This window comes from Dendrobates tinctorius, unplaced genomic scaffold (genome assembly GCF_039654945.1).
Source record: "Dendrobates tinctorius isolate UK_male_01 unplaced genomic scaffold, ASM3965494v1 ptg000249l, whole genome shotgun sequence".
Lineage (NCBI taxonomy): Eukaryota > Metazoa > Chordata > Amphibia > Anura > Dendrobatidae > Dendrobates > Dendrobates tinctorius.
Genome location: NW_027361916.1, coordinates 4,225,510 through 4,342,363, shown reverse-complemented (window position 1 = coordinate 4,342,363; position 116,854 = coordinate 4,225,510). Strand labels below are relative to the sequence as shown.

At 45.7% G+C, this 116,854-nt stretch overlaps 2 protein-coding genes across 2 annotated transcripts; one reads left to right on the top strand and one right to left on the bottom strand.

Moving 5' to 3' along the window:
- Nucleotides 1-31,199: 31,199 nt before the first annotated feature.
- Nucleotides 31,200-40,175, bottom strand: LOC141063294 (uncharacterized). The gene is given in 6 exon segments (XM_073557351.1): nt 31,200-33,821; nt 39,232-39,322; nt 39,521-39,618; nt 39,702-39,825; nt 39,908-40,138; nt 40,140-40,175. Coding segments are annotated over 6 exon segments (2,169 nt in total). The 3' UTR covers nt 31,200-32,232.
- A 7,698-nt stretch (nt 40,176-47,873) lies between these two features.
- Nucleotides 47,874-100,223, top strand: LOC141063291 (uncharacterized). The gene is made up of 7 exons (XM_073557348.1): nt 47,874-48,007; nt 58,007-58,156; nt 58,286-58,465; nt 58,540-58,663; nt 58,747-58,844; nt 59,043-59,133; nt 98,317-100,223. Exons 1-7 carry the CDS (start codon nt 47,987-47,989, stop codon nt 99,750-99,752), a joined length of 2,100 nt encoding a protein of 699 aa, XP_073413449.1. The 5' UTR covers nt 47,874-47,986; the 3' UTR covers nt 99,753-100,223.
- The last annotated feature ends 16,631 nt before the right edge of the window (nt 100,224-116,854 follow it).

Genomic DNA, 116,854 nt, shown 5'->3' with positions numbered 1-116,854 from the left:
TCAGTTGGTTTCCTGTCCTCGACGGGGAACCCTCAAGATGAAAGCCTCTTGAAGATTCCAAAGAAGAGGATGCCTGGACCTGGGTCGGGTGATTAATGGCAGGCATGGGTTTGCTACACCCGACGCCGGGTACCGGTAGTCGCCTCGGGGGCCATATATGCCTATGTCCCCCCTGAGCGAAGGCATGGCCACAGCCGGTAGGGCAGATGCCCAGGCGAAGTGGGGTACCTTGGCGGTGGACCCTCCAAGATGACAGCACACAAAGAAGGTCCAGGGAGGCCACTTGCAGTGTTCCCTCCCTGTCGACATACAGTGGCCATGCAGCCCAGGAGACACATCGGTGCCCGGGCAGAGAAAAAAAAAAAAGGCTCCTCGGAGGCCACATACAGTGTACCCTCCCTGTTGAAGACCAGACACCGGACCCCGCAGCGGAAAGGGTTTACCTGCAGTCAGGCCAGAAAGGGGTCCATCGCGCAGGTAAGGGGTGTCTGGGGGCCCCGAAGCAAGTAGGGCCCAGGCGCTCACCCGGCCCGGGTTCGTATGGCCGCACCGGGAGGGGCGCGCGTTGGGAGCGCGCATGACGGCCGATGAACCGGAAGTGGTTGCGTGCGACCCGGAAGTAGAGCGGCGCGCACAGCACCGCAGGGCCTGGGAGAGGCAGAAGGTGTGCACGGTCCCGGGGGGGGCACGCAGAGGCATGAGGCACGCACGCGCGCGCGCGCGTCCACACAGCAAGCGGGGCAGGTGCGGGACCAGGTGGTCTAAAAAAAAAAAAAAAGAAAAAAGGTCCTATTTAAGATCGCCAAAAAAGGCGAGCAGGCGTCACAGCACCAATTTTGAGTTGGAGGTGACTGCTTACAGCCATAAGCAGCATAATGGAGAGCCCTTCGCCAGAGCATGTGCAACCACGCCAGGAAGCAAAGGAGAGGCGATCGTGCTCAGAGGAGAAAGCAAAGACACGCCGCAGCAGTAGTGTGAGCCACTCGGGCAGCGCACGGGCGGATCGTCACCGCAGGAAAGAGGGGTCCATAGTCTCGTTGGGAGACAGTGACAGGACCAGTGAACCTCCAGATCCGGTACCCGTTCTGTGAAGCGTCCGAGTGGTGAGTGAACTTCGAGAAAGTCCAGTAATCTAATGTCTGTTCTCTTTTCTCTTTTCTCCTCTCTTCCCTCTCCTCCTCTTACATACATTGGCGGGGTGGAGTATAGGAGGTCCCTAAGAAATGTAGAGGAAAGTCTAAAAATAAAGAATGTGCTTTATGTAAAAGTCACGTAGAAGCAGCCTGGAACAAAAAGTTATGCCAGGAGTGCATTAACAAGACCATAGCGGAGGAGACACCCTCATTTTCGGATAGTCTGAGGTCCATAATTCAGACAGAAGTTTCCAAGTCAGTAAGAGCATTACAATCTGTAGATACAGAGAGGAAAACTAGGAGATCAAGCCCCTCAGGGGTCTCTCAACAAGACTCTACAGGGTCAGAGGACGACTCAAATAAGTCGCAGTATTCAGGAAGTAGCTCGGACGGGGAAGATACGTTTCCAGTAGAAACTACGGATGAACTCATTAAAGCAGTTAGATCTACCATGGGGCTAGTAGAAGAGCGGACAAAAAAGACAGCCCAAGATCTCATGTTCAGTGGACTGCAAAAGAAAAAACGTAAGACCTTCCCTGTTAATGAGCAACTGAAAGCACTCATAAAACGCGAATGGGAAAAACCAGAAAGGAAGTCCCAGATAACGAATTCCCTGAAGAGGAGATACCCCTTTGAGGAAGAGGCATCCTCATCCTGGGATAGGGCCCCCAAAATTGATGTAGCGATATCAAAGGTCGCCAGAAAATCTTCCCTACCCTTTGAGGACCTGGGGTTTCTAAAAGAACCGCTGGACCGGAAGGCGGACAATTGCCTTAAGGCAGCCTGGGAAACCTCGGCTGGGGCACTAAGACCCGCCATCGCAGCCACTTGTGTGGCTAGGTCCCTAAAGATATGGACAGACAACTTGGAGTATCAATTAGAACAAGGAGTTCCCAGAGAGACGATTCTGGAATCATTGCCGGCTATTAGAGCGGCGGCGGACTTTCTCACAGAGGCGTCAGCAGATTCGGCCAGGCTAGCGTCAAAGTCAGCAGCCTTAACCAATGTAGGACGGCGTGCGGTATGGCTCAAATGCTGGCCGGGGGACACTCAAGCAAAAATGAAACTTTGCTCTCTACCATGTGAAGGAAATTTCTTATTCGGTCCGGCATTGGATGAAGTGTTGGAAAAAGCGAGTGATACAAAAAAGAATTTTCCGAAACAACCATTTCAAGCCTTTCGGCGCTCCTTTCAGAGGGGCCGAAAATTCAGAAGGCAACAATTTAAAGATCGTGACAGAAACAATTCTGACAGACGATACAGAGGAGGGAGAGGCTTCTATTTCAGTAAGCCCCCAAGAGAAGCCAAAAAACCCGCCCAGTGACGGTCCTTCTCAGGTGGGGGGAAGGCTCTCTCACTTCCTCCCAGCCTGGGAAAGGATCTCATCCAGCACCTGGATCCGACAGATAGTAGGGTCAGGTCTGGAGTTAAAATTCCACCACTGGCCACCACAAAAATTCATTCAAACTCTGGTACAATCATCTCAAGAAAGACAAAAGAGTTTGGAAGAGGAGGTATTATCGCTTGTACAAAAACTCGTACTGGAAGAAGTTCCAGAAAAAGAAAAGAAGGAAGGCTTTTACTCCCCCCTATTTCTGATAAAGAAACCAGACGATTCCTGGAGGACGATTGTAAATCTGAAAGGCCTCAACAAGTATCTAGTAGTCCCATCATTCAAGATGGAGACGATAAGATCTACAGTGAAACTCCTCTTCCCTCGGTGTTACATGTCGGTCCTGGATCTCAAGGATGCTTACTATCATGTCCTGATCCGGCAGCAAGACCGCAAATATCTCAGGGTGGCAGTCCAGATAAAATCTCAGTGGCATCACTTTCAGTACAAGGCTCTGCCCTTTGGGGTAGCAACAGCCCCCCGGGTCTTCACGAAATTAATTGCGGAGGTCACGGCACATCTCAGAGAAAAAGATACTCTAGTAATACCATATCTGGACGACTTCTTGATAGTGGGGAAAGATTTCTCCCAATGTCAGGAACGAGTCAAGATAGTGATAGAGACTCTTCAGACTCTGGGTTGGCAACTGAACTTCAAAAAATCCAGGTTGGAGCCAACAATGGTCCAGAATTTTTTGGGCCTAACAATAGACTCGGTAATACAGGAATGTCGCCTCCCAGAGGAGAAAGAAGAGAAAATCAAAACTCTAATCAGAACAACATTAGGAAAGCCAACAATGACTCTGAGGAAAGCCATGTCAGTGTTGGGGTCCCTAACCTCCTTCATACCAGCGGTAAAATGGGCTCAATTTCACACAAGGGAACTTCAGTGGTGTGTGTTACAAAGCGATCTGACGCTTCATGGGCAGTTACAACAGAAGCTCACCATCCCGGATCCTGTACTCCAGTCACTAAAATGGTGGTTACAGATAGAGTCCTCTCCGAGGGGAGTACCCTGGACATATGCAGCCTCCAGAGTAGTCACGACAGATGCCAGTCCCTGGGGCTGGGGAGCCCATCTAGACACCCTATGGCTCCAAGATCCTTGGGCTCAGGAGGAAAAAGATCTATCCTCAAACGAGTGGGAGCTACTAGCCATCGAAAGAGCGCTGGAAGGATTACTGACACACCTGAGAGGACATCATGTAAAAGTCCTATCGGACAATCGTACAGCAGTTGCATACGTGAACCATCAGGGGGGCACCCGTTCTCGGTCGTTAATGGAAATAGCAAGAAGAATCCTGACTCTGGCGGAACATCAGTTTCTCTCATTATCGGCCCTGCATATCCGAAGCGCGGACAACCTGAAGGCGGACTTTCTGAGCAGAAACCACTTAAACAAGGCGAATGGTGCCTAAAAGGGTCCATTTTTCAACAAATTGTGCAGAGGTGGGGAAAACCCATAATAGATCTCTTCACCTCAAAAACCAACAGAAAAGTTCAAAAATTCTGCTCCCTAAGGCCAGCAGACATGCCACTGGCGGTAGACGCCTTCAGGATAAAATGGACATCAGGTCTCCTGTACGCCTTCCCTCCGATATGCCTCATTCCATTAGTCCTGAAGAAGATCAGGGAGGACCAAGCCAGAGTAATTATGATAGCTCCCTTTTGGCCAAAAAGGACGTGGTTCTATTGGCTAAGAGTGATGTCAGTGACAGACCCATGGGTGCTCCCAGAGGAACACGACCTCCTAACACAGGGTCCCTTCAATCACCCTCCGAATTCCAGGCTGCATTTGACAGCCTGGAATTTGAAAGGTCACTGTTAGAGAAGAAAGGTTTTTCAACAAGGTTGATTGCCACCCTAATCAGTAGCAGAAAGCCAGTGACTACAAAAATATATGGGAGAATATGGAGAAAATTTTTGTCCACCTCAGGCCCAATACGGGAGGGGGAAGTACCTGTGAGGGCAGTGCTAGAGTTTCTACAAAGGGGTTTAGACTTGGGCTTAGCGGTCAGCACCCTGAAAGTACACGTTTCAGCCCTGGCAGCATTATTCAACTATGACCTGGCAAGCGATAGATGGGTCACCAGATTTATCCGGGCCTGTACTAGAGCTGACTCTGTCCCATCTCCTAAACCTCCTCCCTGGGATCTAAATTTAGTCCTATCATCCCTAACGGAAAGTCCATTTGAACCAATAAACGCAACATCAGATAAAGTGTTAACTTTAAAAACAGCCTTGTTAGTGGCACTCACATCGGCACGTAGGGTTGGGGACTTACACGCACTATCAGCAGACCCACCATACACTCAGGTTATGGACGATAGAGTCGTGTTAAGATTAGATCCAGCATACCTCCCTAAGGTAGTGTCGAAATTCCACAGAGCTCAGGAAATAATCTTGCCATCCTTTTGTCCTAACCCTGGTAACAAAAAGGAAGAGAGATTACATTGCTTAGACGTTAGGAGATGTATCCTACAGTATTTAGAGGTGACAAAACCATGGAGGAAACAGAGGGCCTTATTTGTCTCATATCAGGGGGCAAGGAAAGGCCTTAAAGCCTCTAAGCAAACTATAGCTAGATGGGTGAGAGAGGCCATCATACTAGCATATAGTAGTGCAGGCAGGGATGTTCCAGAGGGCCTAAAAGCCCACTCCACGAGGGCCATGGCAACGTCCTGGGCGGAGAGAGCGGACGCCTCCATCGACCAAATCTGTAAGGCGGCCACTTGGTCCTCTCCATCTACCTTTTTCAAACATTACAGATTAGACCTATCTGCTGCCTCTGATCTCACATTTGGGAGAAGGGTGTTACAGGCAGTGATCCCCCCCTAAAGAGAATACAAATCTCTGTAACTCTCTCGTGGTGCCGTCATGTACCATGGAAAAACACGGGTATTACATACCTGGTAATGTGTTTTTTCATGAGACATGACGGCACCCTTATATTCCCGCCCTATTTGATCACGTCATTAGTTGGGTGTTTTTTTTAGTATTATACACTCCCTTGGTGTTGGAAATTTAGGCTGGTTTCACATTTGCGTTTTTTAGCGCTGGAAAAAAACGCATATGTGCGCATGCGTTTTTTCCCCTATATTTAACATGGGTGCGCATACCTGCGCGCTTGTAAGCGCATGTATGCGATTTTCATGCGCTGCGTTTTTTTGGGGTGTGCGTTTGTATTTTCCAGACGCAGCATGTTGCATTTTTTGGCCCTGCAAAAAAGCGCATGCGCACATATGCGCACGTTTTGCGCTAAAAATGGCCATTATAGCCTATGGATGCGCATATGTGCGCACTGGCATGCTCATGTATGCGTTTTTTTGCATATGCGTTTTTTTTTTAACCATGGAATTTAGGGGTTTGGGTTAGAGTTAGGGTTAGTTAAGGGGGTTTAGGGTTAGGGTCAGGGTCAGGGTTAGGGTTGGGGTTTGGGTCAGGGTTAGGGTTAAGTATGGTTTGGTTAAGGGTTAGGGTCAGGGTTAGGGTCAGGATTAGGGTTAAGTATGGTTTGGTTAAGGGTTAGGGTCAGGGTTAGGGTTAGGGTTAGGGTCAGGGTTAGGGTTAGGGTTAGGGTCAGGGTTAGGGTTAAGTATGGTTTTGTTAAGGGTTAGGGTCAGGGTTAGGGTCAGGATTAGGGTTAAGTATGGTTTGGTTAAGGGTTAGGGTCAGGGTTAGGGTTAGGGTTAGGGTTAGGGTCAGGGTTAGGGTTAGGGTTAGGGTTAGGGTCAGGGTTAGGGTTAAGTATGGTTTTGTTAAGGGTTAGGGTCAGGGTTAGGGTCAGGATTAGGGTTAAGTATGGTTTGGTTAAGGGTTAGGGTCAGGGTTAGGGTTAGGGTTAGGGTCAGGGTTAGGGTTAGGGTTATGGTCAGGGTTAGGGTTAGGGTCAGGGTTAGGGTTAAGTATGGTTTGGTTAAGGGTTATGGTCAGGGTTAGGGTCAGGATTAGGGTTAAGTATGGTTTGGTTAAGGGTTAGGGTCAGGGTTAGGGTTAGGGTTATGGTCAGGGTTAGGGTCAGGGTTAGGGTTAAGTATGGTTTGGTTAAGGGTTAGGGTCAGGGTTAGGGTTAGGGTCAGTGTTAGGGTTAGGGTTAGGGTCAGGGTTAGGGTTAAGTATGGTTTTGTTAAGGGTTAGGGTCAGGGTTAGGGTCAGGATTAGGGTTAAGTATGGTTTGGTTAAGGGTTAGGGTCAGGGTTAGGGTTAGGGTTAGGGTCAGGGTTAGGGTTAGGGTTAGGGTTAGGGTCAGGGTTAGGGTTAGGGTCAGGGTTAGGGTTAGGGTTAGGGTTAGTTAGGGTTTAGGGTTTGGGTTAGGGTTAAGTATGATTTGGTTAAGGGTTAGGGTCAGGGTTAGGGTTAGGGTCAGGGTTAGGGTTAGTAAAGTCATGGTTTGGGTTAGTGTGAGGGGCCACCTAATGTTGGAAAAAAACGCAAACGCGGTAAAAACGCACTAAAAACGCATACAAACGCATAAAAACGCTGCGTTTTTTTCATGCATGCTCATAAAAATGCTTGAAAAAAACGCAGCAGTTGTATGCTTTTGTATGCGTTTTTTCAATGCGTTTTTTTGCGGGAAAAACGCGCTGCAAAAAAAAGCAAGTGTGAAACTAGCCTTAGCAGTGTAAAATAGGTATTATTTATGTGTGCACTAACCTGCGGAGTTCCTCTCGTGCTCTATAAAACAACTGATGCGGAGAGAGGAGCCGCCCCTTTTATCTTGAAGGTTTCCTGTCCTCGTAGGGCGGATCCCCTCTCTCGTGGTGCCGTCATGTCTCATGAAAAAACACATTACCAGGTATGTAATACCCGTGTTTCTCTCCCATAAGAAGATTCTTGCCGGTAGAATCGGCGCGGATGAGCACCTACTGTGCTCTCTCCCTGGCCACAATTCCCCATCTTACTTCCATCCTCACCCTTTCCCCCTAGTCATCTTTTCACATCTAGATATATATCTACCATCCGACTATAGTGATAAACTATCTGCCCCATGGAATATAATAAATATAATACAGCCCCCCTATAGAATATAATGTAGCCCCATATAGAATATAATACAGCCCACCTCCCCATAGAACATAATGTAGCCCCCCATATTATATAACACAGCCTCCCCTTATAGAATATAATGTAAAATGTACCCCCCATGGTATATAACAGCCGCATAGTATATAGCCCAGCACCACATGGTATATAGCCCAGCCCACCATGATATATAGCCCACCATGGTATAATACAGCCCAGCATGGTATATAGCACCCCAGAATGATATAATACAGCCTAGCATGGTATAATACAGCCCAGCATGGTATATAGCCCCCCAGCGTGGTATAATACAGCCCAGCATGGTATATAGCCCCCCCCAGCATGGTATAATACAGCCCAGCATGGTATATAGCCCCCCAGCATGAAATAATACAGCCCAGCATGGTATATAGCCCCCCCAGCATGAGATAATACAGCCCAGCATGGTATATAGCCCCCCCAGCATGGGATAATACAGCCCAGCATGGTATATAGCCCCCCCAGCATGGTATATAGCCCCCTACAGCATGGTATGATACAGCCCAGCATGGTATATAGCCCCCCCAGCATGGTATAATACAGCCCTGCATGGTATATAGCCCCCAGCATGGTATGTAGCCCCCCAGCATGGTATGATACAGCCCAGCATGGTATATAGCCCCCCAGCATGGTATAATACAGCCCAGCATGGTATATAGCCCTCCCAGCATGGTATAATACAGCCCAGCATGGTATATAGGCCCCCCAGCATGGTATGATACAGCCCAGCATGGTATATAGCCCCCCCCAGCATGATATGATACAGCCCAGCATGGTATATAGCCCCCCCAGCATGATATGATACAGCCCAGCATGGTATAATACAGCCCAGCATGGTATATAGCCCCCCAGCATGGTATAATACAGCCCAGCATGGTATATAGGCCCCCCAGCATGGTATGATACAGCCCCGCATGGTATATAGCCCCCCCCAGCATGGTATAATACAGCCCAGCATGGTATATAGCCCTCCCAGCATGGTATAATACAGCCCAGCATGGTATATAGGCCCCCCAGCATGGTATGATACAGCCCAGCATGGTATATAGCCCCCCCCAGCATGGTATGATACAGCCCAGCATGGTATATAGCCCCCCCAGCATGGTATAATACAGCCCAGCATGGTTTATAGCCCCCCCAGCATGGTATATAGCCCCACAGTCCAGTACTCACACTGATTTTAAAAAAAAGCAAAAAAACACCCGCCTCACCTTCTCCTCGTGCCCGCGTTGCTCCTGTCTCCTCTCCTGCTCTGCCTGGTACACAGTGAGAGCGCGATGACGTCATCGTGCACCCGCTGTGTCAAGAGGCAGAGCGGGGAATGATGGGAGAGGGAGCGTCAGCTGACGCTCTCTCCTCCAGGCTCCATCATTGCCTCCTTCAATTTGGCCGGGGGGGTGGAGTCGGTGCTGGGGGCTGGCGGGCCCCCCTGCCTCACAGGGGCCCCTTTGCCTCCTGCAGTGCTGCTCTCCTCATTGCACTACACATGGTTAATTTGAATTTTGACATAATTAGCCATGCGGTACTGGAGGCTGGAGGGGCCCCCTCTCCCCTGGGGTCCCCGTGCAATGCACGGTCTGCACAGGCGGTAGGTCCGCCCCTGTGCAGATTAATGATATCCTATATCGGTCTCTGTTCCTGGAGGATAGCTTCTGCTCCACTAGATACCATTGATACATGGTGCTTCACGTCCAGTGTTTATGGTGAATAGCATATATTATTATGGGCAGTTGTTCCTTGAGATCAGTAGATTTAACATGTGTCAAACTAAGAAGCGGGTCTGTAATATCCCGAAATTTCAAAGGTTCTGGTTACAATCGATAACTTCCTTGTCAATTCCTGAACCTGGTGAGAAAATTATATTTCCACCTTATTAAAACCAAGCCAGGTATATATTGAGCTCCTCACGCAGGGAAGTTTGAGCTTAGAATTATTTTCATTTAAACAATTAGAATAAAATCTACATAAAATTAACATGGATAAAGATATTTATACATTTAAATAGCTACAAAAATACTCATCAGTACATAAGAAATGATTCAAACATTTATTCTGGACCTCATAATTTTGAGCCTGGTATATTACCTCTCTGGTTTCCTGTCCATGACCCTGGTATATTACCTCTCTGGTTTCCTGTCCATGACCCTGGTATATTACCTCTCTGGTTTTCTGTCCATGACCCTGGTATCTTACCTCTCTGGTTTCCTGTCCATGACCCTGGTATCTTACCTCTCTGGTTTCCTGTCCATGATCCTGGTATCTTACCTCTCTGGTTTCCTGTCCATGACCCTGGTATCTTACCTCTCTGGTTTCCTGTCCATGACCCTGGTATATTACCTCTCTACTTTCCTGTTCATGACCCTGGTATATTACCTCTCTGGTTTCCTGTCCATAACCCTGGTATCTTACCTCTCTGGTTTCCTGTCCATGACCCTGGTATATTACCTCTCTGGTTTCCTGTCCATGACCCTGGTATATTACCTCTCTGGTTTCCTGTCCATGACCCTGGTATATTACCTCTCTGGTTTTCTGTCCATGACCCTGGTATATTACCTCTCTGGTTTCCTGTCCATGACCCTGGTATCTTACCTTTCTGGTTTTCTGTCCATGACCCTGGTATATTACCTCTCTGGTTTCCTGTCCATGACCCTGGTATATTACCTCTCTGGTTTCCTGTCCATGACCCTGTGATATTACCTCTGGTTTCCTGTCCATGACCCTGGTATCTTACCTCTCTGGTTTTCTGTCCATGACCCAGCATGGTATATAGCCCCCCCTGCAGCATGGTATAATACAGCCCAGCATGGTATATAGCCCCCCCAGCATGGTATAATACAGCCCAGCATGGTATATAGCCCCCCAGTATGGTATAATATAGTCCAGCATGGTATATAGCCCCCCCCAGCATGATATAATACAGCCCAGCATGGTATATAGCGCCCCCCAGCATGGTATACTACAGCCCAGCATGGTATTTAGCCCCCCTCCATCATGGTATGATACAGCCCAGCATGGTATATAGCCCCCAGCATGGTATATAGCCCCCAGCATGGTATATAGCCCCCCAGCATGGCATGATACAGCCCAGCATGTATATAGCCCCCCCAGCATAGTATAATACAGCCCAGCATGGTATATAGCCCCCCCCCAGCATGGTATAATACAGCCCAGCATGGTATATAGCCCCCTCCAGCATGGTATAATACAGCCCAGCATGGTATATAGCCCCCTCCAGCATGGTATGATACAGCCCAGCATGGTATATAGCCCCCCGCAGCATGGTATAATACAGCCCAGCATGGTATATAGCCCCCCAGCATGGTATAATACAGCCCAGCATGGTATATAGCCCCCCAACATGGTATAATATAGTCCAGCATGGTATATAGCCCCCCCCAGCATGATATAATACAGCCCAGCATGGTATATAGCGCCCCCCAGCATGGTATAATACAGCCCAGCATGGTATTTAGCCCCCCTCCATCATGGTATGATACAGCCCAGCATGGTATATAGCCCCCAGCATGGTATATAGCCCCCAGCATGGTATATAGCCCCCCAGCATGGCATGATACAGCCCAGCATGGTATATAGCCCCCCCAGCATAGTATAATACAGCCCAGCATGGTATATAGCCCCCCCCAGCATGGTATAATACAGCCCAGCATGGTATATAGCCCCCTCCAGCATGGTATAATACAGCCCAGCATGGTATATAGCCCCCTCCAGCATGGTATGATACAGCCCAGCATGGTATATAGCCCCCCGCAGCATGGTATAATACAGCCCAGCATGGTATATAGCCCCCCCAGCATGGTATAATACAGCCCAGCATGGTATTTAGCCCCCCTCCATCATGGTATGATACAGCCCAGCATGGTATATAGCCCCCAGCATGGTATATAGCCCCCAGCATGGTATATAGCCCCCCAGCATGGCATGATACAGCCCAGCATGGTATATAGCCCCCCCAGCATAGTATAATACAGCCCAGCATGGTATATAGCCCCCCCCAGCATGGTATAATACAGCCCAGCATGGTATATAGCCCCCTCCAGCATGGTATAATACAGCCCAGCATGGTATATAGCCCCCTCCAGCATGGTATGATACAGCCCAGCATGGTATATAGCCCCCCGCAGCATGGTATAATACAGCCCAGCATGGTATATAGCCCCCCCAGCATGGTATAATACAGCCCAGCATGGTATATAGCCCCCCAGCATGGTATAATATAGTCCAGCATGGTATATAGCCCCCCCAGCATGATATAATACAGCCCAGCATGGTATATAGCACCCCCCAGCATGGTATAATACAGCCCAGCATGGTATATAGCCCCCCTCCATCATGGTATGATACAGCCCAGCATGGTATATAGCCCCCCAGCATGGTATATAGCCCCCTCAGCATGGTATGATACAGCCCAGCATGGTATATAGCCCCCCCAGCATGGAATAATACAGCCCAGCATGGTATATAGCCCCCCAGCATGGTATAATACAGCCCAGCATGGTATATAGCCCCCTCCAGCATGGTATAATACAGCCCAGCATGGTATATAGCCCCCTCCAGCATGGTATGATACAGCCCAGCATGGTATATAGCCCCCCCAGCATGGTTTATAGCTCCCCCAGCATGGTATGATACAGCCCAGCATGGTATATAGCCCCCCCAGCATGGTATAATACAGCCCAGCATGGTATATAGCCCCCCCAGCATGGTATTTAGCCCCCCCAGCATGGTATAATACAGTCCAGCATGGTATATAGCCACGCCCCCCCAGCATGGTATATAGCCCCCCAGCATGGTATAATACAGCCCAGCATGGTATATAGCCCCTCAGCATGGTATAATACAGCCCAGCATGGTAAATAGCCCCCCCAGCATGGTATATAGCCCACCAGCATGGTATATAGCCCCCCGCAGCATGGTATAATACAGTCCAGCATGCTATATAGCCCCCCCAGCATGGTATAATACAGCCCAGCATGGTATATAGCCCCCCAGCATGGTATGATACAGCCCAGCATGGTATATAGCCCCCCAGCATGGTATATAGCCCTCCCAGCATGGTATAATACAGCCCAGCATGAAATATAGCCCCCCCAGCATGGTATATAGCATCTGTCCATGACCCTGGTATCTTACCTCTTTGGTTTCCTGTCCATGATCCTGGTATCTTACCTCTCTGGTTTTCTGTCCATGACCCTGGTATCTTACCTCTCTGGTTTTCTGTCCATGACCCTGGTATCTTACCTCTCTGGTTTCCTGTCCATGATCCTGGTATCTTACCTCTCTTGTTTTCTGTCCATGAGCCTGGTATCTTACCTCTCTGGTTTCCTGTCCATGACCCTGGTATCTTACCTCTCTGGTTTTCTGTCCATGACCCTGGTATATTACCTCTCTGGTTTTCTGTCCATGACCCTGGTATATTACCGCTCTGGTTTTCTGTACATGACCCTGGTATATTACCTCTCTGGTTTTCTGTCCATGACCCTGGTATATTACCGCTCTGGTTTTCTGTCCATGACCCTGGTATGTTACCGCTCTGGTTTTCTGTCCATGACCCTGGTCTATCCCAAGGAATCCATATGAAGAAATAAATGCATGTATGCGTCCCCATGAGCCAATGAGGACCCCTAAGCCCCATGAGCCAATCTACATCCCCTGTCCCGACATGGAATAAACCATACAAAAAACCAAGACCCCACGTGTATAATGTAAGCCAACGAGGGCCTGTGAACCATAGACAGGAACAATAGCTGATGACAATATAAAATAAAAAAGGCATCGCCAATGATATCCCATCATCAATACCAGAAAGGGCAGAAGCTGTCCCCATATGAGTTCCACCAGGGATTCTTTCACTAATCTGGTTGATGGTACTAGACACAAGCTTAAATCATACATTAACTGTTAAACTGCTTGTGTGCTATACGTTTTAATTTGCCCCTGTCAACATCTTTGTTGGCCAGACGTCTCAAGAGTTGCGATGTAGGGTGCAAAAACATTTTTCAACTATCAATCTGGCTTCTAAGAAAAATATTCAGAATTGAGAGTCCTCAGTAGTTGATACCTTTTAATGGCTAAGATATACATCTTTCCTGTATCAATCTGGCTTCTAGTGATTTGAGTAAAAGCCGCTTTTTGGCCCACCATTCTGGCCAAACTAATAACATACAAGTTATTGGACTGGACAGAGATTTCAGATCCAATAGAGGTGTGATATGATTGGGTCACCGAGGAGGAGAGCAGGCCCAAGCTAAGCTACAGAAAACCAGAGAGTTTGGTAACTAAGCGGATTGCAGACCCCTGATCCTATCCACACAACTAGCAGTAGCCGTGGAGCGTACCTACGATGATCCTAGATGCCTCGGCACAGCCGGAGAGCTAACTAAGCCTAAAGCAAGAAAGGGGAAATCTAAGCTGCCCCAGAGCAGACCCCAAAGAAATAGACAGCCCCCAAGCATATATTGTCAGTGAGACAAGATGAAAACACAAATGCAGGCAGGAAAATAGACTGAGCAAATGATGGGGCCCAAACTGACTAGACAGGCCAGGAAAGGAAAGACGCTGTCTGCAATCATGCAAAAAACCCTACAAAAAGTCCAACACGTCTGATGCAAAAAACACTGAAGTTGCACGACTTCGCCGACTATATCAGCACTCTGGTATATTCTGAAAGCAGAGCAAAAAGGCCAATCTAATAAGGGACAAAAACAAACTGGCACAAGCAGTAACATATGGACGGTGATTCAGCACAGCCCCAGCCAGAGCCGGCTGACCTGCACAAAACTGAGATAGACAAAACCAGATCAAATGCAAACAGAATAGCAAATGAACACTTAGCTGAACCATGCAGGGACTGAGCTGGAAACGAAGACCTCAGGAGGCAGGAAAAAATGACCAGCAGGGATAGAGGGAGTCGGCTGTCTTAAATCCCAATCTGAAACCCCAGATCTCCAATCGTCATCCTCATTATCAGGTGGCAAGCCTCTGTTAATCAGATCAGCTCCATTATCTCCAGTAACCACCAGAGGGAGCCCAGAAAGAGAACTCGCAACCCCTCTGTCAATCTGACCAGCTCCACTACCTTCAGTAATAACCAGAGGGAGGCCAGAAAGCAAATTCACAACAGAGGTGGCTGTCCTAGGAAGCTTTTGCTCCAAGTTGAATCGAGATGGATATTTAACCTTGGTTCTGTTTCTCCCACAGGTTTGAACGAGGAGTTACTCTTCACCAGATTCCTGGGTTAGGTTGGATCTGGTGCATTTGGGTCACCTCATCTGGGACTTGTTCTTTATTCCGTTTTTTGCCTGCTAATTAGTTTTGGACATTCTGATCAATATATTGGAGGAATCTCGCTTGGGAGCTTCTGCCCTTTCTGGTATTGATGATGGGATATCATTGGCGATGCCTTTTTTATTTTATAATGTCATCAGCTATTGTTCCTGTCTATGGTTCACAGGCCCTCGTTGGCTTACATTATACACGTGGGGTCTTGGTTTTTTGTATGGTTTATTTCATGGTGGGACAGGGGATGTAGATTGGCTCATGGGGCTTGGGGGTCCTCATTGTCTCATGGGGACGCATACATGCATTTATTTCTTTATGTGGATGCCTTGGGATATTTTGCACAGGGGTTGGTATTCCATTGTGGGTCAGTTTGAATGGCTTATTTAGGGCCATTTTCTGTTATTCATGGGCGGATTTTTAAACGTGCCTTTTAGGGCTTCCTATTCTACGCTCATTATTTATATTCCTAACTGAATATTTATATTTATACTAATATTTTGATGTTTATAGTAACGTGCTAATCATATGATAATAATAAATTTTACTTGAAGCATTTATAAATTCATATCTGCCTGTGATTCCACAATTTTGTGTCTTTCTTATTCCATGCCTGTTTCATTTGTGTATGTATGGTATGGTTGCCTTCCCTCCCCCGGGGGTTATATGTGCATGTATGCTTATGCATGGTGGATGGCTTTAAGCTTTTTGCGTCTTTCATATTATATAAGTTTGGTCACTGCGGTGGCCATCTGCTATCTAATGCGTTAAACGCCGGGTTATGCCCCTGTAATTTATGCCATGCCAGTTTTCTGTCCCACCCAGCTGCAGCTTTCTGCCCTTCTTCCCATTGGGGAGATCTGCCTACGTCCCACTTCACGCAGGCGTATTGAGGCCTGCGGTTCGTCACATGCAGGCGCTTTGACGTCCTGCATTTTTTTTTTTATTTTAATGCCGGCCTGATTCCCTCACCTCTTTGTTGTATCTTGGGTGGTCATGCGCTGTTTATTCTGGGTATAAGGGGGCCTCTTTTTCCTGTCATCTTATGCATGTGCTGTGACGCCTGGCGATCTACTCTGCGCAGGCGCACTGACTCCGTGCTTCCTGTGTTGATGCAGGAGCGTCCTACGCTTCATCGTCTCTGCTTTACAGAATGGTCATGCGCAGTTCATTCTAATTTTTTTATGCACAATGACGTCTTTACGCCCCACATGACATGGGTGTCCTGCTACCCCTACTGTGATTACAGCAGCCATGCGTGGTACATCTCGTGGTATCCTGGCCCTGGGCTGCTGGCGTGCCACACACCGGTGGGTTATTAAATCATTATTTTCATTGTATTTAAGGTCGATTGGCCATAATGTGTCTCACTTCCCCTGACGAAGCCTCACTTGATGGGGCGATACACGTAGGGTTACATCTGCGGTGCACTCAGATCTCTGACCCTTGGGAGCAATGGGTTCATGACTCTCCTGGTAATATGCTGACACTGGGGCTTTCTTTGGAAGGTGTCTTCATTGTTTGAGCTTTCCTTCTGGGTTCATATTGTCCACCGGTTATTAGACTGGTGAGACAGTTTATATTTTTCTTTGCTCTCCCCTTGGGATTATTCTCCCTTTGGGATTACTATTCTATCAAGCTTTCCAGGTCCTATTGGACAGGTTACATTTATATGTATTGCTTTAGCCTCATGAGCCACTAGGGGAGGGGTTATTTTGGGGTCATTTATTGCCTTCTCTCATGTATGGGAGTCATTATTGAATTAATTTGTCTCTGTGGACACAGCTCTATGGTTTTTAAGTGTGTTTTAATTGTAATTGTGTGCCAATAAAATTGTTGTGATTTATATTTTTCATATATAGTTGTTTGTGTTGTGCATTATTCCGGTAGTGCCTTTTTTTCTTCTTTAGTTACAGTCTTGGTTGACTACTTGGTTGCACCCCTATATCATACATATTTTTATTTATATAATGCGGTGCGCCAAAATACTTTTTCTCCTTGTATTTGCTTCAATGTGAAGTTCATCAATTTTTTTGAATGAGTCACCAGTCTCACGAATAAAAGATGGTAACATTCAAGTAGAGGCTGTAGTTTGTCATCAATGAATTTACTTGTGGTCTCCAAATAATGACCGCTGCCAGAAATGATTGGTCTTCCAAGTGGTGTTATCTCATTTTTATAGATTTTTGGTAAAAAGTAGAGACTGTATAAGTTGGCTTGTCATATTGCAGGGCCAATACCAATTCTTTTGTAATGATTCCATTATCTTTGGCTCCTTTTATCATATGACAAAATTGTGTTGAATATGATCGCAGGGGATTATATGTCGGCTTTCTATAACAATCCTTATTCCCGTCTTCTGGCGGCAGCGGTTGGTCTCTGGTACCTTCCGCTAAGCCACAAGTCCATGAACTTGTGCGGCCAAAGGTAACCAGGCCACTGCACTCTCAGAGTTAAACATGGGCTGATGTACAGTAAATGGCAGGGGAGGCAAACGACGAGTTTCCGGTACTCGGCCTTCTCTCCTCCACACGTGTGCAGTACTCAGTCTCTCGGTGCACGGCATCTCTCTCTGGTGTTGACGGGAGCCGACAACCAAAGCCTGTCACAGCACCAGTGCTCAAGAGACAGAGCACACTCCTTACCCTACTGCTCACCGTCTGTTCACGCCAAACTAATTGCCACTGCACACGCTTTTGCTTTTATCATGCCCTTCCTACTTTGGTCATGAGGTTGGTTCGGCCCCTCATTCCTTTCCCCAAGCAACATGGGAGGCAGCCTCAACAATTCCAGACCTGGCTCAGCACAGGTACCCACAGCCCGGTCTTCCTTCTTACACTCTCCCTCTCCTTTAGCTCGCCATTCCACGGGCGATAGTTCTTGCTGTAGACGTTGACACTTCTCCATCTTTAAAATGTTCCACTGCCAAATAAATTGGTCTTGTTCATAACAATTGGCAGGTATTCCTGCTGTCATTTGTTCTGTGCGCACAGGTCGGGTTGAGTGTTCGAGTCAGGTTGGGCAGTTGAGGATGGGGACGCATCCGAGTTCAATGGAGCAGCCATCTCGGGAGTTTCAAGTTCTCGCACTTCTCCTAGGCTGGTGGGTAGCAGACCGTCCAGGTCAGAGGATGAGGGAGATGGTTCTTCTTCATCGCAATTGAAGGCCGCAGGAGTGGGCATTTCGGGGACACTTGGCGTTCTCTCTTCTTTTTCGCTCTCGACAGGTAAGGGCATAGCATGTGTTGCTGGACTACTCGGGTAGGGGCCCCATCTTCCCCTTCAGACTGAACTTCAAAGACGGGGCCATTAGATCCAATTCGGCATTTCACCCGATACGCAGTTTTTTCCCATCGATGCTCTAACTTGCCTCGAGGTCGCTTGTCTCGAACCAATAGTTGGTCTCCAGCCCTGAGACCTGTCCCTCGTAGGGGTGTCGTCTCATGGTGCTCAAGTTCCCGAAACTGTACCAGTCGATGTAGAGTTTGCAAACAATGTCGATGTTCGCGGACCCAGGTGGACATCCCGGTCCGTGGATAGTCCTCTTCTGGGTCCAACTCCAGTTCAGTAATATCTTGTCCTTTTCGGCCTAACAGCAAGGTGTATGTCGTTTATCCAGTTGTGCTGTGCACTCAGTTGTTGTACACCCAGATCAACTCAGACTTTCTTGTCTTCTACCAACGTTCTCAACACCTGAATCAGTGTCCGGTTAAAACGCTCCCAGGCTCCATTCCCCTGTGGATGGTAGGGCGTCAACCTTGACTTTCAATCTGACACAGGCAATGGAGCTCCTCCATCACTTGACTTTGAAACCTTTGAACCTTGATCAGAATGAATCCTTTTCGGACAGATGGCCTGCGCAGCTGACTCAGCATTTGGTCTCTTGTCGGAGTCACCACAGCAAACTTGATGAAAGTTGGTCATTACAAAGCAATGTTCGTATCCGAGATGAGTGGGGTCCTCGGTCAAGTAGTTGATCATTAACAGTTCCAGAGGCACAGAGGTCACAATGGTCTGCATAGGGGCTCCCTGTTCTGGAGGTTAGCTAATTCACAACTTCTACATTGTCGACAGGCCTCTTCCACTGCAGTCTTCAAAAGGGGATAAAAAAACAGCTTCTGCAACCACTGAAACATCTTCTCAGGATCAAAGTGAGCTCCTCTTGCATAAGCTTCCGTGGCCACCTCACTGATTAACTTTTCTGGGAGTACCACTTGCCAGGTGACTCCCAACTCCCATACCAACTGTACTTTCTGATACAGCAAACCGTCTTCCACTTGGAGCCTGTCCCACAGCCGGAGAATCTGCAGCATTCCTGAGGACAAGGTGGCTCTCTCACTTCAGCTTGGGAGTTGTTTTAGGGCCACCCACTGTCTCAACTGAGCTAGTTCTCTATCTTCCTGTTGAAGCTGCACCCAGTCATCTCGAGGTCATCCCAACAGGTGTTTTCCCAACGCCTCTTTGACATGTCCCTGTGTCCCACCAACATCCTGGTGAGGTTCCTGAACCCTGAGATTTCTTTTTTTTAAAATTTAACAAGGAAAAGGGGTACAAACAATTACAGTATGTTCATGACATTAAGCCGTAATCCCACCTTTACCCACCCCCCCTTCCTGCAAATGTCATCATTTAAAAAGATTCCCTAAATTGGTGCATGCCCTCCAATGCTTTGTAGCAAGTACCATCTGGTGCTCTCGAATTGTTTCCTAAGTCTGTTCCTAGACTCTGGATCCAAGGAGGGAATAAGAAACGACCATCTGGTGAAAAACTTCTCTGTTAACTTTTCTTTGTTAGTCAAGGTTTCCAACCAGTCCATTTTAAACAGAAAATGAATTTTTCGACGGAACATTTGAGTTTAACCATTGATGTAATATACTTTTTCTTACTGCTGAGGCCCAAATCACTAACATGGCCTTGGTGTGCTTTGGTAATACTCTTGGGGTCTCCCCTAGAATATTAAAAATATCCCATTGCGGGGTAAGAGGGAACTCAAAACCACTCAATTGTTGTAAGTCAGAGTGAATATCACGCCATAACTTTTGAATTTTGGGGCAACCCCACATATGATGGTAGATATCAGTATTATGTAAACCACATTTAACACACTGATAAGAATTTGTTGGAGACATTCTGGATTGGACGTACAGGGTAATATAAGCTCTATGAAATATTAATATGGCCATATCGGTATAACTATTATATGGAATAACTTTCCTTTGTGTCTCAGTAGCTTCTAATATATCTCCAGCTTCCAACCCCTCCATATCCTTTATCCATCTCGCCGGACCCGAGGTTTTAGCATCCCAAGACCATTCCTTCCGCAGAGTGCCAATAATTTTGTTTCCTTGTTCCCTGTAGGAATCCCATGAAAATCTGGCATATTTTGAAGAGTTATCAACAAGGGATCTAATGCTAAATTAAACAATAATGGAGACAATGGGCATCCCTGTCAAAGACTGAACTCCTTGTGTTTCCTCCCGCTACTAATGTACCTATACCCGACATTGCCATTTCCGTGTGTGGTTCTACTATTACTCCCCAGCAACATGCCCGCTGTCTTGGGGTCATACTTGACTCCGAGCTTTCCTTTGTCCCCCACATCCGATCACTGGCTCGCTCTTGTTATCTGCACCTCAAAAACATTTCTAGAATTCGACCTTTTCTTACTTTTGACTCTGCAAAAACTCTTACTGTTTCTGTTATTCATTCTCGTCTCGACTATTGTAACTCCCTTCTAATCGGTCTCCCTCTTACCAAACTCTCCCCCCTCCAATCTGTGTTGAATGATCGTTACACCGATGCCTCTACCTTGTGCCAGTCATTACACTGGCTACCCATCCACTCCAGAATCCAGTACAAACTTATTACCCTCACCCACAAAGTTCTTCATTGCTCAGCACCACCCTACATCTCCTCCCTTGTTTCAATATACCATCCTACCCGCGCCCTCCGTTCTGCTGATGACCTGAGGTTAGCATCCTCAATAATCAGAACCTCCGACTCCCGTCTTCAGGACTATACACGTGCTGCGCCAATTCTTTGGAATGCACTTCCCAAGTCAATACGATTAGTCCCCAATCCCCACAATTTTAAGCGTGCCCTGAAAACTCATTTATTCAGACTGGCCTACCGCCTCAACACATTAACCTAATCTATCCCTATGTGGCACAGCCAAAAGTTTTTTACCATAACCAGGTTCCCCGCATCATGTGCCCACATGCTTTATGCATCCATTAGCCCTCTGCATCCGTACTGTTACACACTTAACATTATGGCTGGTCCATACAATCAGGGCAACTGTTACCACCCACCTTTCGTGTCTCCCCTTTTTTCCTCATAGATTGTAAGCTTGCGAGCAGGGCCCTCATTCCTCTTGGTATCTGTTATGATCTATGTGATTATTGTTATGCTGTAATGTATATTGTCTGTACAAATCCCCTCTGAAATGTAAAGTGCTGCGGAATATGTCGGCGCTATAGAAATAAAATGAATTATTAATATTATTATTATCCCTGCCTCGTGCCCCTCCGAATGGCAAAGGGCACCGACAGGGTGTTGTTTCTAAAAAGCCTAGATGTGGGGTCCCTATATAACAATTTAATAGCATTGCAGAGCCATGACCCAAACCCTCTGAGCTCCAACAACTTATGTAAATAATTCCAGGAGACCCTGTCAAAGGCCTTATCTGCATCAAGACCCACCACTGTTCCTTTTGCCCTTATTGACTCTACAACTAGATATAGTACTTATTGCTGTTCTTATATTATAGGTTATCGATTTCCCATGTACAAACCCCGTCTGATGTGGTGAAATTAACTTAGGAATAATCTGCTGAACCCTGGTTGCCAATATTTTTGTCAAGAGTTTAAAATCTGCATTGAGCAGTGAGATTGGGCGGTATCCCTCCACCTGCAATGGATCTTTCCCAGGCTTAGGAAGCATAATAATACAAGCCTCATTAAATCTATCTGGAATATAACCCTTTTCCATGATTCCATTAAATATCTCAACTAGGTGTGGACCTACCCATGGGCCTAAGATCTTATAATATTCTCTACTAAACCCATCTGGACCCGGTGCCTTAGAAATCTTAAGAGTAGAGGTGGCCGACAGAACTTCCGTAATGGTAATGGGTGAATTAAGGAGGTTTCTCTGATCCTCCGTAATACTAGGAGCCACCCCATCCCCAAAGAAACATGATGCCTCCATAATCTCCTCTCCCCTCCTACATACAAAGATCCAAAAAAAATCTAAATTCCTCTATTATTTGTTCATTGTCCGCTGTGACCGTGCCACTTTTATTACGAATTCTGGCAATCCTGGTTGCTTGTCTGAAAGGTTTAGTGAGAGAGGCCAGTAACCTTCCCGGCCTGTTCCCCCATTTAAAGTATTTGTGTTTTTGATAGTCTAGACTGTACAGCGCACTCTCGTGCTCAATATTTTCGGCAGTCTCTTTAGCCTCTATGAATTTTTGTTTATTTGTGGGGGTATTAGAACATTTTAAATTTTTATATGCCTGGGTCAATTCTTCCTGAGCTGCCAACGCGGCCTCTAATAATTTTTTCCATTTATTCCCGACATATGAGACGACTTGTCCCCTTAAAACTGCCTTAGAGGCGGCCCAAAATAAATGAGGATCAGCACAGTGCTCCCTAATTGTCTTCTTTGTATGTATTCCACGACATCTGCAGATAAGCCTTAAAATCATCAGACGAGTATAGTTAAGAGGGAAGCCTCCACCTCTTTTCCTTGCATGCCGGATTTACCAATCTAGATTTGAAAACCACCTGGGCGTGATCAGATATCTGAACATCCAAGATATCTGTTGATAGAACAAGGGACACCATCAATAATCCCAATAACCAATAGTCTAATCTTGCATGTGTATTATGAACATGAGTGTAGTGCGAGAAATCTTTATCAGTAGGATGCTGCCACCTCCAAATATACGTCAACCCCAAATGATCCATCAGCCTCTGGATGAGACCTTCATGTTTGGTAGCTCCATGGTTGTGTAATCCTGATCTATCCATAGACATATCATGTGCTTCATTAAAGTCCCCCCCAATTATCAAATTGGTTGTGTCCCAACCCGCCAACTTAGAGAGTAACTGAGTCTGAAACTGCGAGTCTGGGCCATTAGGTGCGTAAATATTTACCAAATTATAGCAAACTCCTATTTTTATTTTGACTATTAAAATTCTCCCCATTGGGTCCTCCCAGGTGTCCAAAATATCATAATTAAGACATTTATTGATAAGTATCGCCACCCCCTCTCTGTTTTTTGGAATATGATGCCTCAGCCCACAACGTGTATTTTTCACTGAATAAAGATGGATGCTTATCCCTCACCCAATGGGTTTCCTGTAAAAAGACTATATGAAAATTAAAGCGTTGTAAGTAATGCATAACCTTTTTCCTCTTGACTGGAGTGTTTAAGCCATTCACATTCCAAGAACACCAATATAATGAATGCATTGTGGACAAAGAAGTACTGCTATTATCTATCATTTAACCTATACCAGAACGTGGTGTAATCTTCCCAAATAATATCAGATGCGTATGAACCCCACACCCATCCCAGCGAGTGGGCGTAGAGGCCACATCAACAAAAAGGTGCGATGAACATATGTAGGAACTCACCCACCCCACCCTTAACAATCTAACCCCGCCAGGAAACATGCTCAAAGGAGATATGATGGCGAACTTGTTTGGAGAAAGGAGATTAATATCTCAACAAAATAAAACACAACACTAAGCATCAAAGACAACAAAAGCGAACAAAAGCGAAGCCACCCTGCTAGGTGACAAAGTGGTGAAAAACATCAATTGCATTCATCAGGTCTTGTCTGAGGTCTGCACTGCAGCTTGACTATCTGCTTGAAGATGCTGCAAAGCCTTTTCTGGCTCCGTAAAGATCCAGTTTTTCCCATTCAAAGAAAAGTGTAGAATTGCAGGGAATTGGAGCCCAAAACGGATACCTTTATCCACCAACATGGCACATCCGGGATGAAAAGCTTTACGTTTGGCTGCCACCGCAGCCGAGTAATCCTGGAAGAGAAAGTTTATGATGCTCATAGGATAATGGTTGCTTCTTCCTGTATGCCGATAGCAATCTGATTTTATCTTGGAAATCCAGGACCCTGAAGATTACCGGACGTGGTCTGGAATCCATATCATTCCTAGGAGGGCCCAGGTGATGAACTCTCTCGATCTTCAGGGCACCTGAGGGCAGTGGTAAATTTAGTGGCTTTGGGAGCCATTCTGACACTATCCCCATCAAATCAGGCATTTTGATCGATTCGGGGAGGCCAACAAGCTTCAGATTATTACGCTAAGATCTGTTCTCTAGATCCTCGACTTTATCCAGAAGAAATGTGACATCTTTATCCCTCCGTTCTAGCTTCCTGGAGAGCTCTGTAACTATGTCCTCCAGATCTGACATTCTTTGTTCTGCAGCTGTTATGCGTGCCCCTGTGGTTAACCTGAGCGGCGATAGCATCCAAAGTTGACTGAAATGCCACCAGTCGAGAGTCTATTTTCGGCATTAAAATATCCGTAATGGCCTGAGCAATAGATTGCGTATCCTCCCGTTCTGCATCAGCGGTCATCTTAGGTGGGGAGGTAGTATTCTGGTGCCTAGTCGAGGGTCTTTTGGATTTTCCAGATTTGGCTACGAATTTTTCCATAGTGAAAAAGAGACCTGATGAGCTTGTGTAGGTTTGGCAGTGGCGTCGCTATTGAATATCTGCCTCACATGTAACTGCCCCGGTTACCTTGCAATCCGGTGATGCAGCGGGGAGCACTCCAGCGTGTGCCCCATGTATTGGAATCCACGTTTCACGTGGATGTCAGCGCTGCCTGCGCCTAGGACCTCCGGGATTCCCGGAGAGCTGGTCCCGCTATCAGGGGAATCTTGCCCGGGCCTTATCCTTGCTGCCCGCTCAGTGCTGCGGTGTGATGGCAGCGGATTCAATCTGCCGTCACGGAGCTCAATTAAAATGCGGCCATCTTCAAGCTCCGCCCCCTGAAGGCCCCGAGAGTCAAGTTTTACTTAACAGACACCTGCCCTTTAAATGTCCGGGCGATCAGTAAGGGTTATATAAAGAATTATGTGACGAGATTTCAGCAAAATTATATATCGAGAGTTCAGTAAAAGTAACGAGAATTCCATGAAAGTTATACAACTAGAGATGGGTTTTGGTTAATATCTTGAGGGGATTATGTTTGATGCTGTATTTCTCTTAAGGCCAATGTGCGATTATTCAGATAGCACAGCGTTTGTTGTCTTACTGTCTCAGCGAGGACAGCTCGAGTACAGGACTGCCGTGCACTTCATTCCTTCTGTTATAGCTGCTGCAGCTCCGTGCCTTTAGACTAGTGTCTGGAGAGCGGGTGGCAATGTGTTCCTTTGTATCTCAGCCTTGCCTGCTGATCTGTTGTCAGTGTCTTCACCCTGTTGCCCCCCAGCTCCCTGAGCTCTTCCCCTGTGTTTCTCTGCATGCGGTGAGTCTTGTGATTTATAATTGTCCCTTTATGTTCTTTTTAATTTTAAAAGATAGCATTGGTAAATTTCTAAGCAACAAAAATCCGAAGGCAGAAATTATTGCCATATTATTAGAAAATCTAATAATAAATTTTTATGGAGCACCAAAAATCTTTATAGTTTTTTAAATAAAGATAATACCTTCCATAAAAACTCGTATATGGTAAAGTTGGAATCAGAACTAAATATTCTATTAACCACGAACAATGGGAAAACGCTATCAGAAACTCATATTCGTCCAATATTTCTATGATCCTTCACGAGGCTTCCTATAAAACCCTCGTTAGATGGCGTTACACCCCTTCTCACCTAGCTCATATTGACCAAAAGAACTCACCCTTATGTTGGAGAAATTGCGGACTACATGGTAATCTTCTAAAGTTAAAAGCCTGTGGAAACAGGTATCGATATATGGACTCCCTTCTCAAGAGGCATTACCCGTTAACTCCAAAAGCCGCTCTTCTCTCTATTGACCTTGAAGAGTTCGACCCTTCGATAAGGTTTGTTTTAATACATATTTTCCTGGTGGTTAGGAATTCCCGGGCATTGTACTGGAAAAGAGTGGATGTGCCAAAGTTTTCAGACATTTTGGAGAAAATCTCTTCGCACTACTCTTTGGAACTACGCTTCGCTATTATTAATGATAACTTAAAGAAACACGCAAAGAAATGGGACAAATGGAAATCAATTCCTGTTACGGCTTAAACCAAAGATATACTTTATTGTCCAAATAATAAACATCTGCGCTACGGTACGGCTGATGGAATACTCCAACAGATCTGGTCAACATATAACCTTTTTTTTTATTATACTGATCATTAAGTGCCAACAGTTTTTTTATGTTATAAACTTATGTTAGATAAAGCTTATACAGTTTACATCTGCATTAATTTCATATGCAAAGCTATGGAAATGTATATTTGGAGTTTTCTAGTTTTTATTGTCACCCCATTTCCCCTTCCCTTTCCTCCCCCTCTCCTTATTGTACCCCCTCCCCCTTTTCCTAAAACCTTACATTTCCCTCCTCACTCCTCCCTTTATTAAAACTTCCAAATCAATAAAAACAGTTAAATACATATAAAAAATAAAAGAAAAATTTCCCATATTCTGAACATGAAAAAGGCTTCTCCCCTGTGTGGGTTCTCTGGTGCATAACAAAATCTGGTTTTTGGCTAAAACACTTCCCGCATTCTAAGCAGGAGAAATGGCTTCTCCCCTGTGTGAGTTTTCTGGTGCTTAACAAAATTTGATTTCTGTGTAAAACATTTCCCACATTCTGTGGGTGCACACATCCCCTCAGCAAAGCATCCCAGCAGCTAAACATCTAGAAGAAGCAATTAATCCATGGCAGGGAATTAACATCCATCTTCTCTCTTCACACAGGTACAACCTCTGCTTGCTGTTCTCTGCTGTTTATCATCCTGCAACATTTCTTTTAATGGTATAGAACATAGAACTCTGCTGTCTATCAACTACTGCCAAGTTATCCTGTAACAACTTTAATGTCTTATAACATAGAACTCTGCTTGCTGAATTATTTCTATAATTCATCTGTTGCATTGTACTCAATACTCACTGCTGTACAACCATGGCTGGGGTCATTGTAGATATTATCTTGGGAAAGGTGTTATAGCATAGATATGGTACCAGGACAAGTGTTTTTGATCATCTATCCACCCCCTGGTGTTGGAACAGCTGCTAAATTATCCCAAATGAGCTCCCACAATCCCTCTCTCCTGACCCTGCAGTGTGGCCTATAAATTTAGAAGCATTCTAAGGTGTGCATGCCATGTGGGGTGCACGCATCTCCTCAGCCAAGCATCCCAGCAGCTAAGCATATAGATGAAGCAGTTAATCCATGGCAGTTTGTCAGGGCAGGAGCCAGGTAACTCACACTTTGCTTTCCCTTTTAGCCATGTGCTTTATTTCTATCCCCCTGTGTTCCGTTGCCATCCACATTCATTGCCCCATCCCCCCTCCATTAAGACTCATACACATCAGCCCCTCTATACTTCCCTCTCCCATGTACAGCTCCTATGCAATTCTCACCTTCCTGAAAAACCTCAGCCCATCTTGCCTAAACACATCGCACAAAAAACTTCTGACAATTCCAATAACTACTTGCTCTTTATCTTCCTACTCCTACTGATTTTAGGGGACATCTTCTCCAATCCTGGTCCACAAACCCTCAACCCCTACCCTACTTCACATCGAAACCTTACTAACCTTATCAATATTAGCTGCACTCCCTCATTTCCTTCTTTTAATTGTGCCCGCTGATATCCACGGTCTGTATGTAACAAACTTGATTTCCTGCACAATTACTTTCTGAATAGCTCTCTTAATCAGTTGGTCCTCACTGAAACCTGGATTCAGGATTCTGACCCTGTCTCCCCTGCTGCCATTTCCCATGTTGGCTTACAATTCTCCCATTCCCCAAGACCCACAAACAGACTTGGTGGTGAAGTCGGCATACTTCTGTCCCCACAATAAACTTTCCAGGTCATCCCCCCAGTTCCATCACTCTCATTCCCTTCTTTTGAGGACCACACCATCAGGCACTTCTGTCCCCTCTCCCCCAGAGTAGTGGTCATATTCCAGCCCCCAGGCTCATTCACCCACTTCCTGGACTGTTTCTCTGCCTGGCTGTCGCAATTCATGTCTTCAGAACTACCAACCATTATGCTGGGAGACTTCACCATCCCCATTAACAGCCCTACTTCCACATCTGTATCCCAGCTTCTGTTACTAACCACAGCTCTCAACCTTTCAAACACACAAAGATGGTAATACCCTTGACCTGATCTTTGTCTGGCTCTGTTCAATCTCCTACCTTGATAACTCACTGCTTCCTCTCTCTGACCACAACATTCTCTCCTTCACGCTCACAATTCCTTGCCCACCCCAGCACACTCCTACCTACTACACATTCAGAAATCTACAAGCCATTAACCTTCATACACTTTCAGACTCCCTACACTCATCACCGTCCCCAATCTCCTCTTTTTTCCATTCCTGATCTGGCTGTACACCACTACAATGACACTCTCAGAAGCACCCTTGACCAAGTCGCTCCCCTCAACCTCTGAACTTCCAAGCACAGAATAAAACAGCCCTGGCTCACATCACAAACTCAACTTCTTCAGCAATGCTCTGAGTATTGAACTCTTATGGAGGAAAACTCTCCCACCAGAAGACTTCATCCACTTCAAATTTATGTTAAGAACCTATAACTCTGCCCTTCACCTCGCCAAACAGACCTACTTCACCACCCTGATCTCCTCACTATCCGACAACCCCAATAAACTTTTTGACACCATTCACTCCCTCCTCAGGCCAAAAGCACAAGCCCTTATCACAGACATTTGTGCTGATGACCTGGCCTCCCACTTTACAGAGGAAATAGATAATATCTATCAGGAAATCCACTCCCAGACACCAGGTGCTGTGAGTCTCATCCCTCCCTGCATTTCCCCTGGCTCATGCTCCACATTTGATCCCATCACAGAAGAAGTCTCCAGGCTCCTCTCTTCTTGGCCAACTACGTGCTCTACTGACCCCATTCCCTCACATCTACTCCAGTCTCTCTTTCTAGTCGTCACAACCCACCTAACTAAAATCGTTAATCTCTCCCTCTCATCGGACATTTTCCCCTCCTCTTTCAAACGCACTATCATTACTCCATTATTAAAGAAACTTGCTCTCGACCCATCCTGCACAAACAACTACAGACCAGTCTCCAATCTCCCCTTCATCTCTAAACTCTTGAAGTGCATGGTCTACTCCCACCTTACCTGTTACCTCTCAATTCACTCCCTCCTAGACACTTCACAGTCCGGCTTCTGCCCCCCTACATTCGACTGAAACTGCACTCATTAAAGTGACCAATGACCTTCTGATGGCAAAATGTAACGGTGACCACTCTCTTCTCATTTTTCTTGACTTTTCTGCAACTTTTGACACTGCTGACCACCATCTCCTACTCTCTAGGCTCCAGTCACTAGGCATTAAGGACACTGCTCTCTCCTGGTTCTCTTCCCATCTCTCTGACTGCTCCATCAGTGTTTTGTTCACTGGCTCCACTTTATCTCCTCTTCCTCTCACTGTTGGGGTACCTCAGTGCCCAGTACTTGTCCCCCTTCTCTTCTCTCTCTACATGGCCCCAATTGGACAGACTATCAGCAGATTTGGGTTTCAGTACCATCTTTATGCTGGTGACACACAACTATACACGTCATCCCCCGACCTTACCCCCGCTGTACTACATAACGCCAGTGACTGTCTGACCGCAGTCTCCAACATCATGACCGCTCTCTATCTGAAACTCAACCTTTCCAAAACTGAACTTCTTCCGCTCCCACCGTCTACTAAACTCCCTAAATCTGACATTTCCCTCTCTGTGGGTGGCACCATAATTATACCCGGCAGCAGGCGTGCTGTCTGGGTGTTATGTTTGACACCAATCTCCTCTTCACTTCCCATATACAATGTCTTGCTCGCTCTTGCCACTTACACCTAAAGAACATCTCTAGAATCCGCCCTTTTCTCACCATGGAAACAACAAAAACCCTCACTGTCACCCTGATACACTCCCGCCTGGTCTACTGTAATGCTCTATTAATTGGCCTCCCCCTCACTTGACTTCCCCTCTCCAGTCCATCCTTAATGCAGCAGCCAGGGTCATCAATTTGGCTAATAGGTACTCGGATGCGTCCGCTCTATACCAGTCATTATACTGGCTGCCCATTCATTATAGGATCCAATTCAAAGTACTTGTTCTCACCCACAAAGTTCTCCACAGTGCGGCACCCCCTTTCATCTCCTGCTTCATTTCTGTCTATCGGCCTAGCCGATCGCTGTGCTCTTTAAACGACTTTTGACTAACCTCTGCACTAATCCGTACCTCCCACTCCCGACTCCAAGATTTCTCCCGTGTTGCACCAATCCTCTAGAATGCTCTACCACAAGAAATTTGGACCAGCCACAACTTGCCCAGTTTTAGGCATTCCCTCAAAACACATTTGTTCAGAGCGGCCTATCACATTCCCTAATCAAAAAACATTTTATTTGTAAGTGTGCGTATGTAGCCAATTCACTATCTCTATCTATCCGCCACTCCCTCAAGATGACTGGAATATCATTGTAAATACACACCTGTACTTTATCTCCCCCACCTCATTGTACAGGGTGGGCAATTTATATGGATACACCTTAATAAAATGGGAATGGTTTGTGATATCAGCTTCCTGTTTGTGGCATGGCACATTAGTATATGGGAGGTGGAAAACTTTTCAAGATGGGTGGTGACCATGGTGGCCATTTTGAAGTCGGCCATTTTGGATCCAACTTTATTTTTTTTCAATGGGAAGAGGGTCATGTGACACATCAAACTTATTGAGAATTTCACAAGAAAAACAAAAGTGTTCTTGGTTTTAACATAACTGTATTCTTTCATGAGTTATTTTCAAGTTTCTCTTTGTTTACAGCCATTGACATGTTGCACAGGTTAACACGTGAGGAATGGATAGAAATTATTTTGATGTCTGTTGAACGCAAGAAAACTGTCACAATTCCTGTTTTATTTAGGTGTATCCATATAAATGGCCCACCCAAAAAAGTTTGCCTCATCACTGAACATAATGTTCTGTGCAAACTGAGGGTCCTGTTCCAATTTTTGTTTTGCCCATTCTGCAAATTCAGCGCACCGATCTGGGTCACCAAGCATTCCCATTTTATTTAGGTGTAGCCATATAAATAGCCCAGCCTGTAGATTGTACGCTCTCATGAGCAGGGTCGTTTTATTTTGCTTTAATTATTGTATTATTGTTAACGTTGTATTACAAAATCACGGAGGGCACCATCAAGAAGTCAAACCAATAGAGAGGGACCCAACCACCGAATGTCTTAACTAAATAGTACACAAGCACAGGCAAAGAAGACATACACAAACGGCAGGGATCACCATGAAAACAATCACAATGTCACCCGATGAAGTCACGACGGTGACGATCCGCGTCGGGTTATGGGAGCGACACTATGCCCCTCCATACTCATCTATGCATAGTGGCTATCTATACTGAATGAGTATCTCCTATTTCAGCTTGCTGGGGTGGTAAAGTATTCTAGGAAGGGTTGCTAATTTTCTTGCTACTGGCGCTATTTTTTACCCTTTGGTATATTGATTTATTGGATATTGGTTGGTGTTCCAACCTCTATCCTAATGGACTGTTAACCCTATCCCTACTATCTATAGCTGTGATTCTTTGCTTCAGCAATTTTGTATAGTTTATCTGCACATTATCATTGGCTGCAGCTAGGAATTTAGGCTTACACTCTGGTGCAAAAATACTGTCTTATATTTGTATAGGTCATTTTTTTGTATTTCTTGTGTTTATAAATCGAATTTACAACTAGGAATTTTTCCTGTACTTTAACACAAGACCTCTTCTTATTATAATGGTATATATTGTGGACATGCTGCATGTGACATTCTGTGCATAATTAGCGGATTTTGTACAGGGCTTGTGTTTGCTCCCATGTATACAGCTTATGGTTATTAACCACTGTATATTTTAAATGTTTTTAGTATTTTTTTGTGCTTTGTGTGTTCTAAAAAAAAAAATTTGTGATTATTTTCATGGTGATCCCTGCTGTTTGTGTATGTCTTTTTTGCCTCTGGTTGTGTATTATTGTTGACCTTGTTACGACTGTTGTGTTTGAAACTGTTAAACTGTCAACGCTGCGTAATATGTTGGCGCTATATAAATAACGATTATTAGTATTATTATTATGAACAGGAAAAAGGCTACTCCCTTGTGTGAGTTCTCTGGTGCCTAACAACATTTAATTTATGTGTAAACCATTTCCCACATTCTGAACAGGAAAAAGGCTTCTCCCCTGTGTGAGTTCTATGGTGATTAACCAAACCTGAATTCTGGATAAAACACTTCCCACATTGTGAACAGGAAAAAGGCTTCTCCCCTGTGTGGGTTCGTTGGTGCTTAACCAAATCTGAATTCTTGTTAAAACACTTCCCACATTCTGAACAGGAAAAAGGCATCTCCCCTATGTGGGTTCGCTGGTGAATAACTAGCCTTGATTTCTGGCGAAAACACATCCCACATTCTGAACAGCAAAAAGGCTTCTCCCCTGTGTGAATTCTATGGTGATTAACCAAATCTGAATTCTGGATAAAACACTTCCCACATTCTAAACAGGAAAAAGGCTTATCCCCTGTGTGGGTTCGTTGGTGCTTAACCAAATCTGAATTCTTGTTAAAACACTTCCCACATTCTGAACAGGAAAAAGGCATCTCCCCTATGTGGGTTCGCTGGTGAATAACTAGCCTTGATTTCTGGCGAAAACACATCCCACATTCTGAACAGCAAAAAGGCTTCTCCCCTGTGTGAATTCTATGGTGATTAACCAAATCTGAATTCTGGATAAAACACTTCCCACATTCTAAACAGGAAAAAGGCTTATCCCCTGTGTGGGTTCGTTGGTGCTTAACCAAATCTGAATTCTTGTTAAAACACTTCCCACATTCTGAACAGGAAAAAGGCTTCTCCCCTATGTGGGTTCGCTGGTGAATAACTAGACTTGATTTCTGGTGAAAACACATCCCACATTCTGAACAGCAAAAAGGCTTCTCCCCTGTGTGAGTTCTCTGGTGATTAACAAAATCTGATTTCTGTATAAAACATTTCCCACATTCTGAACAGGAAAAAGGCTTCTCCACTATGTGAATTCTCTGGTGCTTAACCAAAGATGATCTCTGGTTAAAATACTTCCCACATTCTGAACAGCAAAAAGGCTTCTCCCCTGTGTGACTTCTCTGGTGATTAACAAAATCTGATTTCTGTATAAAACATTTCCCACATTCTGAACAGGAAAAAGGTTTCTCACCTGTGTGAATTTTCTGGTGTCTAACAAGATTAGTTTTATGTTTAAAATATTTCCCATATTCTGAACAGGAAAAATGTTTCTCCTCTGTGTGAGTTCTCTCATGCCTAACCAGTTCTGAATTCCAGTTAAAGCATTTCCCACACTTGGAGCAAGAAAATCTTTTCTCCGCTGTGTGATTTTTTTGATGTTTAAGAAACGACTTTTTGAGGGGAAAACTATTTCTATATTCTGAATGTGAAAATGGCTTATTTTCTTTAGGAACAGTTTGTTTTTTAATGCCTCTTTTGTGACTTTGATTTTCTTTAGTAGTCAGTAATGAATCAGAAGATGGGACCTGTTTCATAGGATCAGATGACAGATCATTGCTGTGAATGAATGATGATATATCTGGAGTAATAGCATTCACTTCTGTTGTATCTTGTAGGATTTCAAGATCATCAGATTGAAAAATTGAAGATATCAGCTGTCCTGATCTCCTGGTAGAGTCATCTGCTAAGAAAAAAAACAATTATTTTGAATATAATATCCTTGAATTTTATATTTTTGAAAATGGCTACTTAAACTGTCTGTAAAAATGGAAAATTATATAAAAATATTGAATGACTGACCAAGACAATGACCGTTCACAGTCTAATAGAAAACCTTGTTGGATGAACCAGTAGTGTGTGATGTTCAACTGTTTGTTCATTCTGCCTCCCAAAAATAATAAATAAAAAGCAACCCATCAATGATATGTAGGCAAAAATACCACCAATAACAACTCCTACTCATCTCACAAAATACAAGTTCCCACTCAGGTCCATCATCTGTCATAGAAAAAACAGATGTCCACATTATTAGCGGCTCAACGACTCTTGAAAAGCAACATGGCTTCCATAAACAAATCCAGCAAAATGCACTCTTTCCAAGTCAACTCTCCCCCTCGCTTCTGTGCTTTGCAGTGTACCTAAACCACATTTACCATCCATGTATTTGGCATCACTGCAATGAGAAGGACCCACTTAGTTTTCTATGTGCGTGTCTAGTGGAGCACAATCCGGACATTATGTGCTGGGCAATAATATGGCATATTTCTAATCTTCACTCTCCAACATCCCCTGTGTGCTAATTTCCGCAAAGTGCCTGTGGAGTCAAAATAGTCACTACTCCTATAGATTAATTGACCGAGGGTTATAATTTCCAAAATGTAGTCACTTTATGAGGATTTCTACTGCTCTGGATTTCTGACATTTTGTCATATTGAGACTTGCGCAAACGGTATGTCCCATTTTCTCTGGGATCTGCTCCTGTGATGGCTGCTTCTGTCACTAGGTGCCATCTTAGGCCACTTTCACACTTCAGGCTTTCGGTATCCGGCATGGTGCGGCGAAAAACCAGACTGCCGGATCCGGTGCCTGTTACGAACAGATCCGGCTTTTTCCCCGTGCTGTATCATTGCTGCCGCATTGCGCCAGATGGCAATGCGGCGCGTCCGTTTTTTCCGGATCCGGAGAAAATAGCCGGTCCGGCGTCTGGAAAAAACGTTGCATGCAACGTTTTTTTTGCAATGCCGGACCAGTTTTTCGCACTGCGCATGCCCGGAAACCTTCTCTGCCAGGAATATATCCGGCAGAAAGAAGGATCCGGTGTCTGCGTTTGCGGCCGGATCCGGTAGTCCGGTTTTTCACTGCACCATGCCGGATACCGAAAGCCTGAAGTGTGAAAGCGGCCTTATTCATTCTCCAGGCAGCACCGGTGATGGAGGCAACGTTAGAAACAGAAGCTGTAAGCGGCACAGGCACTGTTCAGCCACTAAGATTAGGGTGCCTGGGACCAGTAGTACCATCCAGTCTGGCAGTATATATGTGTGTGTGCTGTCCAGTTGAAGTTATCTGCTCCCTGCTTCAGCCAATTGGAAAGCACCGCACCGTACTAAAGATTGAAGCATATTACCGAAGGCTGTCAGATACAGCTTTGGCCTGCTCTGGTTCAGTCCTCGGTGCTCAGCTCCCGGCTTGTGTATTTGCTTCCTGTTATGAACCCGCTCTGTTTACGGACTACTCTTGCGTCTTATAACTTTTTATTTTCTCTCCTCTCCTGGTTCTGACTCGACATCTATTCTTCTTGCTATTTCACACCTCAAAATAGCAGGTAACACCATCACCCAAGCCTAGGAGTCTTTGTGTAAGTCCAGATCCATATAGAAGGGTTAAAGGGTGATGAGCAAGACAAACCCTTGGATCTGGAAAATGGAGTAGATAGCGCCAAGTCTCTTCATGGTGGACATCTTTTGAGCTGCCAATTGACCACGAACAATGCCCCCAATAAATTTTGTCGTCAAACTATTCCAGCAAAATTTGCCTTCATACAACTAAATGGCGCTCTTTCCCTTGTTAACCCTGCCATGTGCCCAGACAGTAGTGTACAACCGTATATAGGGTTTTGTCGCATTCAAGAGAAGTTGGAAAATAACTTGTAATGTCAATTTGTTTCCTATTATCCTTTGTGAAGAATTTCACAGTTATCACCACATAAATTGTCATACGTCAGATTTGAAAAATGGGGTCTGATTACGAAGGCAAAACTGGCTGCGAGAAGTGGTTAAATCAGCATTTTGGGCACTAACTACTGTAGTTGAAAACCGAAGATTGATCATTTCAGTAGATGTATTATTGTCTAACTCAACAATCTTCATCAGTAAAAATTGAGTAGTGGTGAAACCTCTCTGGGTAATTAGAGGATGGGGCTCGGTGACGTCACAATCTAAACTATTGTGAACACAAAAAGTCCCAATATAATTATATAGGAAAAAACTTGTATATGAAATCAAGCAAACAAGAACAATGGAGGAAACTGAACCACCACCATAGAGTATAATCCTAAAATGATTTTATTACGTATGTATTACAATCAAACAAAACTGCTGTATACCAGTAAAAAGGTCACCAACATAAGGTGCAAAATTAGCATGTAATACAGACATCACATTAAATATAAAAATATATATAAAACAGGCATAATAAAGTGCAATAGTGCATGAGCAAAATCCTGAAATTGTGCAATAAACTGCCTGTTAAACCATCCTCAATAAAATGTGCTAAGTGCCAAAAGCCAAGGAAAAAATAATAAGAGAATGGCCATACATAGACCTCAGCAGGCGCAAATCAGATTACGGTTTATTAGCTGGATTTAAACAAAGTAAGCCATACACTATGGAAGGTGTCTCCTCTCCCTTTTTTGCTCTGTTCATGGTTAGGTCGGTTTGTGACCATTCATTTCATTGTATTGAATTGGAGTTGTATTACAGCATTGGGTTACTTTGTTTAAATCCAGCTAATAAACCGTAATCTGATTTGCACCTGCTTAGGTCTATGTATGGCCATTCTCTTATTTTTTTTTCCTTGGCTTTTGGCACATTGCACATTTTATTGAGGATGGTTTAACAGGCAGTTTATTGCACAATTTCAGGATATTGTTCACGCACTATTGCACTTTATTATGCCTGTTTAATATATATTTTTACATTTAATGTGATGGCTGTATTACAAGCAAATTTTGCACCTTATGTTGGTGACCTGTCCCTTTTTACTGGTATACAGCTTTTTTGTTTGATTGTAATCTATATATATATGTATCACCAACCAATCACAAAGCATCTTTCATTTCACCAGAGCTGTTTAAAAGAAGCTGAACTGTGATTGGTTCCTATGAGCAACAGTTTTCCCACTCCACGACAACAACTCAGCAGACACTAACATGGTGGGAGAAATCTAGCATCCCCGGGAACATAAGCTCCAGCCATTGTCTGCCCCTCCAGAAAGGAGCAGAGAGCATATGACATAAATGAATCACCCCCTCCCTGCCCATATACCATCACATATCCTCCATCCCATAGGCACATCTTCCCTCTTAAAAGGATCTCCAGTATGGAATTAGGGCAAATCCATCCAGTGCTTTGGTTCTGACCCCAGGCCTCTCTTAAAGGGATCTCCGGTATGGAAGTCAGGGTAAATACCTCAGCGCTCTGATTCTAACCCCAGGCTGATGGGATAATGTGGGGTATTAGGGGTAGTAGTCCGGTGGATCTCGCTGATGGGATGATGTGGGATATTAGTGGTAGTAGTCCGGTGGCTCTGGTTGATGGGATGATGTGAGATATTAAGGGTAGTAGTCCGGTGGCTCTGGCTGATGGGATAATGTGGGGTATTAGGGGTAGTAGTCCAGTGGATCTCGCTGATAGGATGATGTGGGATATTAGTGGTAGTAGTCCGGTGGCTCTGGTTGATGGGATGATGTGAGATATTAAGGGTAGTAGTCAGGTGGCTCTGGCTGACGGGATGATGTGGGGTATTAGGGGTAGTACTCCGGTGGCTCTGACGGGATGATGTGAGATATTAAGGGTAGTAGTCAGGTGGCTCTGACGGGATAATGTGGGAAATTAGCGGTAGTAGTCCCCAACAACGTTAAACCGGAGATGCACTCATTTATGGTGGACCATTTGGGCTACTATGAGTCCTGACAAGAAGAGTAGAGAAAGTATTAGTTCTCCTCATTTTAGCAGAGATTGTGCAGTAATCTGAATTCCTTAGGATCAAAAGCATAATGTATTTTAAGACATGAATAGAAGAGAGCCCGCAGTGCAGTGACATCACGCAGACATAGGGCGGCAGCTCTTTCCTTTTCAAGCAGGTGGCAGGATCAGCGCAGCCGGCCTGAACGCTGCTAACTCGGCATCATCCTACACAGTATATATCCAAGACACAATGTGGCTTCATTATCGATTTGACCATCTCCTTAAGCGTATGGGGGCCCCTGACTACTCTGCCCAGCCATACACATAGACGTTTAGTAATGCATATATCAGTGTCATTTAGTGTATTTAGCGCATATCTATAGTATTTCTTAAAGAGATTGTCCAGCACTAGGACAAGCACTTCTTAAACTAAATCTTCGTCCCTGATAGAATAATAAAGCTTATACTCACCTGCCAATCTGGCTCCCTTCCAGCGGTGTTGGCACTCACTACATTGGGACTGCGATGTGGTGGAATGACAAGTGATGCCCAGCACCCAATCAGCGCTGGCGTCACTGTCTCCATCTTTGGACAAACTGAACATGAGAAGGAAGTCCGGGATGAGCTGCAGCTCTGTCTTCCTTTTCATGTTCAGTTTGTCCAAAGGTGGAGACAGTGACGCCAGCGCTGATTGGGTGCCGGGCACCACGTGTCACAACACCGCATCACAGTAGACTACCCCTATACATGTATATTACAGCCATAAACCACACAGAGCGTAGAGATATATCATGGCACAGGTGGAATGTGGTTTATGTAGTTTATGAAAATCCTGTTTCAATTTAGTTGGTTTTAAAAAGAAAAAAGAAATTGAAAACTCAGGCTAGGGGAAGCTCTGTCGTTATTGTACAGAAATTCACACTTGGCCTCACTGTACAATTAATGTTGTCGATTATAAAAACAAAGTTTGGGCAGAAAGACTGGACCTGGTCTTGTAGGGACCATGAGACATTCAGCAGCACAGAAGGGAGAGAAGATTCATCCAATAAGATCTCAGGGATCTAGGAAGCCAACAGCATCATTACCCTCCGCTTTCTCTTACAGGCCAAGCATAAGATTTTTCTTCAAGTGATTTTCTAACTTGTCAGCACATTCTACGTACGCTGTCATTTGACTTTATAGTTACAAATCTGGGCAGGTAACTGTCAGCATCTCCTAATCCCAGGGGGTAGGTGGATCCTCCAGGTTGTAAGTCATTAGAACAGTTTTGGGTGGAGGAGAATGTTGTGGTCCAGAGGCAAAATAGTGATCATGGTAATACGGCCGGACTACACCACCGATAAATCAGCCACAGCTGGTGACTGAGAGGAATCTGTGACTTCTCTGCATTCAGTGGTTACTACTCACCTGGGTAGTCATATGTGGGAATCTCCTCTTTACACCACTCATCACCTCTCACATAAGTCTCTGTAGTATTAATATGGGTCAGATCTTCACCCTGAAAGAAATATAGTAAAAGTCACAGACAGATGGAGAAGTCCCATCTATGATCAGCTCTAATCCTGCCATCTCCACCGCTCTCATTACACAAGTATAAAACATATAATACTGGTGGATAAAACAAGACTGAGCACAAGACCTTCACAGCCGTCTACACATCATAGGGGAGACCTCCTGACACCTTCTCTCCATCTACCTGATGATCCTGAGGAGCACTGGGATCTTTTTGGTTACAGTCCTGTGGAAGAAGAGGACGGGGACATCTCTCTGGTGTAGTCCTCTTACTGGATAGATCTGGAGGAAACACATACAGGGACTGAATTCATTCTCTACATACAGATAATTATAGGCCGTGTGTATTTAGTCCTGTCTATTACCTGGAGATGTGAGGGGCTGGGGAACCTCCATTATGACGTCCTTGTACAGATCTCTGTGTCCTTCTAAATACTCCCACTCCTCCATGGAGAAATAGACAGCGACATCCTGACACCTTATAGGAACCTGACACATACAATGATACTGTCATCCCCCGATCCCTTCATAGTGTTACTGTATAATGTCCCAGCATTCCCAGCAGTGTCACCTCTCCAGTCAGCAGCTCAATCATCTTGTAGAGGAGCTCTAAGATCTTCTGGTTGTTGATGTCCTCATGTAGCAGGGGGTGAGGTGCAGGCCCCGTGATTGGGCTCAGGGGTCTTCCACATCCCTCAGACACAGGGTCCTGACAGCGATCACTAGAGGTCTTCTTCACCACTGTGTAATCCTGGTAATGGAGAGACACATTAATAAATCTCACTCCAGACATTTCCAGAGTCCTCACCTCTCCAGTTCTGTCCATCTGTTATTCCCATAGATAAGAATGATGTAATGTGACGTCATCAGAATCTCTCACCTCTCCAGTGAGACGGAAGAGGATCTCTAGGGTGAGGTGTAACATCCTCTCCGCCATCTTGTCTCTGTCCATATCCATCCTTGATGGGTAAATCAGGAAAATTCTCTTATATAGAAGATCTTCACTGAGAGGATCTGATGTTGTAGAGACCTGAATGAGAAGAAGATGAGCCGATGTTCCAAGGATTCTTCTTGTGGGAATTGGCTGTGATATCCCCTGTGCAATATATTTCTAGTATTAATGTGCTCAGTAATGGGGGGGAATCTCCACAACCCTCCACCTGCAGAGCCGCACTCCACATATATGGCTGCTCTGTGCACAGGACCTGTGATGAGGTCACAGGAGGGGAGGAGTCAGGGGTCACATGATATCCGAAGTGAAGACGCTACATGGAGACTTCTCAGTCAGTGACATTCCCGCCATTATTTGCCCCACTGGATTCAATTTAGTCTGCAGTTGGACTTTAGCTATTAGATTTTCATCTATGGTGCACCAGATCATATATAAATTTTATTTTGATCAAGGTACCCTGGACCACTAGTATTCGAAATGAACAGCTCAATGTCCTGAATAATATTTGCCAAAAAAGTTATCAACTCTATGTGTAGTTATTATTATTATTAATTATAGTGCCATTTATTCCATGGCGCTTTACATGTGAGGAGGGGTATACATAATACATACAAGTACAGTAATGTTAAACAATACAAGTCACGACTGGTACAGGATGAGAGAGGACCCTGCCCGCGAGGGCTCACAATCTACAACGGGATGGGTGAGGATACAGTAGGCGAGGGTAGAGCTGGTCGTGCAGCGGTTTGGTCAATCGGTGGTTACTGCAGGTTATAGGCTTGTCGGAAGAGGTAGGTCTTCAGGCTCTTTTTGAAGGTTTCCATGGTAGGTGAGAGTCTGATATGTTGTGGTAGAGAGTTCCAGAGTAGAGGGGATGCGCGGGAGAAATCTTGTATGCGATTGTGGGAAGAGGAGATAAGAGGGGAGTATAGAAGGAGATCTTGTGAGGATCGGAGGTTTCGTGCAGGTAAGTACCGGGAGACGAGGTCACAGATGTACGGAGGACTCAGGTTGTGGATGGCTTCAGAAGTTATTCACGTAAATCGCTTATTTATGTATGTTAACAGAAACTTGGAAGAGTTTCACCAGTAACTTGCTCGGACTATCATCACAATGTACTTCATGGCCAGAATGTTGTGAACTACTTCCAGTAAGACATTAATTATTCACAGATTCAATGTACCTTGAACCACAAGTAGTCAAATGAAACATGTTCAAGTCCTGCACATAATCTGAAATAAAAAATTTGAACTCCGTATAGTTCAGATGCGAAAAGGAAAAATAATTTATTTCCATGTGTGAAAATAAGCATGGTAAAATGTCGCTAATAATGTATTAGGTGTGTTTTCAAGATGTTTTATACCTGGTCAGTAAACTACGCAATCAGTTTGGGAGTTAAAGTGACTAGTTTAGTAAAAAGCCGCTCACCACGTCAAGGTAATGGGATTAACACTTGAAAACCTCGAATGTTCTGTAGATTTTGCTAAGGGTGGCTGGCCAGTGTTAAATATTCTCTGTATAAGTTTGAATTGAATCATTAAAAAATGTATTCCAAAGTTTATTTCTGTGTTATTATTTTCATTCCTGTGAATTTGAGGTTTTCAAACTTATTCTAAATTTGCCTCCACACATATCCCACAAAAAAGATGGAGGACATAACATGAAAATAACTTATGCTGGTGTTAGTAAACAACCATTAACATATTTTTTTGTTTTTACATTTTTTAAAAATTTTTTCTACTTTAAAGTTACGCATTAGCATATGAAAGTGACAACTCATGACTTTTGTTACCTGAAAGAGAATGAAAGATATTCAAATCATAAGAATAAAACACACTTCACTGCACTTATGCTAAATAAGTAACAGTTGAATAAAGGCCAAAAAGCGCAACAACCAAGGTTATAATTGAAATATAGCCTTTAACTGATGTTGCACACAGTTACTGATAAACAGCGGTGATGCTAAAATTACACAAACATTGTGTGAGTTAAGCTCATTAGCCCCTAGAAACTCCAAATGAATAAAGGCCAAAAATCACACACAAGGCAGAGATTACAATGGCACACACTAGCTGACAGATGGTGGTGAGGAAGTAGTTACACCACGCTCATTGCACTTTAACCCACATCAATGGGGGACGGCAATTTTGGACACTTACTTGCAGTGATAAGGTGCCGGGTTGCCGAGTTCAGCTTTCAGGCAATGAAGCAGCGTGTGACATGTGGGAGTGCGCTGTCAGAGCTACGCTGGTTGATAAGATCCAGCTAACAGGCGAGGACAGAGAGCAGGGAGCTCTGTGAAGGCAGAGGCCGACGGCGGGCTCCGGCCGTAGCACCGCCACCGACACACTGCAGGGAACAGACAGCTGGGAGCGTGACGTCACGGGTCCACGCAGGTGCGAGAAGGAAGACATCATGTGATGTCAGTGGACGGGCAGCGCTAACTGCACATGCACAAGAAACAAGATTACAGCGCAGGCACCAGGTAAATAACTGAATACTGAGGAGGCGGCGCCCAGAAGAAAGGAGGAAATGACTGATGGCTGTGAGAGTTGATAATTTTTTTGCCAAATATTAGTCAGGACATTGAGCTGTTCATTTTGAGGACTAGTGGTCCAGGGTACCCTGATCCAAATAAAATTTATATACAGTTGGTGCACCATAAATTAAAATCTAATAGCTAAAGACGAACTGCAGACTAACTTGAAGCTGGTCTCCACTCCGTACACCTCGTACACATGTGGCTCCGCAACATACACCTCGTACACACACGTTTCCGCACAGTACACCTCGCATACACAAGGTTCCGCTCCATACACCTCATACACACACGGCTCTGCTCCATACACCTCGTACACACACGGCTCCGCTCCGTACACCTCATACACACACGGCTCTGCTCCGTACACCTCGTACACACACGACTCCCCTCCGTACACCTCGTACACACACGGCTCCGCTCCGCACACCTCGCACACACACGGCTCCGCTCTGTACACCTCGTACACACACGGCTCCGCTCCGTACACCTCGTACACACACGTTTCCGCTCCGTACACCTCGTGTACACACAGCTCCACTCCGTACACCTTGTACACACATGGCTCCACTCCGTACACCTCGTACACACACGGCTCCGCGCCGTACACCTCGTACACATACGGTTCCGCAACGTACACCTCGTACACACATGGCTCCACTCCGTACACCTCGTACACACAGGGCTCTGCTCGGTACACCTCCTATACCCGCGGCTACACTCTGTACACACACAGCTCCTCTCCGTACACCTCGTACACACATAGCTCCACTCCTTACACCTCGTACACACATGGCTCCGCTCCTTACACCTCGTACACACACGGCTCCACTCTGTACACACATGGCTCCGCTCCGTACACCTCGTACACACACGGCTCTGCTCCGTACACCTCGTACACACACGGCTCTGCTTCGTACACCTCGTACACACAGCTCCGCTCAGTACAACTTGTAGACACACGGCTCCACTCTGTACACACATGGCTCCGCTCCGTACACCTCGTACACACACGGCTCCGTACACCTCGTACACACACGGCTCTGCTCCGTACACCTCGTACACACACGGATCCTCTCCGTACACCTTGTCCACACACGGTTCCTCTCCGTACACCTCGTACACACAGGGCTCTGCTCCTTACAACTCGTACACACACGGCTATCCGCCGTACATCTCGTACACACACGACTCTGCTCCGTACACCTCGTACACACACGGCTCCGCTCCGTACACCTTGTAGACACACGGCTCCACTCTGTACACACATGGCTCCGCCCTTACACCTCATACACACATGGCTCCGTACTCCTCGTACACACAGGGCTCCGCTCCGTACACCTCGTACACACACGGCTCTTCTCCATACACCTCGTACACACACGACTCCTCCACGTACACCTCGTACACACAAGGCTCTGCTCCGTACACCTCGTACACACACGGCTCCACTCCGTACACCTTGTAGACACACGGCTCCACTCTGTACACACATGGCTCCGCTCCGTATACCTCGTACACACACGGCTCCGCTCTGTACACCTCGTACACACACGGCTCCTCTCCGTACATCTCGCACACACACGGCTCCGCTCGGTACACCTTGTACACATGTGGCTCTGCTCCGTACACCTCTTACACACACGGCTCCACTCCATACACCTCGTACACACACGGCTCTGCTCTGTACACCTCGTACACACACGGCTCCGCTCCGTGCACCTCGTACACACACGGCTCCGCTCCGTACACCTTGTAGACACACGGCTCTGCTCTGTACACATATGGCTCCGCTCCGTATACCTCGTACACACACGGCTCCGTACACCTCGTACACACAGGGCTCCGCTCCGTACACCTCGTACACACACGGCTCCTCTCCGTACACCTCGTACACACACGGCTCCTCTCAGTACACCTCATACACACACGGCTCCGCTCCGTACATCTCGTACACACACGGCTCCTCTCCGTACACCTCGTACACACGGCTCCACTCCGTACACCTCGTACACACGCGGCTCTGCTACATACACCTCGTACGTACACACACTGCTCCATACACCTCGTACACACAGGGCTCCGCTCCGTACACCTCGTACACACACGGCTCCTCTCCGTACACCTCGTACACACACGGCTCCTCTCAGTACACCTCATACACACACGGCTCCGCTCCGTACATCTCGTACACATGCGGCTCCGCTCCGTACACCTCGCATACACACAGCTCCACTCCGTACACCCCGTACACACGCGGCTCTGCTCCGTACACCTCGTACACACATGGCTCCGCTCCGTACACCTCGTACACACGCAGCTCCGCTCCGTACACCCCGTACACACGCGGCTCCGCTCCGTACACCTCGTTCATACTCGGCTCCACTCCGTACACCTCGTACACACACGACTCCGCTCCGTACATCTCGTACACACACGGCTCCGCTCCTTACACCTCGTACACACAAGACTCCGCTACATACACCTCGTACACACACGGCTCCGCTCCGTACATCTCGTACACACATGGCTCCGCTCCGTACACCTCGTACACACACGGCTCCCCTCCGTGCATCTCGTACACACACGGCTCCGCTCTGCACACCTCGTACACACACGGCTCCGCTCCTTACACCTCGTACAGACACGGATCCGCTCCGTACACCTTGTAGACACACGGCTCCACTCTTTACACACATGGCTCCGTACACCTCGTACACACATGGCTCCCTACACCTCGTACACACAGGGCTCCGCTCCGTACACCTCGTACACACACGGCTCCTCTCCGTACACCTCGTACACACACGGCTCCGCTCCGTACACCTCGTACACACACGGCTCCTCTCCGTACACCTCGTACACACGGCTCCACTCCGTACACCTCGTACACACGCGGCTCCGCTCCGTACACCTCGTACACACACGGCTCCGCTCCGTACACCTTGCACACACGCGTCTCCGCTCTGCACACCTCGTACACACACGGCTCCGCTCCGTACACCTCGTACACAAGCGGCTCCGCTCCGTACACCCCGTACACACACAGCTCCGCTCCGTACACCTCGTACACACAGGGCTCCGCTCCGTACACCTCGTACACACACGACTCCGCTCCGTACACCTCGTACACACACGACTCCGCTCCGTACACCTCGTACACACATGACTCCGCTCCGTACACCTCGTACACACGCGGCTCCACTCCGTACACCTCGTACACACGCGGCTCCGCTCCGTACACCTCGTACACACACTGCTCCGCTCCGTACACCTCGTACACACACGGCTCCGCTCCGTACTCCTCGTACACACGGCTCCGCTCCGTACACCTCGTACACACACGGCTCCGCTACGTACACCTCGTACACACGCGGCTCCGCTCCGTACACCTCGTACACACGCGGCTCCGCTCCGTACACCTCGTACACACGGCTCCGCTCCTTACACCTCGTACACACACGGCTCCGCTCCGTAAACCTCGCACACACGCGGCTCCGCTCCTTACACCTCGTACACACACGGCTCCGCTCCGTAAACCTCGTACACACGCGGCTCTGCTACATACACCTCGTACACACACGGCTCCGCTCCGTACACCTCGTACACACACGGCTCCGCTCCGTACACCTCGTACACACACGGCTCCGCTCCGTACACCTCGTACACACATGGCTCCGCTCCTTACACCTCTTACACACACGGCTCCACTCCGTACACACGCGGCTCTGCTACATACACCTCGTACACACGCGGCTCCGCTACATACACCTCGTACACTCACGGCTCCGCTCCGTACACCTCGTACACACACGGCTCCGCTCCGTACACCTCGTACACACACGGCTCCGCTACGTACACCTCGTACACACGCGGCTCCGCTCCGTACACCTCGTACACACACGGCTCCGCTCCGTACACCTCGTACACACGCGGCTTCACTCCGTACACGTCGTACACACGCAGCTTTGCTCCGTACACCTCGTACACACGCGCCTCCACTCCGTACACCTCGTACACACGCGGCTCCGCTCCGTACACCTCGTACACACACGGCTCCGCTCCGTACACCTCGTACACACGCGGCTTCTCTCCGTACACCTCGTACACACGCAGCTCTGCTCCGTACACCTCGTACACACGCAGCTCTGCTCCGTACACCTCGTACACAAGCAGCTCTGCTCCGTACACCTCGTACACACGCAGCTCTGCTCCGTACACCTCATACACACACGGCTCCGCTCCGTACACCTCGTACACACACGGCTCCGCTCCGTACACCTCGTACACACACGGCTCCGCTCCGTACACCTCGTACACACACGGCTCGTACAGCTCGTACACACGCAGCTCTGCTCCGTACACCTCATACACACACGGCTCCGCTCCGTACACCTCGTACACACACGGCTCCGCTCCGTACACCTCGTACACACGCGGCTCCGCTCCGTACACCTCGCACACACGCGGCTCCGCTCCGTACACCTCGTACACACGCGGCTCCGCTCCGTACACCTCGTACACACGCGGCTCCGCTCCGTACACCTCGTACACACGCGGCTCCGCTCCGTACACTTCGTACACACACGGCTCTGCTCCGTACACCTCGTACACACGCGGCTCCGCTCCGTACACCTCGTACACACACGGCTCCGCTCCGTACACCTCGTACACACGCGGCTCCGCTCCGTACACCTCGTACACACGCGGCTCCGCTACGTACACCTCGTACACACGCGGCTCCGCTCCGTACACCTCGTACACACGCGGCTCCGCTCCGTACACCTCGTACACACGCGGCTCCGCTCCGTACACTTCGTACACACACGGCTCTGCTCCGTACACCTCGTACACACGCGGCTCCGCTCCGTACACCTCGTACACACGCGGCTCCGCTCCGTACACCTCGTACACACGCGGCTCCGCTCCGTACACCTCGTACACACACGGCTCCGCTCCGTACACCTCGTACACACACGGCTCTGCTACATCCACCCTGTAAACCCCTCCTGACCCCACACAGAAACTTCCCCTCATCCAGCACCATGACAACCAGCACAGCAGAGTCCTGCACACACTGAGGCCCCTGATCATGTGACTCCTGACTCCTCCCCTCCTGTGACCTCATCACAGGTCCTGTGCGCACAGAGCAGCCATATATGTGGAGTGCGGCTCTGCAGGTTAGTGATGGGCAGTCCGGCTTTTCTTGCTCCTTTCCCCACTTTTCTCCCTCCTGTCCCTTCACTATAAAGCCTGGGCCTCATTATACAGCTGTACAGGGGTCTAGTGAAGGCTTTTTAGCCCTTTCCTCGGACTGTAGCTCCTGGGAACAGGCCCTCACTCCTGTCCCTTCACTATAAAGCCTGGGCCTCATTATACAGCTGTACAGGAGTCTAGTGAAGGCTTTTTAGCCCTTTCCTCAGACTGTAGCTCCTGGGCACAGGCCCTCACTCCTGTCCCTTCACTATAAAGCCTGGGCCTCATTATACAGCTGTACAGGGGTCTAGTGAAGGCTTTTTAGCCCTTTCCTCTGACTGTAGCTCCTGGGATCAGGCCCTCACTCCTGTCCCTTCACTATAAAGCCTGAGTCTCATTATACAGCTGTACAGGGGTCTAGTGAAGGCTTTTTAGCCCTTTCCTCAGACTGTAGCTCCTGGGCACAGGCCCTCACTCCTGTCCCTTCACTATAAAGCCTGGGACTCATTATACAGCTGTACAGGGGTCTGCTGAATGCTTTTTAGCCCTTTCCTCAGACTGTAGCTCCTGGGCACAGGCCCTCACTCCTGTCCCTTCACTATAAAGCCTGGGCCTCATTATACAGCTGTACAGGGGTCTAGTGAAGGCTTTTTAGCCCTTTCCTCAGACTGTAGCTCCTGGGAACAGGCCCTCACTCCTGTCCCTTCACTATAAAGCCTGGGCCTCATTATACAGCTGTACAGGGGTCTAGTGAAGGCTTTTTAGCCCTTTCCTCAGTCTGTAGCTCCTGGGCACAAGCCATCACTCCTGTCCCTTCACTATAAAGCCTGGGCCTCATTATACAGCTGTACAGGGGTCTAGTGAATGCTTTTTAGCCCTTTCCTCAGACTGTAGCTCCTGAGAACAGGCCCTCACTCCTGTCCCTTCACTATAAAGCCTGGGCCTCATTATACAGCTGTACAGGGGTCTAGTGAAGGCTTTTTAGCCCTTTCCTCAGACTGTAGCTTCTGGGCACAGGCCCTCACTCCTGTCCTTTCACTATAAAGCCTGGGCCTCATTATACAGCTGTACAGGGGTCTAGTGAAGGCTTTTTAGTCCTTTCCTCAGACTGTAGCTCCTGGGAACAGGCCCTCACTCCTGTCCCTTCACTATAAAGCCTGGGCCTCATTATACAGCTGTACAGGGGTCTAGTGAAGGCTTTTTAGCCCTTTCCTCAGTCTGTAGCTCCTGGGCACAAGCCCTCACTCCTGTCCCTTCACTATAAAGCCTGGGCCTCGTTATACAGCTGTACAGGGGTCTAGTGAATGCTTTTTAGCCCTTTCCTCAGACTGTAGCTCCTGAGAACAGCCCTTTCCTCAGACTCCTATCCCTTCACTATAAAGCCTGGGCCTCATTATACAGCGCTCTCTCTCGCTCTCATTTTGACCAGGGGCGCCCACAAAAAAATTTTTTGTTATAATTTTTTGGTAACATATACTCTTTGTTTCTCCTTGTTTTTAGTTCTATTCCTCCGGTGTCTGCTGCAGGACCATTAGTATCCATACAACCTCGGGGACCAGACCCCGGCCTTGTGCTGTGAACTTGGGAAGGGTTCTCCTCTAACCCTAATCCTTAGTCCTACTCTCCTTACGTTCCATACAATCCTTTCCTTCTCATGGAGAGTCAGGCTTTCTATAATGTCTCTTTCCTGTGCCAGCGGACCCAGGTCACTGAGGTCGGCTGCAGCACTTCCTTCCATCCATCCCACTCCGGGGATCTTCTCTCCTCCACTGACTCTGTCAGACTGACCAAATCCTAAACTCTTCCCGCTCTTTTGAGTGCAAACTAAACTCCACCCGCCTCCCAGCACGTTTTGTGTTCCAAGCAGGGAGCCACCAAAGGTGCTTTGCTACACTCCAAGCAGGGAGCCACCCGTGGTGCTTTGCTACGCTACTTTGTGGTGTGGGGGTGTCGGTGTTGGAGTGTGGTCAGGTGTCTCCACCTTACCTGGATGATGGGGTACCACACCTCAGGAGGAGGTGCAGTACCTCTGTGGCGACTGAACCCTCAGGGGCGCCACATACCACCCCTTTAAACACAGCACGTCCGCGGGCTGCAAGAGAAACAAAGATGGACAGATACAGGACATACAAAAATTTTGATATGCTAATAAACAATTATCTAAACTTCCCAATGTGGGAGGCACTCATTCTTGAACATTGCAAGCAATTTTAACTAACTATCTATGTCCTAATACAGTACCTAATTCAAAGTGCTATTGGCAGTAAACACACTACCACTTCAAGTATTCTCATTAACATATTTCTTCTTTCACATTTTCTTGAGCCTAAGTGACAACCGCTGATGCCTGGTTTGTCACCTGTAACTTTAAATCTTTATTCAAATTTCACATCTTTCCTAGATCTCACTGTCAGCTATAAAATCTGTTCTAGTACGATCAATACCTTTATTAACCACTATCATTATTTATTTTTACTATCAAAAAGTGCTAAACATTATTAATAAGTGCAATATAGACATTGATCCAGCCAAGATGTCATGAAATGTCCTTATTCCAAAAGTAAAACGCTAATTAGTTGAGGTAGTCCTTATTCCTAAAAGACTTATGTAAAACCAAGAAAGAGCACCTAAAGAGGTGCAACTATATACTTAACAGTTCTGGATCATTCAGTGTCCATGATCTCCACAGTTCAGTAAGAAAAACACTGCCAATAAAACTGGGCAACAAAAACTGGAATCAACAAGAAAACATCATAACAAAAATAGAAAAAACAGGCACAATGGTGCAAATACCCTCCTGGGTAACAGAGTTAGTTATTGGTATGCTCTTTAGTGTTGGTGGTCCCCTCCTGGGGTGCTGGAAGCTGATGACTTGGGCTGCTGCCAGGGGAGAACTGGTGGGCATCCTCTTCCTGCTTGTGGGTTCACATAGGACGAGGTGGTGGCAGCTGGTGGAATTTCTGCCTGAGGTACAGCGGGTGCAACTACCTGTACCATAGGGTGGTTAACAGGGTTGGATGTAGCCTGCCTGGCCTTGGCAGGTGTGATCACCACAGTGGGAGGTATTCCTGCCGGAGGGACATAGGTCTTTTCTTTCTCGGCGTATATTCATAGCGTACCAGCCACGTAACCCCTCATGCCGGTTAAAAGTAGCGTATTCCCCTGGTTGCAGGTCTCTGGCAGGGTGTCCCTTTCTGAGGTGAGACTCCACATCCCTCCTGCTGAAGAATAGGTCTGAGATCCACTTGGGGTCGGTGATGAAACAAAACCCCCGCTCATGATTAACATTCAGGACCTGACCCCATCCTGCTGAGTCCCGGGGACTGTAGTGACCGGCACGGACCTTTTCCTTCTGGTCCAGATCAGGGCCCAGCACAGCCAGCCTCCGCTGTTCCCATTCTCTCTGCTTGACTGCCAGCTGGTGGATGGTCTGACATTTGGCCATGGTCTCATCCTCCTCCCAGGATCTGCTTCTACCCACCGTAGACAAGGGCACTACTGCTAGGGGTTCAGGTGTTTCCCCCCAGGGCTCATAGTCCCAGTCCCAGACAAGATCCAGCACGACCTGTCCGGACACTGCAGCAGTTACACACCCCGAGGCCTGCCCAGATGTAGGGGCAGCAGACGTACCTGGAGCCTCCTGGCGATGCTCCGGTGCAGGTTTGGGACGGCAGTCGAAAGCATGGACATCCACCGGCATAGTCCAATCAGCTGCTGGTGGCGGCGGTGGAGCAGATGGCGGCTCCGGGTCCGCAGGGGTCTCTGGTGGGGCCTGCGCAGCCGTGTCAGGTCCAGGTTGGGGCTCTACTTCCTCTGCTTCAGCTCCCCAGCCCTCAAACAACTCCTCTTGGCAGGCCGCGACCAGCGGTAATTGCAGCATGGAGGTGGAGACAGGCGCTGCCGGTAACATTGCAGCAGCCGTCGGTTCCATGGGTGCTGCCTGAGGGAGATCCGGTGCAGCAGCGACAGGTACTGCGGGTGAAGGTACCGGTGGTACAGCAGCAGCGACAGGTACCGGTGATAGAGGTGCTGATGGCGTGGGCCCCTCCCGGGCGTGCTGCCAGTTCAGGATCCAAAGTGCCTCCTGTCTCAGCCGCAGACGGGTAGTCAGCTGGGTTATCTCGTCTTCCAGCTGCTGACGGTTCATGTTGGGAGTCTGATTGGAGCCTTCAGCCAGTGTGCCGGGGGAGGTTCAGCTCAACCTCCGTGCTCTCTTCGGGCCTCCTTCCTTCTTTCATCATGGTGGTCTCTCCTTCTTCCTGTCTGGACTCCTTTCCCGCCACCGACTCTCGCTCCTCCTTCTGGGGGCGGCGTCTTCTTCCTACTCCTCCATACCAAGCCAGTATACGAACCCCTCTGGGGGTGGGCCATGTTGCGGTTGCATAGAAGTTCAGGCAGGGGAGGCCCTGGACAGTTTGTGGTCTTTTCTTAGGACCACCCATGTTGTCACGCCCTTCTTCACCATGTCGGCGGCCATTTTTAGAGTCCATTTTACAGTCTATAAATGTGGTTATTTCGGCACATTTTCAGCAATGTTTTAAGTCCAATAAATCTGAGGTACACAGAACCCGGTGGTACCGGGCTTCGTCATCCTGTTCGCGACGCCAAGTTGGGTCGCCCTCCCAGGGCCGGCGGGGTACTCGGTACCGGGCCCAATGAGCTTCAATGGTAGATGTCACGGCAGCTGGGACCCGGCCCATGGCCCTGGGCGCCCATTGTAAAGAGGGAATGAGTTCAGTCTGTTTCTGATAGTTACAGTTTATGAATGAATGATTCATGACGCCACCTGTGGCGTTCGGCAATGAAGATGTTAAGCAGAGGCTGCAGACAGATCCTCTGGGACAGATGGTGTGGTGCAGCAATGATGTTATAGCCCTCCACAGGCAGGGCTGTAGTCCCAGGGCAGTGTAGGTGAAGTGACACGTAGATGGTGCAGTGTCAGGCACGAGGGATGTAGCAGTGCTGAGCAGGTGGATGCAGGAATAAGTGGAGGACACCAGGGCATTTAGTTCCAAAGCTTTACTCACAGTCTGTTGTGGTACAAGCGCCCGCATCCGTGCCGTGTCCTCCGGGTCAGGAGCTCAGCCAACTTCCAGGTAAGATAAAGTACTCCTTTCCAACACTCCGCCAACATATGCCTTTTCTGAATGTCTCCCTTGTTGCGCCTATAGTAATCACAGTACTGAGTTACACTGGAGTTCCTCCTGTCAGATGTTCCTATGAACTCTACTTGTACGGCAGACAGCTGTGGCCTGCTTCGGGGACTCCTTACTACCTAGTCCCGGCTCACTCATGATGCTGTTGTGCCCCCAAGTCTTGTGTAGGAATAAAGTGGTGACAACTTCTATTCCTCCGGTGTCTGCTGCAGGACCATTAGTATCCATACAACCTCGGGGACCGGTCCCCGGCCTTGCGATGTGAACTTGGGAAGGGTTCTCCTCTAACCCTAATCCTTAATCCTCCTCTCCTTGCGTTCCGTACAATCCTTTCCTTCTCATGGAGAGTCAGGCTTTCTATAATGTCTCCTTCCTGTGCCAGCGGACCCAGGTCACTGAGGTCGGCTGCAGCACTTACTTCCATCCATCCCACTCCGGGGATCTTCTCTCCTCCTCTGACTCTGTCAGACTGACCAAATCCTAAACTCTTCCCGCTCTTTTGAGTGCAAACTAAACTCCACCCGCCTCCCAGCACGTTTCGTGTTCCAAGCAGGGAGCCACCAAAGGTGCTTTGCTACACTCCAAGCAGGGAGCCACCCGTGGTGCTTTGCTACACTACTTTGTGGTGTGGAGGTGCCGGTGTTGGAGTGTGGTCAGGTGTCTCCACCTTACCTGGATGGTGGGCCCCATACAGATGAGATCAGAGTTGGCTGAATGGTCATTTGGCAAACGGCTATCTCTCCCGACTCCCCCATACACACAAATATTCCAGCTTTCCTGTGGTCTGTATGAGAGAGTCGCCTCCAGACTCCTCTAGAGGAGGATTATCTACAGGAAGAACAAACAGATTATCCTCTGAAATTCAGGATGCCGGATCCTTCTCTGCCCTGACATCTGTCGGGAGGCCCCCAAATACATTATATGGTCGGCCAAACCCCCCGAAATCAGTGCCTTCATGGAACTTTAGTCTAATGTGTATGGGGGCGTTATAAGGTAACTTATTGGACGCTGCCTCTGGCCCGGCCTAATAGACCTTCATACATTGCAGCCCAGACCCCATTATTAGGCATGTAAGTATCGCAGTAACTAGGCCGCCCCATACTATCGAGTACTTGGGGGCGGGGGGCATTCAGCCAAACTCTGTCACAACTTCTTAGATGCCATGTTTGCTTTTCACATCAGCAAGTGGTTAAACTCTCAGGGTTTTTGTTGCAGCCGCTCCTGTGCCGTCCCTGCGGTGTACATCTGTGTTCTGGGGCCCAAAAAGATTAATTTCTTTTTAATAAATGTTTAACGTGTCAAAAATTATAAAATGTGTCTTCTGCTTTTTTGTTATTTTTTTTCTTCTTACAAGAATTGTTGGAGCCAATTTTTCTTTAGAAACATTTTAATATCGGCTTTTTCTGGAGTTTTTCTTGTAATATAGGAAAGCCTAAGGCCAGAAATAAACCCCATAAATCACTGTACATGGAGACTTTGGGATCAGATCATTTCTGTCTGTTGTGTTTGTGGAAACTAAAAATCTTTTCTAAAAGCCTCAAACTTCTGTGTGTGACTCAGAGCTGAGATCTAACGTGAGAGAAGATTCCAGTGCGGGGAAGACGGGAAACCTTCATATAGACGGCCGGTGGGGATGGAGGCAGTGACTGACTCTGGCCAAATCTGTCTCTAGAGCCGCAGTAGAAGATGAAGATGTCGTCCTCATCATGAAGGAGTTATTTCTCATGTCGCGTGTAATGAATATCTCCTGCAGTATTGCTAATGCCGATTCCAGTGTCGGTAATGAGACGAGAATTAGCGTTATGGAAGATGAGTCTATGAGGAACGTGTTCAGCTGCCGACTCCGAGGAGGAAACTGCTTGTTGTCTGTGACCTAAATATATAGGTTTTATTAGTAGTTAAAATAATAATAATAATAATCTTTATTTATATAGCGCCAAAATATTCCGCAGCGCTTTACAGTTTAACAGTTTCAAAACACAAGTCATAAGTAACAACGTTAACAATACAATAATTAAAGTAAAATAAGACGACCATGCTCGTGAGAGCTTACAATCTACAATGAGGTGGGGGAGATACAAAGTACAGGTGTGTATTTACAATGATGTATTTACAATGATGGTCCAGCCTTCTTGAGAAGGTGGGGGACAGAGATAGTGAATGGGCTACATACTCACACTTGCACATAAAATGACTTTGATTAGTGAACGTGATAGGCTCTGAATAGATGTGTTTTGAGAGAGCGCCTAAAACTGTGCAAATTGTGGATAGTCCTAATTTCTTGGGGTAGAGCATTCCAGAGGATTGGCGCAGCGCGGGAGAAGTCTTGGAGTCGGGAGTGGGAGGCGCGGATTAGTGCAGAGGTTAGTCGAAAGCCTTTTGCAGAGCGCAGCGGTCGGCTAGGCCGATAGACGGAAATGAGGGAGGAGATGTAGGGGGGTGCCGCACTGTGGAGAGCTTTGTGGGTGAGAACAAGTACTTTGAATTGGACCCTATAATGAATGGGCAGCCAATGTAAGGACTGGCGAAGAGCGGACGCGTCCAAGTACCGATTAGCCAGATAGAAGACCCTGGCTGCTGCATTAAGTATGGACTGGAGAGGGCAAAGTCGAGTAGCGGGGAGGCCAATTAATAGATCATTGCAGTAGTCCAGGCGGGAGTGGATCAGAGTGACAATGACGGTTTTTTTTGTTTCCCTGGTGAGAAAATGGCAGATTCTAGAGATGTTCTTTAGGTGTAAGCGGCAAGAGCAGGCAAGACATTGTATATGGGATGTGAAGGAGAGGTTGGTGTCAAACATAACACCCAGACAGCTCGCCTGCTGCCGGGGTGTTATTATGGTGCCACCTACGGTGAGGGAAATGACATATTTAGGGAGGTTAGTAGATGGCGGGAGCAGAAGAAGTTCAGTTTTTGAGAGGTTAAGTTTCAGATAGAGAGCGGACATGACGTTGGAGACTGCGGACAGACAGTCACTGGCGTTCTGTAGTACAGCGGGGGTAAGGTCAGGGGATGGCATATATAGTTGTGTATCATCAGCATAAAGATGGTACTGAAAGCCAAATCTGCTGATGGTCTGTCCAATTGGGGCCGTGTAGAGAGAGAAGAGAAGGGGGCCAAGGACTGAGTCCTGAGGTACCCCGACAGCGAGAGGAAGAGGAGATAACGTGGATCCAGCAAACAAAACACTGAAGGAGCGGTCAGAGAGATAGGAAGAGAACCAGGAGAGAGCGATGTCCTTAATGCCTAGTGACTGGAGCCTATGGAGTAGGAAACGGTGGTCAACAGTGTCGAAAGCTGCAGAAAGGTCGAGAAGAATGAGCAGAGAGTGTTCACCGTTACATTTTGCTGTCAGAAAGTCATTGGTCACTTTGATAAGTGCACTTTCAGTCGAATGTAGGGGTCGGAAGCCAGACTGTGAAGGGTCTAGGAGGGAGTGAGAGGAGAGGTAACGGGTAAGGCTGCAGTAGACTAGGATGGGTCGAGAGCAGGTTTCTTTAATAATGGAGTAATGATAGTGTTTGAAGGAGGATGGGAAAATGCCTGAGGAGAGGGAGAGATTAAAGATTGTAGTTAAGTGAGTTGTGATGACTGGAGAAAGAGACTGGAGGAGTTGTGAGGGAATGGGGTCGGTAGTGCATGTAGTTGGGCGAGAAGAAGATAGGAGTCTGGAGACTTCTTCTTCTGTGATGGGATCAAATATGGAAAGTGAGCCAGGGGAAATGCAATTAGGGATGGGAGTCACAGCACTTGGTGGTTGGGAGCGGATGTCCTGACGGATATTATCTATTTTCTCTATAAAATGGGAGGCCAGGTCATTTGCACAAATGTCTGAGATAGGAGCTTGTGCTTTTGGCCTGAGGAGGGAGTGAAAAGTGTCAAAAAGTTTCTTGGGGTTGTTGGCTAGTGAGGAGATCAGGGTGGTGAAGTAGGTCTGTTTGGCGAGGTGAAGGGCAGAGTTGTAGGTTCTTAACATAAATTTGAAGTGGATGAAGTCTTCTGCTGTGCGGGTTTTTCTCCATCGGCGTTCAGCACTCCTAGAGCATCGCTGGAGAAATTGAGTTTGCGATGTGAGCCAGGGCTGTTTTACTCTGTGTTTGGAGGTTCTGAGGGTGAGGGGCGCTACCTGTTTAAGGGTGGTTGTAAGAGTGTGTTGTAGTGATGAACAGCCAGATCATTACAGGAAAAAGAGGAGATTGGGGACGGAAGATTGTAGGGAGTCTAAAAGTGTCTGAGGGTTAATGGCTTGTAGATTTCTGAATGTGTGATAGGTAGGAGTGTGCTGGGGTGGGCGAGGATTTGTGAGCGTGAAGGAGAGAATGTTGTGGTCAGAGAGGGGAAGTGGTGAGTTATTTAGGTAGGAGATTGAGCAAAGCCGGACACAGACCTGGTCAAGGGTGTTACCGTCTTTCTGTGTCTCAGAGGTTGAGAGCTGTGAGAGGCCAAGAGAGGTGGTTAGTGATAGAAGCTGGGATGCAGATGTGGAAGTAGGGCTGTTAATGGGGATGTTGAAGCCTCCCAGAATAAGAGTTGGTATTTCTGAGGACATGAAGTGCGGCAGCCAGGCTGAAAAGTGGTCAAGGAAGTGGGTGGGTGAGCCTGGGGGCCGGTATATGACCGCTACTCTGAGGGAGAGGGGACAGAAGAGCCTGATGGTATGGACCTCAAAAGAAGGGAATGAGGGTGATGGAACTGGGGGGACGTCAGGGAACAAAACTAAGCACTGTAAAATAATAAATCTCATATGTTTCCCTTATTATCTCCAGTAATTGTATTATTACACAGGATTCATATGATGTTACATCGGCTCATCATCTTCTCATTCAGGTCTCTACATTATCGGATCCTCTCAGGGAAGATCTTCTACAAAAGAAAATTTTCCTGATTTACCCATCAAGGATGGATATGGACAGAGACAAGATGGTGGAGAGGATATTACACCTCACCCTAGAGATCCTCTTCAGTCTCACTGGAGAGGTGAGAGATTCTGATGACGTCACATTACATCATTCTTATCTGTGGGAATAACAGATGGACAGAACTGGAGAGGTGAGGACTCTGGAAATGTCTGGAGTGAGATTTATTAATGTGTCTCTCCATTACCAGGATTACACAGTGGTGAAGAAGACCTCTGGTGATCACTGTCAGGACCCTATGTCTGAGGGATGGAGAAGACCCCTGAGCCCAATCACAGGGCCTCTACCTCACCCCCTGATCCATGTAGACATCAATGACCAGAAGATCCTAGAACTCATCTACAAGATGATTGAGCTGCTGACTGGAGAGGTGACACTGCTGGGACATTATACAGTAACACTATGAAGGGATCGGGGGGATGACGGTATCATTGTATGTGTCAGGTTCCTATAAGGTGTCAGGATGTCGCTGTCTATTTCTCCATGGAGGAGTGGGAGTATTTAGAAGGACACAGAGATCTGTACAAGACCATCATAATGGAGGTTCCCAAACCCCTCACATCACAAGGTAATAGACAGGACTAAATACACACGGCCTATAATTATCTGTATGTAGAGAATGAATTCAGTCCCTGTATGTGTTTCCTCCAGATCTATCCAGTAAGAGGACAACACCAGAGAGATGTCCCCGTCCTCTTCTTCCACAGGACTGTAACCAAGAAGATCCCAATGTTCCTCAGGATCATCAGGTAGATGGAGAGAAGGTGTCAGGAGATCTTCCCTATGATGTGTAGACGGCTGTGAAGGTCTTGTGCTCAGTCTTGTTTTATCCACCAGTATTATATGTTTTATACTTGTGTAATGAGAGCGGTGGAGATGGCAGGATTAGAGCTGATCATAGATGGGACTTCTCCATCTGTCGGTGACTTTTACAATATTTGTTTCAGGGTGAAGATCTGACCCATATTAATACTACAGAGACATATGTGAGAGATGATGAGCGGTGTAAAGAGGAGATTCCCACATATGACTACCCAGGTGAGTAGTAACCACTGAATGCAGAGAAGTCACAGATTCTTCTCAGTCACTGGCTGTGGCTGCCTTATCGGTGGTGTAGTCCGGCCATATTACCATGATCACCATTTTGTCTCTTGACCACAACATTCTCCTCCACCAAAACTGTTCAAATGACTTTGACCTTTTCTATAGAACTTACAACCTGGAGGATCCACCTACCCCCTGGTATTAGTGTGAGGGTGATCCCTTAAAGAGAGATCTATATGATTGCTTGCACCTGATCCAATATAGGCCGAGTGCACTCTTAAAGAGTCACACTGAACACAGAGTTAGATGTCTACCCCTTTCTCAGTAAAGGCTTGCACACAACTGAAGTTTATTCTGAAGACAGAGAGACAGGAAATGGGTGTCACACAATCTCCTGAGTAGCCAGTGTCAGTCTATGATAGGTCTATTTCAACTTCACTTCCATATATGGTATCCAGTATCTTAGCTTCTGCATTCCAAGGATTCCTTCCAAGGTGTCTGAAGACACAGACGCCATCTTGGTACACCATATCAGAACTGACTTATATAAGGTTTAATAACTGATTTCATTAGCCATTGTCTCCTTCACATTAGAAGACGCTGACCGTTACCTGCCCAGATCTGTAACTATAAAGCCAAATGACAGCGTACGTAGAGTGTGCTGACAAGTTAGAAAATCACTTGAAGAAAGGTATTATGATGGGCCTGTAACAGAAAGCGGAGGGTAATGATGCTGTTGGCTTCCTAGATCCCTGAGATCTTATCGGATGAATCTTCTCTCCCTTCTGTGCTGCTGAATGTCTCATGGTCCCTACAAGACCAGGTCCAGTCTTTCTGGCCAAACTTCCCTTTTATGATGGACAACAGTAAATGTGCAGTGAGGCCGAGTGTGAATTTCTGTATAATAACAGCAGAGTTTCCCTTTATCCTGACTTTTCAATTTGTATTAAAACCAACTAACTTCAAGGAGGATTGTGATAATCTACAGGGCAAACATTCCACCTGTGCCATGATATATCTCTAAGCTGTGCGTGGCTGATGGCTGTAATATACATTTATTCACGCCTGCAGGCAGGGCCGTATTTAGAGTTTGTGCTGCCCTAGGCACTTTTCTTGCTGCCCCCCCCATTGGCGAGTATGACTAATGCAGACACTGTCGGCAGTGACTTGGGCTACTTTCACATCAGCGAGTTTCGCCATTCACAGCAGATCCGTCAGTGGATTTAATAGCGCAATATCAATGAATAGATATTATTCTTAATATTATGTCACAATATTAGGATCTGAGGATTTTGTGTTTTGAGGTCACGAGCTCTCTGATATGATGTTGCTGCCTGTCTCTCTGTCTTCCTCTTTTGACACTGCAGTGTGGTGGTCAAGAAAGCATTAACTAGTTAACAGCAAGAAGTATGATGCCTTTACTAACTGAACTATAAACTATCCCCATACCATGTCCAGCTGACATTGGAGGATTACCCGTATATACTCGAGTATAAGCCGACCCGAGTATAAGCCTACCCCCCCTTAATTTTGACACAAAAACTTGGAAAACTTATTGACTCAAGTATAAGCCTAGGGTGGAAAATGCAGCAGCTACTGGTAAATTTCAAAAATAACTAGATGTGTATTTCCTGAAGGAAGTACAGATAGTGGTTTGAAATCGTACCCGGCTGCCCCTTTAAGAGAGACTTGCCTGCTGCTCCTGCAAGACTTTCAACTCAGGATCCGGTTTAACTGTGAGTGCCTCTCAGGGGCCACTTTGGCCTCAGGGTCTGATTTGGTGGGTGGGGCTCCTCAGGATCTGATTCCTTGGCCTGGGCTCCTCAGGGCTTGAATTGTTGGCCGGGATCCCTCAGGCTCCTATTTTGTGGGTTGTGGCCCCTCAGGGTCCGATTTTGTGAGTGTAGCCCCTCAGGGTCAGATTTTGTGGGTGTTGCCCCTCAGGGTCCGATATTGTGAGTGGGGCCCCTCAGGGTCCGATTTTGTGGTTGGGGCCCCTCAGGGTCCGTTTTTGTGGGTTGGGCCCCTCAGGGTCCGATTTTGTGGTTTGGGCCCCTGAGGGTCCGATTTTGTGGCCGGGGCCCCACAGGGTCCGATTTTGTGTCCGGGGCCCCTCAGGGTCCGATTTTGTGGTTGGGACCTCTCAGGGTCTGATTTTGTGGTTGGGGCCCCTCAGGGTCCGATTTGGCGGGCGGGTCCCCTCAGGGTCCGATTTGGTGGGCGGGGCCCCTCAGGGTCCAATTTGGTGGGCGGGGCCCCTCAGGGTCCGATTTGGCGGGCGGGTCCTCTCAGGGTCCGATTTGGTGGGCGGGGCCCCTCAGGGTCCAATTTGGTGGGCGGGGCCCCTCAGGGTCCAATTTGGTGGGCGGGGCCCCTCAGGGTCCGATGTTCTGGCCGGGGCCCCTCAGGGTCCGATTTTGTGGGTTGGGCCCCTCAGGGTCCGATTTTCTGGCCGGGGACCCACAGGGTCTGATTTTGTGTCCGGGGCCCCCAGGGTCCGATTTTGTGGTTGGGACCCCTCAGGGTCCGATTTTGTGGTTGGGGCCCCTCAGGGTCCGATTTTGTGGTTGGGGCCCCTCAGGGTCCGATTTTGTGGCCGGGGCCCATCAGGGTCCGATTTTGTGGCCGGGGCCCATCAGGGTCCGATTTTGTGGCCGAGGCCCCTCAGGGTCCGATTTTGTTGGGGCCCCTCAGGGTCTGATTTTGTGGCAGGGGTCAATCAGCCTCCGATCTGGAGGCCGGGGTGGCTCGGCCTCCGATTTGGAGGCCGGGGTGGCTCGGCCTCCGATTTGGAGGCCGGGGTGGCGCAGCCTCCGATTTGGAGCCTGGGGTCGCTCAGCTTTCGATTTGGCGTGTCGGCCCTTTAAGACTCATTTCGGTGCACCGGCCCTTTAACAATCACTTTGGCGCGTCGGCCCTTTAAGAGCTAGTTTGGCTCGCTGGGCTTCTTCTAAATCAACTTTGGCGTACATTCTCTCTCAGGGGCATGTGTCATGTGATGAAGCTAGATTTGCATTAGTGCTGTTGGTTTCGCTTTAAGAGCTGATATTATGTGGCAGAAGCTCTGTCCTTGGGGCGTCATGTGACATTCGTAGGCGTTGGCATAGTAACTTGGTCTGCCTGCGCATATCAATGAGCTTAACTGCCATTTCAATCGCCTCAGGGCACGTTTTGCCATTTCCCATTGAAAAGCATTGGGGACAGTGCATTCCAATGACGGGAAAAAAAATTTTCAAATGCAAATTGCGCAAAAACTACAAATCCGATCGACACGAAAAATACTTAGCACACCTCTCGTGGACGCTGGCTTCGAAACGACACCTCAACGTAGTCTGTGCGTGTAGCGGTTCGTACTGTATTAATTGCGGAAATCAACTTAATAATAATAAGAAGAAGAATAAGTTAGCAGCGTTCGGATTACAATATAGTGGTTTTTTCAAACCACTATAAAAATAGATACCAATAAAAGTAAAATTAATTGAGACATCAGTAGGTTGAATGTTTTTGAATATCCATATTGAATCAGGAGCCCCATATAATGCTCCATACAGTTCATGATGGCCCCATAAGATGCTCCATACAAAATGCACCCCATATAATGCTGCACAGAGGTTAATAATGGCCCCATAAGATGCTCCATAGAATAATATGCCCCATATGCTGCTCCATAAAGGTTATGGCCCCATAAGACATTCCATAGATTATGCTCCATATGCTGCCTCATAAAATGCTCCATAGAATAGGCCCCATAAGATGCTCCATTGAATATATCCCCATATGCTGCCCCCATAAGATGCTCCATCGAATGTTTCCATATGCTGTCCCCTTAAGATGCTCCACTGAATATGCCCCCTTATGCCGCCTCCATAAGATGCTCCACTGAATATGCCCCCATACTATGCTCCACTGAATATGCCCCCATAAGATGCTCCACTGAATATGCCCCCATATGCTGCCTCCATAAGATGCTTCACTGAATATGCCCTTATATGCTGCCCCATAAGATACTTCACTGGATATGCCCTCATATGCTGCCCCCATAAGATGCTACACTGAATATGCCCTCATATGCTGCCTCCATAAGATGCTCCACTGAATATGCCCCCATATGCTGCCTCCATAAGATGCTCCACTGAATATGCCCCAATAAGATGCTCCACTGAATATGCCCCCATATGCTGCCTCCATAAGATGCTTCACTGAATATGCCCTTATATGCTGCCCCATAAGATGCTCCACTGGATATGCCCTCATATGCTGCCCCCATAAGATGCTACACTGAATATGCCCTCATATGCTGCCTCCATAAGATGCTCCACTGAATATGCCCCCATATGCTGCCTCCATAAGATGCTCCACTGAATATGCCCCCATATGCTGCCTCCATAAGATGCTCCACTGAATATGCCCCCATATGCTGCCTCCATAAGATGCTCCACTGAATATGCCCCCATATGATGCTCCACTGAATATGCCCCCATATGTAAGGAGAGCTTTAAACTAGAACAACATGGGAAGGGAAGCAAAAGACCAGAAAAAGCCATACACCTGACAAATGCTATTGAGAACTCTGCTATTAGAAGTGGAAAGGAAGAACAAAGACGAAAGAATCTAGTTAATAAATATATTGGAGAAAGAGAAACCAATCACAAACTAAAATGTTTCTATACTAATGCAGAAAGCATGGGCAACAAACAAGGAGAATTGGAACTATTAACACAGGAAAAGAAATATGATGTAATTGGAATCACTGAAACTTGGTGGGACAATACACATGATTGGAATACAAGACTAGAAGGATACAACTTATTTGCAAGAAACAGACTTGATAAACGAGGAGGGGGTGTCGCATTGTATGTTAGAAACGCGTATATCTGCACAGAGATTGAAGCTTCAGAGACTGGGAGTTCTGTGGAAACTGTTTGGGTAAGAATACAAGGACAGAACAATGGAAAGGACACCATTGTAGGCATTTACTACAGGCCGCCTGTGCAAGCTGAAGTTATGGGTGAACTCTTTATGCATCAAATGGCCAAGTTCTCCAAAAAATATGACATAGTTGTCATGGGAGATTTCAACTATCCAGACATTTGTTGGGAATCTCTCTCAGGCAAAACTAACAGGTCAAGGAGATTCTTATCCTCTCTTGCTGACAACTTTATCTTCCAAAAGGTAAGGGAGAAAACAAGGGGAACTGCTACCTTGGATCTAATCCTTATAAACAGGGAGGAAATGGTTGAGGAGGTAAAAGTGGCTGGGACCCTAGGAAGTAGCGACCATGCTATTTTAGAATTTTGGATAACTAGAGGCGGAAGACCAGTGAAGACTCAGACATCAAGGTTAGATTTCAGAAAGGCAGATTTTAAGGGATTCAGAAAGAGAATTGGAGGGATCCAATGGCTGGATATCCTTAAAGACAAAAATGTCCAGGAAGGATGGGAAATCTTGAAAAATGAAATTCTCAAAGCACAGTTGTTAACAATTCCGAAAAGAGGGAAGAATAGGAAGCATTTAAGGAAGCCAGGATGGATGAACACAGAACTTAAGCACATGCTAAAAAGGAAGAAAAAAATGTTTATAAAATGGAAAGAGGGAGGCATATCTAAAGAAGAATATAATGCTGTCTGCAGAACCTGCAGGGCACAAACCAGATTATCTAAAGCTGAAAATGAATTGAGGCTTGCAAGAGATGTCAAAAGCAATAATAAAGGATTTTGGGGATATGTCAAAAGTAAAAGAAAAGTCAAAGATGCTATAGGATTTTTACAGGATGAAAATGATGACATGGTAAGACAGGATGTTGAGAAGGCTGAACTTTTAAATTCCTATTTTGCATCTGTTTTCTCTCAGAAAGGAAATGTAACATCAACTGTTATTCACTGTCCTATTAAGGGAATAGAAGAATCCAGGATATCTATAAACAGAAAGATAGTGAGGAAACACTTAGCTAACCTAAATGAATTCAAGTCTCCAGGTCCAGATGAATTACACCCCAGAGTACTGAAGGAGATAGCAGAAGAAATTTTTGAACCCCTCTCCATAATCTTTGAAAATTCTTGGAGAAAAGGAGAAGTGCCAGAAGACTGGAGAAGAGCAAATGTTGTTCCTATCTTCAAAAAGGGGAAGAAGGTGGACCCAGGCAACTATAGGCCGGTGAGTCTGACTTCTATACCAGGAAAGATCTTTGAACAAATTATTAAACAACATGTATGTCAATACCTGGATAAGAATGAAGTGATTAAACAGAGTCAGCATGGGTTTGTAACTAATAAGTCATGTCAGACTAACTTAATTTCCTTCTATGACGGTATCACTGATTGGGTGGATCAAGGAAATGCTGTAGATATAGTATATCTTGACTTCAGCAAAGCATTTGACAAAGTCTCTCATACAATCCTTATTGAAAAAATGACTAAGTATGGAATGGACAAGGCAACTGTTAGGTGGATTCATAACTGGCTTAGTGATCGGACCCAAAGAGTGGTCGTAAATGGCTGCACATCCAGTTGGAGGAATGTCTCAAGTGGGGTACCACAGGGCTCTGTCCTGGGCCCTGTATTGTTCAACATCTTTATCAATGATTTAGATGAAGGAATTGAGGGTAAACTGATCAAATTTGCTGATGACACAAAGCTAGGAGGGATAGCTAATACTAGAGAAGAGAGAGAGAGGATTCAAAAAGATTTAAATAAACTGGAGAAGTGGGCAGCAACTAACAGAATGGTTTTTAACAGGGAGAAATGCAAAGTACTACATCTGGGCAATAAAAATGAAAAAAGCATATATAGAATGGGAGGAATAGGGCTAAGTGACAGCACATGTGAAAAAGACTTGGGTATACTAATAGATTACAGACTGAATATGAGTCAACAGTGTGATGCAGCAGCAAAAAAGGCAAATGCAATTCTAGGATGTATTAACAGAAGCATACAGTCTAGATCACGTGAAGTCATTATTTCCCTCTACTCCTCTTTGGTCAGACCTCATCTGGAATATTGTGTCCAGTTTTGGGCACCACATTTTAACCCCTTCCTGACATGCGACGTACTATCCCGTCCACGGTACCCGGGCCCGTATGACCGTGGACGGGATAGTACGTCTACCGCGATCAGCGGCGCCCACGTGGTGAGCGCCGCTGATCGCGGCCGGGTGTCAGCTGATTATCACAGCTGACACCCGGCACTATGTGTCAGGGGTGGTCACGGACCGCCCCCGACACGTTAACCCCTTGCACACCGCGATCAAACATGATCGCGGTGTACCGGGAGTTAAAGGGAAGCATCGGCAGGGAGGGGGCTCCCTCCGTGCTTCCCTGAGCCCCCCACGGCAGCGCAATGTGCAGCGCTGCTGCGGGGGGCTCCTATCCTCCAGGCCCCCGAATCCAAGATGGCGACGGGGGCCTTCGGGGACCTGAGGAAGCTGGCTTCCTCAGTGCCTGCAAAGCGCAGGCAAGAGGAAGTCTTCTTCAATGCCTGTGACAGATTGCTTATCTGTCACAGTGATCTGTGATGTGACAGATCAGCGATCTGTCACAGGACAGTGATGTCCCACCTGGGACTATGTAATAAAGTAAAAAAAAAATTAAAAAAAAATGTAAAAATAAATTTAAAAAAATCGCCAAATAAATTAGAAAAAAAAAAAAAAATATTCACTCAATAAATCCATTTTTTGGAAATAATAAAAAAAAAACAATTAAAGTACACATATTAGGTATCGCCGCGTCCGTAATGACCCGCCCTATAAAACTGTCCCATTAGTTAACCCTTTTAGCGAACCTCTTAAAAAATAAAAAACGAAGCAAAAAATAATGATTTATTATCATACCGCCAAACAAAAAGTGTAATAACGCGCGACCAAAAAGACGCATATAAATATCCATGGTACCGCTGAAAACGTCATCTTGTCCCGCAAAAAACGAGCCGCCACACAGCATCATCAGCGAAAAAATAAAAAAGTTATAGCTCACAGAATAAAGCGATGCAAAAATAATTATTTTTTATATAAAATAGTTTTCATTGCATAAAACCGACAAAAACATAAAAAAAACGACCTAAATGAGGTATCGCTGTAACCGTACTGACCCGAAGAATAAAACCGCTTTATCAATTTTACCGCACGCGGAACGGTGTAAACGCACCCCCCCAAAAGAAATTCATGAAATGCTGGTTTTTGTTCATTCTGCGTCCCAAAAATAGGAATAAAAAGCGATCAAAAAATGTCACATGCCCGAAAATGGTACCAATAAAAACGTCAACTCGTCCCACAAAAAATAAGACCTCACATGACTCAGTGGGTCAAAATACGGAAAAATTATAGCTCTCAAAATGTGGTGATGCAAAAACTATTTTACAATAAAAAGCGTCTTTTAGCGTGTGACAGCCGCCAAACATAAAAACCGCCATAAATAGTAAGTCAAACCCCCCGTTATCACCCCCTTAGTTAGGGAAAAATAATAAAACTAAAAAAAAAAGTATTTATCTCCATTTTCCCGTTAGGGTAAGGCTGTGTGCACACGCTGCGGATTAGGTGCGGATTCATCCGCGCGGATTTTGTAAAATCCGCAGGTGAAACCGCAGGTCAAAAGACCTGCGGTTTTACCTGCGGATTGCTCTGCGGTTTTGTCCTGCGGTTTTTCATCTCAATAGAGGAGATGGCAAACCGCAGGAGAATCCGCAGAAAGAATTGACATGTCAATTCTTTCTGCGGATTGAAAACCGCAGATAATCCGCGCGGAAAATTCCGCACCGTCTGCACTGCGGTTTTTGATTCCCATAGGGAATCATGGTACTGTACACCGCAGCAGAAACTGCTGCGGGTCCGCAGCAGCCAAAACCGCTGCGGAACCGCAGCAAAATCTGCAGCGTGTGCACACAGCCTTAGGGCTAGGGCTAGGGTTAGGGTTAGGGTTAGGGCTAGGGTTAGGGCTAGGGTTAGGGCTCAGATTAGGGTTAGGGGTGTGTTGGGGTTAGGGTTGGAGTTATAATTGGGGGTTTCCACTGTTTGGGCACATCAGGGGCTCTCCAAATGCAACATGGCGTCTGATCTCAATTCCAGCCAATTCTGAGTTGAAAAAGTCAAATGGTGCTCCTTCCCTTCCAAGCTCTGCCATGCGCCCAAACAGTGTTTTACCCCCACATGTAGGGTATCAGCCTACTCAGGACAAATTGCAAAACAATTTTGGGGGTCCAATTTCTCCTGTTACCCTTAGGAAAATAAAAAATTGGGGGCAAAAATATCATTTTTGTGGAAAAAAATGATTTTTTTATTTTCACATCCGAGTGTTATAAACTTCTGTGAAACACTTGGGGGTTCAAAGTGCTCACCACACATCTAGATAAGTTCCGAAGGGGGGTCTAGTTTCCAAAATGGGGTCACTTGTGGGGAGTTTCAATAGTTTAGGTACATCAGGGGCTCTCCAAACGCACATGACACCCGCAGACCATTCCATCAAAGTCTGCATTCCAAAACGTCACTGCTTCCCTTCCGAGCCCCGACGTGTGTCCAAACAGTAGTTTTCTCCCACATATGGGGTGTCAGCGTACTCAGGCCAAATTGGACAACAACTTTTGGGGGTCCAATTTCTCCTGTTACCCTTGGGAAAATGAAAAAATTGGGGACTAATTGATCATGTTTCTGGAAAAAATACGATTTTTTTATTTTCATGCCCTGGCATTATAAACTTCAGTGAAGCCCTTGGGGGTTCAAAGTGCTCACCTCACATCTAGATAAGTTCCTTAGTGGGTCTAGTTTTCAAAATGGGGTCATTTGTGGGGGGTTTCCACTGTTTAGGTACATTAGGGGCTCTCCAAAGGCAACATGACACCCGCAGACCATTCCATCAAAGTCTGCATTCCAAAACGTCACTACTTCCCTTCCGAGCCCCGACGTGTGCCCATACAGTAGTTTTCTCCCACATATGGGGTATCAGCATACTCAGGACAAATTGGACAACAACTTTTGGGGTCCAATTTCTCCTGGTACCCTTGGGAAAATAAAAAAATGGTGACTAAAAGATCATGTTTGTGGAAAAAAATACGAATTATTTATTTTCACGCCCAGGCATTATAAACTTCTGTGAAGCACTGGGGGGGTCAAAGTGCTCACCACACATCTAGATAAGTTCCTTAGGGGGTCTAGTTTCCAAAATAGTGTCATTTGTGGGGGGTTTCCACTGTTTTGGTACATCAGGAGTTTTCCAAACGCGACATGGTGTCCGATCTCAATTCCAGCCAAAAACGTCAAATGGCGCTGCTTCCCTTCCGAGCTCTGCCATGCGCCCAAATAGTGGTTTACCCCCACATGTGGGGTATCAGCGTAAGAACAAATTGCACAATAACTTTTACGGTCCTGTTACCTTTGGAAAAATAAGAATTGAGGGTGAAAAGATCATTTTTGTGGAAAAAATATGATTTTTTAATTGTATGGCTTTATGTTATAAACTTCTGTGAAGCCCATGGGGGTTCAAAGTTCTCGCCACACATCTAGATAAGTTCCTTAGGGGGTCTAGTTTCCAAAATGGTGTCATTTGTGGGGGATTTCCACTGTTTTGGTACATCAGGGGTTTTCCAAACGCGACATGGTGTCCGATCTCAATTCCAGCCAAAAACGTCAAATGGCGCTGCTTCCCTTCCGAGCTCTGCCATGCGCCCAAATAGTGGTTTACCCCCACATGTGGGGTATCAGCGTACTCAGGACAAATTGCACAATAACTTTTAGGGTCCTGTTACCCTTGGAAAAATAAGAATTGAGGGTGAAAAGATCATTTTTGTGGAAAAAATATGATTTTTTAATTGTATGGCTTTATGTTATAAACTTCTGTGAAGCCCATGGGGGTTCAAAGTTCTCACCACACATCTAGATAAGTTCCTTAGGGGGTCTAGTTTCCAAAATGGTGTCATTTGTGGGGGGTTTCCACTGTTTTGGTACATCAGGGGTTTTCCAAACGCGACATGGTGTCCGATCTCAATTCCAGCCAAAAACGTCAAATGGCACTGCTTCCCTTCCGAGCTCTGCCATGCGCCCAAATAGTGGTTTACCCCCACATGTGGGGTATCAGCGTACTCAGGACAAATTGCACAATAACTTTTAGGGTCCTGTTACCCTTGGGAAAATAAAAATTGGGGTGAAAAGATCATTTTTGTGGAAAAAATATGATTTTTTAATTGTACCGCTGTACGTTATAAACTTCTGTAAAGCCCTTGTGGGTTCAAAGTTCTCACCACATATCTAGATAAGTTCCTTGGGGGGTCTAGTTTCCAAAATGGGGTCACTTGTAGGGGGTTTCCACTGTTTAGGTACATCAGGGACTCTCCAAACGTGACATGGCGTCCGATCTGAATTCCAGCCAATTTTGCATTGAAAAAGTCAAACGGCGCTCCTTCCATTCTGAGCTCTGCCATGCGCCGAAACAGTCATTTCCCCCCCACAAATCAGGTATCAGCGTACTCAGGACAAATTGCACAATAACTTTTGCAGTCCAATTTCTCCTGTTACCCTTGGTAAAATAAAAAAAATTGAACCTGAAGTATTTTTTTTATGAAAAAAAGTTAGATGTTCATTTCTTTTTAAATATTCAAAAAAATTCCTGTGATGCACCTAATGGGTTAATAAACTTCTTGAATGTGGTTTTGAGCACCTTAAGGGGTTCAGTTTTTAGAATGGTGTCACTTTTGGGTATTTTCTATCATATAGACCCCTCAAAGTGGCTTCAAATGTGATGTGGTCCTAAAAATAAAATGGTGTTGTAAAAATGAGAAATCGCTGGTCAACTTTTAACCCTTATAACTTCCTAACAAAAAAAATTTTTGGTTCCAAAATTGTGCTGATGTAAAGTAAACATGTGGCAAATGTTACTTATCAAGTTTTTTGTGTGCCGTATCTCTGTGATTTAAGGGCATAAAAATTCAAAGTTGGAAAATTGCGAAATTTTCAAAATTTTTGCCAAATTTCCATTTTTTTCACAAATAAACGCAAGTTATTTGAATGAAATTTTACCACTAACATGAAGTACAATATGTCACGAGAAAACATTGTCAGAATCACCGGGATCCATGGAAGCGTTCCAGAGTTATGACCTCATAAAGGTACAGTGGTCAGAATTGTAAGAATTGGCCCGGTCATGAACGTGCAAACCACCCTTGGGGGTGAAGGGGTTAAAAAAGACATCAACAAACTGGAGCAAGTTCAGAAAAGAGCGACCAGAATGGTGACCGGTCTGCAAACCCTGTCTTATGAGGAAAGGTTGCAGGATTTGGGAATGTTTAGTTTGCAAAAGAGAAGACTGAGAGGAGACTTAATAGCTGTCTACAAATATCTAAAGGGCTGTCACATTGTAGAAGGAACAACTTTATTCTCATTTGCACAAGGAAAGACTAGAAGCAATGGGATGAAGCTGAATGGGAGGAGACACAGATTAGATATTAGAAAAAACTTTTTGACAGTTAGAGTGATCAATGAGTGGAACAGGCTGCCACGAGAAGTGGTGAGTTCTCCTTCAATGGAAGTCTTGAAACAGAGGCTGGACAGGCATCTGACTGGGATGATTTAGCGAATCCTGCTTTGAGCAGGGGGTTGGACCAGATGGCCCAGGAGGTCCCTTCCAACTCTACGATTCTATGATTCTATGATTCTTCACAAGTACCCAGGTTGCAAAAGAACTGAATAAGATCAAAGTTTTGAAGGCTTCAGGTCCTGACGGCATCAGTGCAAGGCTAATCAAAACCTGTGGGCACCAGCTGAGTGAGATCATTACATATCTGTTCAATATGAGCCTGAGAATGGGTATAGTACCACAACTGTGGAAATTATCGTGTGTGGTACCAGTTCCGAAGAAACCTTATCCGAAAGACCTTAATGACTATAGACCTGTAGCATTGACATCACACCTGATGAAGGTACTAGAGAGATTGGTTCTCACACGTCTCTGTCCTCTAGTGAGCTCTGATATGGACCCTCTCCAGTTTGCCTACAGGCCGGGCATTGGTGTGGATGATGCCATTATCCACCTTCTAGATAGGACTCTCTCTCACCTGGAGAAACCTGGGAACACTGTGAGAATAATGTTCTTCGATTTCTCTAGTGCTTTTAACACCATACAGCCAGGTCTACTGAGAGACAAGCTGGGCCTTGTTGGCGTGGACCTCCAACTCTCCACCTGGATCCTTAACTACCTCACGAACCGACCTCAGTTTGTAAAGGTTCGGGACAGTGTGTCAGATACAGTGATCTGCAATACAGGGGCACCTCAAGGTACAGTTCTTGCCCCTTTTCTCTTCACACTGTACACTGCGGATTTTAGGTGCCACTCATCTAGCTGCTACTTGCAGAAGTATTCTGATGACTCTGCAATAGTAGGCCTCATCACAGGAGGAGTTGAAAGAGAGTACAGAGATACTAACCAAGCTTTTGTGGAGTGGTGTCAGAGGAACCACCTTAGGATTAATTCCGGGAAGACCAAGGAATTGGTGGTGGACTTTCGCAAGGGCAAAAATCCACCAGTAGTGGTGAACATTCAGGGAAATGACATTGAGATAGTCGACACCTATAAGTACCTTGGTGTGATCCTCAATAATAAGCTTGACTGGGCCCATCACTTGGATGCAGTGTACAGGAAGGGCCAAAGCAGGCTTTATCTGCTCAGAAGGCTGAGAGCCTTCGGAGTTAGAGGGGCACTCCTTGCATCATTCTTCAACTCTGTTGTGGCATCAGTCATCTTCTTTGGTGTGGCGTGCTGGGGTAGTGGCATATCAACCAGGGACAGGAATAGGCTGGACAAACTGATTAGAAGGGCCAGCTCTGTCCTGGGATGCCCCCTTGACCCAGTTCAGGAAGTAGGCGACAGGAGGATACTGGCCAAGGTGAGCTACATGGTGCAGAATGATTCCCATCCCATGCATGAGACCGTGACAAAGATGTGCAGTACTGTCAGTGACCGGCTACTTCATCCTAAATGTGAGAGGGAGCGCTATCGAAAGTCCTTCCTTCCTGCTGCAGTTAGGCTGTATAACCAGCACTGTCCAAAACGGAGAACGACCCAAACAGAGAACTGATAGATCCAAAGTTGTGACAGTCCGGTTAAATTTTTTTTTTTTTTTTTCTTCGTATATGTACCTACCTACTGTCAATGTAATGCCTTTATGCATCTGTATCTGTACTTGTTCCTGCCTTGCTGCTGTAATGCTCTGAATTTCCCCATGGTGGGACGATTAAAGGATTATCTTAATCTTGTCACGGAAGCGCATGACATAATCCATGATGGACACTTCAGTGGGGTTTAGCTCATCTTCCCAGGATTCTTTTACCAACCTAAGGGGACCCCAGACTGGCCTGCCGTAGAGGAGCTCGAAGGGGGAGGACCCCATCGAGGCCTGCAGAACTTCTCTGTAAGTGAATAGCAGGTGTGGGAGGTACCGCTCCCAGTCGCGCCCTTGGGTCTCAACCAGCAAGCGGAGCATCTGTTTGAGGGTACCGTTGAAGCGTTCACACAAACCATTGGTCTGTGGGTGATACGCACTCGATACCATCTGCGTCACCTGCATTTTCTTACAGAGAGCCTCCATTAGGTGAGACATGAATTGGGTCCCTTGATCGGTAAGCATCTCCCTGGGAAATCCTACCATTGAAAAGATGGTCACCAGTGCATCCGCCACCTTATTCGCCCTGGTTGAGGACAGAGCTACTGCCTCTGGGTACCACGTAGCGTAGTCTACCATGGTAAGAATGCATTGCTTTCCAGAGCTGCTGGGGACTGCCAGCAGGCCACAATGTCCACTGCGATTCTCTGGAAAGGCTCCTCTATCACCGGCAAAAGAGATCAGGAGAGCCTTAGGGGCAAGCCCTGCCTTCCCCATTTTTTGACAGATGATACAGGAGTGGCATGATTCGGACATGTCTGTCCCCATCTTGGGCCAATAGAAGTGTTGAGACAGCCGGTCCTTAGTTTTGCTGATCCCCAAGTGTCCAGCAAGTGGAATCTCATGGGCAATCCGTAACAACTCAGCCCTAAATCAATAGGGAATGACCAGCTGTCTTTCCCTCAGCCACTCCTTTTGGGATTCTCCGGGTACTGTCTCCCGGTACAACCTTCCTCGTTCCCAGAACACCCTTTCCTTATCAGTTGCGGAGGTGGGTGTCTCGGCGAGGTGTCTCAATTTCTCCAGGCTCGCATCTGACCGCTGAGCAACCTGAAACTCCTGGCTGGAGGCAGACAGAAGTGGGGTCCCCTCTTCACTGGGACCCTCTGGGACCTGCTGTGGGTCCACCTCTAGTTCAGTCACTACTGTAGCGGAGGAGGGTCCAGAATGCAGGGTGCTACCTGCATTCCAGGCACTTTGACTGCGGGTGACAGCAGCTACGTAGGCTGTCTCCAAGGGGATTTCTACCTCCCCATCCACCCCCAACATTTCAGGGGCAGTGCTACTTATGGGCCAGTTACCTTCCTCGGTGGCACTGGCCAGTGGCATGGCATCACCTTCCTCACGGTTCCCATGCACCTCCCCATTTCCTGTAGCATCGACACTTGCTCCTGCTAGGGTTTCCTCAGCCGTCTCACTCCGCAGAGCAACGTGACTGAGCACTCCTGTACCTGTAGACACATCAACCTTCTCAGAAAAATGGTTATCAGGTTCAGTTGGCACATTTACATCACTATCAGCATCATTCCTAGGGAAAGAATGGTTATCAAATGCATCATTACTATATAAAGCATTGTCAGGTAACCCATTCAGTTTCCGACCATCATCAGGGTCAATGTTACCCTTATTATCAGATTGGGGAGGGGTGTCAGGGAAGTAATATGCAACCATTCTCCCCAAATCATTCCCCAATAAAACATCAGTGGGCAGGCTTTCGGACACCCCCACTTCCCTCACCCAGCTCCCAGCACCGCAATCAATGAAAACCCGGGCCATTGGCAAGGGGCAGCTGACTCCCCCAATCCCGGTGACGTTTAGGGTTTTCCCATCAATCATCTCTTCACTGGTCGCCAGTCCGGGTTGGATGAGGGTTCGTTCGGCCATGGTGTCCTTGAGGCTTCTATCGAGGCGGGCCCCCACACAGATGTGCTGCACGTTGTCATCGACCTTTCCAACCACACCACCCACCAAAAGAACAGAGGCGTTGGGCCCAGACGCCTTGACTGGGGGGTTCTTCTGCATCTCCGGACAGGTGGCACTGAGATGTCCAGTCCGTTTGCAGAGAAAACACTGGCGAGGGTCTGATGTGGGTCTGGCATTGGCAAATGGGACAGGGCCTCCGGTGTGTCGGCTGGCCGGGGCACTGGGGTTGGTTGCAGGCTTACCCCCTCTCCAGCTGGCAGTGACTGGCTTCCGTGTCTCTGGTTTCCGGTTGGCCTCATAGGTGTCGGCAATCTGCGCTGCTTTGTTCGCATCCGTTGGCTCTTGGTCCAGTATGAACTGTCGGACCTCAGCTGGGCAAAGATGTAAGAACTGGTCTTAGATCATAAGGTCTTTCAGCAGCTCAAAGGTGTTCACTGACAGTCCGTGGATCCACTGGTCAAAGTGGGTCCTGAGTCCTTGCACCACATCAATATAACTGTCGTATGGGCCATGTTGGAGGTTCCGGAACTTCTTTCGGTATACCTCAGGGGTTAGCCAGTATTTGGCGATCAGGTCCTGCTTGATGGCACCATAGTGGTCATCTTCTTCTGGCGGGAGAAAAGCAAACGCCTCCAGAGCTTTGCCTTTTAGCCCTGGGGCCAAGTGCCTGGTCCCATTGTTCCATAGGCAGCTGGTACTGTCTACAGGCTTTCTCAAAGGCCCACAGAAAACTGTCCAAGTCCCCGTCCTTTTCCATCACAGGAAAATGCTCTTGCCGGGGTTTAGGACTCTGAGCGCTGTTGGGCTTGCGGCTCCAGGCTGTGGAGAGGATTCCCCCCTGCCTAAGAACCTCCAGTTCGTTGTCTCACTGGGCTTTGGCGCTCAGCTCTTTCAGGCTCTGCTTGGCACTCAGCTCTCTCAGCTTGACGCTCTCTCCAGCGCTTGCTGGATCAGCAGCTGACGTCTGTCCATATCTTCAGCGGGGCAGTGTTGTAGGGCCAGTTCCGGATAGCGGTCCATGGCTCCCTGGCTACAGGTAAGGCTGGCCAGCACCAGCTAGACCGCTGAAGCTGCACCATCGGCATGGGCGCTGCCTTCTGTGTCCACTGGGCCTTGGGAATGGTCCTGGCTCTCTTCCCATTGCACCAGCGCCGCAATCAACTTCTCTGCTTTTGTCGGCGGCGTCAAGCTGGTTTGATGTGCACAGGGCCGCAAGGGCATCCTTGTTCAGCCGCTTATAATAAGATTCTCTCCACGTATCCATGTTTGCAAAATAAAGGAAGAGATAGGATAGAAAAACAAAGAGAAGGGAGGGGGTAATCACAAGTACACACAATTGTCTCAGGACTAGTAAACACTGAGTTCGTTCTCCAAACTGTTGCTGCAGGGTCCTCGGAAGAACCATGCAAGTTTTAGTGAGAGGGATGATTGCTTAATCCAGATCATTAGTGCTCTATGATCCTACCGCTCTGCCACCAAATGTCAGGAAAAGGGGTTGTATGACCTTTGGCAAGCACACGGCTATTACATGGGCCGGGGGGCTTATCTTAGTTATCCCACCACTGCCATAATGTGATGAAAAACAGCAAGATAGTCTTGACCTATCAATTTACTGCATGGGGGCTTATTTTAGTCATCCCACCGCTGCCAACAATGAGTTACAAACTGCTGGGAATTGTGTATATCCCACTTTCCAGTTCCGCTTTGGAAATTGCAACTCTCCGGCGCCCCCTTTACCCTCAGGTCAATCAGGGAACTGCACCTAGGATAATTAGTTGCCAGACGGGCTACTTGTTGTGCACTGGCTATTAGGCCCACTGCAGCAAGGGAATTATAAAGGCTCTGGCCGCAGCTAGACAATCAGCTTATAAAATCCCTTTCGTCACTGCCAGCTAGCCAACCTAGGCCAGAGCACACTTCGCTACCACCAGCTTGTGATTTCTCTATCAATATTTAAATTAATAAAGGGGTACGAAGACAACCCAAATTAGTAGCGTAATCAACTTCAGGCACGTATGAATTTGTGATAGAGCAAGGAGATACGGAACTAGTAATTTTATATTTTTACTCCCAAAAGATAGGCAGTGTTTACAGAAGATATAAAAAGATTTTACAATATGAGACAATTAAATTATGTACAAAGCAATTACAAATAAAAAAAAGAGGATTAACAAGAAAAGAGGCATTCACATGTTAAGGGGGTTTTACACATAGCAATATCGCTAACAATATCGCTAAAGCATCACCGATTTGGTGACGCAGCAGCGATATCGCTATGTGTGATACTTACCTCCGACCGGCTCCCCCGCTGTCCATCGCTAATCGCGTAGCTCCATTTCTCGTCATCTGCTTCCTGCTGGGCTGCGTGTGAAAGGTAAGTAACAACCGCTAGATCCCTGCTGCATCGCTGTGAGATCTTCCTGTGTGGAAGCTCACTAGCAATCATTTAGCGATGCACCAGCGATCCTGACCGGGTTATATCGCTGGTCGGGATCGCTGGTGCATCGCTAAATGTAAAGGGGCCTTTACTTAGATCATTTCAGGCAGAACCATGCTGGTGGGAGAAGCCAGACATCACCATGCATTGAGGGGTCTGGATGCAGCAGTTTCCCAGGCTAGAATGAGCTGTCCTGACTTAAAGTGACTTATACCCCTGGGTTTGTGACATCAGTAAAGGGTCTGGCTTGTGTTGGTCCTCCCCCTGCTTTCAGAGTTACAATCTGGCTAAGAAAACTATAATAATCATATCTTGCAGAGGGTACCTCGTATAGAAACGCACATAGTATCATCTTATTCAGCTTGTCGCTGGCGTTCATTCAAAATGAAACACAAAGCATCGGGCTGCCCTGGTTGCGCAGGAATCCACTTCTCGGATTCTGCTGAAGCTATAATTTGGAAAAACACAGGCTAAATAGTCCCATCTAAGAACATGCCAAATATGTAATTTCATATTTCTATCACTGATTGGGTCCGAGTTATGGCCTCTTTGATATTTCCCACATATATATATACAACACATGGGCTTATACAAAGAACATTCTTGGCTAATTAGCATTCCTTAATGGGGAGGGGGAACAGGAAGGAGCGAGTGAGCTGTAGTCTCAGGTTAAAAGCTGTGAGTGAAGATGCAGGCATGACAGGAAAAAAACAGGGGGTGTCAAGCCCTCACAACTGGCATAGCAGAGTTCAGTATGTGAATAGAAGAGTCTTGAATGTTCCAGAAAATGTGAAAATCAGGGAAATCTTACGTCATATTTTACATTATCGTTACAGGCATTATCAACAATAATATCAATGCTATTATATGCATTACGTAAAAATGGGGGCAGGTCAGTGAGGGATCAGCAACCTGTCATAAGCCAATATAGATAAATATGTAATCAGAGCACACTACGTAAGTCTCATTGACCGTTACAGGAATCTTTTGATTGTAGTGATTGCATCAAAATGTTGTGCAACAAAATATTAACCCTTTCACGCCAGAGCCTGTTTTTGCTTATGTGACCAATTTTTTCAACTCTGACCAGTGTCACTTTATGAGGTCATAATTCTAAAACGCTTCAACGAATCCTGGTGATTCTGAGAATGTTTTGTTGTGACATATTGTACTTTATGATAGTGGTACCATTTATTTGATATGATTTGCGTTTATTTGTTAAAAAAGAAAATTTGTCAAAAATTTTGAATATTTTGCACAAAATAGTTAATAAATCATATTTCCCACACTTTACATCAGCACAATTTTGGAAACAAATTTTTTTCATTAGCAAGTTATAAGGGTTAAAATTTGACAAGCGATGTCTCATTTTTACAACAAAATTTACAAAACCATTTTTTAGGGACCACTTCACATTTGAAGTGAGTTTGGGGGGTCAATATGACAGAAAATACACAAAAGTTACACCATTCTAAAAACAGCACCCCTCAAGGTGCTCAAAACCACATTCAAGAAGGTTATTAACCCTTCAAGTGCTTCACAGGAATGAATGCAATTTGGAAGGAAAAAATAAACATTTACTTTTCTATACCAAAAATGTTCCTTTACACCTAATGTTTTCACTTTTGCAAGGGTAACAGGAGTAAATGGACTATACGTTTTGTTTTGCAAATTCTCCTGAGCATGCCAATACCCCATATGTGGGGGAAATCTACTGTTTGGGCACACGGCAGGGCACGGAAGAGAAAGCGCGACATTTGACTTTTTGAATGTAAAATATGTGGGAATAATTAGCGGTTGCCATGTTGCATTTGGAGAGCCCCTGATGTGCCTAAACAGTGGAAACCTCCAACAAGTGACACTAATTTGGAAACAAGACCCCCCCAAGGAGATGTGTGTTGGCACTTTGAACCCCAAGTGCTTCATAGAAGATAATTACGTAGAGCCGTGAAAATTAAAAAATCATATTTTTTCCACAAAAAATGATCTTTCCGCCCTCAATTTTTTCCAAAGGGTAACAGGAGAAATTGGACCCAAAAATGTGTTGTGTAATTTGTCGTGAGTATGCTGACACCCCATATGTGGGGGTAAACCACTGTTTGGGCGCATGGCAGAGCTCCAAAGGGAAATAGCGCCGTATTGGAGAGCAGATTCTGCTGGAATTGTTTGTGGGTGACGTGTCACATTGTCAGAGCCCCTGAGGTGCCAGAACAGCATAAACCCCCAAAAGTGACTGCATTTTACCAAATACTTCCCTGAATGAATTCTTCTAGTGGTGCAGTGAGCATACTGACACCACAGCTGTTCCATAGAAAATTATACCATTGGGCTTTGAAGAAAAAATAATTACATTTTTACCACTAAAATGTTGTTTTAACCCCAGATTTTACATTGGAAAATAGGTAGATAGGTCACTACACCCATAGATGAATTCACAGAGGGCTGTCATTTCCAATTCCCAGAGGGGTGTCATTTCCAATTCCCAGACCAACAGAATCCCCCCTGTAGTGACCCCATTTTGGAAATAATGGTAGGATGGCGTGCACTCGGGTCATTAAAAGGGCAAGGTGCTGGTGAAATGGACCACGTGGGACCCAGATAAGCACAAGAAATATAATTCACCGCACACTTTTCTTGGACATTATGCAAAATTAGTGAATTTTATTCAAAAACATCCAGCTTTAGCTTACAGCGTTCGTTAATCAATACAATACATTCTACGTATGTTCCATAATTTGTGTTGCTGTATTTATTTGCATATTTACAAATTCTGGATTTCAATCACTAAAAATCCTTGTTTAAACCGTGGTTTCCCTTCATCTGGTATTAACAGTCCCTCTTTTGTACATAATCATTTTGTATATATGGTTTTTATGTATTAGCCATATGTACACCGTGTGCAGAATTATTAGGCAAGTTGTATTTGAGAGGATTCTTTTTATTAATGAATAACAACTTATGTTCTCAATCAGCCCAAAAGACTCATAGATATCAAAGCTTAATATTTTTGGAAGTTGGAGTGGGGTTTTTTTAGATGTGGCTATCTTAGGAGGATGGATATCTGCTTGTGCAGGTAACTATTACTGTGCAGATTTATTAGGCCACTTAATAAAATACAAATCTATACCCGTCTCACTTGTTTATTTTCACCATGGAAACCAATATAACAACACAAAATGTAGAAATAAACATGTCTGACATTCAAAAACAAAACAAAAACAATCAGTGACCAATATAGCCACCTTTCTTTATGATGACACTGGCCTTCCTCCCATCCATAGATTCTGTCAGTTGCTTGATCTGTTTACGATCAACATTGCGTGCCGCAGCCACCACAGCCTCCCAGACACTGTTCTGAGAGGTGTACTGTTTTCCCTCCCTGTAGATCTCACATTTTATGAGGGACCACAGGTTCTCTATGGGGTTCAGATCAGGTGAACAAGGGGGCCATGTCATTATTTTTTCTTCTTTTAGACCTTTACTGGCCAGCAGGGCTGTGGAGTCGGTAAGCCACAGTTGCGACTCCGACTCCTGGATTTTATCAGGCTCCGACTCCGGCTCCGACTCCGACTCCTTCATAAATGGCCAATTCATAACAACAAATTTACTGTTGTAAAATATTAAACATCGTGCTTATTCAGTTTCTCACCATCATATAAGTAATCAGACCACTTAGAGCAAAAACTACATTTATTAGAATACAATTAGAATATAGCAAATAACTTTTATAAACTTTTCTAAACTGTAAGTAAATATGCAATAAACACTTTTATGCAGTTAAAAGGAAGAAATCTATAAATTTGTCCTCAGAAAAAGTATTGCCTCTGTCAGATCCTCCTTCATGGATGCCCTCAAATCTGATCTAATTATTTTGAGAGCAGAGAACAACCTCTCTACACTAACTTGTGTTGGTGGCAAAGCAGTAACCACTCGGGCAACATCTCTGACAATGTCAGGATACAGAGGAATCGCTTGTTGCACTGTTATTTTTGATGAACGGTCAAATTTCTCAATTTCTTTTAGTGCACATGAAAAATTCTGCTGAAATGTACTGGCTGTGTTCCTTGATGGGGATGACTCTTCTTCTATGCGGGAACGCTTTGCACGGTGCTTGTGATCCAAATATTTTTCGAAATTAAATTCTTCATCAGTTGATGATGAGGGTGAAGATGTGGCAGGACGACCAAATTCTTCTTGTTCCTCCTGACTGTTCTGCAACCCTTTCATCCTTACTGCTATTTCAAACAGAGCTTCTTTTCCTTTACTTAGCTGTTGATCATCTAGAAGAATCCGATGCATTGGGTCTACATAAACAGCTGCCAAAAGAATGTTATTTTGTAATAGTAGCTCCTCTCTCCGTTTCATTGATGTAGCAATGCCACTTGCAATTAACCCTCCTCTTTGGGACAGGCGAAACATCAGGTTCTTCCACTCCTTTAAGAAAATACCTGGAGTTAAGTCCTCTGCTTGTAATTTTTTAGTCACTGTAAATGGGTGCTCTAGCAATTTTTCCAGCTCAGTCACCTGATTCCACTGACTTTCATTTAGCGTCAGTTGAGGGTTAGCCATGTCTACAAGAAAGGTTTTCAGTTCAACCAAGCGCTGAATCATTAAGTAAGTACTGCCCCATCGTGTGGCTTGATCAATAATTGCCCCTTTTCCAGCACGTCTCTTCAAAATTGAGTCAACTTTAGGGGTTCTGGCAACAGTAGCCAATTTTCTCACCTTGCCAATCCGTGCAGCAGCATGTCCTTCTTGCAGACTGTCTCTTATAGCCAGCTGTAGCGTATGCACAACACAGCGCATGTGATGAATGAAAGAACATATTGACACAGTTTCAACAAGATCATCTAAACTATCATGTTGCTGTTCATCTGAAGCAACTTCAGTTTGCTCCTCAGTTACAATACTGTGTTCCTCTATTTCAAACATTTCTGTGTCTGTGGACCCAGAATGTTCTTCTAGCTGCTGGTCACCATCATTACTCTCATTCATTAGCTTAATAGTACTTATCATATTTGAAGCATTGTCAGTTACGACAGAAAGAACTTGCTCTTTTTTAAGTTCATAGTCTTGCAGAACCTTTTCCACCAAGACCTGGAGAAACTCACTGGTGTGATGAGCTTTGGTGTCTTTTACTGCCAATGTCTTGGTAACTTTCATTTTTGTCACAAACAAATCGGACATTGATGGCAAAATAGTTCACTCTGTGACGTGTGCAGGCATCCATTTTAAGAAACAGGCTCCCTTGAGAGTTTTTTAAGTTCTTCCTTTTGTTTAAAATCTTCTTCAATTACTAATTTTCTAATACTCTCTCCAGAGAAACACCAAGCTTGCCGACCATTTCCCCATTCAGACACATAAAAGCTGGTCGTGAAAATAATGAAATAGGCACACTATCCTTTACAACAAGCTCTATGATCTGTTTTTTAAATGTATCTACTGTCATTGTCACAGTAACTTTGTCACTGACAAAATATCTTGCAACTGATGGCTGCAAAGTTCTCTGCTGCTTTGTTTGGCTGGAAGAGCTGGGCACTGGTTCATTGGTTTGGATGCAGTCTTTCTCATCCACTGCTTTCAGTACTTCTGGATGAAAGCGCTGTAAATGTCTCTTTAGATTAGAAGCTCTGGTAGGAGCATTTTTATCTTTGCCTGAATATGCACTCATCTTGGCTTCACAGCATTTGTTTTCGTCTGGATCATTTGTCATACACTGACAGACATAATGTTTTCTATCTTGAGTGATGGTGAAATGTTCAAATACAGCTGATTTAATGTGATGCTTCTTTGACATTCTCAGGTTTTTAATTCTGCATTCACAATCCAAATGACAATTGTTTTTCCTAAAAACATTTGTACAAAATTATTGCCAGGTCGTACAACTGATATAGTGGTCAGTAGTGTTGAGCATTCCGATACCGCAAGTATCGGGTATCGGCCGATACTTGCTGTATCGGAATTCCGATACCGACTTCCGATATTTTTTCAATATCGGAAGTCGGCATCGGAATCGGAAGTTCAAAGTTGATTGACAGCCTGACGTCATCATGATGCGCGGTGTGTGCGCATCATGATGCGCCGTCATTTCGGGCCTTCCGGGGGTCTCTGCCGGCCTGCCGGGGGGCTGTGTGGACTGCCCGGGGTCTGTACCGGCCTGCCGGGGGGCTGTGCCGGCCTGCCGGTGGTCTGTGCACCCTGTGGGGGTCTGTACCGGCCTGCCGGGGGGCTGTGCCGGCCTGCCGGTGGTCTGTGCACCCTGTGGGGGTCTGTGCCGGCCTGCCGGGGGGCTGTGCTGATGTCCGGGGGTCTGTGCAAGCATCGTCCGATGGGACTACAAGTCCCATCAGGCGATGCCTGCTACCATGACAGTGATTGACACATTAGCCAATGATGGGACAGTAGTAGTCCCATCATCCGGCTAATGTGTTAAATGTTAAAAAAAAAAAAAAAATACTACATACATACTACATACATACTACATGCATGCTACATACATACTACATGCTACATACATACTACATACATACTACATACATACTACATACATACCACATACATACCACATATATACCACATACATACCACATACATACTACATACATACTACATACATAACACATATATACTACATACATACTACATGCTACATACATACTACATACATACTACATACATACTACATGCTACATACATACTACATATATACTACATGCATGCTACATACATACTACATGCTACATACATACTACATATATACTACATACATACTACATACATACTACATGCATGCTACATACATACTACATGCTACATACATACTACATATATACTACATACATACTACATACATACTACATGCATGCTACATACATACTACATGCTACATACATACTACATATATACTACATGCATGCTACATACATACTACATGCTACATACATACTACATACATACTACATACATACTACATGCATGCTACATACATACTACATGCTACATACATACTACATATATACTACATACATACTACATACATACTGCATGCTACATACATACTACATACATACTACATACATACTACATGCATGCTACATACATACCACATACATACTACATACATAACACATATATACTACATGCATGCTACATACATACTACATGCTACATACATACCACATACATACTACATACATGCTACATACATACTACATGCATGCTACATACATACTACATGCTACATACATACTACATATATACTACATGCATGCTACATACATACTGCATGCTACATACATACTACATATATACTACATACATACTACATACATACTACATGCATGCTACATACATACTACATGCTACATACATACTACATATATACTACATACATACTACATACATACTGCATGCTACATACATACTACATACATACTACATACATACTACATGCATGCTACATACATACCACATACATACTACATACATACTACATACATAACACATATATACTACATGCATGCTACATACATACTACATGCTACATACATACCACATACATACTACATACATGCTACATACATACTACATGCATGCTACATACATACTACATGCTACATACATACTACATATATACTACATGCATGCTACATACATACTGCATGCTACATACATACTACATATATACTACATACATACTACATACATACTACATGCATGCTACATACATACTACATGCTACATACATACTACATATATACTACATACATACTACATACATACTGCATGCTACATACATACTACATACATACTACATACATACTACATGCATGCTACATACATACCACATACATACTACATACATAACACATATATACTACATGCATGCTACATACATACTACATGCTACATACATACCACATACATACTACATACATACTACATACATACTACATACATACTACATACATACTACATGCTACATACATACTACATATATACTACATGCATGCTACATACATACTACATACATACTACATACATACTACATACATACTACATGCTACATACATACTACATATATACTACATGCATGCTACATACATACTACATGCTACATACATACTACATATATACTACATACATACTACATACATACTACATACATACTACATACATACTACATGCATGCTACATACATACAACATACATACTACATACATAACACATACTACATGCATGCTACATACATACTACATGCTACATACATACCACATACATACTACATACATACTACATGCATGCTACATACATACTACATGCTACATACATACTACATGCTACATACATACTACATATATACTACATGCATGCTACATACATACTACATACATACTACATACATACTACATACATACTACATGCTACATACATACTACATATATACTACATGCATGCTACATACATACTGCATGCTACATGCATGCTACATACATACTACATACATACTACATGCTCCATACATACCACATATATACTACATACATACTACATACAATGCATTCATACAATACATACATAGACATACAGTACATATAACATAGAGTAACATACTTACCAATACTTGTCACATTGTTCCCCGAAGCCATTGTCTTTTACGGAATAAATATTAACATAACAAACCACAAAAATACTCACCCACGATCCGAAGCAGTCCACGAGTGTGTCCCACGACGATCTTGGGTAGAGAACTGCAGCATCAGCTGTTGCTGCCGTTCTCTACGGGCTGCAGGAATCCAATGACGGAAGGTAGGTATCCTTCCGCACTGTATTCCTCCGCCACTTTAAAAAAAAAAAAAGTCCCTAGTCTCACTTTATGCCATTGCTGCGTGGGAATTTCCCACACAGCAATGGCATAAAGTGAGACTAGGGACTTTTTTTTTTTTAAGTGGCGGAGGAATACAGTGCGGAAGGATACCTACCTTCCGTCATTGGATTCCTGCAGCCCGTAGAGAACGGCAGCAACAGCTGATGCTGCAGTTCTCTACCCAAGATCATCGTGGGACACACTCGTGGACTGCTTTGGATCGTGGGTGAGTATTTTTGTGGTTTGTTATGTTAATATTTATTCCGTAAAAGACAATGGCTTCGGGGAACAATGTGACAAGTATTGGTAAGTATGTTACTCTATGTTATATGTACTGTATGTCTATGTATGTATTGTATGAATGTATTGTATGTAGTATGTATGTAGTATATATGTGGTATGTATGTAGCATGTAGTATGTATGTAGTATGTATGTAGCATGCAGTATGTATGTAGCATGCATGTAGTATATATGTAGTATGTATGTAGCATGTAGTATGTATGTAGTATCTATGTGGTATGTATGTAGCATGTAGTATGTATGTAGCATGCATGTAGTATATACAGTATGTAGTATGTATGAAGCATGTAGTATGTATGTAGTATGTATGTAGTATGTATGTGGTATGTATGTAGCATGTAGCATGCATGTAGTATGTATGTAGTATATATGTGGTATGTATGTAGCATGTAGTATGTATGTAGCATGTAGTATGTATGTAGCATGCAGTATGTATGTTGCATGTAGTATATATGTAGTATGTATGTAGCATATATGTAGTATGCATGTAGCATGCAGTATGTATGTAGCATGCATTTAGTATATATGTAGTATGTATGTAGCATATAGTATATATGTAGTATGCATGTTGCATGCATGTAGTATATATGTAGTATGTATGTTGCATGTAGTATATATGTAGTATGTATGTAGCATGTAGTATGTATGTAGTATGTATGTGGTATGTATGTAGCATGTAGCATGCATGTAGTATGTATGTAGTATATATGTGGTATGTATGTAGCATGTAGTATGTATGTAGCATGTAGTATGTATGTAGCATATATGTAGTATGTATGTAGCATATATGTAGTATGTATGTAGTATGTATGTAGCATGCATGTAGTATATATGTAGTATGTATGTAGTATATATGTAGTATGCATGTTGCATGCATGTAGTATATATGTAGTATGTATGTTGCATGTAGTATATATGTAGTATGTATGTTGCATGTAGTATATATGTAGTATGAATGTAGCATGTATGTAGCATGCATGTTGTATGTATGTAGCATGTAATTTTTTTTTTTTTTTTTACATTCAACACATTAGCCGGATGATGGGACTACTACTGTCCCATCATTGGCTAATGTGTCAATCACTGTCATGGTAGCAGGCATCGCCCGATGGGACTTGTAGTCCCATCGGACGATGCCTGCACAGACCCCCGAAGCCTGCACAGCCCCCCGGCAGGCCGGCACAGCCCCCCGGCAGGCCGGCACAGCCCACCGGAGCCTGCACAGCCCCCCGGCAGGCCGGCACAGACCACCGGAGCCTGCACAGCCCCCCGGCAGGCCGGCACAGCCCCCCGGCAGGCCGGCACAGCCCCCCGGCAGGCCGGCACAGACCCCCTGGCAGGCCGGCACAGCCCCCAGAAAGGCCCGTACAGACCCCAGAGAGGCTGTACAAGGGAAAAACAGGATTTTTCTTATTCCGATACCGGAAGTCCCATAGACTTGAATGGGACTTCCGGTATCGGAATCGGCGATACCGATACTTTTTTTTAAGATCGGCCGATCCATTCCGATCCGATACTTTGAAGTATCGGACGGTATCGCTCAACTCTAGTGGTCAGTAATACTGTTGTTATTCCTCATGTACTCACAGTTAACTGATGCAAAGTTTGTTGAAAGGATAATACTTCTTACAGTCTTCCTCTTCTGAGTAGCAGGCAGCTGTGAGATGCATGGAAGACGCACACCTAGTATGATCTAGTCTAGAGGAGGAGCTTTACTACTAAGAATTTGCAACACATTTTCACTTTCAGTTTCATACATTGTAAGTAGGGGGGTTGGGGCAGCATGAGGTTAACCAAGTATAAGATTAGATAAGGGCAGTGGAGAACAGTGACACACAAGAAGTAAGAAATGTCTCTATCTCCAGCAGAACTGCTTATCACTGTTGTTCATAGTTTGATAGAACATATATATTTGAGTAACGTTTATAAAATTCATATGAAAGTTCAATTATGAAATATTAATACATTTTTTTTAAAGCTGGAGTCGGAGTCGGTACATTTCTACCGACTCCGACTCCGGCTCCAACCAAAACTAACTCCGACTCCATGACTCCGACTCCACAGCCCTGCTGGCCAGCCACGCTGTGGAGTATTTGGATGCATGTGATGGAGCATTGTCCTGCATGAAAATCATGTTTTTCTTGAACAATACCGACTTCTTCCTGTACCACTGCTTGAAAAAGGTGTCTTCCAGAAACTGGCAGTAGGTCTGGGAGTTGAGCTTCACTCCATCCTCAACCCGAAAAGGTCCCACAAGTTCATCTTTGATGATACCAGCCCATACCAGTACCCCACCTCCACCTTGCTGACGTCTGAGTCAGAGTGGAGCTCTCTGCCCGTTACTGATCCAGCCTCGGGCCCATCCATCTGGCCCAACAAGAGTCACTCTCATTTCATCAGTCCATAAAACCTTACAAAAATCTGTCTTAAGATATTTCTTGGCCCAATCTTGACGTTTTATCTTATGTTTCTTGTTCAAAGGTGGTCGTGTTCCAGCCTTCCTTACCTTGGCCATGTCCCTGAGTTTGGCACACCTTGTGCTTTTTGATACTCCAGTAACGTTTCAGCTCTGAAATATGGCAAAACTCGTGGCAAATGGCATCTTGGCAGCTTCACGCTTGATTTTCCTCAATTCATGGGCAGTTATTTTGCGCCTTTTTTTATCAACATGCTTCTTGCGACCCTGTTGAATATTTGCCATGAAACGCTTGATTGTTTGGTGATCACGCTTCAAAAGTTTGGCAATTTCAAGACTGTTGCATCCCTCTGCAAGACAACTCACAATTTTTGACTTTTCAGAGTCCTTCAAATCATTCTTCTGACCCATTTTGCCAAAGGAAAGGAAGTTGCCTAATAATTAAGCACACCTTATATAGGGTGTTGTCATGAGACCACACCCCTCCTCATTACAGAGATGCAAATCACCTCACTTGCATAATTGGCAGTTGGCTTTCAAGCCTATACAGCTTGGAGTAGGACAACATGTATAAAAAGGATGATGCGATCAAAATACTCATTTGCCTAATAATTCTGCACACAGTGTATATGTATATATTGTCATATATGTTTTCTTATATTGTCCTCTCTATTTTTGTAGTACCCCATGACTAAGATCCGGGAGGATCGAAACGTTCGGTATGGGAATCTAGGTTGTATATACTAATTTTTCTGTTCTGGCACTTTTTTTCTGTGGACTGGATGTTTATTAATAAAATTCACTAATTTTGCATAATATCCAAGAAAAGTGTGCGGTGAATTATATTTCTTGTGCCCATTTTGGAAATGACACCCCACTGGGAATTCATCTATGGATATAGTGACCATTTTCACTACACAAATGATTTCCAGAAGCACGTAGTGGAAGGTTTAGAGCAAAAATGTCATTGTAGTGCCCAATATATTGTGCCCAGCTTGTGTCTCTGGAGACCTCCCCCCACCTACCCCCGGAAATTGTTAAGTCAGCTCTACTCAAATGTGTCTGTCACTAAATAATCCAAATGCTTGAATGTCAAAACAGTTCAAAAACGTGGTTCTGTGTGGAGGATTGTAAAGCAGTCATGGAGGCATAAGGCTGGCAGTGATGGGCATTGTGGGTAATAATAGCGGGGATCATGCCTCATTCCTCTCTAGGAACATACACGACATCTTCTCTGGGGGTTCTTTCTTGTTTCAGTTACTGGGATGAGCGCAATAAAATGTCGCTCAGTGAGTCTTCTGACATCTTCAGATTCTAAAGGATTGGCGGGGACAACATTGTCAGAAACAAGATTTTCAGTGACCTTTTCCTGATAATCAAGGAAAGTATCTGCATTTCCGGCTTTTCTGCATTACATAAAAGAATTATATGTGGCCACCTGAAACAAATAACTTTTTATACCAGATCTATGATTTTCTTGATACCTGGTATGGCTGTAGAACCTGATTTGCAAGGTCCACACCCCATATATTTGTTGTAGTCAGTGACAGACACAGGTTTTGGAGTAGTGGATCCCTGTTGGTCTGCAGTGGCCCTTGTGGAATCTGTGTGGATCGAGCTCAGGATAAAAATATCTGTTTTATCCTTAAACTTAAGGGCAAGCAGCTCTCCATTGTGTAAAGCCCCTGACTGCCCCTTTCGGAACTTTTTGCTGACCAATGATTGTGGAAACCCCTGACGGTTTTTTCGAATGGTCCCACAAGCTCCTATGTTATGTTCAACCAGACTTTTAAATAGGGGTATGCTGGTGTAGTAGTTGTCAATATACAGATTGTAGCATTTTTGTAAAAATGAATGATTTTTCCAGATGTCCCCAGATAAGAAGGGCATCCTGGTGGGTTTAGTTGGCTGTCTTTCCCCTCATAAATGTGAAAAGCTGATGTGGATCCGCTTGAACTCTCGCACATTTTATAGAGCTTTATTCCGAACCTTGCCCTCTTCGAAGGAATAAATTGCTTGAGGTGCAGTCTTCCTTTGAATTTTACAAGGGACTCATCAATGGAAATGTTTTCTGTTGGGGTGTAGAGCTTTAAGAACTTTTCTGTCAAGTCTACGATGATGGGTCTGATTTTGAATAGTCTGTCATGTTCAGGGGCATTTCTGGGCAGACATTGACTAGTGTCATAAAAATGCCAAAATCTCAAACTGTGGAAAAAAAATAAAGCTATAGAGGGCTATAGGGGAATACATGAGATACAGTTATTTGGTTTGACCCCCGGCTGACTGAACTGCTAAGTCTATGGAATTTTGGACAGTGGAGAAGAATAGGTATATGGTATGTGTCGCTGTTGCTAGATGGTGAGACATTTAAAACATTTGAAACACTTAGTGAAGAGTTCCCTTTGGAGCATACTATGTTTTACCAGTATCTGCAGCTGCGACACGCATTCTCTAGACAGTGGAGCAAGTCACCGATAGTGATACAGAATGACAGTATATTGAATATGCTTGGCCCCCAGAGGGGCACTAGGGGTGTTATATCGATAATTTACAGGGGATTGCTGGGTACATTTTTGTATAGACACCCATTGATGGCTAGATCCAAATGGACAAGGGATTTGGGAGACATATCGGATGAGCAGTGGGAGTCGGTTTTACAATATGTCCCTAGAATATCTGTAAGTGAATCTGGGAGGGGGCCGCAGTTATACACTATACATGGGGTACACAGGACACCTGTGTGGATGAAAAAGGCTGGACTAAGGGCAGACTCTGGATGTCCGAGATGTACGATGGATGAAGTGGATATTCTTCATATGCCATTGTCTTGTCCAAGATTACAGGCATTTTGGATCGGGGTCCTGGATTTGGTGGAAAGCTTGCCGGAAGCAAATATTACTCGAGATCCATTGACGTGTATTTTAGATCATGTAGAGGAGGTGGCGTTGGATGAATGGGGTAGGTTAGCAATAGCCAGACTGCTTTATGTTACAAGTAAAACTATCATATTGCACTGGTTAGATGAGAATCCTCCAGCTAGGCAGGAATTTGTAAAGAGAGTTAATTTTGTAATCCTTATGGAGCGAAGCGTCTACATGAAAAGAGGCAAGATGAACCACTACGAGAATATCTGGGGGGGGTGCTTGGACTTTCCCGGATTGGCTTCCGCAGAACTCGTCAAAAATAGGTTATTAGGGTTATAAAACAGTGTACAACATTGTAATGCATGGCTAAGGATTGTAGATGCGTGACGGGGGGGTTCTTGTTATGGGAAGGGGGAGGGATGTGTTTGGTGTATTTGCATTTATTAAAATATGGGGAAAGTATTATAATTTGTACTCTAATGTATACTTATGTATGTAATACTATCCTGTATGCTTTCTTCAATACTTTATTCGCTGTCGGAACATAAAAGTGCATAAGCCTCCTCTGCACTATAATACTGACCGGCCATTTTATTCGTTTTCTTTTTTTTTACGTAAATACAAAACTACGACGTGACTGACGTGACCAAATTATTGGGGAAACAATGGAGAAAAGCCTAATTCTTTACCCTACCCCTAACTTCAGAATAAACCCTAACTTTAGCCCCAACACTAACCCTAACTAACCTGCCTTATCTGTTTTTCTTTTTATTTGATATTTGGGAGGCAGAATGAACAAACAGTTGAACACCGCACACTACTGGTTCATCCAACAAGGTTTTCTATTAGACTGTGAGCTGTCATTGTCTTGGTAAATAATTAAAGGTTTTTACATAGCTTGCCATTTTTATGGACAATTTAAAGGGGTTGTCCACTACTTTTTGTAACCCCCCATTATATCCCCCTGGGGCCCCTAATGATTTTTGTAATTACATTGCGTTGCCAATTCTGCCTGTGAGCGGCGTCATGCGGGCAGCTGATTCCAGGTCACGTGACCCCCAGGCTGCAGCTGCCGCTAACATCTGCTGATGTCATGTCAATTTCCTGACTCTGGAAATTGATGTGACATCATCAGCAGGCGTGACCCAGCATCAACACACTGCTGTCGCTCATCAAGAGTCACAGCAGTGTGTGGGCGGTGCTGCACCACACGTCACAGCCCCATCACTCTGCAGCATCTGTCTCCTCACCCATCAAGAGTGATGGGATTGTGCAGGGGGTGGACGGGGCTGTGCGGGGGGGTGGACGGGCTGTCTGTCAGCTGTGCGAGGGGTGGACAGGCCGTACCGGAGTCTGCGGGCTGCTGTGTGTGCAGTGCAGGGGTCTGCAGGCTGTCTGCTGGCTATGCGGGGAGTGGACGGGCCGTGCGGGGATCTGTGGGCTGTCTGCTGGCTGTGCAGGTTGGTGGACAGGCCATGCGGGGGTCTGCGGGCATCGATCTCCTGTAATAAAATAATAAAGCAACCTATACTCACCTTTCCGCTGTAGTCCAGATAATAATGAGGGTCCCAAGACTATCTCCCATATAGAGCAGTTAGAATCATAGAATCATAGAATCGTAGAGTTGGAAGGGACCTCCTGGGCCATCTGGTCCAACCCCCTGCTCAAAGCAGGATTCGCTAAATCATCCCAGTCAGATGTCTGTCCAGCCTCTGTTTGAAGACTTCCATTGAAGGAGAACTCACCACTTCTCGTGGCAGCCTGTTCCACTCATTGATCACTCTAACTGTCAAAAAGTTTTTTCTAATATCTAATCTGTGTCTCCTCCCATTCAGTTTCATCCCATTGCTTCTAGTCTTTCCTTGTGCAAATGAGAATAATGTTGATCCTTCTACAATGTGACAGCCCTTTAGATATTTGTAGACAGCTATTAAGTCTCCTCTCAGTCTTCTCTTTTGCAAACTAAACATTCCCAAATCCTGCAACCTTTCCTCATAAGACAGTGTTTGCAGACCGGTCACCATTCTGGTCGCTCTTTTCTGAACTTGCTCCAGTTTGTTGATGTCTTTTTTAAAATGTGGTGCCCAAAACTGGACACAATATTCCAGATGAGGTCTGACCAAAGAGGAGTAGAGGGAAATAATGACTTCACGTGATCTAGACTGTATGCTTCTGTTAATACATCCTAGAATTGCATTTGCCTTTTTTGCTGCTGCATCACACTGTTGACTCATATTCAGTCTGTGATCTATTAGTATACCCAAGTCTTTTTCACATGTGCTGTCACTTAGCCCTATTTCTCCCATTCTATATATGCTTTTTCCATTTTTATTGCCCAGATGTAGTACTTTGCATTTCTCCCTGTTAAAAACCATTCTGTTTGTTGCTGCCCACTTCTCCAGTTTATTTAAATCTTTTTGAATCCTCTCTCTCTCTTCTCTAGTATTTGCTATCCCTCCTAGCTTTGTGTCATCAGCAAATTTAATCAGTTTACCCTCAATGCCTTCATCTAAATCGTTGATAAAGATGTTGAACAATACAGGGCCCAGGACAGAGCCCTGTGGTACCCCACTTGAGACATTCTTCCAACTGGATGTGCAGCCATTTACGACCACTCTTTGGGTCCGATCACTAAGCCAGTTATGAATCCACCTAACAGTTGCCTTGTCCATACCATACTTAGTCATTTTTTCAATAAGGATTGTATGAGAGACTTTGTCAAATGCTTTGCTGAAGTCAAGATATACTATATCTACAGCATTTCCTTGATCCACCCAATCAGTGATACCGTCATAGAAGGAAATTAAGTTAGTCTGACATGACTTATTAGTTACAAACCCATGCTGACTCTGTTTAATCACTTCATTCTTATCCAGGTATTGACATACATGTTGTTTAATAATTTGTTCAAAGATCTTTCCTGGTATAGAAGTCAGACTCACCGGCCTATAGTTACCTGGGTCCACCTTCTTCCCCTTTTTGAAGATAGGAACAACATTTGCTCTTCTCCAGTCTTCTGGCCCTTCTCCTGTTCTCCAAGAATTTTCAAAGATTATAGAGAGGGGTTCAAAAATTTCTTCTGCTATCTCCTTCAGTACTCTGGGGTGTAATTCATCTGGACCTGGAGACTTGAATTCATTTAGGCTAGCTAAGTGTTTCCTCACTATCTTTCTGTTTATAGATATCCTGGATTCTTCTATTCCCTTAATAGGACAGTGATTAACAGTTGATGTTACATTTCCTTTCTGAGAGAAAACAGATGCAAAATAGGAATTTAAAAGTTCAGCCTTCTCAACATCCTGTCTTACCATTTCATCATTTTCATCCTGTAAAAATCCTATAGCATCTTTGACTTTTCTTTTACTTTTGACATATCCCCAAAATCCTTTATTATTGCTTTTGACATCTCTTGCAAGCCTCAATTCATTTTCAGCTTTAGCTAATCTGATTTGTGCCCTGCAGGTTCTGCAGACAGCATTATATTCTTCTTTAGATATGCCTCCCTCTTTCCATTTTATAAACATTTTTTTCTTCCTTTTTAGCATGTGCTTAAGTTCTGTGTTCATCCATCCTGGTTTCCTTAACTGCTTCCTATTCTTCCCTCTTTTCGGAATTGTTAACAACTGTGCTTTGAGAATTTCATTTTTCAAGATTTCCCATCCTTCCTGGACATTTTTGTCTTTAAGGATATCCAGCCATTGGATCCCTCCAATTCTCTTTCTGAATCCCTTAAAATCTGCCTTTCTGAAATCTAACCTTGACGTCTGAGTCTTCACAGGTCTTCCGCCTCTAGTTATCCAAAATTCTAAAATAGCATGGTCGCTACCTCCTAGGGTCCCAGCCACTTTTACCTCCTCAACCATTTCCTCCCTGTTTATAAGGATTAGATCCAAGGTAGCAGTTCCCCAGTTCCCCAGTTCCCCAGTTGCATCAGCTGATGTGACCTCTCTCCAGGGACCCCAGCAATGAAATGACAGGCAGAGGTAATCCTCCGCTGTGTATCCCTCCACCACCGGGAAAGAGATCCCGTAACCATAGCCCTAACCCTAATCCTAATTCTCATGCAGCATTGCTGCAAAGTGAGAGCCTGAACTCATGTAACCTCAGTGATGCACTGCAGGAGCCATTGTCTCCTGTCAGTTCATCACTGGGAGGCCCACTCACCTGATGTCACTGTTCTGTAGGGGAGATCGTCGTGGGACACTTGTTATTAATTGGACTGTGTCGGACAGGGAGTATACGGTTTGTTTGTTTATTTTATTACTTTTTAATACAGGAGACCAAGGGCATCGCTTGGATCTGGGCGTGCAAAAAAAATATGAATTCCATGTTGTGTTTTATTTCATTAAAATACTTTATTCTTATGTGTGTGTGTTTTTTAACCCTTTATTACTATAAGATTAATAATGGATAGGCATCTTATTGACACCTGTCCATTATTAACCGAGCTTAATGTCATTTTCCAATAGCAAGGTGACATTAATCCCTTATTACCCCATATCCCACTGCTACACGGGAGTGGGAAGAGAGGGGCTAAGTGCCAGAATTGGCACATCTTATAGATGCGCCATTTTTGGGGCGACTGTGGGCTGGTATTTGTAACCAGGGGGGTCCAATATCCATGGACCCTTCCTATGCTATGAATATCAGCCCGAAACTGTCTGTGTTGCCTTTCTGGCTATAAAATTTAGGGGGACCCCACGTCATTTTTTTGGGGGTCCCCTATGTTAATAGCCAGTAAAGGACATGCAGACAGCTGCCGGCTGATATTCATAGCCTGGGAAAAGGCCATGGGTATTATCCCCTTCCCAGGCTACAAATATTGGCCCCCGGCCATCGGCTTTCCCCCTATGGCAAAGGAAATTGTGCAGGAGCCCACGCCATTTTTTTTATTTCTTATTTTTTTTTAAATGAAATATTGTTCATTAATAAATATGGATATATCTATGGATATACTGTATATATATATATATATATATATATATATATATATATATATGGAAATATCTATGGAAATAAAATATCTATGGAAATATCCATGGCTATATCTATGGATATATCTATAGATAGATATATGGATCTATCTATAGATAGATATATGGATCTATCTATCCATCCATCTCTGTATCTATCCCATATCTATCTATCTATCTTTTTTTCTATCCTCTATCTATCGGTGTGTAATGTAGTGTGGGTTGGACAAGTGTAAAAGAGGAGGTTGGACAGAAATGACATCACAAATCATTTTTTGTTAAATAACATATCTTTATTTAGCTTGCAAAAACGCACACAAATCCGCATGTGAAAAACACATGAAAAGCGCATCAATAACGCACCTGCATTTTCTGCCAAGAGCTGCAGATTCTGTGTGGAATGATCCGCCCTGGAATCCGCCCGGTGTGCACACAGCCTTATAGCTCTCAGCACTATAACGGTGTGTACATGGGGACTTATTATTAAGAACGCCTGTGTCTGTGCGCGCTCCTGCGTGTGTGCGCTCATGATGCTTGCAATGTGTTTTATGTGAACCCGTGGCAGATTGTGCTGTGGATTTTTCCATGCAGATTTTGTTAAATCCGCAGGTAAAATGACTGGCGTCTTACCTGCAGATTTTGTGTGACTTTCACCTGCTTTTTGACACCTGCGGATTCTTATAATGGAACAGGTGTAAAACGCTGCGGAATCCGACATTCTGCAGTAATGAACTCTCAGCGTTTATGCTGCTGATTTTCTGCACCATGTGCACAGAGGTTTTTGTTTTACATTGACTATAATGGCACTGTACAACGCAGGAGAATCTGCTGCGGATCCGCAGGGCCAAATCCGCTGCAGATCTACAGTAGAATCCACAACGTGTGCACAGACCCTTACAATAAGATGCTTCAGATTGAAGAGAGAGGAGGGAGGGGTTTGGGTGTGTTTTGGAGTGGGTGTGCAAGGTGCTGGCTTACAGGCCAGTGCAATGCATCATGGAACTTGTAGTATTAGAGCACAGTAAGTCGGGAGAAAGGAAGTTGTCGATTAACCCGATGAGAGCTGGAGCCAGCACAGAAAATGTGCTGCTAGAGCATGATAAAAGGTAATATTGCTAATATAAACACAGTGGATGTTTTTACTGGCACATAATGGCAAGATTTATGAAAAAAAAGTTATAGTGGTGGACAACTTCTTTAAGTAGAAATGTTCAAAAATATAAAACTCAATGATATTTTATTAAAAAAATTGTTTTCTATCTTAGCAGATGACTGCACCAGGAGATCAGAGGGACAGCTGACATCTTCAATTTTTAAATCTGATGATCTTGAGATCCTGCAAGATACAACTGAAGTGAATGCTATTACTCCAGATATATCATCATCCATTCACAGCAAAGATCCGTCATCTGATCCTATGAAACAGGTCCCATCTTCTGATTCATTACCGACTACTAAGGAAAATCAAAGTCACAAAAGAGGCATTAAAAAACAAACTGCTCCTAAAGCAAAGAAGTCATTTTCCTGTTCAGAATGTGGGAAATGTTTTAACCAGAAATCAGATTTGGTTACTCACTATAGAACTCACACAGGGGAGAAGCCTTTTTCCTGTTCAGATTGTGGGAAATGTTTTAACCAGAAATTAAATTTGGTTATTCAACATAAAATTCACATGAGGGAGAAGCCTTTTTCCTGTTCAGAATGTGGGAAATGTTTTGCACTTAAATCACATTTTGTTAGACACCAGAGAACTCACACAGGGGAGAAGCCTTTTTCCTGTTCAGAATGTGGGAAATGTTTTAACCAGAAATCAACTTTTGTTAAACACCAGAGAATTCACACAGGGGAGAAGACTTTTTCCTGTACAGAATGTGGGAAATGTTTTGCAGATAAATCAAATTGTGTTACTCACCATAGAACTCACATGGGGGAGAAGCCTTTTTCCTGTTCAGAATGTGGGAAATGTTTTAACCACAAATCACATTTTGTTAAACACCAGAGAACTCACACAGGGGAGAAGCCTTTTTCCTGTTCAGATTGTGGGAAATGTTTTGCACGTAAATCAATGCTTGTTACTCACCAGAGAACTCACACAGGGGAGAAGCCTTTTTCCTGTTCAGAATGTGGGAAATGTTTTAACCAGAAATCAACTTTTGTTAAACACCAGAGAATTCACACAGGGGAGAAGCCTTTTTCCTGTTCAGAATGTGGGAAATGTTTTAACCAGAAATCAATTTTGGTTAATCACCAGAGAACTCACACAGGGGAGAAGCATTTTTCATGTTCAGAATGTGGGAAATGTTTTGCACGTAAATCACTGCTTGTTATTCACCAGAGAACTCACACAGGGGAAAAGCCTTTTTCCTGTTCAGAATGTGGGAAATGTTTTAAGCAGAAATCACATTTTGTAAAACACCATAGAACTCACACAGGGGAGAAGCCTTTTTCCTGTTCAGAATGTGGGAAATGTTTTGCATGTAAATCACTGCTTGTTACTCACAAGAGAACTCACACAGGGGAGAAGCCTTTTTCCTGTTCAGAATGTGGGAAATGTTTTGCAGATAAATCAAATTTTGTTACTCACCATAGAACACACACAGGGGAGAAGCCTTTTTCCTGTTCAGAATGTGGGAAATGTTTTAAGCAGAAATCACATTTTGTAAAACACCAGAGAACTCACACAGGAGAGAAGCATTTTTGATGTTCAGAGTGTGGGAAATGTTTTGCACATAAATCACTGCTTCTTACTCACCAAAGAACTCACACAGGAGAGAAGCTTTTTTGATGTTTAGAATGTTGAAATGTTCTACTCAGAATTCAAGTCTTGTTACACATGAGAGAATTCACACAGCAGAGAAGCCATATTCATGTTCAGAATGTGGAAAATGTTTTAAATGGAAAATAGATCTTGATCGCCATCAAAGAGCACACATTGGGAGAAGCCTTTTCTCCTGTTTAGAATGTGGGAAATGTTTTAACCGGAAAGCGCTTCTTGTTAGACATCAGAGACCTCACACAGAGGAGAAGCCTTTTTCATTTTCTTAATGTGGGAAATATTTTACTTGGAAATCAACTGTGAATAAACATCAGAGACGTCACATAGGGGAGAAGCCTTTTTTATGTCCATAATGTTTGAATAGTTTTAACCAAAATAGAATCTTCTTAAATGGGTTGTCTCTTGTCATTCCTCATTTTTGCTGAAAAAAGGATAAAAGTAAACTATTAATTCCAAATGTAAAACTATACCCATAATTCACCCCCTGAAGGTTAGTCAGAAGGTGACTAATAGAAAAAACATGTACCCAAAGTTCAGTGGGTGAGATGACGTATACACACTCACTGTCCAAGGCTCTCATTTCTACGTGCTTCATCGACCTCACCAAAGGCGACTCATCAGGAGAGTATTTAATATTGACCTATATTCAAATGAGACTAGACAAAAAAAGCTAAAATCATGTTATCCGAAACAGTCAGAAAACTAGCCACATTTTGGCAGATCCCAGACCTCAAACTATATACTTCGTAAGTTTATAAGCCCCTCCAGTGTCAGGAATAGATAGTATGTGACAATACAGTATAATTCTTGTGATTTTTCTCCTATAGGGACTGCCCTAGTTTGGTATAATCTTAATAATAATCTTTATTTTTATATAGCGCTAACATATTCTGCAGCGCTTTACAGCTTGCACACATTATCATCGCTGTCCCCGATGGGGCACACAATCTACATTTTCTATCAGTATGTTTTTGGAATGTGGGAGGAAACTGGAGTACCCAGAGGAAACCCACGCAAACAAGGGGAGAACATACAAACTCCTTGCAGATGTTGTCCTTGGTGGGATTGTAACAGCTGTTAATTAGTAGTGCAGACAAATTGTCCTAGACTAAACTCAGTCTTCAGACGGCCCAATATGTATCACTCAGGGAAAACTTACCTGCTCCAAAGATCATTAGAAGCTTCTAACTAATGGCCATGCTGCGGTCTGTCAGGGAATGAGTGCAATATCGGTATAAAGACTAGGGATATGTGCAACCATAATGTCTGGGAGATCTGTGCCATTATTTAGTATGAATATGGAAATTATCTCTGAAAGATAAGTGTTCCCTGAGTGGTATATACTGTATTTTCACATACTATCTATTCTCGACACTGGAGTGGCTTATAAACTTACACAGTATATAGTTTGAGGTCTGGGATCTGCCAATATGGGGCTAGTTTTCTGACTGTTTCGGTTAACATGATACATGCAGGGCCGCCATCTGGGCATTACTGCCCTGACTGGCGTATGGGGCCCGGAGGGCAGAGGGGGCCCGCATCGGGCCTGGTCTCCTCTGCTCACTGGGCCCCTATCGGCAGCTAAACCGGGCCCTCGGCGCAGTGGCAGTTAAATGCTATTGACATGCGGGCCCGGCGGCCCGCACGTCAATAGTTAACAGCCACGGCAGCCACAAGCCAATCAGAGGCTGGCAGCTGACGTCAGCAGCAGCGTGCACCTCGCCGGCATGTGACGTTAGTGTCAGTCGCCGGCTAGAGCGCGCTGCAGCGTGGAGGGAGTGTGAGCGTCGCCCGCCACTGGAACGCGGCCATGTAAGGAGAAATTGTTTTGTTTCTTTTCTGACAGCGGCGATCCGGGGGGCAGAATGCTGGACTGGGGCAGAATCCTTAATATGGGGCAGAATGCTGGACTGGGGCAGAATGGTTAACATGGGGCAGAATGCTGGACTGGGGCAGAATAGTGAACATGGGGCAGAATGCTGGACTGGGGCAGAATGCTTAACATGGGGCAGAATGCTGGACTGGGTCAGAATGCTGGACATGGAGCAGAATGCTGGAGACTGGGGCAGAATGCTTAACATGAGGCAGAATGCTGGACTGGGGCAGAATGCTTAACTGGGGCAGAATGCTGGACTTGGGGCAAAATGCTGGGTGCTGGGACAGAATGCTGGATTGGGGCAAAATGCTGGGTGCTGGGGCAAAATGCTGGGTGCTGGGGCAGAATGCTGGACTGGGGCAGAATGCTGGAGACTGGGGCAGAATTCTGAACATGGGGAAGAATGCTTGACTGGGGCAGAATGCTGGATATGGGGCAGAATGCTGGATACTGGGGCAGAATGCTGGAGACTGGGGCAGAATGCTGGACATGGGGCAGAATGCTGGACTGGAGCAGAATGCTGGACTGGGGCAGAATGCTAAACATGGGGCAGAATGCTGGACTGGAGCAGAGAGCTGGAGACTGGGGCAGAGAGCTGGAGACTGGGGCAGAATGCTGGAGACTGGGGCAGAATGCTGGAGACGGGCAGAATGGAGATACGGGGCATGATTGGAGACAGATGGGGCAGGGTTGGAGACAGATCACACAGGATCATGGGGCAGGATGGATACAATGGAGATCATATGGGGAAGAATGGACACTCATGAGGGCGGGATGGGAGAACATATGGCTAAAGCCAGGAATGAGACACACAGGGGTCAGGATGGGGGATGTTATTACCATAGGGGTAAATTAAGGGATATTATTACTGCAGTGATGTATTTAATTTTTTGAGTATACTGTTTTAAATGGGGGGGTGGTCCTGTACTGTGCAGAGCGACACTGTCGCCTTTTTTATTCATGTGGTGTAATGTAGTAATTGGGAAAAAATAAATAGTGTGTTCTGCAAGCGGAGCTCTAGATAACTGTTATTTCCTGCAGAGACGAGTGCTGGCTGGAAGAAGTGATGGCGATCTGTGCTGGATGAAGAAAAACAAGGATGAAGGACTTCACCTAGAGACATCACTGGTGAGTTAGTGTGTTACCTGTACACTGACACTATACATTGTATACTATATACAGAGGTCCTGTGTATGATATAGAAGAGTTAATGGTTTGCTTTTATATCCCTTTAATTACCTTTAAGACTTCAAATGCCTTTTTTCCTATTATTGCTATGTGTTATTCTTATGTAGAGTATTAGTCTCTGTCTTCAAGGAAACTATACTTGTTATCATATTTGTTCTCAACAACATGTTCTGGGTACATTGTAAACAAGGTACGACCCTGAGGTGATGGTGGGGGTCAAATGAGCTCCATAGAGCCACATATTGTTGTAAATGGTATAAAAATATTGCCTTTTGCTGCATTACGTCAGATAAAGTGATTTGACCACTGCGTGTGTGTTGAGTCTCTTTGTCTCCAAGCGCTTGTGAACAGAAGGGCGAAACCTCGTACTCTGGCCTCACTGGTGATCTGGCAAGATCTGACGCTTGGTCAGAACAAAAAGCAGCTACGACAGTTTTGACGCCCAACGGGGACCGTGTGGAGACCAGCCTATTCGGAATCCATATGTGGGAGTTTCCTGGGAGGTTGAAAATGCAGAATCCAGGCTGCAGCAGGTGAGAACTTTTATTCTTACACTGATTTTGCATTTGCAACCTCTCTAAGGATCTCTACTAGAGTTGAGCGACTTTGGTCGGATCGGGTTTCGTGAAACCCGAATGAAACAAAATAAGTTTCAGATGAAACTCGTCCGACTAGAGCAAAACAAAGTCGGAGTTTCGTCCGAAACCCGACCCCAATGCAAGTCAATGGGAAATAAAAGTCGGACGAAACTCCGACTTTTTTTGCTCTAGTCGGACGAGTTTCATCTGAAACTTATTTTGTTTCATTCGGGTTTTACGAAACCCGATCCGACCAAAGTCGCTCAACTCTAATCTCTACATATCTCTGGGTAAGACTGTACAAACACGGTTCAAAAATAACCCACATCACCAGTGAGCGGTGAGTATGTCCGTATGAGAGTTGAATAATAGAGTAATAAGATAATAATTGTCATCTGTATTATCTGTTAATCTGTTCTGGCAATATACTAATATACTAACTGGTCGTGTACTGGTGTACTGTGTATCACAAAGTCTGGGATAGACTCTGTGCAGCGTCTATTTTGGATTTTCAGTAAATCATATGAGGCTCTATTTTGTATAGGGCTGTGGTTTTTGGTTGCTCAGGTTTTCATTGATTCCTGTTGCTTAAGAAGTTGGCTTTGGTGTTCTCAGAGTGTCAGTGGACACGGCTGCAGGTTAAGGTGTCAAATCCAAAGTGCAGGATACGCAGGCTGTGTGAATCCTTGTATATATGTCTATGAGAACCTCCGAATGAAATGAGAGATGAGTAATTGAGATAAGGGATTTTTGTTATCTTCTCTTTGTAAAATCAAATGACCGTATGAATGAATCAACACACATCATTTTGTGTCAAGAGATTTGTGACCTTTCTAGTTGTGGGGGAATCCCGGACAGATGCGTTATAGATATTTCAAATCTACATCTGAGACTGAATGAATTGAGTAATGATATAGCTCGTGTTATATGTGGCATTACATTGTAAAGTTTCCTGAATGCATTTGGCCATAAAATGGCAAGACGTGGTTACTCACATTATACAGTTATCTGCTCTTACATTGAAATCCCGTGATTTTGAGTTTTTCTTGTAGAAATTGATTTTGATTAAGTCTAAAGAGCTATGGCATTCTGTTAGTTGAAGGACACTACATTCTGATGGGAGGGGGAATGATGGCGCTGCGCACTTTCTCTTCTCCCCTTCTCTCGCTCCTCTCGTCTTATCTCTGCTGAGTGTCTAATGAGAGGATTCACAGAGCGGCGCTCAGATTCTCTGTGGTTCTGAAAGGCTCGCTATAAGATTTGTGCATTTTAAAGCAACAGTACTTAATTGAAATGGAAAGAAATTGTGGAAGTTGAAAGTAAAATATGGTGCCTAATTTAGAAGGAAATTGTAAGTGATTGTTTGGTCATTAATGTGTTTGAACCCGCTTCTAGTTGTGTGATTGATTTGTATAGCAAATTGTGTATCAGCAAAGGAGGTAGCCGACTGTATGGCTGATAAAGTAGGTCAGAGGCCTATCACACCTGGGCCTTCTTACTTTAGTCAGCAGGTTTTCTTGTGGATGAGGAGAGGGCAAGGAGCCCTCTGGATATACCTTGGCAGGCTCACTCTGACTTGCTATGTGTGGGCTGTAAGACAGAGGTCCAGACACACAGAAGAGCATTTCAAAAGAAAGATGAGCTGTCTAAGTTAAAGTAGCCTTCCCACAATCCATGGAGCTGGGCTGGAAGGAAAAAGGCCTATTCCTATTCTAGTCAGCTGATCTAATGGGTGAGAGCCTTCTCGTTACATCCTGTAGGTCTACCGGGTGAGAGGCAAGGAGCCTTCCCGCTACAGCTTGGCAGGCTCGCTCTGACTTGCTACGTGTGGCCGCCCGTAGATAAGGTTAGGCACACTAAAGGGGCATTTCAGAATAAAGGTGAGCTGTCGGTAGAAAAAGGTTGAAGCCATGGCAACTGGTGCATATACAGAGGATGGCTATGGGGGTGCATGTATAGAGGGTGACTATGGGGGTGCATATACAGAGGGTGGCTATGGGGGTGCATATACAGAGGGTGGCTATGGGGGTGCATATACAGAGGGTGGCTATGGAGGTGCATATACAGAGGGTGTCTATGAGGGTGAATATACAGAGGATGGCTATGGGGGGTGCATATACAGAGGATGGCTATGGGGGTGCATATACAGAGGGTGGCTATGGAGGTGCATATACAGAGGGTGGCTATGGGGGTGCATATACAGAGGATGGCTATAGGGGTGCATATACAGAGGATGGCTATGGGGGTGCATATACAGAGGATGGCTATGGGGGTGCATATACAGAGGGTGGCTATGGGGGTGCATATACAGAGGGTGGCTATGGGGTGCATATACAGAGGGTGGCTATGGGGGTGCATATACAGAGGGTGGCTATGGAGGTGCATATACAGAGGGTGGCTATGAGGGTGCATATACAGAGGGTGGCTATGGGGGTGCATATACAGAGGGTGGCTATGGAGGTGCATATACAGAGGGTGACTATGGGGGTGCATATACAGAGGGTGTCTATGGGGTTGCATATACTATAGAGGATAGCTATGGGGTGCATATACAGAGGGTGGCTATGAGGGTGCATATACAGAGGGTGGTTATGGAGGTGCATATACAGAGGGTGGCTATGAGGGTGCATATACAGAGGGTGGCTATGAGGGTGCATATACAGAGGGTGGCTATGGAGGTGCATATACAGAGGGTGGCTATGGAGGTGCATATACAGAGGGTGGCTATGGAGGTGCATATACAGAGGGTGGCTATGAGGGTGCATATACAGAGGGTGGCTATGGGGGTGCTTATTGTTGTGAGTTCATTTTCCCCTTCACTACTGAGGCCCGAGGAACTCCCTCTTCTGGTGAAGAAAGGTAGTGAGCCTGATTGTCAAACACCTGGGGCTGATGATGATGACTGGCTGAGTGGAGTTAATGACTGGATATAAGGCTGCCGACGCCCTTCTGGCCTGCGGGTGATTTCTCTGTGGACTTCTAGGAAACCAGTCTGATTCCTGCTCATCTAAAGCTAAGATTTCTGCTTTGCCTTTTTGCATTAGTGTTTTGTTTTCCTTGCTTTTCTGGATTCTGCCATTCCCTGCTGGGGTGAGCTGAATCTCCTTTTGCCTGTTGCTCTGTCTTCAGAATATTCCTGAGTACTGACATAGCTTTGTTGAAGCCTAGCGTCTTCAGGGCCTTTTTTACTGTCAGTTTGTTGGCTCTTATTTTCATAGGGTTGTTCACGGATTGCAGACAGCAGCCTTCCTGTCCTTTCCTATCTAACCTAGCGTGGGCCCCATCTTTGCTCAGTCTATCTTTCTGTCTGTGTTTTGTTCTTTCTTCTTGCTTCACCGTCATTATATGTGGGGGGCTGCCTTTTGCTTTGGGGTCTGCTCTGGGGCAGTTTAGATTTCCCTTTCTGTCTTTAGGCTATGTAGTCCTCCGGCTGTGATCGAGGGGCCTAGGGCATCGTAGGAGCCCCCCACGGCTACTGCTAGTTGTGTTGATAGGTTCAGGCGTCTGCAATCCGAGAGCTGAGAACTTCTCTGGTTTTCTGGACTTAGCTAGCATTTCTATTTTTGCCTCCTACGGTGACTCAATCATAACAGAATCACCCGCCCTACCGCAGATTCTAGGGTACTCAATAGCAGGAAAGAATTGTATAAAAAAAAAAAAAGTGTGTATATTTTTTCCTCTATATCTCTGAGGCCGTAGGGGGAATTTTTTTTCTCTCAATGGAGATAAAGCAATTGTCTGATCGTGTGGAGCAGCTCGCTGCGGAAGTGCGGGGAATTTCCGCCTACCTTGCTCATTCACATGCTGCTGAACCAAAGATTCCTATACCTGATGTATTTTTTGGGGATCGGTCTAAATTTTTGAATTTCAAAAATAATTGTAAATTATTTTTTGCCTTGAAGCCTAACTCGTCAGGGAGCTCCGCGCAGCAGGTTAAAATTGTCATCTCTTTGCTGCGTGGCGATCCCCAGGATTGGGCGTTTTCTTTGAAACCAGATGATCCTATTCTGACTAATGTGAATGCATTTTTTCAGGCCTTGGGGTTGTTGTATGACGAACCTAATGCCATTGATCAGGCTGAAAAGACCCTGCTGGCATTGAACCAGGGTCGTGATTCTGCAGAATTGTACTGTCAAAAATTCCGAAAGTGGGCTGGCTGCTCTCTTTCGGAAGGGGTTGTCAGAAGCCATAAAAGATACTATGGTGGGATTTCCTGTTCCCTCTGGTCTTGACGATTCTATGTCTTTAGCCATTCAGGTTGATCGGCGTTTACGCGAACGCAGAGCTGCACGAGAGGTGTTGCCACCTGTTGAACAGATGTCTGAACCTATGCAATGTGATAGAGTTTTTTCCAGAGAGCAGCGTCAGGAGTTCAGAAGGCGTAATAAGTTGTGTTTTTTCTGTGGAGATGCCTCGCATATTATTTCTGTCTGTCCTAAACGCGAGAAACGCTTTGCACACACGTTTTCTGTTGGTGGTGTTCAACCTAAGTTTCTTCTGGCTATTACTCTGATCTGCTCCCTGTCCACATTTTCCGCCAAGGCTTTTGTGGATTCGGGAGCAGCTCTAAACCTAATGGACTTGGATTTTGCTAAACGTTGTGGATTTCCGATGACACCTCTGCAGACGCCTATCCCTTTGAGGGGGATTGATGCTACTCCTTTGGCTAAAAATAAACCTCAGTTTTGGACCCAGGTGGTAATGCGGGTCGCCCCAGACCATCAAGAAAATTGCAGGTTTTTGGTGTTACATAATCTGCAAAATACTATTGTTCTGGGGTTTCCCTGGTTACAAATTCATAATCCAGTTTTGGATTGGAAATCTGTGTCTGTGGTGAGTTGGGGTTGTCGGTGTGCCCTTAGTGAGGCTCCGGTGTTTTCCACCTCTCCTCAGTCGCATGATGTTCCTGATTATTTGGCGGACTTTTATGATGTATTTAGTGAGAATGAGTCTGCGTCTCTGCCTCCTCATAGGAGTTATGACTGTGCTATTGAACTGAGCCCGGGGTGTAAATTTCCCAAGGGTCGGCTCTTCAATTTATCTGTACCCGAGCACGAGGCTATGCGATCCTATATTAAGGAGGCGTTGGAGAAGGGTCATATTAGACCATCCTCGTCACCCTTAGGTGCCGGTTTTTTTTTGTGTAGCCAAAAAGGATGGATCATTAAGACCTTGCATTGATTATCGTGCTCTCAACAAAATTGCTGTTAAATATCAGTATCCGTTACCCCTGATTTCTGATCTATTCTCCAGAGTTAAAGGTGCTTGCTGGTTTACCAAGCTTGACCTCAGGGGGGCGTATAATCTTATTCGCATTAAGCATGGGGATGAATGGAAGATGGCGTTTAATACTCCGGAGGGACATTTTGAGTACCTGGTGATGCCTTTTGGGCTCACTAATGCCCCTTCTGTCTTCCAGTGCTTCATGAACGATATTTTCCGAGATTTTGTCGATAAATTTTTGATTATCTATCTGGATGATATTTTGATCTTCTCCAAGGATTGGGATTCTCATGTGGAACATATTCGGACTGTGTTCCGGATCTTGAGGGAGAATTCCCTGTATGTCAAAGGATCTAAATGCCTTTTTGGAGTACAGAGGATTTCTTTTTTGGGATTTATTTTGTCCCCGTCAACTATTGAAATGGACCCGGCCAAGGTACAGGCCATTTACGATTGGGTTCAGCCCACTTCTTTGAAGGCCCTCCAGAAGTTTTTGGGTTTTGCTAATTTTTATCGGAAATTTATAGCAAAATTTTCTAGTATTGCCAAGCCATTGACTGATTTGACTAAGAAGGGTGCTGATGTGTTAAATTGGTCTCCGGAGGCTGTTTCTTCCTTTCAGGAGCTGAAGCGAAGATTCACCTCCGCCCTGGTTTTGCGGCAACCTGATGTCTCACTTCCGTTCCAGGTAGAGGTGGATGCTTCTGAGATTGGTGCAGGAGCTGTTTTGTCCCAAAAGGATCCTGTAACATCTAAAATGAATCCCTGTGCTTTCTTTTCCCGAAAGTTCTCTCCATCTGAACGTAACTATGATGTGGGGAATCGGGAACTGTTAGCCATGAAATGGGCATTTGAGGAGTGGAGACATTGGTTGGAGGGAGCTAAGCATCAAGTCGTGGTCCTCACTGACCACAAGAATTTGATTTACCTAGAGTCGGCTAAGCGCTTGAACCCTAGACAGGCTAGGTGGGCCTTGTTTTTTACACGTTTTGATTTTGTGGTTTCTTTTCTTCCTGGAACTAAGAATGTCAAGGCTGACGCCCTCTCTAGGAGCTTCTTTGCTGATTCTCCTGTGTTGACCAAGCCTGCTACCATCTTAGGCGAAGGGGTAGTTCTTTCTGCCATCTCGCCCGATTTGAGACATGCTCTGGAAGAGTTCCAGGAGGACAAACCTGAGCGTTGTCCCAGTGGAAGGTTGTATGTTCCTGACCAGTGGAAGAAGAGAGTGATGTCCGAAGTTCATTGCTCTACTTTGGCTGGTCATCCAGGTATTTTTGGTACTAGAGATCTGGTGAGTCGGTCTTTTTGGTGGCCCTCCTTGTCTCGTGATGTCAGGAATTTTGTGCAGTCCTGTGGGACATGCTCCCGGTCTAAATGTTCTCGCTCTAGTGGGTTGTTGATGCCTTTGCCTGTCCCCAAGAGGCCATGGACCCATATTTCAATGGATTTCATCTCTGATATGCCTATCTCTCAAAGGATGACTGTTGTTTGGGTGATTTGTGATAGGTTCTCTAAGATGGTTCATCTTGTACCACTCCCTAAGTTGCCGTCTTCCTCTGAATTGGTGCCCCTGTTTTTACAACAGGTGGTTCGCTTGCACGGGATTCCTGAGAACATTGTATCTGACAGAGGAGTCCAGTTTGTGTCTAGATTTTGGAGAACTTTCTGTTCCAAGCTGGGAATTCAGTTGTCCTTCTCCTCTGCTTTTCACCCTCAGGCCAAAGGGCAGACAGAGAGAACAAACCAGACCTTGGAGTCATATTTGAGATGTTTTATTTCTGCTGATCAGGATGATTGGGTTTCATTTTTGTCCTTGGCCGAATTTGCTTTAAATAATAGAGCTAGTTCTGCCACTTTGATGTCTCCTTTTTTTTGTAACTTTGGGTTTCATCCTCGATTTTCTTCAGGGCAGGTGGAGCCCTCTGCCTGCCCAGGGGTTGACACTGTGGTGGAGAGAATGCACCAGATCTGGGACCAAGTGGTGGATAAGTTATCTCTCTCCCAGGAAAAGGCCCAGCGGTTTTCCAACCGACATAGGACCATTGGTCCCAGGGCCGGACTGGGACTAAAATTCAGCCCTGGCATTTGAAGTTACACAGGCCCACTAGTCACATGGTGACTATATAATATCTTTGTACACTTGTAGTTTACAAGAAGTGAGAGGAGATTAACACGACTATATAACATGTAGTCATAGCTGTGCCCAGTATTTCAGCTCAGTCCTATTTATTGCTTTTAGGTACAGTACTTCTCCCAAATCTCTGTCCCCTTTTGTATGCATGATTACAGAATTCCTGGCAGAACTTCTATCCATTGGGCAACCAGACCACCTGGTCATAGCCGCCCCTATCATACCTCCCAACTTTTGAAGAAGGGAAAGATGGACAAAGACTGCGGCGCGCAAATTTTGGCCACGCCCAGCCACACCCATTTCACAAATAGTCACACCCATGTCCACACCTAATCGCACCCATTTAGCACTGCTGATCACACTGACTGGTACTGAGGGCACAGTGGCTGGCATTATGGGCACACTGACTGGCACTAAGGAAGAGAGAAAACAGAGAGAGAGAGAAAAAAGAAAACAGAGAGCGAGAAAGAAAGGGGAAAGAAAGAAAGAACAGTGAGAGACAAAGAAAGAACAGTGAGAGACAGAGAAAGAACAGAGAGAGAAAGAAAGAGGGGAAAGAAAGAAAGAACAGAGAGAGACAGAGAAAGAACAGAGAGAAAGAAAGAAGTAAAGAAAAGAAAGAAAGAACAGAGAGAGAGGAAAGATACTATAGCAGCCCGGCTCCCATTGTAGTGCCCACCTGAGCCTCCCGGTGCAGGACCTATCATGATCCGCTCACATGGCCGGCATCCCCGATTCCAAGGCGATCCTGCTGTCTGCGCTGTCGGAGGAGGACACGGTGATGGATCTGAAGCATTCCTGGTTCCGTCACAATCTCCTCAAGAAATTATCTAATTTCCGGTCAGCTTCCAGCACATCACTTCAGGTGGAACGTCATGTGTGTGTTTTAAAATGCTCCTCGGGGCTCCGCCATGTACTCCTGTGTCCGTGGGAAAAGCCCGCTTTGTATGCTTTTTACACACTTGGCTCCGCTCCGTACATCCCGTACACATATGGCTCCACTTCATACACACACGGCTCCACTCTGTCCACCTCGTACACGCGGGGCTCCTCTCCGTACACCTCGTACACACGCGGCTCCTCTCCGTACACCTCGTACACGCGCGGCTCCTCTCCGTACACCTCCTACACGCGCGGCTCTCCGTACACCTCCTACACGCGCGGCTCCTCTCCGTACACCTCGTACACGCGCGGCTCCTCTCCGTACACCTCGTACACGCGCGGCTCCTCTCCGTACACCTCGTACACGCGCGGCTCCTCTCCGTACACCTCGTACACACGCGGCACCGCTCCGTACACCTCGTAGACACGCGGCTCCGCTCCGTACACCTCGTACACACAGGGCTCTGCTCCGTACATCTCGTACACACACGGCTCCGCTCCGTACACCTCGTACACACACGGCTCCGCTCCGTACACCTCGTACACATGCGGCTCCGCTCCGTACACCTCGCACACACGCGGCTCCGCTCCGTACACTTCATACACACGCGGCTCCGCTCCGTACACCTCATACACACGCGGCTCCGCTCCGTACACCTCGTACACACGGCTCCGCTCCGTACACCTCGTACACACACGGCTCTGCTACATCCACACTGTAAATCCTGACCCCACACATACTTACTTCAACCAGCACCATGACAACAGCAAAGCAGAGTCTTGCAGACGGTAGAGGCAAGGCTGAGCGCACAGGACCTGTGATGAGGTCACAGGAGGGGCGGAGTCAGGGGTGACATGATCGGGGGTCTGGACAAAGGCTCCTGATCATGTGACCCCCTGACTCCTCCCTTCCTGTGACCTCATCACAGGTCCTGCGAACAGAGCGAGCAGGCAAGCGAGTGCGACGCTGTGAGTGGCTGCGGGGGGGAGGGGGTCTCATGCTAAGGCGAGGATGGGGTGCGAGGGGGGGTGTGTGGCGGCTTATCTCCCTGCAGTGCGGGAGGATCTTGGAAACTATCACCGCCGTGCCCGCAGAGGGCCGGGGCAGGAGCAACAGTGGCCGCAGCAGCTGGCAAGCGGCCAGATGATCGGCGCTGCCGCCCGCGGCCCACGTGACAGCGGCCCAGCGGGAAAATGCCTGGTTGGTTATATTGCCAATCCGGGCCTGATTGGTCCCCAATTTAAGGTTGGTGATATGATGTGGTTATCATCAAAAAATATTGCTATGAAGGTGGCTTCTCCTAAGTTTAAGCCTAGATTTATTGGACCTTACAAGATTTTGGAGATTATTAATCCAGTCTCTTTTCGTTTGGCTCTTCCTGTCACATTTAAAATCCATAATGTGTTCCATAAATCTTTGTTGAAGAGGTTTGTTGAACCTGTTGTTCCGGGGGTTGCACCTCCAGACCCTGTATTGGTTGAAGGTAACATGGAATATGAGGTAGAGAAAGTACTGGATTCCCGTCTGGCTAGACGGAGACTCCAGTATTTGGTTAAGTGGAAGGGTTATGGTCAGGAGGATATTTCCTGGGTCTCTGCCTCTGATATTCATGCCAAAAGATTGGTGCGTGCCTTTCATCGGGCTCACCCTGATCGCCCTGGTGGCGTGGTTGAGGGTTCGGTGACCCCTCCTCAAGGGGGAGGTACTGTTGTGAGTTAATTTTCCCCTTCACTACTGAGGCCCGAGGAACTCCCTCTTCTGGTGAAGAAAGGTAGTGAGTCTGATTGTCAAACACCTGGGGCTGATGATGATGACTGGCTGAGTGGAGTTAATGACTGGATATAAGGCTGCCGACGCCCTTCTGGCCTGCGGGTGATTTCTCTGTGGACTTCTAGGAAACCAGTCTGATTCCTGCTCATCTAAAGCTAAGATTTCTGCTTTGCCTTTTTGCATTAGTGTTTTGTTTTCCTTGCTTTTCTGGATTCTGCCATTCCCTGCTGGGGTGAGCTGAATCTCCTTTTGCCTGTTGCTCTGTCTTCAGAATATTCCTGAGTACTGACATAGCTTTTTTGAAGCCTAGCGTCTTCAGGGCCTTTTTTACTGTCAGTTTGTTGGCTCTTATTTTCATTGGGTTTTTCACGGATTGCAGACAGCAGCCTTCCTGTCCTTTCCTATCTAAGCTAGCATGGGCCCCATCTTTGCTCAGTCTATCTTTCTGTCTGTGTTTTGTTCTTTCTTCTTGCTTCACCGTCATTATATGTGGGGGGCTGCCTTTTGCTTTGGGGTCTGCTCTGGGGCAGTTTAGATTTCCCTTTCTGTCTTTAGGCTATGTAGTCCTCCGGCTGTGATCGAGGGGCCTAGGGCATCGTAGGAGCCCCCCCCACGGCTACTGCTAGTTGTGTTGATAGGTTCAGGGGTCTGCAATCCGATAGCTGCCAACTTCTCTGGTTTTCTCGACTTAGCTAGCATTTCTATTTTTGCCTCCTACGGTGACTCAATCATAACAGCTTATACAGGGTGGCTATGGAGGTGCATATACAGAGGGTGGCTATGGGGGTGCATATACAGAGGATGGCTATAAGGCTACATATACAGAGGGTGGCTATAAGGCTGCATATACAGAGGGTGGCTATGGGGTTGCATATACTATAGAGGATGGCTATGGGGGTGCATATACAGAGGGTGGATATGAGGGTGTGTTGTGAACTCATTGTCTGGTCTACCAGTTGGGAGTTCTCCTTCCGTTCTCCCTCTGGTGGTGACATGAGTTAGTGAGGTTGATTTAAGTGGTGGAGATCTGCCACCTGATGATGAGGACAGCGATTGGATCTCTGGAATCTCTGACTGGATTTAAGACAGCCGACGCCCTATTCTGGTGCTGATGATACTTCTGGCTTCTCAGGTCTTGGTTTTCACCTCTGTTCCAGTCATCTCAAGCTAAGTCTTTTGCTAATGTTCACACTTGACTTTGTTGGTCTATTCAGTTTTTTATGAGGCCAGCCAGCCCCGACTGGGGCTGAATTTCTTCTCTTATTCATCTGTATTTGCCAATTTGCTATTTCTGTCCCTTATTAGATTGGCCTCTTTTTGGTCTGTCTCAGAATATTTCAGAGTGCTGATATAGTGGGAGAAGTCTAGTGACTTCAGGGTTAATTTTGTTATCAGAAGTGTTGGACATTATTTTTGTAGGGTTTTTGGCAGATTGCAGACAGTGTCTTTCCTATCCTTTCTAGTTAGTGTGGGCCCCATCATTTGCTCAGCCTATTTTCCTGCCTGTGTTTGTGTTTTCATCTTTTCTCACCATCAATACATGTGTGGGGGCTGTCTTTCCTTTGGGGTCTGCTCTGGGGCAGTTAGATTTCCCCTTTTCTTGCTTTAGGCTTATTTAGTTCTCCAGTTGTGACGAGGCGTCTAGATTCATCGTAGGAACGCTCCACGACTGCTGCTAGTTGTGTGGTTATGATCAGGGATCTGCAATCTGCATAGTTACCAACCTTTCTGGTTTTCTGAGACGAGCTTGTTTTGTTTTTACTCCTCGGTGACCCATTCATAACAGAATCACCAGCCCCAATTCGGCACATCAGCTCCCTTCTTGGTCAGATCAGTCAGTGTCTTGACAATCCCAGAAAAATTGGCCAGATGATCAGGAATATCACGAGACTGAGGAGAGGTGGAGAAAACAGGAGCGTTGCCCTATGGGAAAATTGTATGTTCCTGACCAGTGGAGAAAGAGAGTGATGTCTGAAGTTCATTGCTCCGCATTGGCTGGTCATCCAGGTATTTTGGGTACCAGAGATTTGGTGAGTACCATATATACTCAAGTATAAGCCGACCCCCCTAATTTTGCCACAAAAAACTGGGAAAACGTATTGACTCGTGTATAAGCCGAGGGTGCACAGTGAGTGGCCCCAGTTATCTGCAGTGTGTGGCCCCAGTTATGATGCACAGTATGTGGCCCCAGTTATGATGCACAGTATGTGGCCCCAGTTATGATGCACAGTGAGTGGCCCCAGTTATCTACACAGTATGTGGCCCCAGTTATGATGCACAGTGAGTGGCCCCAGTTATAGTGCACAGTGAGTGGCCCCAGTTATGATGCACAGTGAGTGGCCCCAGTTATGATGCATAGTGAGTGGCCCCAGTTATGATGCATAGTGAGTGGCCCCAGTTATGATGCACAGTGAGTGGCCCCAGTTATGATGCACAGTGAGTGGCCCCAGTTATGATGCACAGTGAGTGGCCCCAGTTATGATGCACAGTGAGTGGCCCCAGTTATGATGCACAATGAGTGGCCCCAGTTATGATGCACAGTGTGTGGCTCCAGTTATGATGCACAGTATGTGGCCCCAGTTATGATTCACAGTGTGTGGCCCCAGTTATGATGCACAGTGAGTGGCCCCAGTTACCTGCACAGTGTGTGGCCCCAGTTATACAGCACAGTGAGTGGCCCCAGTTATGATGCACAGTGAGTGGCCCCAGTTATGATGCACAGTATGTGGCCCCAGTTAAACTGCACAGTGAGTGGCCCCAGTTATGATGCACAGTAAGTGGCCCCAGTTATGATGCACAGTATGTGGCCCCAGTTATGATGCACAGTGAGTGGCCCCAGTTATGATGCACAGTATGTGGCCCCAGTCATGATGCACAGTATGTGGCCCCAGTCATGATGCACAGTATGTGGCCCCAGTTACCTGCACAGTGTGTGGCCCCAGTTATACAGCACAGTATGTGGCCCCAGTTATCTGCACAGTGTGTGGCCCCATCATGGTGCTGCTGCCGCTGCCTCACTTACAAAAAAACAAAAAAACTGTATACTCCCCTCAGTCGCTGCCCCTGCTCATCAGCGTTGCGGGCTCTGCAGTGACTGTGCAGGCAGAGAGCACGATTAGCGTTCTCTGACCTGAATGTCACTGCAGAGGACGCAAGACAGCAGAGCGCAGGGACAGGTGAATATGCCTCCCCACCCCCCCGTTCATACTCACCGGGTCCTGGCGCTTGTCTCTGCTACTCCCCTGCTTGTTCCATGTTGTCGGCGCTGCTCTCTTCCTGGTTCAGCAGTCACGTGGTACCCGCTCATTAAATATGCGCATATTTAATGAGCGGGTACCATTTGACAGCTGAAGCAGGAAGAGAGCAGCGCCGTCAACA

Excerpts from the sequence above, each read along its gene's own strand:
- LOC141063291 (XM_073557348.1), top strand. The coding sequence starts at position 47,987 with ATGTGGAGTGCGGCTCTGCAG. Across the intron at positions 48,008-58,006 it reads TGTGGAGTGCGGCTCTGCAG|GTCTCTACATTATCGGATCC; the intron begins GTTAGTGATGGG and ends CTTCTCATTCAG. Across the intron at positions 58,157-58,285 it reads TCTTCAGTCTCACTGGAGAG|GATTACACAGTGGTGAAGAA; the intron begins GTGAGAGATTCT and ends CTCCATTACCAG.